Source organism: Hemicordylus capensis, chromosome 4 (assembly GCF_027244095.1).
Source record: "Hemicordylus capensis ecotype Gifberg chromosome 4, rHemCap1.1.pri, whole genome shotgun sequence".
NCBI classification, from domain to species: domain Eukaryota; kingdom Metazoa; phylum Chordata; class Lepidosauria; order Squamata; family Cordylidae; genus Hemicordylus; species Hemicordylus capensis.
This window is the reverse complement of record NC_069660.1, coordinates 294,452,828-294,597,006: the sequence shown is the minus strand read 5'-3', so window position 1 is coordinate 294,597,006 and position 144,179 is coordinate 294,452,828. Positions and strand designations below refer to the sequence as shown.

The 144,179-nt window shown below is 44.3% G+C and overlaps 1 long non-coding RNA gene and 1 other non-coding gene across 2 annotated transcripts; one reads left to right on the top strand and one right to left on the bottom strand.

Annotated features, from left to right (window-relative positions):
* The first annotated feature begins 52,374 nt into the window (after positions 1–52,374).
* Positions 52,375–123,511, top strand: LOC128324852 (uncharacterized). The gene is made up of 2 exons (XR_008307134.1): positions 52,375–52,512; positions 123,078–123,511. It is a non-coding gene; the product is annotated as an uncharacterized LOC128324852 (long non-coding RNA).
* Positions 109,230–109,333, bottom strand: LOC128325534 (U6 spliceosomal RNA). The gene has a single exon (XR_008307515.1). It is a non-coding gene; the product is annotated as a U6 spliceosomal RNA (small nuclear RNA).
* Positions 123,512–144,179: the final 20,668 nt, after the last annotated feature.

Genomic DNA, 144,179 nt, shown 5'->3' with positions numbered 1-144,179 from the left:
TCACACTCTTTAATGAGATAGGTGCGTGGTTTATTTTTCAGGAAGATAAATAAGGCTTAATATTTCTGCATAATGCATTCTTCTGGGCCCACAGTTCTTTAGTTAAATGGAAAAGTTACAGAGAAAAATTATGGTGTTAAAAAAAAAATGGAAGGAGTCAAACACAATGTTCTTTGCTTTTCAATCTAAGTTGTAAATGATGCACCACTGCAAGAACATTTTCGCATATTTTACATGTAAAAGAATGGGTGCAATAGAATCTGACAGACTATCTAATGAGTCTGTAAAATCCAGTTCCTTTTTCAATGCTTGCAAAATGTATGCAAGGTTCACTGCGATCACAAGAATAAAACCAGAAGGGAGTATAGAGAGACCCATTCCAATCTCCTCCCCCAAATTCTGCATCATACCCCACTAATTTCTGTGCTTTGAATAAATTATATAAAAGTGCTCAATTTCTCTACAGATTATGAATGTACAGGTGGACCTCATTATCTGTGGATTCCACATCAGCGGATTTGCGTATCCGTGGTCGGGAAAAAGACACCAGACCTAGGCATACATGGGGAAAGGACAGGGGGACATGCTGACCTCATGTATCTGCAGGTCAGAAGTGGCTGAAAATGACCTCGGAGGTAATTTCTGCCCCCCTTTTTTCTAATGGAGCCACAAAAAGGCTCCTGTCTTTATTTATTTATTTATTTATTTTAAAAAGATAGGAAAAAGCCCCCACCGATTTGGGATGAAGTGTCCCAGCCCCCAACACTCTGCACTGCTGGCAGCTGCCAGCAAACAGGCAGATGGGCAATTCGCCCATCCAGGAAGCCAAGAGGGATCATCTGGGGAGAGATGAGTGCCAGCAGTGTTCCTCCCCCTCTCCCTCGAGCCCTTTCTCACTGATCATGAGGAAAGGGCTCTATGATGCTATGATTCCTTATCAATATGCAGAGATAAATACAAATGAGCTCCAGCTTCAGACAAGTTACCCTGGGAGAGTAAATTCAATGGAGTATTTGAGGGACTGTAGTTATTTATTGTATGACGCCATGTTATGTATCACAAATATATACAACTTGTAATCCATCAAATTAAGCACAGCCATAAATAGCAGCCCACTAAGAGTCTGAGGAATTTAGCCTTCCTGGGGACTGTTAGGCACCTGGCAGGATACAATAACATGGTGGGCTTCATTTGGTTTGGTAGGTTACAAGTTGTGCTGGTCTTATCTTTTGCATGTGTGTGCCATCTTTTTGCAGGGAGGGGAAGGAGTTCTTAGAGGTGCACATGGAGTTGTCTCATTTTATCCGAAGAACAAATCTATGAGCTGGCTTAGGTGGAGAGATATCATTTGCCCAGTGCTACTACATAGTGAGCTTCATAGTTAAGCAACGTTTTGAATGTTGTGTATTTGTAACCTTGGTCCTGTTGCTTTAGCCCTTTAGCTGGAGTGCCAGCTCCATTGGGACCTGCAGCTCTCATAAAGATTGATCAAAGAAGCTCCACTGGCCAACACTCCACCAGTAAGGTGATAGCAGAGAGGTGCAGCTATTGTTTTGCATTCATCATTGCTGTGGAGTAGGCTCCAAAATACTGCAGCCTCACCTATCTGATCAGATTAACCCAGAATCTTTAATTACATTCTTCCTGTGTTCTCGGCTGCTTCATCAAGAACTGCCCAGGCTCTAGTCCATAGGAATAGAAATGGCAGTCCTCCAAAACCCATCCACCTCCTCTGTTCACCCAAAATTCCCTGTGGCTCAGGGTGGATTTTTCAGCCCTTAATAGGCACTCAAGCATGCCAGGATACTTGGGCTAGTAACACTTTTTGTTGTATGCAGATGCAGGAGTCTCTTTGTACTTACACATTTTTGCCTGACTGTACATGCAATACATGCATTCATTTTTTAAAAAATCAATGCAGGGTCTGGACCCCATGGAAATGTAAAGAACCAATCAGATTGTGGGTACTGCTTCATGCAAACTGAACATAAGACTGAATAGCTGTACACACCTACCAATCAACAATCTTACGTATGCTGTCCTCAGAGTGTATGTGCAGTGAATGTAACATCTGAATAAGTCTAGTATAATAATGGCTTCTGTTGTTGTTGAAGAAATAACTGATTTTCCATGTGTTTCTCTGAAGGTCCATATAGAAATGTTGGACACCTAGCAATGAATATTGGCTATAGGCTGCAATCACACCAGATGTTGTAGCCAAGGTGTGCAGCATGTAAGAATTGTAAGGGAAGAATGGCAGTTCAGTCCCCAAATAGCAGAGCAAAACCAGTTTGGTGAGAAAGCAGCAGAGCAAGAGGTCTTGAGAAAGTTCTTTAAGACTTTATTTCTTTATTTAAAGAAAAGGTAACAAACAAATGTGAAAAAGCCTGCAGCTTAATTTCAGCTGTAGCTCATGGCTGAAGATAGAGATCAAAACAAACAGCCATCTCTGGAGAGACAAAATGGAGACTAATACTGGGAAAACAAAGAGGGGAGGAGTCCAGCACTTTTATCCATGACCTTAAAAAACCCCAGTGGTCACTCTGAGACATTTCAGCTGAGAGCTGATGCTGCTGCCAGGGTCTTAACTCCACAAAGCTGAACTCAACCCACCCATCATGTATTGTAGCCTTCCAGGTGCTTGACAACAACCCCATTATCTTTCCAGTCAAAGGCTCAACTGGGATGCTTATGAAGCCCCTGGTGGTCTTCCATCCATGGCTGGTATGGTGAATTCTGTTTATGAAGTCTCACGGAGGCTGTCATACATCATTGGTAAGATACAAGTTGTGGAGCCCCCTCTAGACACTACACCATGTTGACTCTGCATGCAGCTCTCCTATCTTTCATTTTACTGCTGGAAAATGAATAGCTCAATCATATATATATATATACACACACACATACACATACACATACACATACACATACACACTTCTCAAATCGGGAAAGCAAGGTGCGGGTGGCTAGCAAGCCATTGATTAATTTCTGTTATAAGAGAGTGTTGTATATTTCAAAGAAAATGTCTATTGTAAGAAAAGACAAGGTCTTTCATTCTGGAAAAAAATAAAGAGGTGTATCTGAAAACACAGATGTCACTGATATTAATCTTTTCATTAACTCACTTAGCATGAATTTATAATCTATCTGACATTTTAAGTAAGGCTTGCAGTGCTTCTGAAATAAATTTGTTCTCGTGGCAAAACTATTTACTCTTGTTATGTTCTAATGAATCATATTAGCTTGATCTGACTTGAGTTGGTAGTTAATTGAGATCAGGGATTCATCTCTGGTAATGGTTTTACAAATGAGCTCTGTGTATGCATTCAAGACTGATTCACAGCTCCTAGCAACATCAGGTCTTTGTTAATAGATCCTTGTCAACAGAAGTCACTAGAATACATCACTGGATAAGACCTTTTTTTTTAAAACCAAGGAACAACTTTTTGCCTGTGCTCATTAACGGGCTGCAATAAATTTCTGTCTTTTTGGATCTCCTGGTACACATGCTATATTCACTTTCGCTAACTTACTGCTTTATTCAGAGATAATGAATGGGGTGTTTTCATTTCTGTTTCTCCACGGTAGCATGTTTTGCCCACTGCTGTATGCCTAATTCAGAATGCATGAAGACTGACTGCTGATGTGAATGAATCAGGAATTCCAGCCAGCAGTATTTGGGGACAACAGGCACGGACATGGTTACCCACCGACAAACCATTTTGCATGTTTATCTAGTGGTCTCTGTCCATTCAGACTGCTCCCTGTGCCTCCTCATTTGAAAGGAGAGGTTTGGCATTTTGAAAACATGAATATTTAGAATAGATGGAGTGCTTCATGTTTCGCCTTTAATCTGTAGACTTCATGTGTGCAGCTATGCATTAGAAAAAAAGAGGCTTAAAAAAAAAAAAACAACCAAGGGGCTGTGTGCAAAGGGAATGACAATGATGCTTGTTGCCAGAGAAGGCAGGTTGACTCCTGCCTTCCCCACAGACCTCTGTGAGCGGTGGTGTGAGTTGTGAGTATAGCCTTATAGAGTACTTTGCCCTATCTATCTATCTATCTATCTATCTATCTATCTATCTATCTATCTATCTATCTAACAGCCCCTACAGATAGTGTCAGAGCTCAGTGGTAAAGAATCTGCTTTGCATTCAGAAAGTCCCAGGTTCAATCCCTGGCAGCATCTCCAAGTAGGGCTGGGAGAAATTACTACCTGTAATCTTGGAGAGCCATTGCCGGTCATTTTGGGCAAAACTGAGCTAGACAGGCCCATGGCTTGACTCAGTATAAGGCAGCTGCCTATGTCCTTGTGTTGGTTGACATCCAGGATGATCAACCACTTGTAATGTAGAAGACTTCAAACTAGAGCAGAACTAGCTAGTCCAGAGCTTCAGCTCAGTCACACTACTGAAATTATGCTTGCACTCGTGCAACAGTTACACAACTGTGTGAAGCTCTTCACACAATCAGTGTGAAGAGCCGTAAGGGGGTTTGCGGGGAGAGTGGGCTTAGCCCGCTCTCCCCGCAGATGATCAAATTGCAGCCCTGGGCAGCCGGATCAGCCGCCCACACAACTGCTAACTCTGTCACGGAGCCGGCAGGGGCTGCCTAGATCAGGGGCCATATGGTCCCCAGAAGTTCCAGGATGCCCTGCACGAGCACGCGGTGCATCCTAGAGAGTTCCCCGAGTTCAGGAGTTGTTTGCAGCCTCCCAGTCGGGGGTCTACTCATGTGCCACCATGCACCGCGGTGACACATGAGCAGAAAGATGAGGTTAAAGGAGTGCTCACTCCGTTAACCTCATCTAAGGGGAGGGGTACTTAGAGAGGTTTGCTGCCGGCAACCATATGGATCCCGTTGCAGCACACGTTCACCCAAAAGCGGGCTAGGCTCCCTTAGCCTCCTTTTGGGCAATGATGAGAATAGCCTCTGTGTTTTAATGGGGACATTTGCTTAAGAGTGCTATAGTGAAATAGCACAGTTCTGCAGATCATCTTTTTAGTGCAACCAAGGACACATCTTGTGCAAGAGCAAATTAGTTCATTCCACAAGTGGTCCGTTGCTCTAGATGTCAGCCAGTTTATCTAAAGAGCAGCTCTCTTTTGGCTTGCTTCCATTTATGTTTATTCTGAAAATGTTAACATGAAATACACCATGATTCTTCTGTTAGAAATCTAACATGCAAGACAAAATTCATCTCCCCAGAATGTGCTTTGCTCCTTCTGTGCCCCACCACTAGTTTGTCTGGTGCCTTCTTGCCACTATAAACTAAATATTCCCTAAGGCATCTGTGGATTCTGGTTTGAAATTCCCTTCCTCAGATCCTGGGGAGAACTACCAAATATTAGAATAGGAATTAGAAAACTAAATTTGTTGGGTCAGGTGAACCCTCATGTGACTAGTACAGGATACATGGCCTCACTCTAAATGGGCTTTGCTTCACTCAGAGATATAGCCAAATCTGATTGATTTTGTAGCATTGTGACATCATCACATTCACTATGTGATCCTTGATTGGTCAGAATTGCTCCTGTGGAAGAAAGGAATCATAGCCAGGAAAAAATTTCACAGTCACAGCAAATGGAAACGCAATGGTGCCAAACAACTTCAAAAAAGACCAAACATTTAAGGAGGGTTTTTCACTCTTCCAGGAAAATATTGAACAAGCATTCTTCATTGCCCCACTGAGCACCTACTACACTACTGAAATAGCGTGTAAGACAGAAATGCCTAAGGCAGGCATGACAAGTTTGGAAGTTATCTTCCAGTCTTTTATTATTATAAGATGATTCCTTGAATCATAACAGCTGAGCACCATTTGAGCATATAAAATTACAAATGCTATCATTGATCATTTCAAAATTATCCATATGCTATTTTTATCCAGCCACTTCTGGGGAAATGAATTTCAAAGTTCAATTACATTCTGTACAAACCTATCTGCCCTAGCTGTAGTCCACACACCACTGAATTGCTTCAATGGCTCTCTTGAAAAGACCTGAATGATGCTAAGGTTAGGCATGTTTGTTTACAGGGCATTGCAGTGTTGATCTCTTAGCTGTGGATGGTCTACAGAACAAAACCCAACCCACATTCAAAGACCTTTGAAATCAAAGCAGAAATTCCATTTGATTTCAATCACCCAGAATAAGGGATGTCTATAGAGTAATGAATGTGTGAGGATTTCAATGTCTTTTATTTCTTTTCAACAGAATTCTTTATTCCCTCCAAACAGACACTGGAGATATGGGGAATAAAAGGGCCATCCTCCTAGTTTCTCTTCTTTGAAGAATGTCATTCATAAGAACTTATGAAAAGGTTGCATTGAAATTGTTCATTATAGTTATGGGACTTTCAGGTCCTTCAGCCAGATCTGTCAGATTCATATCTAATGCCCCATCATTATTTATACATATTACTTTTAAATTGCTTATTAACCTCCAAAGAGCTCAGAGCAGTTTACAAGTGAGTCTCAGAGTGTTTCCAACCCTGGCCAAATCTACGGCGCTTCAACACAAGAACTATGCAGTTGCTATCAATCCATTTTCTGGATCATTAGTGAGAACATGAAGCTCTTGCTGCAGTCATAATAATTCCAAAGAACTGTATGTATTTTTACTATGTAGAGCATCACAATGTGGCACCATGGATAAATTATTGGAATTAGACATGGAAGCAATTGGTTCAGATCCCTGGATATGCAGTCCAGTTCTATGCATGATTACTCAGATGTAAATCCTGCTCTCTAGTAAAGTGTGCATAGGAAAAAGACACACCTCCCATGATTAGATGTGTATTTTCCCAGCTTGGATTCATTTTGGTGCCATGGAAAAGGAAGCAGCCTCACAAAGCTCCTGTAGTATTAGACCAGGGGTCCTCAACCTGTGATACTTATGGATGTTGCTGAACTACAACTCCCATCTAAGGGTGTGCAAACTGACTTGAATAGAGCCGGCCTCCAGTTCAAGCTGCCTTGGCTCAAACGCTCATGGTTGAGCCGGACTGACCCCAGGGGTGTCGCTATAATTGAGTGGGTGAGTTCAAAGAACCTGGAACCTCAAGCTCTTGAGGGCCCCCCAGATCCACCCATTCCTATCTTCTTCATTATATCCCTCACTCCAGGGGGTTGCCGGAGAGAGGGGTGAACACAGGCCCCCTCTCCCCTAGCAATGCCCCTGGCCCCATAAAAAAGTGAAGCTGTCCAAGCTCAAGTCAAGTGGGGCCCAGTCCAAAGAGCCAGCCCGCAAGCCAGCTTGAGGGGTTTGAGGTGTACACTCAATAAGATTTGTGGTGATGCAAATGGCAACAGAGCATGTGCAGAAGTCACTCTAATGCCCTCCACACATGCACAGAGGCCCGAACTGGGCCACAGCCTGCCTGGCCTGTCATTTGGGAGGCTGACGAGAAATTTGAGGAGCTCCCGCCTCTGCTGTCCCTGCCATGGCCACCCCCACCATCCCTGCCACCACTGCCACCTTATTTTTGAAGGTAAATACCACCTTTGCTCCTCCCATTGTATTTACTTTAGGGAATTCCCTTTACTTATAAAGGGGGAACATTGCCGGATTCCCCTTTACAAGTATATACCTCCAGCTGGCTCATGAACTGGCTCAGCCCAGCTCAATCCCCAGCTCATCAAGCCCAAGCCCAAGCCCAAGCCGCCAGGAGAGGCTTGAATCCGGTATGGATTCACGTCAATCTGGGAAAACTGGTTCTGTGCACATCCTACTCCCATCATCCCCAGCTTTAATTTATTGTGGCTGGAGATAATAGGAGTTATTTTTCAGCAACATCTGGAGTACCACAGGTTGGGAACTCCTATATTAGTTGTGATTTTTCATAGTGTTACAAATTTTTCAAAGCAATGGGTTGAAGACATAATTGACTTTAATGGTGGAAGCCTTGGCATGGACAAACGTAGGCCAAAAGTAATTTGAGAGAAAGAAATAAGCAAAATGATCTTGACTAAGTGATCAGATTGTTCATGTTTCTTAATCTAATCTACTATCTATCTATATAATTCTCTAAGGCATATCCGTGGCTAATCCCATGCGTGGCAACTCTCGTGAGAGTTCGTGAGCAGAAGCACCTGATTGGGCAGTAGAGATTCCATTTGCAGATAGGGAGGAGGAGTCTGTGATGGTCAAGGTCAGTTGGAATGCAACTGTTACTGGTCAGAAGATGTTCTTGACTGCAGAGGAGAGGAATCTATATATAGGATAGTGGGCAGGAGTCATCGAAGAGAGGGGTCGTGAAGGAAGAAAGAGAACTTCAGGAGAAGGAGGCTGCCATTGTGTGAATTAGATGAGGAAACAAGATGAACAAAATCTGTTAACTGAGGAAGGGGGCGAGAAAGAGAGGATGAGAGGGGGAGGGAGGGGGGAAGGAAGGAAGGAGGGAAGAAAAACAGAGAGGAAGAGCGAGTGGAGGAGAGAGAAAGAGAGAAAAAGAAGGTAAGTGAAGAGAGAGAAAAGGAATTGTGAGAGACAGGCCCGAATCTGTCAGAAGTCTGAGGGAACAAGCGGCCATGGTGGCAGCAGCAGCAAGGAAGGGCCCAGTCATGGCTACTGAGGCTATTGGCAGAGGCAGGCAGGCAGGCAAGGGATGGGCCTGGGCCTGTCAGTGGCCTGAGGGGAACAAGAGGCCATGGCGGTGGCAGCAGTGAAGAAGGCCCGGTTAACTGCTGCTGCTGCTCCTGTGGGGAGGAGCAGGAGTTTGGTTCAGGTAGGGAGGTCTCTGGGTATAGGGGGCTGCAGCTTGGCCAACAGGCAGCAACACTGCAGCTGCAACCAAGATGGGTGAGGGGCATGGAGGAGTGACCAATAAGGGTGAGCAGGATGGAAGCAACGGAATAAAGTAAGATAAGCCTGTAGTTACAGATATTTACTTACAGAATTGTCTTATGCTGAATGAGCTACATTGATCCATGCGGTCTAGTACTGTCTACTCTGATGAACAGCAGATCTCCTAGATTTGCAACATGATTATGTTTGGGCTGTATCTCTTGATCTAATCCAATCCAGAGGACAGAATCTCACCTAAAGCAAAATTTGCAAGGAATTATGGTGAATATTTATGGCAAAATTTGAAGTGAATTCTTCAGACAAAATATCTGGGAGTTTTTAAGGAAGCTAGGAATGCCAAGAGCCTTTGGAGTCAGGTGGTATATAAACTAACTAAATAATTTTAAATAAGACATTTCAGATTTTTTTTGCAGGCTTTTGAACATACCTATCTAGGAATCTAGGAATTGATTCTTGGACCCTAGATACGCAGAACATAATTTTACTCCTGACTTCTTCCCCTAAGGACAATAAAACTCTCAGGGATTGTTGAACAGCTTGGTTAACAGCAGGGAGAGTTGAACAGCTTGGTTCAACCATTTCTTCATGCTTGCAAAGGAAATTTGGTAAGGATTGCCCTTTACAAGCAAAGGGTGGAACACTATGGATATCAAAAGGGAGGGCGGGTGGGAGAGTGGTAGGTGCCACCCCATGGTGGTGGCACAGCTCTTCAGTAGCAGTGGCTCCCTTAGGACCTGCTGGCACTCCCCCCATCAGCACAGGCTGGTGGGGGGGGGGCTTATTTGGGCCTCTGCACAAGTGTGCTGGCCATTAGAGTGACCTCTGAACATGTGCACAGGCCTGTACCAGACCCCCACCAGCTTGCGCTGATGGGTGTGTGTGCCAGCAGGGCCTAGGGGTGCCACCACTGACCACCACCCAGGAGCTGGGCCACCGCTGTGGCACATAAGATGACCTTCCACCCACCCATCCTCCCTTTTCAAACCCATAGTGTTGCCCTCATTGCTTGTAAAGGGGAATGCTTACCAGATTCCCCTTTGCAAGCATGCAGAAGTGGGTTGAACTGGGCCGAACTGGTTCAACTCACGTCTAGTGCAAAAATCTAACTGCCAGCCAGTTCTAACAATTCTTCTCAGTTTGAACTCCCCGGAGCAGTTCTGTGCAGACCCCTATTCCCCGCTGCACTGCCGCAGTTAGGAAGTTCTGACAGGCTGCTCTCTTGCTGCACCAGTGCTTCCCTGTTGTGAATGCCAGCCTGTGGTTGCATTCACATGTAACATGAAATGGAATGCATCACAAGCACTCATCCAACTGTAGTTCAGCAGCCTCCAGTTTCAGGACTGGCTGCCCCCTCCCTCTTAATGGTCCACTGAAGCCATATCCCAGGTAGCTCTGTAGCGCTTGCATCACCAGACTGTGGGCAAGGCATCAGCACATCATTAGACTGGCAACCATTGGCCATGCTCTTAAAGGGGGCGTGTAAGCATGATCATGCCTTTTCAGAATGCTCCACCAACCCTTGTCAAGGAAAGGGCATTTAATTCCCTTTAAATGCCATGCCATGCCAGCCCTTCTTCTGACAGCGATTGCACGGCTGCCCTCCTAAGAGCCCTGAAACAAAAACTGTTTTGCACAAGGACAATTTTGGGGGAGGATGTCTTGGGGGGCACTATTTCCTTTTGTTCAGGAAAGAGAAGGGAACTTGATGGCTTCCTAGGAGGCAATATGTATATGAGGGAGGGGAAAGGATCCTGGGTTCTGGTCTGCTATGCCCAAGGAAGCTCTTGCAAGGGCTCACCCCAGCAAAGCAATCAATGTAGACCAAACCACACTCCTGCCCCCCTGGTGGCTTGTCGCTAGTGGACTACCACTCTCATGAGAGCGCCAGTCTACTAGGGAGGACCTTAGGCTCACATAGACCTTAGGTCTTCTGTCAGACTTCACACTCATGAGTTGAGCAAACCCAGCAAAGGGTCCCCTATTTGCATGTGTTACTGCTCTCTCTGGTTAATGATAGAACTTTTGCACAGCTATCCCTCCTCTCTAGGGAAGCCTTTCACACACCCAAAGGAAATTTTGATGCTCCATGTGTCAAGGCCTAGCCAGGTGAGCAGAGTATGGGTGTGCAAACAGGTTCAACAGCTTACCGAACCACCCCCTGTTCAGTCCGAAATCAGACCGAACCCCACTGGGGGTTCACGGTCTTTTTAAAAAAACTTTTAAAATCACTAACCCCCTCCAGGGGACTTCCTTTAGGTGGTGGGGGTGAGGTTCCCTCTCCCCCTGCCAGCCTCCTTGCCACCCTAACCAGCAGTTTGGCCAGCTCTTTGGCCTGTTCGGGCCTTCCCCTTCTGGTGTGGCAGCCATTTTGGAGGCCACCGCACCTGTGAATGGGGCTTTGAATGGCTTGGGATGACCCACCTAGAGGAAGTCCCCCAGAGGGGGTAAGTGATTATTTAAAAAAAAAAATGGGTGGGGTTCAAGGGGGTGCCGGACCAAACTGGCCCAGTCCAGTTCAGATCTGATTCAGACTCGAACCAAACTGGGCCAGCCGGTTCCATGCACATGCCTAGGGCAGATTGAGGAAACACCAGGTCAGCAATGGATCTTTACTCTCATTCAACATTCCCAAGTTTGGTCCAGTGTTGCACCATATGCAGATTGGGGAATCACAGGAGAAGAGAGCCCCAATATCCAGCTACACCAGGAGAGTAGGGTCACTGTTTGGGGCAAAAACACAGATGGACATGTTCAAATGGGCAGACATTTGACAGAGGCAGAGGAATGCTTTGGTAGCTTCTTCATGGCAGTTGCCAAGACAGGGAGAGCTGTTGGTGGGTTACCCATTGGCTTTCTTATACAGAGCAACCTGGCTGGGCAGTTTCTGCCATCCAGTCCCCATGGCCTGAAACTCTTGTGAGAGAGTGGTCCATGGAAGAAGGGGATTGTTATTGCACATTATTAGCAATTCTACCCAACACCCCTGTCCCCACAGATGGTTGTTCTCCTGAGTTGTGAGAGGGTGTCCCCATAACCTTACACTCTCATGGGTGAGCAGTTGACTCAAGATCAGCATCTGTCATCATATATGATGAATTGCCCCTTTCACTGGGATCATGCCCGCCATCCAATCCCCTCTCTCTCCTGACCACCAGCAGTGGGGAGCAAGGGACAGAGAGGGGAAAGGGAATGTCCCTGTGTGACTTTGCTGTTTGACAGACTGACAAGCTTGGGCTGGGATGTCACAACGTCCCTTTTGCAGGGCAACTGCTTTGTTGGATCAGAGATGGGGGGCAGGACGGGTGCTCAGAGAGGTGGCCAGTGAGAAGTGCTACAGGCACTGAGTGGTTGCGATCCCAAGCAGCTCTGCATTGTTTTCTCTATTATTGTGGCTCCAGAAAGTGAATAAAACTGTGGTTATGGTTCCATCCACATTCAGACAAAATGCTACCACTGCCAAACCTCAGCTTGGGGCAGCAAAACATAATACAAACTGAAGGTACAAATTGGTGGGGCAAACCGTAAGTTGCTTTTGCTGTGGAACCATAGTTGCATGCATTCAGATGTAATGGAGTTCCAACCACTGCCATGTTTAACTGCGGTTTCACGTTACATGCAAATGCGGCCTATATATCTTCAAAATTATATCTTCAAATGCACACTTGTCTCAAATATCTTATATATCTTCAAATGCACACTTGTTTCAAATTAAAGTGGCATGTCATGGCTAAATAAAGTATTTTAGTTATTATTTTCAGTACTCTACAATGACTTCCTTACAAATAAAAATTAAAGACCCCAAATTTGAGAATGATTTGTTGGTGTTGATTTACATCAGCTTTTTGATGCCCATCTACACCATTCACTAAGGCAACCCTATTGTCATAAAGCTTTCAGATGCCAACCATTTGACAGCAAAAAGTCACCATCAAATCGTTTTTATGTCAGAAAATAAAGCCTTTTACTACAAACTCTTAAGAAAAACTGGTAGTATACTCCCTCTGCCACTTATTTGTTACAAGAATTAGATTTGTTTCCCATTCTTCATCATGACACACCGAATAAGGCCTCCTGAAAATGAAAGTCTTTGCTCTTCTTGCTAAATAGCATCACATAACACTATGTTGTGTCACATCATCTTAAGCTGTGTCCCTTCATTTTCCAGCAGGACTCTGGAGGCTATTATTCTATAATGTACCTAGCCCACTAGCACTTTGCCATAAAAAACTAAAACCCACTTATGTTTGACTGGGGATCTATCATCATTTCAGTCTGTAAAGTACCTCATCAGAATTTACTGCAGGAGGTAAAAGCCAAAGTAAAGTTAAAACACCCCTGTTTGTGACTGCAAGTAACTTGATGTAATGCACAAAAGATATTTAAGGCCATTTTTGTCGTCATTATGACTATAAACCATTCTTCAAATGATTAAATCAGTCATTCACACTTATCTTTTCTTTTTTTATATACTGAAGTTTCAGCTTGATGCTGTTCAGAAAGCCTTGAGGTTTTTATCCGCTAGATCACCAGCTCAGGGTGCAGCATAGGTGCATTTAGCTTTAGATCACAAAGCTGAAATGGCAACCATGGTGAGGTGTGGCTTAGCAGAGGTTTTGGATGTTATAAATCAATACTGTGGATCAATTTTGATTCTTAAAGAACTGTTTTTGTAGTTAGTGAAAAGCCCACCAAATGGTAGGAAAGTATGTGGAAATATGACCGGATAAACTCTATCGGAATAGGTTGGTGGTACATAAAAACGTAAGAATAATCCAATTGGATCAGGTGAAACCGTAGCTAGTCTAATCTCTAGTTTTCCATACACTTTGTGTCCTTTCCTTGCAGGAAATTTGTTCCAGGCCTTGATCGTTTTTGTTGACCTTTTCTGCATCTTTTCCAGCTCTACAACATCCTTTTGAGATTATATTGTGATGGTGGTGAGGAAGCCCCATTTCCATTGCCAGCTGACATAAATAGAAGTGTATGTTGCACAAACCCTGAATTCATGTGCGGGAGTTGCACAGTCACCTGGCCATTATTTCCAATGGCCGTGTGATAGCGCCACTCCCTCACAAAATTTTGGCATTTGCACAAAATGTGCTGTAGTGCAACTTGCATTGGAAAGACACAGCAATGCCAATGATGCACAAAATTTCCATTGAATGCTGAGTGATGTGCGAGACATGTTGTGAGCTACCTATGGTTTTACTTGGTTACAATGAGTCCCATTTTTCCCCTTTTGCCCCACTGCTACAATGAATGGCTGTGTTCAGCATAACCCTGTTTTCAACATAACATGTGAATGAATGTACCCGTGTACAGATCTGTACCTGTGTATACTATATTTCATAAGAACATAAGAACAGCCCTGCTGGATCAGGCCCAGGGCCCATCTAATTCGGCATCCTGTTTCACATAGGTCATTGTTCATGTTGAACATAACATGTGAAAGGGCCTTTTGTTGATTAACAAAAGTAAATTAACCACCAGTAAATTGATTAAGTGATTAATCAATAACTGGTTGATTAACCAGTAAATTAATTCACAGATTGTTCCTAGTTTATCCCAGGGCCAAATAAGACTGTTTTCCTGAATATACTCCTGAGTTCTAATCTCACTGGCTGACACCAGGGCTGGCACACAAAGATGCACCAGGGCTGTGAGAGATCAGCCTGTAAGAACTTCCCAACTACTGCTGCCCCAGTGCAGCAGAGAAATGGCCATTTTTTATGTCCTCGCCTTCCCGCAGGAATCGGCTGCACAACCTGCAGGGACATATTTTTGTGTGGCTTCATGGGGAAGGCAAGAACGTTAAAAAAAATGTCACTTCCCTGCTGCACTGGTGCAGTTAGTTGGGAAGTTCTCTTAGGTTGCTCTCTTACTTCACCCTTGCTCTGTATGTCAGCCACTACCTTTTAAAATATCAATAGCCAGTTAATTATGTGCATGTAAGAAGTGGACACAGTCCTCAAGGCCATATTTCCGGGTGACATAGAGGCTTCCGGGGGAAGGGGAAGTTGTTGAAATTCCCAAACTCAAATACTAGCACTGCTGCAGCATTCGTCTGAAATTCTTCAGATGCACTGGTGCCACACAGGTGTTTTTCCTGTTGTATCAGTGCTTCATTAGGATGTCGGCTGCTGGGTTTTAGTTCAGCTCCTTCCTCCATGTATAGATTCCCTCTAGACAGGTATCCGTACAGAGCATAAGAAAGGTAGACAAATCTCTAGTTTAGCTAGTAAAACTGAAGTTGCTCCCTTTCCCCATCCAAATTCTCTCTCTGTCTCTCGCTCTCACTCTGCAGTGTTTTGTCCTTCAGCCAAGTCAGTCAACTATAAAGAAAGCCCGGAGTGTAAATGTGACAGTACCTTGATGTATACAAGAACAAATTGTATTTTACTGTTTTTTAGCTGTTAGAGGGGGAAAACAAAGGTCATCTCACACTACTTATACTCCATTAGCACTACCAATAGCAGTTCTCATTTATTACTTCTTGCACAGAAACATAACATGCTTGTAGAACTATGGAATTATTTGTTGAGTCTCAAACATGTCAAGCATCAGCAGCCGATTCTTTGAGAGTGTTACACAGGATGGATATATTTTCTGATCAGAATGTACCAAGACATCATTCTCATATATACAGTATATATATATATATATATATATATATATATATATATATATATATACACACACACACACACACATATGTACCAAGACATCATTCATATATATATATATATATATATATATATATATATATATATATATATATAAATTTCCAATATTGAAGATCACACGTTCATTATTTAACATACACAAATAATATAAAGTGTTTAATATGACAGTTATGATAATAGTTGGTCTTGTTCCTTAATATAATTTGAAGGAAATAGGTCATTCAGATTAATATTTAGAATTAACCAAGTAATCAGCATCGGTTAAAAGTGACCCAGTTGTGGAAGAATTCAGGTCATATATTCATTTTCAAAACTGGAGAAATTCCTTCAGAGCCTTACAGTCTTGGATTCACTGTAGGCCAGTTCAGATGAGCATGAGTAGAGGAACAGTTCAGATGGTTGTCCTGGCAGCAGGTCTGGAGGTTCTCCCATGACATCAGGGTGAGTGCACTGTTAGAGCGATGCTGTCCTGATCACATGAGGCAAGCATTAATCTAAATCAATTAAATCAATGTAGGAAAGAGTCTGGAATCATCAAGAGCTGGTGTCATGCAGGGCTGTCCTTAGGGCATGGCAAACAGGGTGACTGCTCCAGGCCCCATTCTCTTAACTCCCATTAGAAAAAACTGGAAGGGGGTCCTGCACTGGCTGACTTGCCCTGGGCCCCACACCCAACCAGGGCTCTCTATGGACAGCCCTGGTGCTTAAGAGATGGAGCTGAGAAGAAGTACTTCCTCAGTTCAAGTGCACCTCTGCCATGATCTCACCAGGTAGCCTTGGACAAACCACAACCTCTTTGCCTCAATAACCCCTCCTTTAGTGGCAATATGGTCATAATAATGCTTACTTGCCTTACAGGGTTGCTGTACAGATTACATCAAGATAATACATGTGAAGTGCTTGGCATGCTCAAGAAATCCTATGCAAAACCTAAATATGGTTAATCACAAGCAATGCAATCCAAATGCAGTGGTGGAGTGTATGTGTATGCTGGCTCCCACATGAGTTCTTCACACGAGCAGGGCTTCTGCAGGGACAACAGGCTTGTCCCTGCTGAGAAGCATGGAGCATGCCCTAGGCAGCCGGATTGGCTGCCCACACAATTACCAGCTCTGTCACGGAGCTGGTAGGGGCAGCGAACATAGGAACATAGGAAACTGCCATATACTGAGTCAGACCATTGGTCTATCTAGCTCAGTATTGTCTTCACAGACTGGCAGTGGCTTCTCCAAGGTTGCAGGCAGGAATCTCTCTCAGCCCAATCTTGGTAAAGCCAGGGAGGGAACTTGAAACCTTCTGCTCTTCCCAGAGCAGCTTCATCCCCTGAGAGGAATTTCTTGCAGTGCTCACACATCAAGTCTCCCATTCAGATGCAACCAGGGCAGACCCTGCTTAGCTATGGGGACAAGTCATGCTTGCTACCACAAGACCAGCTTTCCTCTCCATTGGTGGAGACCAGCTCTCCTCTCCATTGGATGGGGGGCCGCCTGGCCCCCAGAAGTCGCAGGATGCCCCATGCGGTGGGGGGACTCATGATGCCAGGAGGCTTGCTGCAGCTTCCTGGTTGGGGGGTCTACTCGCAAGTCACCGTGGTGTGGAGCCACACCATGGCATCTCATGATCTTAAAAACAGTTTCAGTGTTTTCTCTGCTAACTTCATTTTAGGGAAGGGCTACTTTGGTGGGCGAGCCGCCATTGAACCATCATGAGAATAGCCTCAATGTCACATCACTTTCCAGGGTCAAATCAGTCTCATCTAATTCATCATTTATTTTATATTCGAAAACATATCAGGCATCAGAATATTTAGGTGTATGACTTCTCCAAATCTGAAATCAGAATGTTGTCGTATAATGGATGCAGTCTGAATTAATGAGTTGTAGAAATCTTGTAAATCTGATTTGCAAGATGTGGTAGGAGTGTACCATTCATAATGGAAGATGTTTGCACTAAATATGGTTAACAAGTATTAGGATGAGTCTTTTGGGATAAATGGAAAGATATCTCCTCAAAATGTCTTGTTACAAAGCTGGCCCCCTCATTTTGGACCAATCAATCAGCGGAATATCACAAGCTTTGCATGCAGAAGGAACCAGGTTCACCCTTCAGAATCTCCAAATAGGGCTGGGAAAGACCTCTGAAATAGATGTTCAGATGCTGATGCTGTCAGAGTACAGAATACTGACCTAGGCACACTGATGGTCTGGCTTGGCATAAGGAAACTTCATGTGTTAACAATCACTGTTTGTTTTTTGTCATAGCTAGGAAAAAGAATGTGGAAATGGTCTTGCCTTCAATTTGAGACCCTTTGTTTCCTGTTTTGAATAGCTACTGTCTCATTGAATGCTTATTTTTTGTATTTTTAGGCAAACTAGCAAAAGATGTTAGCTTGCATGAATTATGGTCAGACACAATATGTGTCTGGGTTTCATTTTAGAGGTACTAACTTGGCTAAAAAATAAAAGTTCAGACAAAAAAGGACTAATTCATAAAAGGTAAAGCAAGCCAGAACACCATTGCAATTAATTCAAAGTCTTTGACACGTCAGCCATACCCAAATATGCGAAGAGGTGATCTGGGCAATACTCTTCATCAAAATAAGAAACATTTATTTCCTCCTCTTCCTCAGTCTGAAAACTGCTGCCCCTTATTTTATGTTTCAGTAGCACGAAAACTCCTAGAACATTGTTCTCTATTTCATCTAGGACATGGTGCTAGTTGGTATTACCTGGAGAGCCACATGCAATAATGTCACCTATGTTATCGCCACCTGTTTAGTAACCGAAGTTGCCAGTAAAAGTGCCAACTACTGAACCCAAAGGCAAGGGATCATTACTTTACTTTTTGTCCTCAAAAGTGATGATAATCTCAGGCACTGCTTTCTGTTCATAAGTGTACATGAATATTGGCAGGGACCTGAGATAGGGGCCGATATCTGGACTAACAAAACTTTTGTGCAGCGAGACTGCATAAGTGCAATAGGAAAAGGGCAATTTTCATCGATATTCCCATTCCTCTGAAATCAACGAGGACTCCTGAAAACATGTCCCTGAAGATTAGTTTGACTGCCAGGCTGTATACCCTGACCTGACTCCAGAAACATTTGCAGTCAACGTGGCAACCCTGGAGAGAGGTGGGAAGAGCTAACCTTATGGGCATCTTCAGAATTAACTTCATTGCAGAGAAAAGAAAAAAAACCCTTTACATTTGCACAAGCTGCAGTGGTGAGAACAAGCAATCAGCGCATTTAATGAACTTCATTTCAAATACAGCCTATTCCCTGAAAGTGACATCAAAAAAATCATGCTTACTTTTGACATATTGGGTAAAAAGAACAGACAACTGAATATATATACCCAACAGCCCCTCCTTGCCATCCCTTGACAAGCATATTCCTGCAATTCATCAGCATTTCTTTCTCATGAAGACATGTCATGGAAAACCGTGGAACAGGCAATAATGCTTTCGAATTCATCTCCAGAGGCTGCAAACCAATATATGCATGTAGTATCCTTGCCCTTTTAAAAGAAAAATAATAATTACTATGTTTTTGAGCAAAAGGCATATCAGACAAAAATGAAGAAAAATATGTTAGCCAGGGCACCTTCCACATTACACGCTGCAACAGTTTCACAACGTATCCCCTAAGTGTGCTTCCGTTCTGCCCACGATCTGACATCACTTGCAGCAAGGTTCTGTCCATTTTTCTGCTACCCTAATTTGGATTTTATTGCTGCACTGCAGCACTTCAATGTTGCATCTGCATTGCAGGAAAATAGCAGCATTTTTCCATTGTAGGAGGGTTGTAACAATGTTGCCCCAGTGTAAGTGGCATGGTGTGGCCAGTTCATGGCGGGGAGGGGGGATCTGTCCATATTGCCCCTTCCTGCTTCGATCTTATTTGTCTCTTTTTATTTTATCTCTCCCCCACCTTTCCCCGCCTTATTTTTACACTGTGAGAAGGGGGAGCAGCAGGCAGGTGGGTGGAGCCTTAAGAGCCAAGAAGCTCCGCCTGTTTTTGCTTTTCTCACCATATTTGGGGGGCAAAGCAAGGGGGACAGCTGCCTTGACACCCCCATCACAACCCTCTTTTTCAAAATCCACCCAATCTCCAACTCCCCTGATGTCTATCTAGGGCCCCTCTCCACCATTTTTGTTCTTGTTTTGCTGCAAGTAAATTCTTGCTTTAGATTGGTGCTTTCCCCACCATTGTTGTTGATGTTTGCTGGATTGCTTGCACAAGAGTGTAATGCTGCAAGTGAATTTTTGTTTTTGAACTGTGCTGTCCCTGATGGCTTTGCACAAGGGAGACGAGAATTTTTTTAAAGAAATACATCACATCACCCCCCCCACCCCCTCCATGACCAAAATGGGGCAGGAGGAGGGGGCAGATAACACATTTCAAGGATAATATGGACATTCTTCACATGGAAACTATGTTGCAGTAGACAGCAATATGAACAGCCACCAGTCTACCACAAAGCACTGAACAACCCTTTACTTGCAATTTGAAATCATTGCACCATTCCATTGTACCTTGCAATGCTTCTACTGGTGCAAAGCTCGTAATCTGGAAAACACCCACAAGATGTGGTGACAGCCAACAACCTGGATGGCTTTAAGAAGGGTTTGGATAACTTAATGGAGGAGAGGTCTATCAACGGCTACTAGTCGGAGGGCTGTGGGCCACCTCGAGCCTCAAAGACAGGATGTCTCTGAGTACCAGTTGCAGGGGAGTAACAGCAGGAGAGAGGGCATGCCCTCAAGTCCTGCCTGTGGCTTCTGGTGGGCCACTGTGCGAAACAGGATGCTGGACTAGGCCCAAGGCCCATGCCTTGGGCCTGATCCAGCAGGGCTGTTCTTATAGCAATAGCACTTACATTTATATACCGCTCTATAGCCGGAGCTCTCTAAGGGGTTTACAATGATTTAGCATATTGCCCCCAACATTCTGGGTACTCATTTTACCGACCTCAGAAGGATGGAAGGCTGAGTCAACCCTGAGCCCCTGGTCAGGATCAACACGTAGACACGTTGTAAACTTCCACAGTTTGGTTCATAATTTGTCTCAGCAAATTGGGCAAGTTACTCCAAAATGAGTAACTAGACTTAGAACAGGATGTTCTATGAATGTCAGTAAAGGTAATGTTGTGCTGTCGAGTGGGTGTCAACTCCTGGTGACCACAGAGCCATGTGGTTTTCTTCCATAGAATACAAGAGGGGTTTACCATTGCCCTCTCCCGTGCAGTGTGAGATGATGCCTTTCAGCATCTTCCTATATTGCTGCTGCCCAATATAGGTGTTTCCCATAGTCTGGGAAACATACCAGTGGTGGGGATTCGAACCAGCAACCCCTTGCTCCCTAGGCAAGTTACTTCCCCACTGTGCCATTAGGTGGCTTCTGAATGTCATTAGTCCTTGGAAAATAACATCCCCAGGGCCACCAGTGCTTTAGCAGCACTTCAGGCACTAGGGGGGCGGGCGTGTGGTGACAGGAGGAGAAAGGTTCCCCAGTCTCTTGATTAAATAAAATCTAGATAAAAACTCGGGCCATACTCTTTGAAGGCCTGTGTTTAAACCACTAGAGTTGATAATCTGAGCCTGAGAATTACAAATGTCAGCTGCCTCTTTACTCAGAAGTAAAGTGATAAGAGTATATAGGATTAAAATGATCATAAATTAATAACTCATAAAACTGTAACATGCACTCCCCTTTTCAAGCCGTGAAATGTTTCAGGGTGCAGCACTACTTTAATTCTGGCTTCCTTTGGAGGATAAATCACTGGTCTTTGTAATATTTGGTTGATTTACAAATATATAATATGAGCATTAGATAGAGTTGAAATAGTCTCTCCTACGCCAAGGAAGCCTCTTAGGAAAAGGAGCTTAGGATAAGGAGGTTGGTATAGGCTTGACATAATGCAGCCCAAAAAGGAAAGGAGAGAGGGCACTAGTGTAAAAACACAAAGAAAGGAAACCTCAAAGGTGTTGGAATGATATGGATAAGGCTCAACAGTATCTGAGTAGGCACTTTTTTCAGAAGCACTAGGAAGGTAAAAAAGGCTGCTTGCTTTGATAGGGTACCTGAAGAAAGGAGTCTACTTGAATTGCATTGGATCTCATCAACAGTTCAGCCAATGACCCTGCAGGTTTCTTGTGCTGGGTTTGATCTTGCAAACCTATACACTACTTTTACATCCTAAAATGCTATGGTGAGCTGTCAATCATGAGGGGAGATGATGGGGACCTTGGTCAGGAAAGGTAGCTGGTCTGTCCCCTACTGCACATGTGATTCATGTTTGTATTGCCAGATGGCAACGGATAAGATAAGAATCGATAATTGGCAAATCGATAATTGGCAAGTGATAAGATCAGAGCAGGGTAGGATTGCCAACTTGGGACTATAGAGGAAATGCAAATATTTTGGGGACCCAATCACCTTTTTTGTATTAGGAGGAATAGAGACTATTTTGGGGACCAAACACCTTTTTTTTTTCATGTGTTGTGTGCCACATTTTGGGGAGCAGCTGCAACATTTTGTTCACTCAGAACACTTTGCTCTCTTGAGCAGCTTCTCTTCTGCTGTCTCTTTCCCCTTCCTACTGACCATCCATCTAGTGAGGAAGTCAGAGGAGAGGTTCAGTTTCCGTGGCAAGTTGCAGAACCCCAGGAGCATGGGCAGGTGGGCCCGGGACGTGCAGCTTAGGGGTGTGCGAACCAGCTCGAGGAGCAGGGGGAGATGGCAGAGACTGTGTTTGCAGCCGCGGCAGCACCCCCAGAACTGGCAGTGAGTAGCAGTAGTTGTAGTAGAAATAATAATATTAATAATAATAATAATAATGATGATGATGATGACTCGATGTCTGGATAAAACAACCAGTCAATAACACCTGTCTGACTGTGTAAATAAATAACAATAATAATATTTTTACCTTAGAACCACCAAACTGACTCAAATTCAAGCCAAGCTGGGAGTCTGTTTGGGGGACACAAAACCAAACATGCCTGGTTTGGTTCAAGTCTGGTTGGGACTTCAACCCAACCGGGCAAACTGGTTTTGTGCAGACCCTTAGTGCAGCTTGCTTCCTGCATGTGGTGGTGATGGTTGTGGCAGTGAGAAGTTAGGTAACTTCAGTTAAAAGCAACCCCTGCTGATTGAATAAAAGGCACCTTTTAAAGTGGTGATTCTCTTCTATTTATCATGGGGAGAGCAACTGGCCCTATCTAACCCCAACACAGCATTCTTTCAATGGCTGATGCTGGTGTTGCCTTGTGTTTCTTTTTAGACTGTGAGCCTTTGAGGGGGGGGAGAGGGGACCGTCTTATTACTTATTTTTCTTTGAAAATTACTGTGAAGCCTTCTGTTGAAAAGCTGCCTATACATATTTGTAGTAACAGAGAAGAGCAAGTGAGTGGGAGACTGTGCACACACCACTGGGCCAGCAGGCAAAGAGGCTGGCTCAGTAGCTAGGTAGCTGCACTGCCAAGAGCCAAGAGGTGAAACTGCTGGCCTGCCTGGGGATAGGGATGTGTATGGAACCAGTTTGGAAGCCCTTTCTAAACTGGTTTAAAAGACTGGCGGTTCAACTGGTTCGAAGGTGGGGGAGGGTGCTCTTACCCCTCCCACCGCATTTCTCCTGCCGGCACTGCCTTCTGAAATGGTCCAGTGGGGTAGCAGTGTACCTCCTTGCCCCCCTGGTGCCTCCAGTCACTGGAAGTGTCCAGAATTTGCCGCTGTACGTGCACAGGGGAGGTGTGGTGGGAGGGGTAAGAGCACACTCCCCTGTCCTTAAAGAGATCCCCCTTCCACCTTCGAACTGGCAGGCCCCGGTTCCATGGACACCACTAGCTGGGGAGAGCAGGCTGGGTGACCTGTGGGGAGGAGAATAGAGGACTGTGTGTGTGGTAAACCTAACCAGGAGATGAATTTATGGTTCAGAAACAGGGACCTGGAGAACTCTGCCTCTAGACAGCAGACTGAGCAGCCCTACAGCTCACTCGGTCATCAGCTTCACAGTGGTGAGCTGTATTTATTCTCAAAGTATCCAATTTTAGTCAAAATATATAAGACTACTTATGCAATTTTAATGCAAAGTTGAGACTTTTTTGAGGCTTTATTTCGTTGAAAAGCATCTTCTATTTCCACTTTTTTGGTGATGGATCTTAACTTTTTTCACCATATGGTCCTGCCAAACATAGAGCAAAGCAAACACATAATTAAGCTATGGAACTCTCTGCTACAAGATGCTGTGACAGCCAACAGCCTGGTTGTCTTCAAGAGGGGTTTAGATAAATTCATGGAGGTCTATCAATGGCTACTAGACTGAGGTCTATAGACCACCTCCAGCCTTAGAGGCAAGATGCCTCTGAACATCAGTTTCAGGGGAGCAACAGAAAAAGAGATGGCATGCCCTCACCTATTGCCTGTGGGCTTCCCAGAGGCATTTGGACAACTAGATGGGCCTTGGGCCTGATCCAGCAGGGCTATTCTTATGTTCTTATGAAGGGCATAGGGAAAGGAAATTCTCAAGAAAAAGGACATCCACCTAGTAATCATTTTATATAACCCTTCATCTTCTCTGGAGTGGAACAATAATTTTTGAATTAAACCAGGATTTACACAATTGTGCATCAGCCACCTCCTAGGACTCATGCAGTTGCAGCGCAAGGGCTGAATGGCTTATCTCCTTGGAGATTTCCTGACTTCCCTGAGGGACTCCTCCTCCTTCCATTATCCACTTGCTCTAAGGCTCTAGAAACATTTAACCTCAATCCACCTCGGTGCAGTACATTTCCTCTCATTCTAGTGTCTGTGGCAAGGGAAACAAAACAACAGCTTTTCTCCATCTTCTTTCTGACAGCTTGTTAAATATTTGAATACTCTTATCATGTTCCCCTTAATATTCTGCTATCTGCACTAAAGATACTTATCCCTTGTACATGACTTCATTTACTTTGTCACCAGACCCTAGCCCAAGAAGACACAGACACCAATATTTTGGGTATAAACGGGCCACAACTTTATTATCCAATTAATTTATTGACTTGAGCAGCAGACAATAGGAGGGTAAAACTCCACCCCCCACGACAGTGCGGGCCTGTCAAGGCAGGGTTCAGACTCCCCAGTCCTAGCCCTTGCCCTAAATGGGCGACATACCCTGACTCCGGAAAGAAGCAGGTGGGAAAACCCACTTCTGTCCTTTCATTGCCAACCCAAAGGGGTCTGGGCATTTCCAGGGCTTCACACCTCCTGGACCGCCGAGCCCTAGGATCTACGAAGTCCTGGATTGGCTCCATGGCCAATCGTCCTCCCTGGGCCACACAAACCACAAGGGAGCGACTGACCACTGAAACTACTTAACTGCCCAAGGGTGCTCATCGATGTTAAATCCCTTTAGCTAACCCCTAGCCCGCACTGTCCCTGCCACCCAGGGAGGTTAGCCTAGCTTAACCTCCCAGCCCCAAGACTCCCCAGCACCAAGACAAGCCCCCTTGTTTTCGTGCTGGGAGGGAGGAGAGCTGGTCTTGTGGTAGCAAGCATGACTTGTCCTCATAGCTAAGCAGGGTCTGTCCTGGTTGCATATGAATGGGAGACGATGTGTGAGCACTGCAAGATATTCCCCTCAGGGGATGAAGCCGCTCTGGGAAGAGCAGAAACTTTCAAGTTCCCTCCCTGGCTTCTCCAAGATAGGGCTGAGAGAGATACCTGCCTGTACCCTTGGAAAAGCCGCTGCCAGTCTGTGAAGACAATACTGAGCTAGATAGACTAATGGTCTGACTCAGTATATGGCAGTTTCCTATGTTCCAATGTTCCCTCCTCAAGTTGACCAAATACATATCACATCCCTCAACTGACAAATGTACCCCATCAGGCTGGAATAAAAGTGGCTGAGAGTGGACCAAACCCGGTTGTGAAACCTCCCAATAGCAGCCGAGGCTTTACACAGTGCCCACTCAACACCCCTCAAACTGCAGGTCCCATGCCAAATGCGGCGCTGCAACCACTCCACCCAAACTAATCTGACCCCGGGTAGCCAATCCTTCACCACCGGGAAATCAGAGGAGGCTTGTCAAATGATGGAGAGCCCGGTCTGCTGACTCAAGTCGTTTCCCCCAAAATGGAACACCAGAACCTCTGGAAGGGGCCTCCTAGCTAAATAATCCCCCAACACTGACAATAACTGTGACCAAAGCATCCCCCGCACCCCCAACCAGTAGATGCGGGCGCGTTGACCAAGACCCAGCTGGGTCCCCATCTGGGAGGTGCTGGCCCTCTTGAAGGCCCAGAAAACCAGCGAGTGGCCACAGATGAGGACTCGAACAGGAGCCTCTGCCCAACCAGCACCTGCCAAAGAAAGACAGAGTTGAAAATGCCAGTTGTTGCTGGCCCAAGTGCTGCAGCATACTGCGTAACCAACATGGGTGGGAAACGCAAACCTAGTGCACATAGTGCAGGAACACCTTGGACCACCCCCGGCTGATCCGCTGAACGTCAGCATCAGGCAAACCCAGCCATCTGGTTGTCGTAGCAGCCCCAATGTGAATGGAGTGCAAGCTGAATTCATGTACGGGCTCACCTAAGGAGGAGAGCACCTTCTTTAACACAGCCCACAATTGATACTGTGTCAGTGTTCCGCCATCCTCATGATGAAAGAGGCATCCCTCTGAATTAGGCCACAATACCAAATAGAGCCGAAGCGCATCAACAGGGCAAGCCCCAAGATCTGCGGCCTCTGCAGGCTGCACAACCTGCCCCCTGGACCTTTGGTCCGTCTTAGAGGACTGCAGCAGCAATTGGGCTTCCCTCACCCACTAGCTGCACATCCCTAATTTGGAGACAACGCTCCCTAGGTGCCCTCCCCATGCGGGGCAGCACTTCGCTCAGTCGAAAAGCACCGAAAAAGGAAACTAACGTAACTGCCTGAAACAAGACAACCTCCCAATTGAAACTACAAACCATTCTAAATCTACCCACTAACCTGGTTACCAACCCAAAAGTAAGAGGCCGTCTATGATCCAGACACCTAGGGAGCCCATGGGCCCATCCCTCCAGCAGAGGATGAACACGGCAATCACCTGTGTTGCCTGTGCCGCGAATGATAGTGTGGAGTCGGAGAGTGGACACATAACCTGCTAATGTGGAAACAGCCCTACTCCCCGCGTGAAGATGGACTAAAAACTGCATAACATGGGCTGTTGGTATGGGCCACTCATCGGGCAAATCCAGGCAGCGCCTAAAAACAGAAAATGCTACTACCTTTGCAGAATAGTTAACCGTGGTACTGGGTGCTAATGAGGCCTCAATGGCTCACCCGGCTTCTACTTGCCAAGCCACCACAGGGCTTCCGGCATGGGCTCCGGCTCCAACAATGCCTCCGGCGCCAGCTACATGAACCTTTCCACCTGGAAACGAGACAGGGTGTCGGCGATATGATTCTGAAGCCCCAGGACATGCCGAGCCACTAAATGGAGGCACCGTAGCACAAAAACCCATGGTGCATGCAGATCAAGAGGTCTGGGCATTGACAACGTGCATGACCGCTTGATTGTCGCACCAAAAATGCACGGTGGAATTGGCCAGCTCTGTAGCCTACAGGTGCACCACCACAACAATAGGAAAAAATTCCAAAAAGGTTAAGTCTCGAGTCACACCCCTATCTATCCAGTCCTGAGGCCAATGCACTGCACACCATCTGCTCCTGAAATAGACTCCAAAACCCACACCCCCTGCAGCATCCGAATGTAATTGGAGGTCAGCTTCCAAGAGCTGCTCAGTCCTCCAAAAGGATACCCTGTTAAAGTTCCTCAAAAACTTCTCCCACACCGCCAGATCCTCCCGAATGCCCGAAGTAATACGCACCGTGTGGTGGTGGGAGCGAAGTCCCACCATCAGGTCACACGGGCGCCTCAAAAAGGCACGGCCGGGTGCCACCACCCTGCAGACAAAATTAAGATGTCCCACCACCACCTGCAGCTCCCTAAGCGTGGCCTTCGGCGCCCACCCCATGGCCCCAATCAAGTCTAACAAAACCATTAGCTTATCCCGAGGCAAATGGGAGCAGCAGGCCATGGTGTCCAGCTTGATCCCCAAAAAAGTCAGGCGGGTAGCGGGGCCCTCGGTATTGTCCCCGGCCAAAGGGACACCTAACTCCTGGGTTAACTGGGTAAAGCAGCTCAACAATCGATGGCAATCAGAGGTCCCAGCCCGGCCTATACAAAGAAAGTCATTCAAGAAATGCACCATGGATTGGATGCCCACCCACCGCCTCAGGGCCCATTCCAGATAAGTACTAAAGGCTTCAAAAGCCGTCCAGGACACTGAACAACCCAATGGGAGGGTCCAATCAAAATAAAACTTACCCTCAAAGGAAAAACCTAAGAGATCAAAATCCGCTGGGTGTACCGGCAGAAGACAAAATGCCGATTCAATGTCACATTTCACCAACAAGGCACCAGCGCCACAATAGTGCACAACCCCTACCACCTCATCAAAAGAGGTATAGTGCACCAAGCACAAAACTTCAGGTATGCTATCATTAACTGAAGCCCCCTAGGATAAGAGAGTTGGTGAATGAGGCGATACCCGGGGCCTTCTTAGGGACCACTCCTAACGGGGAAACCCTCAAATTTGGGAATGGGGGCCGATCAAATGGTCCCAAAACTCTCCCAGCTGCAACCTCCTTGTCTATCTTACGCTCCACCACCCGTTCCATACCAACCACAGACCGTAAGTTCGGGGCCATGAAGGCCACTCACTTAGACTCTGATGGTGTCTAAAACCCTCAACAAAACTAAGTGGTGTCTAAAACCCTCAACAAAACTCTTACCAAGAAAGACCACAGCCCCTCTGTCCGGATAATCCTGCAACCATGACACTTATACTGGCAGCTTAACTGGGCTGGGACCCTTTTCCCGCAGGTGGAGGGGGGGTTCCTTTCTTTCCACCCCCTTGTCGATTGCCTGGGCCAGCACCCTACCCTCTTGCACACGGACAGGTGGAGCAGGGGTGTCTCGCCCCAAACAACCCACATGCGTGTCAAAACCTACACGGGTTCCTGGAGCACCTGTCCCCATTATTAAATTCTCAGCAGAGCAGGTGGGGTTGAACCCACTTCTGGCCACTGCCAGCCTGTGCGGATGAACTGGAAGGCCTAGATAAGAGGTGCCTGCTATCGGACTGCTCTCCCTCCACATTCCGAGAAGGGGACAATGTCAGGAGCCAAGACTCCTGAAGAGGGAGGTCCCAAGGGAGCGCTGGGTCCAAGGCTGCACGCATACGAAAATTTTCATCATAGCACAGCCAGGCGGAGCCAGCAAAATCTGAGACAGCTCTATGATTTATTTATTTATTTATTTGATTTATATTCCACCCTTCCAAAATAGCTCAGGGCGGTTTACAATTAAAACAAACCACTAAAACAATAAGGAGCTAAAACAAATTAAAAACAATATAAAAATAATTAACAATTTAAAAACATTTTAAAGCAACAATTAAACATTTATTTATTTATTTATTTGACTTATATACTGCCCTTCCAAAATGGAAGGGCGGTATATGATGTCAAGATACTTCACTAAGGCCAATCCCCTGGCAGGTTGGGCCCGCAAGATAACCCCCATGTAAATGGTATACCCCGACAGCCAATTATTCCATGTCCTTTCGACCGGTTTCCGTTTAGTGACTGCATGATCTTTGCAGGACTCCCCCTCCTTATGCCTGACCTCCTGTTCATGAAATAAGAGACTAAACATATAAATGTACTCCCCTTTTAAGATCTTTTCTCTGGTGGCAGACAACAGATGGTCGCCCAAGGGGAGCCCAACAGCCCCATAGGGGGAATGCTGTGGGGCGGAATCACCCCGATTGGGTAGAAACCCACACCTGTAGAAGAACCCGCCAGGTTAGCCTGACCAGAGACCACCCGCCCCAGCCTGCCCCACAGCCCCTGAGTGCCAACCAAGGACCTAATGGGCCTAGGAAAGGGGCACTGGGCCATGTCTGTGTGGGTGATGTCCAAAATGGACTAGCACCCCAGCCCCCAAAAGAAGGTATCGGCCAGGGATACGCAGGCCATGGGCTGGTACCTTCTGGAGACAACGGTGTGGTGTGATCACCTGATACCATCGGCGAAGCTCCACTCCCTCCGCTGTGATCCGCTCCGTCAGGTACGCTGAGAACGGGAACTGCAGGCACAACCGGTGCCAATGGCCCACCAGGTTCCAGGCGCTGAAAATCATCACTGCCAGCGGGGACTGCAGGCGTTGGTGCCTCTTCCAACAAAGCTAAATTATCAGATAGGGATCTTAATAACTGAGCTTTTGCTGCACCCCTAGTGTGTTTCCCCAGTCGCGCAGGGACCCCAGATGGGCCAGCACCCTTATCAGAAGGAACCTTCCTTGCTCGTTCCAGCGCTTCCATACGCTGAATGAGACCCCTAATTTGAGTCATATCTAAATCCTCCTCATCTGAAGAAGAAGGTTGGGGAGCAGGCCGGCGTGGGGTGGGTGGGTGGGTGGGGAGAATGGGTTGCCCACCCTTTTTCCCTTTTGCATTCTTAGGAGGCATGAGGAAAAATGTAAAAACACAGGTAAGGAAGAGAGGGGGGCAACACCCAAGCCCCCAAAACACACCGGTAGAAATGTAGGCTAATCCCAGGTGGAGTCAGGGGCTCCAAGCCCCAGCAAACCCAGGCCTAAAGGCCCACAATCACTTGCCCCAGAACCCGCTAACCCTGCTCCTCTAGCCACACCACCCCCAGACTGGATGAAAAAGCCCTTTCCCCCAGGCCCTTCCAGAGCAGCCCACAGCAGGGAAAAAGCCTCCAAACCCACGGCGGGCCATGCTCAGGGCCCCACCGAGATCCTCCTCCTCCTTCCAGTATGCTGCCCCAAGCCATGGCTGAAACTGCCACCCAAAACGCCGCTGGGCTGCCCTGGAGCTCGCTGCTGGGCCGGAGCCCAAACCCTGAAGGGGTAATGCCGCCATCGATGCCTTCATGCCGAGAATGCCGCCCACGGCCCGAAGGTCGCAACCCCCCAAGCCAAAATGGAGCCCCATTGGCGAGCTCCGTTCACAGCAAAAACACACCACTGACTGAATGCTCGGGCAAGGAGCAGCAGTAGCTGCAGTCCTATCCCTGCCCACTAGAGGCCCTGACCAATCAGGTGCCTCTTGGGCTCATGCCTAGGAGGGGCTGGGACAAACTCCCCTCCCCACAGCATGAGGCCTCAGGAGGGGCATTTGTATATCATGCTTAGAGTTAAGCACAAATCCAGGTAATTGGGGTGCCCAGACAGCCCCCATGGTGAGGCCCCCCCTGCAGTGAGCCCCCCCAAAACCTGCTTTTGGGGGGCCTCCTGCAGCCACCCCATGCCTGCCCTGCCATGCTTAACCTCTGTCCCCTCCCCCATAATTTAAGCTGCCATGTGCGTGGCCAAGGGGTTTTTTGGGGGGGATGAGCTGAGCAGGCCTCACTTCCCCCCCTGCAGCAATGGCAGACAGAGCGACTGCTGGGCCTGTCCATTCGGCCCAGTGGCTCTTGATAACTGCAAGGTGCTCCAGTGCACCTGTGAGGTTGAAATAGATCATCACAAGCCCATGATGTCACGGGCTTGTGGCGATCTATTTCCACTGAACAGGCACGCTGGTGTGGCTTGCAATGATCAAGAGCCGCTGGGCTGAATGGACAGGCCCGGTGGTCGCTCCATCTGCCATTGCTGCAGGGAGGGAAGTGAAGCCTGCTTGGCTCACTCCCAGCCACTGCCCCTCAGAGGAAGGGGTAAAAATGGAGGGAGGGATAAGTGCACCTCCCCTCCCCTTAAAGTCAGACCTGTCCCCCGGCTTTGAACTTCCTCTGCCCGGTTCCATGCACATCCCGAGTTTGTTGAGACAAGTCACAGTGCGTTGCCCCCTCTTCCAACGAGCCTGGTGCTGAGGCAAGACTAACACTGCCCATCTTTCCTCCCTGACACCAGTGCTGGCAGCAGCCGCAGCACTTCATCTTGAACTAGTGCTGGAAGTGCTAGTGCTGGAAGTAAGAGATGGAGCCAGGGAAGGCCTGGCCTTGCAGGGTTTTTAAACTGTTGTAAATGGTTTTAATGTTGTCACCTGGTTATAAACTGTTGTTATTGTTTTGATTGTTATTGTTCTATGGGGTTTTATAATCTCTGTTTTTAACGGTTTATTGATTACTAGTGTTTTGAAGCCCGTTATAATAACGGGCGCTAGCCTTTTCCTCTCCCCTTTACTGTTTTTTTTTTTTAAAGGCTGCCTCCACTGCTGCCTCCGAAGTCCCACCCTCCCTCCCTCCCAACTTCCGAAACCACCTTACCCTGTCCCGTGACAGTTGAGCAAAGAAAGTCCTAAATTGAGGAGGGAGAGAGGAGCTCGCAAGCAGTGCTCCTCCCTCTGCAAAGGCTCTGCCCGAACTGGCGCTTGGGACTGAAAGAAATGGTAAACCACTCAGAGACTTGTTTATGGGGCAGTAAAGAAATGTGCCAAATTATAATATAATATAATATAATATAATATAATATAATATAATATAATATAATATAATATAATATAATATAGCAAGCACTGATGTGACAGATTCACATACAGAGTAGCATGCCCCCTGTAGAAGGGTTCAGTGCATGCGCTGGTGTCGTTCATCTCCAATTCACATCCTCACATCTAGTAAATTTGCAAAGCCCCCGTGGCTTCTAAGAATTGCTTGTTGCTGCAGCAATTGCACAGTTCTTAGGAGCCATGGAGGCTCTGTGAGTTCGCTAGATGGAAGGATGTGATTTGGGGATGAACAGAGTCAGCGTGTGCACCCAGCCCTTCCATGGGCAGCATGCTATGGTAGTTACCATAAATAAATGTGTGGCCCTTTTTAAAAAAAGTATTCATTCATTCATTCATTCATTCATTCATTCATTCATTCATTCATTATTTTAAACAAATAATTATTTAAAATATTTCTATACCACCCAAAACTTGTGTCTCTGGGAGGCTTCTACTCAAGTTATGTGTCTGAGTGTTATTGCCTTGTGCCTTCTTTGGCGTGGGAACAAATCAGCAAGGGATATTTTTGGCAGCAGAGTGATAAACAGCATAACCTGCTAATGTCTAATATCAAGCTGTTGCTGAAGGCCTATCTATAACAGTACAGTTTGCAATCATAATCATTCTTAAACCATGGTATCTCAAAATCAGCACCACTCTCCTGCCAGTACAGAAAACAGTGGTACTATTTCATCCCATATTTTGGGCTGAAATAGAGAAAAACAAAGTTTATGAGAAAAAGTATTATAGCTTCTAATTTTGCCAGCTAGAGGAAAAAAGGTAAACATGAATCTCATATTCTCACATCAAGACAGGCAGCAAACCAAGAACTCTTGTCCACATCTCATTTTTTCTTTGAGAAGTCTTTTTCCCCTGATTTTTTTTTGGGGGGGGGGCATATGGTATGCCAGAATAACATATGAATCTGTCTCATGCTTTTTATCTATAGCAGAAATGCTGTTGCGAAAATATACTTAAAAGTATACTTGCATTTTACCACACTTTGGAAAGAAGCATATTTTGTAAAGAATAGTGTAGAGTGGCAAAAGTAATGCTTCTTTTAACTTCAAGAGTTAACTTCAAGAGTTAACTAACTTTTAACTTCAACCCCTGCTAACTTCATAAAGAGGCACCTTTTAACGTGGTGATTCTCTTTATTTAGCAGGAGGAGAGTAACTGGGCCCTACCCACCCCCAGCACAGTACCTCCAGTGACTGTAACCGGTGTCTATCTTATGTTTCTTTTTAGATTGTGAGCCCTTTGGGAACAGGGATCCATCTTATTAATTAATTTATTATTTCTCTGTGTAAACCGCCCTGAGCCATTTTTGGAAGGGTGGTATAGAAATCAAATTAAAAATAATAATGAGAAGAAGAAGAAGAAGAAGAAGAAGAAGAAGAAGAAGAAGAAGAAGAAGAAGAAGAAGAGGAGGAGGAGGAGGAGGAGGAGGAGGAGGAGGAGGAGTTCTTCCTGTCCTCAATCTTCTGTTCACGGTGAACTTTTTCAAAAATACAGTCAATGATAGTGGGAAATGAGCCCTTCTCCAAGCTAACAACTAAAGGCCCAGTTAGCAAACTGATTTTATGAGAGGGCTCATTCTTTCAAAAAAGGACGTAGGCACAACCCTTCCATGAGGTGTGGTGAGGTGGTCACCACAGGCAGCAGATTACTGAGATGCAAGCAAGGCATCAAGATGCCCTTCTGCCCCTGCTTTAAAAAAGGGAAAGAGGGGAAGAAGGAGCATTCTGGCACCCTGCCTCAGGTACACAGAGATCTTGAGTTGCCACTGAGGCCAGGCCACCCATTAAGCCCAAAGTGTACAGCTAAAAACTCACCATCGTAGAGCCCAGGTTAGCGGAGCGCTGGCTACGCTAACCCAGGTTTAGGGGAGGGTTACTTTAGTGGGTTAACCGCTTGGAGGCCACCGGGCTCGCCTGCAAGCCTGGTGGTTCTCATAGTCAGGTGAAATCTGTTAGCTGTTACTGTATGCAAAACCTCCCCTCAAGTTGGAAACTTGGGAATGGGGTTTGTACTTGTTTATCCCTACATTATAGCAAGCAACTCACTCTGAAGAGATGTTTCATTGAATGGAAAGCTTTTGGTATTGGGAACAAGAATCCCAAAGTAAAGTTGATGGGTCTTCCCATCATTGCAATCTACCAGTCCCTTTTCCTTCTTACACACACACACACACACACACACACACCCCAAAATAAATAACATAAAGAATCTGTCAGGTTGATTAATGTTCCCCAAAACTGCATCTGACTGCAAGAATCTTTCCCCTGCCCTGTGTCTTCAACTGTGACAATAAGATGAAGAGTGAGGAAAGGAAGCAGGAGAAAAACACACAGATGGGGAAAGAGAGCCTAAATCATTTGGTTTTAGGAGCACTGAAAACATAATTCAGCTCTTCGCCATATGTTTAATGTCACAGGACACACTGCAGTTGTAAGGAAAGATTGTTGACTGCAGGCTTAGCATTTGTGCATGTGTGTGTGCAGGCGTATCAATTCTTCCTGTGGAAACTGAAGAGATGTTGCTTGGTATTTAGAGATCCACTGCTTCTTAATATGGACATTTGACAGACATTGTTACATCTTTCCTTCATGATTTGTCTAATCTTTTTTAAGCCATCTAAGGTAGAAGTCATCGCCACTTCCTGTGGTAGTGATTTCTTTATATTATGTATTGCATGACGTAGTATTTCCTTTTGTGTTTCCTGAGCCTGTTGACAGGCCCCTAAGAGGTTCCGAGAGACTTCGGTCACTTCCAGTTTTGGAGGCCCCTAGAAAACACAGACATGGATGCTGTACCAGAGGGACAAGATCCCCAAATTTCAAATGTGTGTCCTCATGAAACTCACTGTACAAGATTGTCCTCACACATTTTCACTATGCATCTGAGCCTATAAGCTACAAAAGCATATGATTAGAGTTACCAGTATTTGTTAATATTTGTGAACAGTATTAATTCTTTAATATGAAAAAAAATCTACACCAGTTAACAAAGAAGTATGTCTTTTACCAAAGCACATCTCTTGTTTGCTTAAATTTGCAGCTCTAAGCTGAGAGTGTGTGTCATATTTTGGTCTGATTGGGATGCATATAAAACCAAGTTGCAAAACTTTTCAAATGCCAACAAGTTATTGTCTAAATTTGAGGCCCCCTTTGAGCCTGAGGCCCAAGCCAAATGGACTCTCCCCCTACCCCCAATTGGCCATGCCTATTGCCAATCAAATTCATTGGGAGACCCTGTGAAGAGAGGGAATAAAAAAATCCACTCTCACTACATCATTTATAATTTCAGATTTGTTATATCCACCTGAATCAAAACTCCTGCTTCTGCACAGAATTTCAGCCTCCTTGATGATTTTAGTTGTCCCTTCCTATACCTTTTCCAGCTCTAGAATTTCACTTTTGAGATGGGATGAGCAGAACTGTTCACAGTATTCCAAATACACCTTGAAGGGTTTAGACTGAGGTAGCCGAAAGCCATGACTGTTCACAAAAATTTAAAGGTTAAAACTGGGATAAAATGGGTGGAGATTGTTCTAAACTAGAAAAGTATTATTTTAAAAGGAAGCATTTGGTAAGATAGGTTTTGTATTTCTCATGGTTTATATCTGTAAGCATATAACACAGACAGGTATGGACAGACAGATAGTGAAGAAGGCTTGAAGAACAAGAAAAACAGGCAAACTATACTCCATTTTGGAAGGAATAAATCTTAAAGTAAGAGTTGAAACTGATAGACAATGTGAACATATTGGTCTTTAAAAAGGGTTGTGTTTTGTTTTTGTTTTGTTTTTTTAATTATGTCTACCTAGGTCTGAGTGCATTGTATAAAATCAGTGCATCATATTGGCCACATTTGCATGTAACGTGGAACCACGGGTCCAATGGGCCCATGGTTCCACCCATCCCTTCTGTCTGAATTTTGGATGTAATAGACAGCACTAGCTCTGCAGTCAGGAAGACTGCAGAAAGGAGGAGGAACTCACTCTGTGGGCTTCATTCTAGCATGAAGCCTGCACAGCCAATAATGGTCAGAGAGAGGAAGGAGCTTCCTCTCAAAACTCTGGTTAAATAGAACACAGTCCATGTTTCTGAATTCAGACTCAATGAGTCTGTTTAACCTTGGGTTGTCTGACTTGGTATATGGCAGCTTCAGGCATTGTCTGCTGTAGTGTCTGGGCTCTGAAACTCCTTACCTCAATAGACCCTGATACACACACTTTAATTAATTTTTGACTACTGATAAAAACAATGGCTGACACCCAAACACTGTAGGCACACAATAGTAAAGGGGCTTCCTTCTGCAGCCCTCTGTTCCTTCTGAAAATATGTCCCCAAGGGCTGCTGGTCCCTCTAGGGCATATTTTCAGGTGGCACAGTCCCTCCTGCTCAAATTCTATACCCTGGTCTACACCAGGGTAGGAGGAAAAAAGAGCCCTCCTGCCATGCGTTTTTGGTCATGTGGAACCACTCACCTCTTCTACACAGCTACACAATGGACATAGCAGCCATTGCAGCAACAGAGAGCTGTGGCTACAGGGAAGTGCCACTCTGCAAAGCACATGCTATGATCCAGTTTCTGCAATCTCTTCAGCAGGGCTGAGTTTGCCTCCTGCTTCTCAGTGGCCAGTCAGAGAGCACCTGTAATGTAATAAGGCCTGCCAGTCTAATGGAAGTGCAAAGCATGCTGGGAAGGCTCTCTCTGCTCTTGGGGGACTTTCTGTTGTTCTAGGTCCCTCTTTTAGCAAAGGAGTCCTCAGCTGCTTTACTTGTGTGTGTGCTGGGCTTGGCAACCCAAACGGAGGTTCTGCTCATCTGTGGCTATTTGAGTCTTCACATGACCCTTATATGGTCATGTTAAAGGGCTCAGTGCCTATATTCTGAACGGTCTTTCCCCTGAATACAGTGGCCAACATGCACAAGGTAATGCTGGCATTTCCCATTCACCAGGGCTACTGTGCAAGTAGATGGCAGTCCCGATGGTGTTGGACAAGAGTGCAGTTTCACAGCTACATAAAACAGTATGCAGACCCTTGCAGAATGCTACTTAATCGGAAACAATTGAAGTAGCATTGTGCAAGTGCTCAGGCACTGTTTTAAGTAGTTGCACAATTGTGTTCTTATGGATCAATGCCAGGTTCCCTTCCACATCAGGTCAGAAACTCAGAGGGGGAATGTTCAGAGATGAATCGTTGACTGTAAGGGATTCAAAGCCACTTTTTGTTTAATGTGGGACAAACCTCTCTCTGCATATAAGATTGCTGAGGGGTAAAGTGGCATAACCCTCCTTAGAAAGGGCTGAGCATTCCTAGGCCTCCAGACGCATGTGACAAAGGCAGACCCAAAATGTAGAGTAGCACAATTCACCAACAAGGGTTTATTATTCGATTAAAAGAAAAACAAGAGTATGCAATAAGAGCAATTGTCTCTTCATAAAGCAGATTGTAAGAGAGAGAGTTTTCATTAACCAGGCAATTCAATTCAAGCAATACAATAAAGGAAGATAACTTCCCTCATATATCGAAATTGAACTTGTCCCTATCTTATTACTCACAGGCAAGGATCTTCCTGCTGTCTCCAGCCTCCTAGGCTGTGGACTCCCATTTCCCCAGCAGCTTCTCAACCAGCAGCTTCCTCAAGGAAATCTTGGGACAGAACAAAGCTTTGTCTTCTTCTGCTGGTGGTTGTGAATGTCTTTCCCTCCCAGTCCTTGGTCCCTCTGTTTAGATTTCCTGGACGCACCCTCGCAGCAGTTGCTCTAAGTGAGGCCTAGTTCTCCCTCAAATCCTTCCCATCACCACACACACACACACACACACACACACACACACACACACTCCCACTCCCACTCCCACTCTTGACTCTAGCAGAATACGAACAGCAGAAGCACCTTAGAAGCACTTTCACCTTGTTGAAGCCTCCTGCTCTGAATGCTGATTGCCACCATCATGGCTCCGCTTCCTCTTAAGCTGCCTGTTTTCCATTCTTGCGGCTCCTGTCACGTCTGCGTATTCAAACTGGGCACTGAAGTGGAAATGGAGAGAGCAGGACACATCTGGTTAATAAGAAACCCATTGAAGTCGCAGACCTTATCAGCCCTCGAGTCAAGAAAGAAGTAGTGCAATCCTAGTTTGCAGAATAACACGTCCACAAGAGAGTCTAATTTTGGAATCTGACCGAATCTGACCTGACTTTAAATAACCCATGGGTTACGGCTCACAAAATTAATAGTAAATTCCAGTACGACATCAGGGTTGAGATTGTTAAGCACCCCAAAGCCAGGCTGTTCGGCAGGAAAATGCTGACCACAATATTAACAGGATGAACTAACACTGTTGATGGACACGCCTGGATGAATTCCTCCTTCCGTGAAATGACTTGTAAACTAAGCTTCCTTTGTAACTGTACCTTTCACAGTTTTTTTAAAAATACAACTGTCAAGGCACAAAAAACAATGTTGAACATTTTAAGCGAATCCCTGTGAAAGGAATGATATAACTGCGAAAACAGCAGGCAAGCCAATCTATACTGAGCAGTGGCAAAATGCTAGTGAAGTAGGCGAGGCTTCATATGTTAACATTTCCCCCAGTTATGAAACTGGGAGTATTCCTGTCTTCTCAAAATGGCTGCTGAAAGCAGTGATTTTCTTTGCTTATCACAAGTTTTGCCAGCTGGCTTGCTCCTTGCCTCTTCTGTGGGATGGGACGTCCACTCAGCCGTGCTCCCGGGCATTATGTCCCTCCAAATCAGGAGGACTGATGCCAGCTGGTCATAGTACAGCATGGTCCTTGGTTCCACTCCTGGCATTTTGTTGGGGTGGTCATCTCCTTGAATTTCTTATTCAGAAATTGCAGTCTTTCCTTGCACTGTGCCCCAGTGCATTGGAAGTCCCTCTGTGCCATCTGTCTAGAGATCCAATTGGTCGCATTCCTCAACTACTGCTGCAGTTCACTGAACATGGTCAGAGGCCCAGAGGTCCACGAACATGCCTGTCTTCCCCTCAACCCAAACCTTTACACATACATTCCTGCTTCCATCTCCAGTCTGGCTGCTTTCCATAGCGGTGCCAGTGTGAATCATGAATGGTGAAGCCATTGTTGAATGTTGAGACTTCATGACTGGTGGTGATTTTCCAAGTAAACAATTAGAGGATCAGGGCATGGGGTGTTACCCTGCTATCCTCACATGAGGGGAAAGAAGGAGGCATGTATGCAGGCAACTACAGTTTCGCTGCAAAATAGGCCCACGATTTCCCTCCAGGGACAGATATTTGTACCTTCGGTCTGTAGTGAGGTATGCTGCCAAGAGCTCCATTTCCATGGTGCCAGAGTTACATCTGAACACTGGCACCATGGTTTGGTTGCTTTGCAACCAGAGTTGAGGAAGGAAATCCCCCCCCCCCTCACTCTGGCTGCTATTGGCTACCAGGGCTGTCCTTCAATAAAGAAGGATGTCCAGGCAGCCAATTCCTTCTCTTTTCTGCAGTCAGTGAGGCTGCAGAGAGGGAGCTCTCCTGAACATCTGAATTCAGATGGGAGAATTGGGTGGGGGAAGGAACCATGTGGGTCCATGACCCACAGTTCCGCATCATGTCTGAAGATGGCCAAAGTCGCCATTGGTGAAACCACGGCTTCATTGGTGATGAAACCATGGCTTCATGCATTCAGACAATCACAAACTCCAACCTCTGGCACGTTTACCTCTGGTTTGGCATTATGTCCAAATGGGACCTTATTCTCTTCCCTCTCTTAAGAGTTAAAGAGAGGGAGGAAGTTATGGCTTCCAAATAAACAAGGCATTCTAACTGAAATTACTAATTGGACAACTTCACACTTATCCTGTCTGAGATGTATGTATTTAATGGATACATATTTGTTTTTTATTTTTTAATAAAATTATTGCCTTCTTACTGAGATTATTGCCTTCTTTTTATGGGCAAACTAACAGGCACAGCTTGGAATCCAGGCCAGTCCAAAATAGGCAAATAGTTTCACAGTAGTCAAGTAACTGCTGTGTGCACAGGATTGCAGCCCAAGGACATATCCCAGAAATGTTTACATTGTGAGAAAGGAAGAAATACGGTTCCTGCCCTCTCCCCCTCAGTAGTATGTATGTGCTCATTTGTGAGAAGAAAAGAAACTAGTGGTCTGTATGTGGCCAAATCCATTGTTGCATTATCAAGGGGTGTGAAACTTGTGTGTATGCAGGTGCTACCTGTAAATATGTGCTCAAGACTCTAACCTCCTTCCCACTTAATTCGATCTTCTTAGCCCTGCATGGGATGAGGAGGAGAGGACTGCTGAAAGGAGGAGGAGAAATGGAGGCAATTCTGATAGAAAAAGGGATGGAGCTACCGAGGGGAAGAAGATATGGGTGTGCACTAATGGTTTGTGCTGAACTGGTTCACCTCAAACCGGGGCCGGTTCATCTGTTCAATTGCAGACCAAAACAGGGGCGGTTCAGTCCATGATTGGACTGAACCAGGCATGCTTCAGGTGAACCAGTTTGGCAAGATAAGGCGGCCAGGTAGGTGAGGTGAGTGAGTAAATAAACTTCTTACCTGGCTGGCACAGCTGCTGGCATTGCCGCTCACCCTCCTGGCAGCCCCAAGCAGTGCCCTTCCCCCGCCTTTACTGAGCTGCTGGTAAAGGAGGGGGGAATATGCTGCTTCGAGCAGTGGTGAGTGGCAGATCCAGCAGCTGCACTGGCCAGGTAATCAGCTCACTTACTTAATTGCTCATCACCCCCACCTGGATTCCCTTTGACGATTATATCCCCTGAACTGGTTTGGCCCAGTTAGATGGTCGAATGGGACTGGAACTGGTTCAGGAAGACACAGAACCGGATGGGGCTGGGTCAGTTCGAATCTGGTTCAGAGTCTAGCTGAACCAGCCAAACCGGTTCCCTGCATACCCCTAGAAGAAGAGGCAAGCGGACTTTAGAGGGCGGGGGCATTGCTACATTCCACACTGACACTCACAATTAGCCAGTCTAAGGGCAGGATTCCTTTACTCACAGTCAACCAAGAGGCATTTAGCACTAAATTAGCACTAAAGAGCCAGCTGCCAAGTGCTGGTTTGATTTTGACAGAGACAAGTAAAGAACTTTATAGACTGAAGAAAACTGTGGGCTGGTGATTACCCTTCTACTTCTTTTTAAATTACAGATGGACTTGCCTACTATTAGCCCCACCCTCCCTCTGCCACTGGATGGGAGATAAGTGATATGGTCCTTTTAGTTGAACTTACTTAAGGACAGCCCTGCTAAATCAGGCCCAAGACCAGTGATGTGCATGAAGTTGATTTTGAGTTTGTTTTGAGCTCGAAACAAAATGCAGACAGTCAAAATATTTCATCAAAACAACGGTCAAACCTGTTGTTTCTATGAAACAAACTTGAAATGTTTTGAGTGTTTTGGCCATAGGGAACAATGAAGAAACACAAAACAGCCCATTGTTCCCCATGGGTAGCTCCTAGGGACACTAAAATGGGTTAGGTGATAGGCATGATGGGTACTACCTACCACTCAACCCAGAAAAGAAATGGACAAGCAAGCAATTTTAAACTAATTATTAACTCCCCCCCCCCCAAAAAAAACCACTCCTATGGAAACCTAAAATTTGTTAAAAATCACCTGCTTGCCCTTTTTTTTTTTTTTTTTTTGGTAGGTAGCACCTGTCATGCCCATCATGGCTGTACCAAGAAGATGCATCATGGCTGTACCAAGAAGAGCTGGTCATGTGGTAGCTTGTCCCCTAAGCTAAGCAGGGTCCACCCTGGTTGCATATGAAAGGGATACCAGAAGTGTGAGCACTGCAAGATATTCCCCTTAGGGGATGGAGCCACTCTGGGAAGATCATCTATGTTCCAAGTTCCTTCCCTGGAATCTCCAAAGCAGGGCTTCCTGCCTGCAACCTTGGAGAACCTGCTGCCAGTCTGTGTAGAGAATACTGAGCTAGATGGACCTATGGTCTGAGTACATGGCAGCTTCCTATGTTCCTATGTTCCCAATGTCCTAGTGGCCTCACATTTCCTGATACTTCGAGGAAGAGCTTGAAGAACGATATCACTAAGCATGAGTTTATGGAAATGAAAATAACAATGGTGATGTATGCAGTCAAGATGGGACCAGCACTGCCTGATAAAATGCCCCTCTTGTTTTTCAATAAAGTTATTCAGTTTTCTAAATGCATCAGGTAGTGGTATCAAGCGAGGTGAAATGCATTGATTGGAACCTAATGCTTCTTCTGAGTTTAATGAATCTCTATTTTAAGCGGGGGGGGGGACGATTTCTTTTGGTATTGGGGGGATATTCTTTTTGCATCTATACTTCTCTGTCCTCAGTAGATGCATGCTGTTAAGCTTAAGAGAGAGCACTATTATTCCAGGTTCCAGAAAAAGGAAACCACCAAGGATCAGAATTTGTGGTATCTGGGTGGCAATCATGGGCATAGTGTCCATTGAACAAGGGGGGGGCACATGTCCCCAGACCTGGAGGGTTGGGGGCCCCACAGGGCCCCACAGGGCTTGGGGTGCACCATGACACTGATACCCTTTCCATGCCAGGTGCTGGTGCCCTGCAGCTGGGGTGTGTGCCACGTTGCACCCTCACAATTGGAAAAAGTGTGCAGGGGCTTCCTTTTTCATCCCCCCCCCATGCTTCCTTCTCCCAGCAGAATGCCCCTTGACACTGCTCTGCCCCTGGCCACCATGCAGGACCCGCTGGAGGAGAGGCTGCTGGGCCCCAACCCACCGCTGCCCCTGGTTGAGGAGGACAGTGACCCCTGGTGGCCCTGTGCCCAGCCCAACTCCATGCAGTCGAGCCAGCACTGCTGCTGGCCACATTGGCAGCCACCCTCCCACACCAAAAGGCTCATCAAATGATGAGTTCAAGAAATGGGGAGGGGAAGGCTTGGTGGGGTTAGGTTGCCCCACTCCCTTGCATCTGACATCAGGCACAGGGGGCATGGCTTGGGGCTAAGGGGAGCACATACTTTTTTATGCATGAAGGTGGCCCTTTGGAGGCCCACAGTCCCCCAGCCCCCTGGAACCTCGCTACACCCTGGTGGCAATGGCTAAGACTGATGGAGGTATATGAATCACCTTTCATGTGTTCTGCAACTTTCCATAATTCTGCCGCTTCTGTTCTTGTGATAGTTGCATGTTTTGTAAGGTGTTGGGGTGACAGCAAGGAAGGAGGGGATAGAGAGAAGCTTGGGGAGAAAAGCTGGTCTTGCAGTAGCAAGCTTGAATTGTCCCCTTTGCTAAGCAGAGTCTCCCATGGCTTACATTTGGATGGGTGACTATTTGTGAGCACTGTCTGCTGTAAGATATTCCTCTTAGGGGTTGGGGCTATAGCTCAGTGGAAGAGCATCCGCTTGCATGCACAAGGTCCAACGTTCACTTCCTGGCATCTCCAAGTATGGCATGGGAAACCGCTGCCATTCAGTGTAAACAATACTGAGCAAGATGAATCAATAGTCTGACTTGGTATAAGGCAGCTTCCTATATTTCCTGTGTTTAAGCTTGCCTGCTTCTAAGTTGTTCTCTCTCTTTCGGCTGCCCCAACTACGCTGTAGCAAAGCTACAAACATTCTCAGAGGCACTCTTACCCCTGGATGTTTCTGCTAATGCATATGTGCATAAATATACCTGGTTTTATATCCTTGTATGCTCAGTTGCTGTTTGTGCCCTCAAGAGCCCATGTGTTAAAAATACTGTGTGTGTCATGGTGTGGGTGTGTAGGGGGGGTGATGCTTAATTTGCAGTGGGTGGGGGGGACATAGGAACATAGGAAGCTGCCATATACTGAGTCAGACCATTGATTTATCTAGCTCAGTATTGTCTACACAGACTGGGAGTAGCTTCTCCAAGGTTGGAGGCACAAATCACTCTCAGCCCTACCTTGGAGCCTAAAGGGCTCCAAAGGCCCTTAGGTCCAGGCTCCAAAATTACCTAGGTGCACCTCTGAACATTCTAAGCAACACAAAGGATGGTGTTCATCCATGCCGTAGGCACTATGCATTGGAATAACCCAGGGATCTATACACTGGGATGTTTTCCTCACTCTCCGTGTCTTTTGTTGATTGAACAAGAGCAGCCTGTTAGGGAACAACACAATTGGAGATACTTCCTTTAAAGGTAGAGAAAGGGAGCTGGCAGCATTAAAGAGAAACTTGCACTGACTCACTGGCTCACTTTTATGCACTCACTGAATAACTCTGGCAAAATCACTACCTTTCAGGCTCATTTCCCATCTGGAAAAGATGTATTATTTCCAGGATACACTGCAGGCTGTTATAGGGCTGAATGATAACATCAGCAATCCCTTTGCATACCTCCTTCGATATAAATAATTGCAATGGTACCATAAAAATAATCTTCATAAGAATGATTAAGGATGATTCCTCTCTTGGAAGCTTACTCATGAAAATGACACAGTTGTAAAATACAGTGGGCCAGTTTGGATCACATATCTGAGGTGGTTCTGCCTACATGGGATTAGGGACATGCATGAGCATGTCCTGCTTCCCCTCCTGGAATGCCACTGCCCTTCTTCAAGCCACCTAGGGGCTGGTTTGCCTGCACCATCCCTTTACATGTGGTCAAAAAGAATGAACCATCTGCCATGGGGTTATGAAAAAGGGAATGGAGCACTAGGAAGGGACAATGAGATATGCTTGGGCACAGCCCAAATCACATGTGGGTGGGATCATCTCAGACACATAATCTGTACCAGTACAGTATTATTTTGCAGCAAATTATCTTTCCAACCTCATTATCTTGAAATACCAAAGGGCATTTACAGTGGCATATTTTAATATTTTACCCTTGGCTTTGCTCTTGAGGGCTGGTATTGGAACATCCCACTTCCTAAACACACAACATATTTCCACATTCACATGTATAAGATCTTGGGTCAAATAAAATATTTATTGTTACGGTCAAAGACCAGCTTCATGTAGTAAATACAATAACACCAGCAATAGATTGGGTCAATAATACTATTATTTTAAATGTGTGTTTCACTGAAGGTGTCCGAGAGCGACATCACCATCTGATTCAGACATTAAGATCAATGTGCTGCCTGTCCTTGACTTCCTTTACCTATTAAGAGCTCTTCTTAATTTTCTGAAAGGCATGTTCTTTCCCCATGCTACTTATTAGGGATGATGTGAACACATATTTTTCACACCATCACAGATTTTTAATCTAAACATTAAGTCCCTTCTCTTTGCCAATAATCAATGACCGCTACCAAGTAGCTTTTAGCCATGAGAGTTAAACAGAACATCTATATTTAGCAGCAGCTTGCCAGTTTTTAATACAAATATGTTGTACGTCAGCTCAGATGCTACTGTGACAGAAGTAATTATTTTGTGGCATAATGATTATACACTTCCTGTATCAAATGGGAGAAGGTTGGACTAGATGATCTAGAAAGCACCTTCCAAAATCATCATCATCATATAATGATTTCAGAATGCTGGTTTGGCTTCGATGCTCCCTTGCTGTTCACATCTCTTAATACTTGTTTTTTAAATTACTGTTTAATTCCAAGGGCAGACTCCTGCCTCTCCAAAAACAAGACATTCTCACCAGAATCCATAGATTGTGTTCACAGGGATTAACTATGCATATTAATCCTGTTTGACTTCTAGACAAATCCCATAGCAGGTCATGAGGATCATCTATGGAACCATATCTGAGACAATTAACAGATTATGAAACATGATACGGTTTTAGGATAACATGCAGCATACAAATAAAAACTTCAAGTTCATTTGTTCAAGAACGAGAGAAAAAAAAGATTTCTGGCATTATTTCCTGGGGAAAAATATACCAATGACAGCCAGATTTCATTAATCTGTATTATTTGAATTTCAAAGGGAGTGAGGATTAAAAATAAATTGGACTGAACTAACATAGCACTTTAAATTCAAATACCACGCGTTCACCCTGGGGGCCTGGTGATCTACCTAATGCTTAATTACATTAGATATGAAACTGACAGAGGCTTCCAAGGTGATAAAGACCATCCATTATGATTTATATTATTTATGCTGCAGTAGCATGTACAGTTCCCAATTTTAGATCAAGCCCCCGGTGTGCTAAGCAATCTATAAATGACTACAGAAGTGGATTTTAAACTTTCTATTCTATTATACCTCATGAGCAAACTTCTCAGAAACTTTAGCCCTGTTCAGACATTATGTTTGATGTATGCATAGATGTCTGCACACACATACATGAATGTGTGAATGACTGTACATAAGCTCATTTGTGGAGGGGGGACCAGAGATGTGCTGTTTGAGAAAAAAATTCTGAAATTTCTCCTGGGAAGGAACCTTAGACATTCCTCTGATTTTCAGTTTCTCCTTGAAAGAAACCCTGACATTCATTTTCAGCTTGTACTTGGGAGAAATTTAGGTTCCAACTTTAGCAAAAACAACAACAATCCAGGAGTATTTTAAATAAATTCTCACTCCGAAAAGGTATGCCCAATTCAAATTTTGTTTTGCTTGTGAAGTGAGCTGTTTCACTACCATGTTATTGTGCTGTAATCACACACACACACACACAATACCACCTGATATGTGTATCTCTAGGTGCTGTACACAATTTAGAACACAACAAAGTAAAAAATAAATAAAACAATGTCACAGGATAAAAAAGTTAAAACAATTTCATGTGATGAAAATAATTAAACTGTTTACAATTCATTTCAGTTAAAAGCCTGAGAAAAACAGATGTCTTCCAGTTTTCATTCATCGCTCCTTCTCTCCAAACCTGTGCAGCTCTCAAAGATTTATATTTTTGAGAGTCACGGTTGGCTTCAGAGGGAAGGGGAGATCAACAAAAATCGCCTCTCCTGAGTAGCACATACAGCATCATTGTTCCAGCACTTCATTTGTCTGGATGTTGGTTATTTCACTTACAATTTACGGAATATGCACAAAAATCCATTCCGAATTCAGAACTCCTGCCAGATTTCAAATGGTGAAGAATCCAAAGGATATTGGAATAGCAGAACAATAACTAAAGATATCTATTCATTATTTTTTCTCCTTTTGGTTTAGGCTTAATATTCAATTATCCAGAGAAAAAGTAAATATAAGTGTTAGGGGTCAGTGAAAGACTGAGATAATGCTCAGTGATACAGCATCTACCTTGCTTGCAGAAGGTCCCAGGTTCAGTCCCTGGCAGCATCTCCAGGTAGGGCTGGGAAAGATTCCTGCCTGAGTGCTGCTGCCAGTCAGTGAGCATGGACAAGATAGAATTAAGATGGACCAATCGTCTAACTTGGTATACGGTAATCTTATATTTATATTATATTTCTATAAAACTAGTATTGGCACAGACATTTTTAAAAATTCAAAGCAAATGTCATGGACCCTCCCAAGGCAAAACATTTCCAATGTTTTGGGAATAGTCCTAGCCCCAAGTCCTGACTCCCCAGGCCTGCACAACAGGCCAGGAGAGGCTTAATGGAGTAGAGAAAAAGTGCTAGACTGGGCCAGAGGACTGCTCCTTTAAAAATCTCTCTGCTCTCCAGGCAAAGAAGTGGAGCCTGGAAGAAGTAGCCTTAGCCTGAAAGTGTTTAAAGATTCCACCTCACCTCTGGCCCTTCTGAGAACAGGTTGATCATTGGGAGCTGTCCAAGGTGCTAAAACTTTCCTAGCCAGCTCCTGATTGCAAGACAGGACATAAGCCAGTTTCTATGAAATAAGTGAAATTTCTCAGGGGATTTCTGTACATCCCTAAAACAAACATATTTTCAGCTCTATGCAATAAGAGCAACTAGAAAAATATATGTAGAGGACAAAGTGGTGGTGACAGAACAAGAGCACACAATAAACAAACAGGTTTGGAAACAATTAATGACATCATACCAGCAATCAACATGAGATTCCAAACATGTCTAGCATACTCCAAACTAGACGATCTTAACAATAGGCCAGCCATTTCCTGTAAGTGTGATGAATACCAATTTCATATGAACATTCTCATTGATTAATGATCTTGGCAGGTAAGGTGTCCTCTCTCTGTAGGCTTCCCAAAGGCCTCATACAACACTGTTGTAGAGGCTTCAAACACTGTTTGTGAAATTCTGTTCCATGTGAAACCTCATATTTCATAGAGACGAAAGTTTGGGCGGTATATAAATTTGATAAATAAATAAATACATAAATAAATTAATTAAATATTTGTGTCTGCTGAATAATCCCACTGTATTTTATGATATCCCATTAGTCCATTCTTTTCCCGACTTCAGAAATATGGGATTCAATGCAATATTCACTCTTTTATGTGCCATATGTCATGAGATGCCAAATTTAGAAAAATGCACTCTATAGTCCTTTGGAACTCCAATGTTTTGTGGAGGATGTGGCTTTTGGGAAACCTACTCAAAGAGGGCTTCTGACCTGCCTAAGGTAATCCATCAATGATAATTTTCATATGAAGAATTTTCAGATGAAGTCACTGTGTTTTTATTTGGCTGTCCAGTTATTGACATCATTAGCTTTAAAGTTCAATAGATATTGGCTATGCCATATGAAAAGGTTTCACAATTAGATATGTCATGTGAAACTTCTTGGGGGGGAAATATGTTTAAATAACTACTTCTTTGGAGATTAAAAATAACCAGGGATTTTTAGCAGAAAATCAGAGGAAAACTTGTGAAATTTTGATGGAATGGAAACAGAGATCATTCCATCCCTCGTAGAAGCTCTGGTGTACATGGGTGAAAGCATTTTCAATTTAATTAAATACTAAAAGGCCAAATTACCTAACACCAGTCTATGTTCTATTATCACAAAGAAAACAATGCCTGAAATGACGTTACACACATACAAATAAATATTTGTTCGTTTATTTATTTAACATAATTCTATACTGTCCAAAACTCACATCTCTGGGTGGTTTCCAACAAGCCAAAGTTAAACCATTAATTAAAATAAATGACAACAGAAACCTTAAAAAAGTAGTTAAAACAAAATAGATGATGTAATGAAAGTTAAAGCATTACAAAGTTAAAGCATTACATTTTAAAATTTAAATTTTAAAACAAGATTTTAAAATGATGTGAAAACTGTCACTGATATGTCACGGGTAGCATATGTCACGGTGAGCAGGAACACAGAATTCCGTTTTACCGATATGTCATAGGCCCTCTGTCTTAGCAGGGGGAAGATTTCAGGTTTGCAAAATCCACTTTCTGGGGCCCTTCTCACAATCAGTGAGAAGAGCTCCGGGGCAGTCTGTGGGGAGAGCAGGTTACACAGACAATTGTGCTTGCTTCTCTGGATGGACAGATAGCCTGCCCAGAAGACCAGTGGCTGCTCCCTGCACCTCCAAGGGTCGGGGTGCAAGGAAGCATTGCTGTGCATCGCCATGCCCCCCCTCCCCGAGCTCCAATAATGCACCGTGCAAGGGCTCAGGGCATTATTGCCCCCGCCCGCTGAGTGTGCCAGCTGTGGTGCAAGCACAAGAAGAAAAATGAGGTTAAGGGAGCGCTCATTCCCTTAACCTCATTTAGCAAGGAGGCTTCTTAGGCGGATTTGCCACCATGTAGTCGCCGGGATCGGGCCTGATCCCGGTGGTTCACATGCACCTGGAAAACCGGGCTGGGCTCCCTTAGCCCAGTTTTGCATGCGTGTGTGAATAGCCTCTCTTTGTTCTAGCTGTCGAGGTCCAGCAACCTAAGCTGGGTGCAAAATAGTGGCTTTGGGGCAGATGTAAAGGTAACAAGTAAAGTGTGTCATTGAGTTGGTGTCAACTCCTGGCAACCACAGAGCTCTGTGGTTGTCTTGGGTAGAAAGAGGGTGCTTCTTGGCATGTTTCAGCCCAGCAGTTTCTTTTCAGTACCAGAACTGAGTTCACAGTTCTTCAACACAAGAATCCACTCCATTTTTTTTTTAAAAAAACCCTCAAACTTCTGTTATTTCAGTTGCCTAATTTGGAGCTGGATGGAAGCGAAAAGCATTTTTGATGCCTTGATGTATTTTTGGTGTTAACAATTGGGAGTCAGAAACTCTTGCCAATCTGCTGCAGTCACCCAGGGTCTGCCAGTGGATCACTGTCTGCTTTCTACTCTCACTGGTCCACATATTATGTAGCACCCTACAGGTGTTTCATGCTGCCTGGATGCTACTGGATGTTCTAAAGTAAATGTTTGAGCAGTTGCACAAGAGCACCCTTGCATAAGCACACAAGAGTGCAGAAGTGCACAACAGCACTGCTGAGAACAGTGCGCTAGGAATATGCAGCAACATCCACAGTGTGCAAAATGCTCAGAGAACCCTGCACACTATGTGGGTCTATACAGTTTACAATAGCATAGTAATAGTATAGTATAGTATAGTATAGTATAGTATAGTATAGCTGGGAAATATTCTCCCTAATTTAATATTTGACTTGCTTTTTAAAAACACATATACACGGTCAATTAATATAAATATTATTAATATTAACTAGGATTAGTTCAGCACAAAAATACCTACAGTTTTATATCTTACTTATGAATGATTTACTAAACTGTTTTCCCCCACTGAATTCTGCTAGCCCCAGTTCTTCATAAGAAAAAAAAAGAAAAGAAAAATTCACTCATTACCCAAGTATGATAGCCTTTGCAAACCTCTGTAGCATTAGAATTGCTAAATAAATCATATGTATATGTTGCTTCACTGGTTTTTGGGGGTTTTTTTTTTAGCAAGCTACCATTTTTCACTCTTAGTGTGAATGCACCAGGGAGCAGGGCTGCAGATATGTTGGTCCACTTTCAGGTTGTTCCTCATCTGAGACAGCAAAGTCATTGAAAAGAAAAATACTGGACTAGATTAGCGATGAGGGAGACATATAAATAAACCCTTTAATGACAGGCCATGGCACACTTGTTCTCCTCTCAATCACTGTAAAATGCTGCCACCTACTGGACACATAATCAAATCTGCTATCAAGGGCTACCCTAATGGAAAATCAATTACTGTTGTGAGTTTTTTGTTTGTTTTTTTAAATGATAGAGTGAGGTAACCTTGCTATGATTTGATAGCAACTTAACAAACCGTTCTTATGTTCAGCCAATCTGCAGTCAAATCGTACAGGTCCGTGATCAGGAGAAATGGTTTTTTGATTTCAGGAAGGAAAGGAAGAAAGGAGATGGAGAGGAGACACAAAGGTGCATTGAGCCACCACCACCCTCAAAAAAAATTCCACCCACCTTTAATTCTTTTCACCAGAGATCATACATTTAAATGAAACTTCTGACATCTTTATTAGGAGATTATTTCAGGCTGGTTAAAAAGTAATTTCTTTGAGACTGAAGGACATAGATCTGCATTTGATAGAAGTAATTGGACCTGAGGAATCACCCATGAAGTGTTTAAGTTTTAAAAACGTAGCCAGTCTCCAACAAAAATGATTTCAAATGGCACATTTTCCTCAACAAAATTAAAGAAAGGGTCCCCTGAGCACAGTGTCTATATGAATGTTATAGCCCTAAGAGTTTCTCACCAATGCTATCACATTTTAACCATAATCATTACATAAAAGGGTTCAGCTATTTCTTCGTACTCCTAGGTCAGACAGAAATGATTGCACGGGGACAGATCAAGTAGATTGTCCAATTCTATGAAAATGGTAGACTTGAAAGAATAAACACAAAAATGTTTCTCTCTTGAATTCTTATGGTGGGAATGACAGACAGGACCAATGTTCTAGATTCTTTTTGGTCCAAATTCCAGGTAGCAGCAAGTTTGCAATAAAAAGTGATAGCAACTCCTTTTTCTTCTTCTTTTTATTTTGCATAGGGTTATGCAAGTGGAGTGTGGTTTTATCAACGATGGTTTAGTGGTTTGGCTTTGTATATACTTCTGATCAAGTTTACAGACAGTGTGGTATAATGGTGAACAATATCCATCAAAGTCCTGTGTTCAACTTGACCTTGGGCTGAGTCCTTTCTCAGTCTCTACCGAGCTTACTGAGTCCCTACTCAGCTAGGAAATTGACTGGGTGGCCACAGGCTCATGGGCAGAACTACGATTGGGCAAGCGGAGACAGTTGTCTGGGGGTCCTACTGCCTGGAGGGACCTTCCAGAGACATGTCACATGACTCCCCATTGCCCTCCTGCCCAGCCCCAAGGCCCCCCAGCCACTTACCCTGTTCGCCCTCCTCTCTTCTATTTGCTCTCCTGGCCAGCAACCTAAGCAGCCTGCAAGCTGCTAGAGCAACTTCTCTCCCCGCCTCTCAGCTGATTGGTGGGTGGGCGGGGCTTCCAGAGAGGCCTCTGTGCAGGCCTTCCTGAAGCCTGAACTCAAGTGCTGGCAGGCCCCAAGGAAGGAAGGAAGGAGCAGGCAGAGTAGCCAGCGCTAACCCTAACCCTTACCCACCACAGTTCTCTTCGGACCCTCTGCCCAGCCCTGCCCAGCCCAGCCCAGCCTTTGCCAGGAATGGAGGTAGAGTGTGAATTCCTTTTTGTGGTTAACCCCCCTGCCCCATATATAGGGATCTGCTTGCTTGCTGTAGGGCTTTGATATGGGGAGAGAGACTGAGAAGTCTCTGAATATTTGATTTGAAACAGATTGGAAAATTTGCTGGCTTTTTAAAAAAACACAACTATCTAAAAGGTCCTATAAGTGTCTTGTTTCATGGCAGAAAATTACAAAAACTCCTGGAACAAACTATATTATATTATATTATATTATATTATATTATATTATATTATATTATATTAATTCATAGATGCACTTATGTTCAAGTTGTTTTGCAACGCAGAAGGTCTGGGTGAAAACTGTGAAGCATGTGTTGTGCTTTTATTTTATTTTATTTTTCTTTAGAAATGCCAAGCTGGTTGGACATGTCCGAAAACCTCATTCACACTATTTACACTGTATGTCATCAGTCAGTATGATTCTGTGATGATATGAAATGTTAAGGAGGCCCTGCACATGCTGATTTGCCCCCCAGCCCCGCACCCCACTAGGGATGACCCTGCTTCTGAGCACCTGCAGAGAGTGGTTTTTATCTCAGTACAGTGAGAGAACACAACCAGCCATACTTACACACTGGGGAGCAGGGAGAATGACCTTTAGGACAAAGGGTGTAACTTCAGCAGCTCTTTCAACCCTGGCATGTCTCATCTATCTTAAGATTTTACCAATAAGAGGCAGATTCTTCATCCACCACCCCCTTTTTCTCCTGAAGAATGGTGCTAATTCTTGGTCTTTTCTCTAATTCTCCCCACCTATCTTCCTTGCTTCAGTGGGACTTACTGGTCTCCTATAAGGAGCAAAATATGCTGGGAGCACAAATTAGTTTGGTTTGGTTTACATCTCTGAGCATGTTCAATCCTATATGCACTTACCAGGGAAGTATCTCAGACAGTTGAATGCAATGGAGTTTATTTTGAAGTATACATCCTTTCCTTGCTATTAAGTCCTTTAGGTTTCAATGAAATGTACTTCCAGCTAAATGTGGTTAGATTTGCTACCTGAGGCTACAATTCTCCACACACTTACCTGGAACTTTTACACACAGCAGTCTTTACTGCAAGTATACTGGGAGGCTTTACTGCAAAATTGAAGTTGTCCCAAAGAACCAACGCAAAATAGTGTTGTTGTTTTTTACTCTGGATATAAATCAGGCTACACTCTAACGAGCAGTGAAAAACCTGAATTGTGTGTGAACTGCTCCCCAATAACTCGCAGCGACTTCAAGTTAAATCTGGCCAACATGGATGTAGCACCTCCATTCCAGAGGAGATGTGTGTTAAAGGGCTTTAAAATCCCCATGTGAAAAACCTCCTGGAATCAAACTTTACTGAATTTGTTCATCATTCTGAGAAAATATACATAGGCTCACACTGCATGGTTGAAAGTCTCCTTTGCTAATCAGCAGCGAGGGGCCCACTTTAATAATTAGTGTTTCTAGTGTGTTCTAGGCATTAAAAGTAGCACAAATATATAGTATTCAATGTACAGTATGTATATCACTATATATTGTGAAGTGTGCATGTGTGTATTCAGTGAAATGTATTTCCAGGCAGCATACTTATTTTGAAATATCAGACTTAAATACTTGGGGGCCTGGGGTGTGCGGAGGCCCTGGACTTAGAGGAGGGGCCATTTTAAAATCTTGTCTCTGGGCCCAATCCAACCTTGCTATGCCCCTGCACAGGCTTAACCTGTTGTGAGGATAAAAAGGGACAACTGTTTGAGTTCCTTGGAGGAAATAGGCTGGCTGGTATTTTGAATCGATTTCCTTATAGTTGCAGCAGGGAATTGGAAGAAAAAGCAGGGATGCAAACCCTGCCCCCTAAGCATTCGAGGAGTTCCTCCTGTTTTGATGAACTAGATGGGATTTTCCTGGGTGGAATTCAACAACTTGAAGAGGAGATTCCTCAAGTACCAAACCTAGGAACTCATAAACCCTCAAGCTTTCTCGATGTCAGCACCCCAGATAAAAATCAGGCAAGGGCAGGTGAAATCTCTTTACATTCAGGAACACCAAACATTTCCCTCTCTGATCATGGAAGGTTAATTTCTATAATTAGCCTTCAAGAATGCAAAATGTGGACTTTTTGGGCACCAGGCAGTGGTGGTAACTGCAGAAGGAAGCTGGAAGGACTTTTCATCGAAGATGGAAAGTAGCATGTGCATTGAACACATTTTTACCTGGCATTAACCCCATAGATTCCAATAGGATGTACCAGTATGCATTGAATTACAGCCTCAGTCAAAACAATATGCATGACAATTGAATTCCTAATTCTTCCAATCCACTAGATGGTTTTTGCACTCTAAATTAGGCTCCCTTTGAAACAGTACTCTCTTTTCCCATGGGCAATGCTTCTGTGAATAGGGCAAGCTTTTTCCTTTTTCAATATGGCCTGTTGGAGAACAGGAATAGCTGGTTTCTTTTATCAAGCATAGTCCATTTTCAATCTGAATTATTTTATAGGAAAATCTAAACTAGAGATGAAACATGGTCCTGAAATGTAATGATTCTCTGTGTGTTTTCTGAGACTTCAAAATACCTCTCAGTTACATGTAAATTTGTGCATCTTTGTATTTAGTGTTTTATAATTCCTAGTAAAATGGGTAGGAAGATTAGGCTTCAGAAATGCATATTCATTTGAAGAGCACAAGAGTCCAAATCAGGCAGAAGAAGTATGTCTTTGCAAGGATCAGAATGCAGTGATCCAATAGGAGACAAATCTTTCCCCATGAGAGCATTTGAGTCTCTCAGGTCCAGGATCTCTCCAGCCTTAAGAAAACTCTCTTTTCTTCTCGCATGGGCTATGAGAGTTTATTGTCTAATTGTGAATATCCAAACCATCTTCAGTCAGAAACCAATCATGGATTGGAAGTAGTTAACCCAGAATTACAGAGCAGGCTATGCTATTTCTGGGATCAGGTGCCCCCTTGAACTGCTGCTAAGGATTATCTTGTTCCCAGAGTGCAATGGGGAGGCATGTGTGACTGAATCTGGAGTTTTGGGGCCAAGCTTGGCCAAGCTAGCATTGTTGCATGCATCTATAGCTTATTCTTTAATTCAACCCCAGAAAAATATCATCTATCATGGTAAGTTTCCACACCGTGTGTCCACACACAAACTGAAAGCTCCTTATAATGGTACTTTTTCCAACTACAGAATTTACAGTATTACAATATAGTAGATGGAAACAGCTTGCATTAAGTTTCATTAGCATGTATGGGAGTAAATATTTTAACCTAATGCACTGTCAATTAATTACCTATTAAGTGGCAATTTGTATCTTTGCAATTAAGAGACAAGAAATTTCATAATATGGCAGTACATTAAAAAGATCAGCCAAGCCTTCAAACAGTACTATTATTCATTCTTACAGACTTCGGAGAGTTAATGTTTTGATTTTTCCTGCTCTTAAATAGATTTGCATGCATTCTGGTGGAAATTCTGTACAAGACTAATAGACACGAATGAAGCTTATAGCAATAGCACTTACATTTATATACCGCTTTATAGCCGGAGCTCTCTAAGCAGTTTACAATTATTTTAGCATATTGCCCCCAACATTCTGGGTACTCATTTTACCGACCTCGGAAGGATGGAAGGCTGAGTCAACCTTGAGCCCCTGGTCAGGATCGAACTTGTAACCTTCTGGTTACAGGGCGGCAGTTTTACCACTGCGCCACCAGGGGCTTATGCACTTAGAGCAGTTCTTTCTATGGATAGATTAAACAATGGTCCAGCTCTTCACCTATCCCTTCTGATTCCTAGTTCCCCTTCTCCAGCTGTGCCCTACTCATCCAATTTCTATATTGCTATTTTGTACCATTCCTCAGCTTAGGATTTCTCAGTCTTTTACTAGGCATTCACAAATGCTTTAAGAGGAGAGACATCAGGGTCATGGAAGAACCTGAAAAGTCCCTGGAAGAACCTGAAAGGTCTCCTTGGAAGAATCTGAAAGGGGTTCTTAATCTGGAGGAGAGCTGGTCTTGTGGAAGCAAACATGAATTGTCCCCTTTGCGAAGCAGAGTCCACCCCAATTTGCATTTGAATGGGAGTCTACATGTGAACACTGTAAGATATACCCATTAAGGATGTGTTCATAGCTCAGTGGAAGAGCATTTGCATACTTGTATACAGTATGCAAGTTCCCAAGTATTTGCATGCAGTATTCCAAGTTCCCTCCCTGGCATCTCCTGATAGGGCTAAGAGAGACTCCTGCCTAGAACCTACAGTCTGTGTAGACAATACTGTGCTAGATGGACCAATGGTCTGACACAATGTAAGGCAGCTTCCTATGTAACTATTACCCAGGTTCATTCCAATTATTTATTTATTATTTATTTGATGTTTATACCTCCCTTCCAAAAATAGCTCAGGGCAGTTTACATTATTGTGTCCAATGCCAATTATGGTGGCCAATGCTTAATTTATTCTAGGAGTTGCCGAATTTTTGTTCTGTTTTTGTATAGGAGTATTAAATAGTACAGATCAAAGTATGCCTTTCTTTGGCCAGTGTCTTTCCATAGGGTCATTCGGAAACTACTCAGTATAACCCATTTCATGTTTACTTGGATGTAGGTCCCATTGAATTCAATTGGGCTTTCCCAGGTAAGTGCAGCTTAAATTGCACCAGTACAGTGTCATTTGAAAGTCTGTAAATTCATACCTTGCAGGTGATATTTATTAGGGATGTGCGAATCGATTCAGATACAAATCGATTTGTACCTGAATCTAGCTGATTCGGGTGATTCGGAGACAAAACGAATCACCCCTGTGGTCCATTGGCTAGATTCGGGTACAAATCAAATCGCGGCTGATACGATTCAAATTGATTCGGGTTTCGGATCTGTCCTATTAATTTCCCCAGATTCCCAGCTTTCATTTTTTTTAAAAAAGCTAAGCTCTAGCCCTTATAGAAGTGGAGTTATGGAGCAAAATGTGTGGTCACTATTTTTCAAGTGTTCGGATTCTTTGGTGTATAATAACTTTCACTCAATGAATCCTTATGAGGATTCATTACACACCTTCATTTCTTCTATTCATTTTGACTGTCTTTTAGACAGTGCCAATTGTCAACTGCCATGTGCCAACTACACCCCACTCCCACCTGCAAGGCAGTGAGGTACTACTCAGTTTAAGTTAAGTGCCTATAAGGGCTAGAGCTTAGCTTTTTTTAAAAATGAAAGCTGGGAATCTGGGGAAATTAATAGGAAAGATCCAATACCCGAATTGATTCGATTCGGATCAGCCGCGATTCGGATCTGAATCGAATTTGGGGTGATTCGGATGGGTCAGATTCGGATCCAAATCAAATCAGGGCTGTTTCGATTCAGTTACAAATCAAAACACAGAAAATCCGAATTGCACACCCCTAATATTTATGTGTCCAAATTTAATCCCAGTTTTACAATGCCCTTTGAATTCTAACATCTTTCTTAGTGCTTATCCCAGCTGCCTATCTCTGAGCGGGTCTTGCTATCTGAGACATCAGAGGAGATATATAATGTTAGCCAGAGGGACCATTGCACCTCAACTAGCCAAGTTCCACTTTAACATCAGAGCAGGTCAGCTAGTAGCAATGGGAAAGACAGACCAGACAGAAAATACAGAGATCGAGGGAACTGCAAAAATGAAAAGCCCAGAGGACAGAGAGGGGATGAAAGACCATTGAGAGAGAGACGACTACAAATAGTGATGCCAATGATATTCTCCTGAGTAAGGCTGAGAAACAAACTTCAGGGGCTTGTTAAAGCTGCCTCTAATGGGGGAGCAAGCTTTTATTATTCTCTCTCATCTTAAAATGTGAGTGGAGAAGAATAGATGCATCTTCCCTCCCCATTTAAAGAAATGGGGTATTGTGGTCCAATAATGTGGGAGGGTGTGAAGAGCAACCCCTCAGGGGAGACTCTTGGGTAAGAAGGTCCCTGTAAGGCAATTCTCTCCCTCCTTGTTTTCCAGGATGAATCCCTTAAAACGAGACTTGTAGGTAAGTAAAAGAGATGTTTTTCTCCCTTGCTTTGCTAGGAGCCCACTTTTTGAAATTCGGATTGTCTCAGGCGAGGAATTATGTTATTTCTAATTTGAGCAAACATAACTCAGTTCATTTCTGAGTCTATCCAAGGTGATCCTGAGGAAACTCTCTCATCTTTGGTTTCAAAGGTGCTCTAACATGTGCTTTTATTTATTCATTTTATCTATCTATCTATCTATCTATCTATCTATCTATCTATCTATCTATCTATCTATCTATCTATCTATCTATTTATTTTTCTTGTTTACACAGTCAGACAGGTGTTATTGACTGGTTTGTTTTATCCAGATACTTTTTATTATTATTTCTTGTTTACACAGTCAGACAGGTGTTATTGACTGGTTTGTTTTATCCAGCCTTGAGTCCTTCCCAAGGACCTGGGATTCCAGAATTTTATCATCAATACTGTTGGTTATTATAGATATCGTCGCAGAATATAGCCTGTTCCCAGTAAAGCTGCTTTTTGTAATTGGCTGATGGTGATTTCTGTGGCCCCTATGGTGTTGAGGTGCTCTTCAAGGTCTTTTGGAACTGCACCCAGGGTGCCAATTACCACTGGGATTATTTTGGTCTTTTTCTGCCACAGCCTTTCAATTTCAATTTGTAGATCTTTGTATTTGGTGGTTTTTTCTATTTCTTTTTCTTCTATTCTGCTATCCCCTGGTATTGCTATGTCGATTATTTTTGACTTGTTTTTCTTTCTTCTCGACTACAGTGATATCTGGTGTATTGTGTGGCAGATGTTTGTCTGTTTGTAGTCGGAAGTCCCATAATATTTTTACATATTCATTTTTGACCACTTTTTCAATTTTATGGTCCCACCAATTCTTGGCTACAGGTAGCTTGTATTTTTTGCAGATGTTCCAGTGTATCATCCCTGCTACCTTGTCATGCCTTTGTTTGTAGTCAGTCTGTGCGATCTTCTTACAACAGCTGATTAGGTGGTCCACTGTTTCATCTACTTCTTTACAAAGGCGGCACTAGCTGTTTGTTGTCGATTTTTCTACTTTTGCTCTTATTGCATTTGTTCTTAGTGCCTGTTCTTGTGCAGCCAGTATTAAACCCTCTGTTTCTTTCTTCAAGTTGCCACTCTTAAGCCATTGCCAGGTCTTGGTGATGTCTGATTTTCCACTTATATTGTGTAAATATTGACCATGCAGGGGCTTATTTCTCCATTTTTCTGCTCGGTTCTTGACTTGTTCTTTCTTGTAGGCCTACTTTCTTTCATTGGTGTTGAATAGTTTCACGTTATTGACCATTTGAAGTGCATCTTCTTTACTGCCCTTGATATATTCTGCAAGGCCTCTTTTCTCCTCCTCTACTGTTTGATGGACTTGCAGCATTCCTCTTCCACCTGAGCTGCGAGGGAGGTAGAGCCTATCGACATCACTGCGGGGGTGCAGAGCATGATTGATGGTCATTATTTTCCTGGTCTTACGATCTAGCGTCTCTAGCTCTGCCTGGGTCCAGTCTATTATTCCTGCAGTGTATCTGATAACAGGTATAGCCCAGGTGTTTATGGCTTGTATGGTGTTCCCGCCATTGAGTTTGGACTTTAGGGTTTTTCTAACTCTCCTGATGTATTCACTTCCTATTTTTCTTTTAACTTCAGTGTGTGCAATTTTATCAGCCTGGAGAATGCCCAAGTATTTGTAATGTTATTTCTCTTCCAGGTTCTTGATCTTGCTTCCATTGGGCAGTTCTATTCCTTCTGTTTTTTGCTATTTTCCCTCTGTTCATTATTAATGCATCACACTTGTCTAGTCCAAACTCCATTGCTATATCGCTACTGAATATACGGACGGTGTTTAGCAGTGATTCGATTTCTGACTGGGACTTTCCATACAACTTCAGATTGTCCATGTACAGCAGATGGTTGATTTTACTTGATGTTTTAGATGTTTGTGATCCGAGGCCTGTTTTGTTTAGTATTTGTGAAAGTGGGGTCATGGCGATTACAAACAATAGAGGAGATAGTCAGTCCCCTTGGAAAATGCCTCTTCTAATGCTAACCTGTCCAAGTGCCTCGCCATTTATTTATTCATTCATTTATTATTATTATTATTATTATTATTATTATTATTATTTAATTATATTTAATTATAATTATATAATTAATAATATTAATTAATTAATTATTATTATTAATTATCACCATTTATTACTACTACTACTACTACTACTACTACTACTACAACATTTTTAATATCCCACTCTTCCTCCAAAGAGCCCAGAGCAGCATACTACATATTTAAGTTTCTCCTCACAACAACCCTGTGAAGTAGGTTAGGCTGATAGAAAAGTGACTGGCCCAGAGTCACCCAGCAAGTATCATGGCTGAATGGGGATTTGAACTTGGGTCTCCCCAGTCCTGGTGTATTGTCCCCAGAAGATACCAAGTCAACTGTGGTCAACTGTGACTGGTTAGAGCAAATGGTTCTTGGGGACATCTTTTGAACTGTAAACATCCTGGAGATAGTTATTTTATTCAAATAATTACTGGCTAAGTAATGAAAAGCTCAAAGATGTAAGAGGACATTATTAAGTTCCACAGTTTCAGCTGAATTTTCTAAATACAGTGGTCCGTCTACTTACGAAATTAATCCGTTCCGAATGCACATTTGTAAGTCGAAAAGTTCGTAAGTCGAAAAGCGGTTTCCCATAGGAATGCATTGGGAACAGATTAATGCGTTCCGGAGCCTAGAAAAAAGACCCAGACCCCCAGTAAGGCTTGCAAACTGCACAGGAACATTTCTTTTCAAGAATAAACAGGCAGTAAACAGGCAGGCAAGTCAAGGAAACCGCATGTAAAATTTGTAAGTCGAGGAAACCCCATCTAAAAATTTGTAAGTCGAGGAAACCCCATCTAAAAATTTGTAAGTTGAAAAAACCGCATCTAAAACCGGATTTAAAACTGCCGTTTGTAACTCGAAAAATACTTATGTCGAGTAGTTTGTAAGTCGAGGGACCACTGTAGAAGGCTTTTTGACTACTAGTACTCTAGCATTTGGAAGAGAACCAAGATCCTTCCATACTTTTGATCATTACTAGCAAATTTAGCAGGGGTCAGTAATTACTTTTCATTTATCCCAACGGGCACTTCACAGTGTCGATTTCATTGCTCTCCTTAATAGAAACCATCATTGTCTGTTATTTAGTTATATTCATGGATTACTTTTCTTCCACAATGGGTCCCCAAAGCAGCATATAATTTTATAATTAAAACACGACAATGAAATCCATCAACCTTCTAAAAGAAATAAATGTAATAAATGTGTCAAAAGTGTAGAAAATCAGAGCAGCAAAAACAAAATCAGCAGCGCAACATAAATATCAAAACAGCATATGAGGAAGAGGAAAAAAGCTGGCTGATTTAAAAACAACAACAACAGTTTTAACTGTTTGCTGAAATACCCACAAATGAGAACAAAGCAGGCGGGATTGCACCCCCAGGCCCCAATAAAGACAAGACACGCATGGTTGGATGAACTAGGGCCACTTTATTAATTTAATTAATACAAATCTGGCAGCGAGCCATGGCAATTGAGAGTGCAGTTACCCCAACTAAGGGTCAGTCTCATAAGGAGGATCACCAAGCTTGGGTGAAAGACAGGGTGTTAGTTCCATCCGTGCTGGATCCAGACATCATAACAGCCACGGGGTGAAACCCTGTTGAGGGGAGGTCAGACAGCCCTACCCACCCAGGCCACAAAACTTTCAAACTGGAAGGGCTGTTCCTCAGCTTGCCTACTCGCCTTAAACGGTCCTCCAGTCAAACACCAATTAATACACTTAAACTAACCCACCTTCATCGGCAAAGTGACCAATCAAGCGGCAACAACCCTAAAAACAGTTTCAATGAGAAGTAGGTGAAAAAAGGTCACACCAAGGCCAATCAGGTGTGACTCAAAAAATTCCTACTTGGTTCCTAATGGCAAGTGGACTTCCCTCACTGAAATGGGTGGGAGGGAGGGATGCTCAGTCCAAGGAACTGAGCGAACGCCATGGAGATGGCTGTTTAAGATGCCACTCCTGAATTCCGATTGGCTAGTCCATGTCATAAGACCATAAGAACACAAGAACAACCCTGCTGGATCAGGCCCACAGCCCATCTAGTCCAGCATCCTGTTTCTCACAGTGGCCCACCAGATGCTGCTGGAAGCCACAGGCAGGAGTTGAGGGTGTGCCCTCACTCCTGCCATTACGCCCCTGAAACTGGTTCTCAGAGCCATCCTGCCTTTGAGACTGGAGGTGGCACACAGCCCTCCAGCTAGTAGCCATTGATAGACCTCTCCTCCATGAAGTTTTCCAAACCCCTCTTAAAGCCATTCAGGTTGTTGGCTGTCACTACGTCCTGTGGCAGAGAGTTCCACAAGGGGATCATGCGTTGTGTGAAAAAGTACTTCGGTTTCTCGGTCCTAGACCTCCTGGCAATCAATTTCATGGAGTGACCCCTGGTTCTAGTGTTGTGTGAGACGGAAAAGAATTCCTCTCTCTCCAAATTCTCCAAACCATGCATGATTTTATAGACCTCTATCAGGTTTCCCCGCAGTCATCTTTTTTCTAAGCTAAAAAGCCCCAGGTGTTGTAGTCTTGCCTCATAAGAAAGGTGCTCTAGACCCCTGATCATCTTGGTTGCCCTCTTCTGCACCTTTTCCAGTTCATCAATGTCCTTTTTAAGATGTGGTGACCAGAATTGTACACAGTACTCCAAGTGTGGTCACACCATAGTTTTGTATAAGGGCATTATAATATTAGCTGTTTTATTTTCAATCCCCTTTCTAATGATCCCTAGCATTGAATATGCCTTTTTCACAGCTGCTGCACATTGAGTTGACACTTTCAATGAGCTGTCCACCACGAACCCAAGATCCCTCTCCTGGTACGTCACCGACAGCTCGGATCCCATCTGCATATACTTGAAGTTGGGGGTTTTCGTCCCAATGTGCATCACTTTACACTTGCTGACACTGAACTGCATTTGCCATTTTGTCACCCACTCCTCCAGGTTGGAAAGATCCTTTTGGAGCTGCTCACAATCTGTTTTGGATTTCACTATCCGGAAGAGTTTGGTATCATCTGCGAATTTGGCCACCTCGCTACTTACCCCTGCTTCTAGATCATTTATGAATAAATTAAAAAGCACCGGTCCCAGTACAGATCCCTGGGGGACCCCACTTCTTACTTCCCTCCATTGTGAAAACTCTCCATTTATACCTACCCTCTGTTTCCTGTCTTTCAGCCAGTTAGCAATCCACACATGTACCTGTCCCCTTATCCCATGACTACAAAGTTTCCTCAGGAGTCTTTGATGAGGAACTTTGTCAAGAGCTTTTTGGAAGTCCAGGTATACTATGTCAACTGGATCACCTTGATCCACATACTCGTTGACACCCTCAAAGAAGTCCAAAAGGTTGGTGAGGCAAGATTTACCTTTGTGGAAGCCATGCTGCCTCACTCCCAGCTAGTGATGTGCACGGTCCGGAGAAGTCCGGACCGGCACCGAAGGGGGGCCTTGTTTCTAGGGCGGGGAGGGCTTGCTTAGCCCTCCCGCCTCCTTGCCCCCGCCAGTGCCCGTACTGAACAGTATAGGGGCGCTGGAAACCAGCCGCCCCCCCCGCCGCGGCGGCGGCGAAATAATCCCCAAGGTCAGCCAGCCCTCCCTCCCTCCCAGCTAGCTGCCCTCCCACCCACCCACCCACCCGCTCGCTCACCCGCTCGAACACTGTATAAAAAACGAGAGGAGCTCCGGCACAGAGCTCCTCTCGTTCGGAAGGCCTCCTGAAGAATGGCGGCTTGCGCGCGCATGCGCGCGCCGCAAAGCACGCTGTTCTCCGGAGGCCCGGTCTACCCGGCGGGAAAGGGCCGGGTAGACCGGGCCTCCGATCGCTGGGTAGACCGGGCCTCCGGCGATCGGAGGCCCGGTCTACTCAGCGATAGGAGGCCCGGTCTACCCGGCCCTTTCCCGCCGGGTAGACCGGGCCTCCGGAGAACGGCGTGCTTTGCGGCGCGCGCATGCGCGCGCAAGCCGCCATTCTTCAGGAGGCCTTCCGAACGAGAGGAGCTCTGTGCCGGAGCTCCTCTCGTTTTTTATACAGTGTTCGAGCGGGTGGGTGGGTGGGTGGGTGGGAGGGCAGCTAGCTGGGAGGGAGGGAGGGCTGGCTGACCTTGGGGATTATTTCGCCGCGGTGGCGGCGGAGGCGGGGGGGCGGCTGGTTTCCAGCGCCCCTATACTGTTCAATACGGGCGCTGGCGGGGGCAAGGAGGCGGGAGGGCTAAGCAAGCCCTCCCGCCCTTAAAGGCATACCCCCCACCCGGACCCGAACCAGGCAGGGCCGGACCAGTCCGGCAGTTCGGCCATTCTTTGGAAAGGCCGCCGGACCGGTTCGGGCACACTGCTACTCCCAGCAGGGCCTGTTCTTCTAGGTGCTTTACAATTTTACCCTTGAGGATGCTTTCCATCAATTTGCCTGGAATGGATATTAGGCTAACTGGCCTGTAATTTCCCGGATCGCCCCTGGGTCCCTTTTTGAAAATCGGTGTTACATTTGCTACTCTCCAGTCCTCTGGTACAGAGCCCGATTATAGGGATAAGTTAAATATTTTGGCAAGGAGGTCGGCATTTTCACATTTGAGTTCTTTGAGGACTCTTGGATAGATGCCATCCAGCCCTGGTGATTTGTTAGCTTTCAGTTTTTCCAGACAGTTTAGAACATCATCCCTTGTCACTTCTATTCGACTCAGCTCTCTAGCCTCCATCCCTAAAAAGCCTGGTTCAGGAGCAGGTATATGCTCAGTATCCTCTGCCATGAAGACAGATGCAAAGAACTCATTCAGCTTCTCTGCAACCTCCATATCCTCCTTAATAATCCCTTTCACTCCCTCATTGTCTAATGGTCCAACTGACTCCCTGGCAGGTTTCCTGCTTCTGATGTACTTAAAGAAGTTTTTGTTATTCCCCTTGATACTTTTGGCTAAATGTTCCTCAAACTCTCTTTTTGCCTCCCTTATTGTCACCTTGCATTTCTTTTGCCAGAGTTTGTGTTCCTTTCTGTTCTCTTCATTTGGACAGGCCTTCCAATTTTGGAAGGAAGTCTTCTTCCCTTTTATGGCTTCTTTGACGGTACCCGTGAGCCATGGACCCGTGAGTCATGTGACGGACTACAAAATGGTGGCCTCTGTGTCTGCTTCAGGGGCTGAGAGTACAACCCTGCCCCCCACAGATGCATGAAAGCAGTGGGGAGTGGCAATTCTAGAGTGTAGGTGCCACTATTAAAAGGCTTTATTCCTTGTCCCCACTAAATGAACTTACTTCTGATGCTGGTGGGACATGAGCCAGGGTCTCTGTGATGACCTCATGAGATGGGCAGGTTCACAAAGAAGAAGGTGGTTCTTTAAATGTTATATTAGATCAGGACTGCACAACTTGAGGCCTCCAGCTGGTTTTGGACTACAGCACCCATCATCCCATCCACATTGACCAATAATCAGGGATGATGGGGGAAGTTGCCCAACGAGTATAAGAAGATCAAAGATGTGCTGTATTAGAGGCATTTATGCATACACTTTACAAGTAGAGCTCATACAGTAGCTGTTGATGGAAGTCTATTACGGCTGGTGACCGAAGTCACATTTTTAAAAAAAATGAACATGAAAAATAGTTTAGCATTTGGTTTGCCATTTGCTTTAGGAAATCAGATAAATGTATTTTTTTTAAAGCTGGGTAATATAAAAGTCCTATTTGTCAGCACAACCCTTTGATTTCTTATCCCATATCTTCTAAATAAAGACATTTCAAAGACTCATGATAAGAGAATTGCCTTTGCTTTTCCATTTAGTAAATGGGAAACTGTGCTGCAGAGCAACAGTATTTGTTTCTTAAAACAAGAATGGATTTCACTATGGATGGGCAGAAAAATGCTGGGGTGGTCATAGAGGGAATTAGGGTAGGTAATTAGTTTGCTGGATATGAATCAATAGGCCCTTGCCCCAAGAAGCTTACCATCTAAATCTACAATTGTTGATAATAAGAAATATCCTTTCAACTCTGGATATCTGAGCACTGCGTTTTTCACCAGAATCAGAATAGTTTCATACATTTCCCTTGCTATGGAGTTGCTGCACAGCCCTCATGGAGTATTTCTGGCAGTGAACAGCACTCTTGTGGGGAGGGGAGAGAAGCAAAAATCGCTTACTGATCTCCTTCCCCATGCATTTCCCTACTCATCAAGCCTGCAGGACAACTACTCTGAAGGCAACCTGCCTTGAGGCAGCTCAGAGTGCATCAACAGATCACTGGCCATCATGTCCGCATGGCAGCTTCTCGAACCATTTCTTCCCACTGTAAGGTTGAGAAGCAATTCTCATTCTCTTCACCATTATCTCCAAAGTAGCTCTGATCCAGATTCCTGAGGCTTACTGGAAAGGGTAGGTCTATTTGCAACAAGGCTAGCTTGTAGCTAATCTATAAGGTAGCTGCTTCAAGACCAGGTTTCAGCAGATTCCAGGCTGTTAGTGAGATCAACTTGGTTGTTTACAAGAACTGCAAGTTTGACCTCCCGGAGTCAGAGAATGGCTCACCGGTGGGTGTACACTTAAAATAACTAGGCTTGTGCATTTCGATTCGGGTACAAAACGCTTTGTGCCAAAAAATGGCAATTTCGGAGGTTTTGTAACCAAAACAAAATCAGGAATTAAAAAACAGAGATTTTTGTTTCCAAATCGAAATGACTGTGTTTCGGACAGAATGCTTTGTTCTTCGGAAAAGCATTGCAATTCAAATTGACTTCTCTGACTCTCTCCACTCCAGCTGAGGCACTGAGTGATTAGCAGAAGATAAGATATGCAAAAACTGTTGAACATGAATAGGTTAGTTAAGTGTTGTATTCAGTGTGATTGAAATGCAAACTGACCTTGCAAAGGGATTTGGAAGACAGCATTTTGAGACAGAAATACCCAAATATCTTTGGGAGCTCAATGCAATTCCAAAGCTCTTGCTAAAAGCCATGGCATAAATTGTGTGGAGAAGCTTTTTGAGAAGCTGGTTAGGAAAGCCCAGAGTGAGTGCTGGCATAGTGCACATAGGGTGCCAACCAACCCCCTGGATTGCTAACCCATTGGGGTAGTGGGCTGTGTTGTTTCTGAGGTGTTGAGTTTAGATTCTCTGGTAGCAAATGAGATTTTTTAATGAAAAACCATGAATCCACTTTCATATGCTACCAGAGAATCTACTCTCAGAACACCTCTAGAACAACAAAACCCTGTACTTCATGGGTTGGTAACCCATGTGGGTGGTTGGCACCCTATGTGCACTATACTGCCACTTGCTCTGGGCCACCCCAGTGCCCCTCAAGTGGAGTTATGGGACTGCAGAAACCTCCATTATACCCTACAAGGAAAATCTGAAAGACACGTAACTTCATTAATTCTTTAAAAATCAGCCCTTTGCCAAATTCCTCTGAAAAATTGTGGTAGCTTCCTTGAACCAACTGGGCACTACCACCAACCACACTCCACTCTGGGCCACCCTTTCCCCCCACCCCGCGTGAAGCTATACTTTTCCTGAAACCAACATCATACCCTATGGGGAGAATCTGAAAGACGTACAAACTTCAAAAATTCACCAAAAATCAGCAGTTTCCCAATTCCTTTGACATTTTTGTGGTAGCTTCCACTCATTGGGCACTATAACCCCCACCCACTCTTTTGACCACATGACCCATTTTTTAATCTGAATTAATTCAGATTCAGATTCAGATTAATTCAGATACAAAACAAAACTGGGGTGATTCGGAAGGCTTAATTTCAGACAAAATACAAAATGGGGTTGATTCGGATTTGGTACAAATTGAAACAGAAAAAATACAAAATGCACAACCCTAAAAAGATCAGCTCAGGTGAAGGGCAGGCATATACAAGCATTGTATTGTTTTCATCCATAGATCTGAGCTCACAGTCCTTCCTTTCTCACACAGTGCATAATTAATCTACGGAATTCTCTGCCACAAGATGTGGTGATTGCTACCAGCTTGGATGGCTTTGAAAGAGGCTTAGCCACGGCACACTGGTCTATCAGTGGCTACTGGACTGATGGCTCTAGGCCTCCTCCAGCCTCAGAGATGACTCTGAATACCAGCTGCTGGAAAGCAACAGCGGGAGAGAGGATGCCCTCAGCTCTTGCCCATGGGCTTCTCAGAGATATTTGGTGGGCCACTGTGGGAAACAGGATGCTGGACTAGATAGGCCTTGAGCCTGATCCAGCAGGGCTGTTCTTGTGTTCTTTACATTCTTGATTTTCCTCCAAATTTTCTTCCCTTCAGCAGCCTAATTTAGGAAAAAATGTCTTTTTTGTCTTTAAACAATTTGGACTCAGAAACCTTTGCTGCTGCACTGCAGATCACACACATCTATCTATCTATCTATCTATCTATCTATCTATCTATCTATCTATCTATCTCTATATAATTTCCAACAAAAGTTCTCAAAGCGGTTTGCATAGAAAAGTTATCAATAAATTAGATGGCTCTCTCCCCGCAGAGGGATCACAATCTAAAAGGAAACATAAGGTAGGCACCAGCAACAGCCACTGGAGGGATGCTGAGCTGGGAATGGATAGGGACAGCAGTTCTCTTCCTGCTAAATATAAGAGAACCACCACTTTAAAAGGTGTCTCTTTGCTCAATTAGCAAGAGTAGATTTGAACCTATTTTCTGCCTTGTGTTGTTCTCAACTTTCTAATGGAAGTAACAGAGGTTAAAACCTACCCATGGACACCATCTTTCCCAGCAGCTTCTCTATGGAAAGGGAGAGAAAGCTGTACAGCAGAATATGTTCTGCTAGGAAATCTATATCATTTGAATCAGCATTGAAAACATCAAATTTAATTTCTTGCTCTAGTAGGAAAAATTGCAAATGGGCATTGGGAACATATGGACTGACTTTAGCTGTCATAACGGAAGTTAAAGTCCAATCATATTCCTGAGGAATGGAACACAGCTGCATGGTTCACCATGCAGCAAGACTTAAGGATCAAATCAGCTATTCAACTGCCACATTGTGTGATACACATGAATTGGCTCTGTACTAGAAAAATGTTTTGACTTAAGGTAGGGACAGATAGTACGTTAAGCCAGATATATTGGTAGATCTGTGGGTGGTATGGAGTAGATCTAAAGTGAGCTTTGATTACCTTTTTGTTGGAAGATGGAATAATAATACCAAAACTATTAATTGTTATTACTTAATAATAACAACAGGACTTCTGTGGTTCTAAATTATACTGCTGAAATAGAAAAAGGTTGAGAAAGATACAGGAGTTGTGCTACTGAAAATGAATACCTGGTTTAAATAGCAATAACAATAGCAATAGCACTTACATTTATATACCGCTCTATAGCCGAAGCTCTCTAAGCGGTTTACAATGATTTCACATATTGCCCCCCAACATTCTGGGTACTCATTTTACTGACCTCGGAAGGCTGGAAGGCTGAGTCAACCTTGAGCCCCTGGTCAGGATTGAACTTGTAACCTTCTGGTTACAGGGCGGCAGTTTTACCACTGCACCACCAGGGGCTTAAAGACATGCACAAAGGTGCCCTTGATCCTTAATTTTGAATGTATGTAGTCACTCTTTTGCACCTGGGTCCAGTTGGTGGAATCCACAGATCTAGATTCTGTGTGCCCGCACCTTAAAACATAGTGAGGCTATTCACATGAGCATGTGAAACCGGGCTAAGGGAGCTCAGCCCAGTTTTGCTCACTTGTGTGAACCACTGGAATCGCACCTGATCTCGGTGGCTACATGGCAGCAAACCCACCTGTGAAGCCTCCTGCTTAAATGAGGTTAAGGGGGCAAGTGCTCCCTTGACCTCATTTTTTGGATTGTGTGCTGTGGCAGGCACACTCAGGTTGGGGATCCTAGTAATGCACCATCCACTCACGTGGTGCTCGGGTGGGGGGTGCCACACGGCAGTGCTTCTCTGCACCCATCCCCCAGAGCAGCCAGCCACTGCTCATCTAGGAGGGTGCTCTGCACACCCAACAAAGAATAAGTGATCATCTGCAGGGAGGGTCAGGCAAACCCGCTCTCCCAGTGGCTAGGGATATGCAAATCAATTCAAATTCTAATCAATTCAACTCAAATCCTGCTTATTCTAGCAATTCAAATTCGAATTGAATAACCCCTTAAAAGGGCAATTTGATTCAGATTCAAATCAAATGTTTGAAATTTGATTCAAATTTGATTCAAGAGCCATCTGGCACCTTTTAAAAACCATCAATCAACCCCTGGTTATTGTTTTATTTTTTTAAAAGCAACCAAACAGGATTGAACTGATTGAAATTCAATATGAATTCAAATTGCATTTTCAAGCCAGATATGAATTTGATTCAAATTCAAAATGAATTTTCAGAATTTGATTCGCATTCAAAATAATCAAAAAATTATTGTGCACATCTCCAACAGTGGCCAACATCCTCACTACAAATACAGAGGCATTGTTGCAAAGTGCTTCTGCAGCCTTAACAATCTAGAATCTTGCTATGCACACAGTGAGTTTCACTGACTCAGTGAAACTCATGTGAAATCGAATGTGAAACTCAGTGAAATCTCTCAGTGAAACTCAGTGAAATCGAATTAATGAATGAATGATCCCTCCCTCGCACTGGAAGTGGTCTATGCAACCCCTGAGGGTTGCACAATTTTATACAATAGACCTAGGGATTATCAGTTATCCCAGTTCCTTTGCACTTATTGGCCAGAAAAACACTGGGAGATGGGAGCAACTTTTATCTTACAGTATTGAATAGGCTCCTGACTGTGCAGTTGTTCTTATATTTCCATGAATAAAAGGCTAGAAATTTATCGTTTCAAAAATGAAAGCTGTAAATTGAGGTAAGGACCTAGGAGATAGATAGATCTTTTTTTAAAGAATAGGCCCTCGAAGCTTGCCCTTCCTGGGACCATGGGCCTGACATTCATTCATTCATTCATTATTTTATTTATTAGATTTATAGACTGCCTAATAAAACCTCTCTAGCTAGTTTACATAAAATTCAAACATCTACAATCAACCAACAATTAAAAATTTAAAAACCATTTAAAACAGTTAAAACAATTAAAACAATATATAGGTGGAAAAAAATAACGATAAGCCTGAAGAAAGGTATGTCTTGAGAGCTTTCTTAAAGACCTTCAGAGATGGGGAATTCCTTATTCTGGCACGGAGCACATTCCAAAATTCCAGGGTGGCCATAGAGAAGGCCTGGTTCCAATTCACCACCATACGAGCCAGTGGCAACTGCAACGGAACCTCTCCTGATGATTTCAGTAGGTAGCAAGATTCATGAAGAAGGAGGCACATTATTAAATACCATGGGCCCAAGTTATTAAGAGCTTTATACTGTAGGTAATAACCAAAACTCTGTATTTCACTCAGAAACATATCAGTACCCAGTGAAGTTCTTTTAGAATAAGTGTAGCGTAGTCTCTTCAAGTTGCCCCGGAGACTAACCTGGCTGCTGTATACTGCTTCATTTCTGGACTACATACAAAGGCAGTCCAAAATAGAGCACATTGCGGTAGTCAAGTGTGGAGGTTACCAACGTATGCACCCCTTTTTAAAAGATTATTTATCTCAAGAAATTGACCTAGCTGGTAGATCAGCTGAAGCTGACAAAAAGCACACCTGGCCACTGCTTCAACCTGAGATACCAGGAAGAAGTTGGGATCCACGAGTACTTCCAAACTATGCACAGTACCTGTTCCTTTTGGAGGAGTATAAACCCATCCAGGTCAAGTAGATCTAAATCATCTTTGAGTCCCAACCCCACACAATAAGTCCCTTCATCTTACATGGATTCAGCTTCGGTTTGTTATCTCTTATCCAGCCCATTACCGCCTCCAGACAGGCATGTGCTTCAAATTTGCATGAATCAATTTGAATTCAAATCAAATTCAAATTCAAATTGATTTGATTTGATTTGATTTGGAACCACTGAACAGAGCAGAGATTTATTCAAATCAATTTGAATTTTATTAGAATTTAGGTGACTTGAATCAATTCAAATGAATCTCCACTCTGTTCAATGGTTCCAAATCGAATCGATTCATGCAAATTGTGTACATCCCTACCAGCCATTTCATATAGATGTTTAAATGCATTGGAGACAGTACAAAGCCCTGTGGGACTCCATACAAAAGTTCACACTTAGTATAACAATAGTCTTAGTATAATAATACTCTTAGTATAATAAGAGTAATAGTCTCCAAGCAAGCAACACTATCTGAAATCTGCCTGAGAGGTAAGGGCAGAACCTCTGTAAAATTGTGCCTCCCAGTCCCAACTCTCTCTATAGGAGATATATAGATATGATATATACAGTAAAGAAGCTAAATAATCCAGAGAGACAAACAGGATACTATGCACAGTAACACAGTAACAATAGAACTCCATAAAAATCACATTAAAAAAATTGAAATCATTTTTTAAACCCCACAAAAGAGCAAAAAGATGTAAGTTTTGGGTGGTATAAAAATACGCAAAATAAAATAAAATAAATAAAAAGCAACAACCATAAAGGGATAGACAGAATAGCAGGAGCACAATATTAATAGAATCATATAATATTAGTAAGATGCAAACCTAAGATCCTCAAACCACCATTTATATCTTCACTGGGTCCACCGGTGGGGGGACAGATTGTGAGGCATGTGATTTCAAAATATCCAAGCTAATAAATGAATGAAATATATGGGTGAATGGATTCCAGTAAAGCTCCCTCTGTCCTCACTAATCTCCTGTTTAAGATGCATATAAATTGGCTAAAGGGACATACCATTCTCCTAGTGATAAATGGGAATGTCTGTAGTGTGAGCAGTGTCCTTGGGGGTATATTAAGGACAGGTGTTAGTTTTAGTCGTATTTAATATCTTCATTAATGATCTAGAGGAAAGAAGTAAACAAAACATTAATTAATTTAATTAACAGATTATGCTAAATCAGAAGGTGCTGCAAATTCCAGAGGGGATGGAATGAGAGCCAAGAAATATCGCCAGGAATTATCTAATTGAGATATAATTCAGGCTGGGGAAAAGTTATTGAGATGCCAAAAATATAAGGGTGTAAATTGCAATATTTTATTTCCTGTTCCATTTGCAATGACCTCATTTCCCTCACTAAGACAATGTTATATTGTATTGGCAGAGGCCATGTTTTTAACCTACAACAGTGACTAGATCGTAGATGCAATAATGAAATGAAACTTTTAAGTAGTAGCACTTGCAATGACAAGAGCCTTCCGGCTAAGTTTTTCTGACATGCTATCAAGAAATAAACAAAATTGCCCCAATCTAGAGAAAACTAGTCAACATGGGTTTATATTCAACTGAAATAAATGGGACTTGTTAGACATAGCTAAGCTTAGGTTCCATTTATTTCAATGCGATTTAATTATGACTAACACTATTCAGTTTAACTTAAACAGGCAGGGAGGCACAGCAGGGGGCAAGGGGTAGAGAGCTGGTCTTGTGGTGAAGTAAAGTGTGCAGTGGAGTCGGTGTTGACTCCTAGCGACCACAGAGGCCGGTGGTTGTTTTGGTAGAGCACAGGAGGGGTTTGCCATTGCCATCTCCTGCGCAGTATGAGATGATGCCTTTCAGCATCTTTTCTATATCGCTGCTGCCTGATATAGGGGTTTCCCATAGTCTGGGAAACATACCAGCGGGGATTCGAACTGGCAACCTCTGGCTTGCTAATCAAGTCATTTCCTCGCTGCACCATTAGGTAGCATTGTGGTAGTGAGCATGAATTGTCCCTGTTGTTAAGTGGGGTTTGCCTTGGTGTGTATTTAGATGGGTGACTACATGTGAGCAGTGTCTGCTGTTAGAAATTCCCTTTAGGGGACAAGGCTGTAGTCCCAGGCATCTCCAAGTAGGTCTGGGAACCTGGGGGAGCCAATACTGGTCAGTGTGTATGAAAAGCTAGATGGACCAATGGCCTGACTTAGTATAAGTCAGCTCCCTTTGTTCCTATATTCCACATGGGAGCATGCTGGGAAGTCATGCCCCTAGCCCCTTTAGTCATGTTTCCCATTCCCAAGACCCACAAGACTCCAGGGCAGGATAGATGGATGCAACTCAGGAGCTTATTAGGGATCTGAGAGGCCATGAACAACAATGGCTTGCAAAGTACACTCACTTTGGTCCTTCCACCAGTCTCCTTATCCCCCCAGCTTCGTGCTTCTTGAGATTATGTGAGCAAATCCATTGTGCCCAAGTCATGCTCGGGCAAGTGATGGAAAACAAAAGAAATCGGAGCAGTTACAACATTTCCTTGTGTCCTTTGGCCTGTGAAGATCACTAATAAGAGCCCAATTCAGATAAGCCAAGAAGACAGCTGCTTTTGCCTCAAAAATGGAGAAATGCCAAATAATTACCACTTGCTACAGGGAATTTTGATTTATGGAGGCTAGATATTCTTGGTGCTTGTTTCACTTTTTTGAACTCTTCTTCCCTGCAAGGATGTCCCAGAGTCTCCAGCGTCAGATGCAATCTCCAATGCCATTTTCTGGCCCACTGCTGAGTACTCTAATCCTGAGTACCCTAACATAGGGATTTGTCTGGGTCTAGATTGTTGGCTATCTATCTATCTATCTATCTATCTATCTATCTATCTATCTATCTATCTATCTATCTGTCTGTCTATCTATCTATCTATCTATCTATCTATCTTTTTAAAAATATATATAATTATACCACCTGACTACAGAGAAGGCCTGTTCCCAAGTAATGGCAATTTACTGTTGAAAGAGCATCTATTATGCTTTGCTCTTCTCCTCCTGTTCTCTTGCTTGATTTTCACACTTCTATCCTTCCTGGTAGGAAAGGGGCAATGGAGTCCATATTTATAGGCAATGATGACTGGCTGACATGGGAATTCTTATTTTGAAAGGTCAAAAGTGCAATGACTTGCAAGAATTGCAAGGTTAAGCATAGGTTCCTACTTCCTGAGAACCAGTGATAATAACTTTTTCCTGTGTCCAGGGGTCAGGTAACATAGTTAGGTGTTAAGGGGTAGTCATTGCTAGGTGAGATTGTTCCAAAGTTGCCATTATGGTGAACTTTGAAGGCACCCTGTCCAAAAGGTCAAATACAAAACATATTGAGGTGTTGCACAAGGGGGAAGTCATTGCTAGGTGCCAAGAGGTAGAAATGCTGGACATTTTTGCAAATTTGCCATTATGGTGAACTTTGAATGGACCCTGACCCATATGTCAACCAAACAAAACTTGCAGAGGCAAACCAAGTCCAAATATTTCATTAAGATTGTGGGTGTTTTGCAAGTCAACTAACTCAGGGGTGCGGCTGTACTCCTAATGGGGCACAGTTGTACCCTAACAGTTTTTGACCCAGCCATGCAAATGGCCAGGGATGATGTGTGGTGGCCTCCAAAATGGCTGCTGCCACCAGGAAAAGGACTGGAATGGTCTGAAAATGGGCCAAAACAGCACTTGTAGGACCAGGGGGAGGCTGGCAGGGGGAAGAGGGAAACTAAGGAGACCCACACGCACACACACCCAAGGCCGCCGGACTCACGGTGAGTAAAAAAAATAGTTTTTTGTTTTGAACCCCTGCACTGGCTTGAATTCAAGCTGGGCCGGTGGGGGGCTCAGTGCCATGAAACTGAACATGCCCGGTTCGATTTGAGTCCAGTTCGAACTCAAACCAAACAGGGCAAACCAGTTTTGTGCACACCCCTATCACTAACCCACTTGAGATATTTTGGCCACATGTTTCTTCACATCCAGTCCAAATGATGATTGCCAAACCTGAGCAAGCTATAAATCCCTTGTGCAAATGCTCTTACAGATCCAAATTGTAGGGAGGCCTCATTTGTATCTTAGTCCATGCTAATTTACCTGACATGTTTTCTGCTCATCTATATTAATAAATTAATCCTGTCTCTCAGGTTTGTATCTTTACAATAACCCCAGCTGTACAGTGCAATTAAGAAGCCTGCCCAAGGAGGGAGTTGCAAACGGAGCCAAGAACAGAGTCCAAATCTACAAAGTATTCAGACTACAAACTATTCTTTCTGTCACAGTATTTGCACTGGTGTATCCATGCCTAGTACTGAAGAATTGGTCCTATCATGGAAAACATTGTCCCCAGACCCCGGCCCAAGAAGACACAGAGACGTTAAATGGATGAAACGGGCCACGTTTATTAATAAACAAATAGGCATAGGCGGACTGTAAACCAGGTGATTAATCACCAACATAGAACAGTGCGGGCCCCTAGGCGTGAGCTAGGATGCTACCATCCTATTCATCACCTGACATGGGCGACACACCCTGGCTCAGGAAACAAGCGGGTATACCCCACCTGTCTCCTTCAAAGCCAACCGCCCTCCAGAGAAGAGGGGATCTGGACAGCTCAAGGTCTTCACCCACCCCGGACCGCACAGCCCAAAGGTTGATGAAATCCTTAAGCAGGTTTCCTGGCAATCAATTTCTCCCCGTGCCACACAGGCTACAAAGGAGCGATTGACCATTCCACCTTACAATATCCAAGGGTGCTCACCATACTCTAACCAACCACTTACCCCTTAGCCCGCACTGTTACTGCCACCCAGGGAGGTCAGCCCTTGCTTGGCCTCCCTGCCCCATGCCATCCAACAGTGCAGCAAGCCCATTCCGAATATTGCGTAAATACAAATCGCACCCAGCCTCGGAAAGGTGAACACCATCCGGGAGATATAGCTCGTGGAAGCGAGCTGCTAAATCAGGTTGCCTAATGATGTCCCCCCCAGCCGCCAAAACTAACTTACCTATGGCGGCCGAAACCTTGCGCCGGGCCTTTTCTAACTTAAACCCGTTAAACGCAGCGCGCCAAACCCTGCGCTGAAGCCAATTGATCCAGAGGATACGAACCCCGGGCATCCACCTGCGCAGTACGATCAAATCGGAGGCGGCTTGCTGCACCATGGACAGGCCAGTCCGCCTGCCTGTCATTCTCACCCAAGTGAAGGACAAGAACGGTGGGCACAGGGAATCTAGCTAAGTGATCCTTAATGGCCGGGAGCAGCTGACTCCACAGCATGCCCCGCATGCCCAACCAATACACCAGGGCTCTTCGTCCAAACCCCAGCTGTGAACCCCAGTGGGAGGTGCTGGTACGCTTGAAGGCCCAAAAGACCAACGAATGGCCACAGATCAGGACCCGTACAGGAGCCACTGCCCCACCAGCACCTGCCAAAAAGAAAATTCGATCAATCCAGATAATATAGTCCGCTGTCAGTGCACATAACGCCTGACCGCCACGGACTTCCACCGGCCAATCCGCCGTACCACGGCCTCTTGTAGGCCCAACCGGGAAGCTGTAGTAGCCGCCCCAATCCTGAAGGAGTGTAATGTGAGCCCTTCAGGCGGCACCCCAGCTGCAACCAATGCCCTTCTTACCACTGCCAGGAACTGGTATTGGGTAAGAGGTGCCTGATCCGCGTGGACAAACAGGCACCCCGCTGAGGCAGGCCCGAGGGCCGCGTAGTGCTGCAAGGCGATCACCGGGCAAATGCCAGGGTCAGAGGCAGCTGCCAAGCGCACCAACTGCCCTTTACCATGTTGATCCGTCTTAGAACGGCGTAGAAAAAGCTGTGCCACCCCGTCACTGAGTGACAAATCAGAAAATTGCAAACAACGGTCCCTCGGGGAGCCCCTGTTCCATGGTAGCAACTCACCTGGACGAAAGGCGCCGAAAAAGGTGACTAAAACAGCCGCCCGAAAAAGAGTTACCTCCCACTGGTTAGCACAGCAGGCCTCAAGTTGCTGCAGCACTGCGGCAACCAAATCTATGGTGAAAGGACGTCTAGAGCCGAGGCTGCCCGGGTTCTCCCTGGACCAGCCCTCGAGCATGCGCCGTACCCGAGGATCCGCTGAAAAATCACTAACCCCTTTTACCTGTGCTGTAAAGGCCAGAGCAGCTAAGTAGCCGCCAAGCGTGGACACAGCCCGCCCCGCCCTACGTAACATAATGAGGAACTGTTGCAGCTGGCACACTGGAACAGGCCAAACCTCCTCCAAAGCTTCAGATCCTCAAAACAAGGAAAAGGCTTGAAGCTTAGCCGCATAACTGGCTCTGGTGCTGGGCGCCAGAGACGCCGCTATGGCCTGTTGTGCCTCCAACTGCCAAGCTGCCACAGAAAGGCGGGCATGAGATCCGGTTGCAGTGCCGCCTCGGGAGCTAACTGTCTGAACCTGTGCGACTGAAAACGAGACAGAGCATCAGCTATGTCGTTGCGCACGCCCGGAACATGCCGGGACCGGAACAAGATGTTAGCCCGGAGGCACTGCAACACCAGGGCCCCTACCAGCCCCATAACCCTCCGGGAGCGAGAGGTTTGTGAGTTAATGATCTGCACTACTGCCTGGTTGTCACACCAGAACCGGACCAACGAGTTAGAAGACTCGTCGGCCCAAATGTGCACTGCAACTATGATAGGAAAAAGCTCCAGAAACATAAGATCCCTACCTAACCCTTGTCTCACCCACTCGACGGGCCAGGGGGCCGCACACCAGCGACCCCTAAAATAGACCCCAAAACCCACTCCACCTGCTGCATTGGAATGGACTTGTAGGTCAGCCTCCACTAACAGTTCATTCCTCCAAAAGGCTACCCCATTGAAACCCAACAGAAAGGATTCCCAAAGGGAGAGGTCAGCTCTAGCGCCCTCAGTAATCCTGACCCCATGATGGGGGGCCCAAAGGCCAGCCATCATATCACACAGCCGCTGCAAAAATGCCCGACTTGGGGCCACCACCCTACATGCAAAATTAAGATGGCCCACTAACACTTGTAAATCCCTCAGGGTAATTTTTTGGGCTCAGCCAGCTGCCCTAACTATGTCCAGAAGGGCCAACAATTTTTCCTGGGGTAACCTTGAACAACCAGCAACTGAGTCAAGTTCAATCCGCAAAAAGGAGAGCCTCGTGATGGGGCCTTCCATTTTGTCCCTTGCCAAAGGGAACCCCAGCTCGTCCGCCAGCTCCATAAAGGAGCGAAGCAAATGCTGGCATTCCTCAGAATAGCCCCGCCCTACAAAAAGAAAATCAACCAGGTAATGCGAGGTGGATACAAGCCCCGCCCTCCACTGCACTGCCCATTCCAGAAATGTACTGAAAGCCTCAAAAGCTGCGCAAGAAATGGAGCAGCCCATGGGCAGGGCACGGTCAAAATAGAATCGCCCGGCAAAGGCGAAGCCCAGCAGCTCAAAATCACTGGGGTGAACGGGCAGCAAGCGGAAGGCGGACTTGATATCACACTTGGCCATAAGGGCCCCTGGTCCCAGGCCCCTAACCACCCAGACAGCATCATCAAAAGATGCGTATCATACTGAGCACAAACTATCCGGGATGCCATCATTCACTGATGACCCCCGAGGGTGAGATAGATGGTGAATTAACCCAAATTCGCCAGGTACCTTCTTAGGGACCACCCACAGGGGCGAGACCCTCAAACCCGGGAAGGGAGTGCTCTCGAACGGGCCCCAAACCCTACCAGCTGCCCCCTGCTTATTGATTTTCTTGAGAACCACCTGTTCCTTACCTATGACAGACCTCAAGTTATGAGAGCTACTAAGCCCACAACGGGCTGAAGACGGTATCCTAAAACCTTCCTGGAAACCCCGGTTCAAATAGGCAGCCACAACCCGATCCGGATAGTCCCGGAGCAAAAGCTCCAGTACATCAAGCTTGATGGGGCTGGGGCCCTTTCCCCGCAGGGGGTGGAGGAGGGACACCCTTCTTGTTCTTGCTGCCCGGCCGGAACTCGGACCCTGAGCTACTGAACTTGGCCCTAGGGCAGGCAGAGCTAGGATGCTTGGCCCCACACACGCCGCATGCACGTTTGAAGTGGCAGGGGGATCGGGTACACTTACCGTGGGTATTATACTCCCAGCAGACCAGGTGGGGTTGAACCCACTGCTGGCCAGCCCCGCCTGATGTCGATGGGACCGCTGCCCTAGATAACAGGTGGCCACTGTCTGACCGATCCCCTTCTACGGGGCGGGGCAGGGACATAATAACTAACCACAATTCCTGTAAAGGGGTGTCCCACAGTAGGGAAGGGTCCAAGGCAGCCCTCATGCGAAAACTCTCATCATACCGGATCCAAGAGGAGCCGGCAAAATCGGACACTGCCCTATGGATCATATCCATTTATTTTAAAAGCGCCGGGCCACAGGCAGGCTGCGCCTGAACTATGGTGCCCATATAAATGGTAAATCCTGACAACCAGTTATTCCACATCTTCTCAACTGGCTTACGCTTAGTGGCCTCGTGGTCCTTAAAGGATTCCCCTTCTTTATGTTTTACTCCTGGCTCGCGAAAAAGGAGACTAAAAATGTCAATATACTCTCCCTTCAAAATCTTTTCCTTGGTAGCAGGCAGTAAGTGGTCACCAAGCAGCAGCCCCATGCCACCGTATGGGGCATGATAACCGGCGGGGAGAATCCCCATGGGATAGTGACCGATGGTACCAGAAATCGCTGGAACCGGGCTAGGGATCACACCTGCAGGTGGGGCAACCGGAGTACCCGGGGGCACAGCGCCCATCCATACCCGCTCACCCGCCCCTTGCAGGCCAGCAGTAACCCCCGGTATACTAACAGGGGGACCTAAACCCCAAGGATGTGTATAAGGAGGCCAATATGAGTGTACTCCCCAACTCCCGCTCGCTGGCATCGGCCAGGGTACATAGGGCCACTGGCCGATGCCGCTGGGAGGTGTAGGTGCTGCTGGCTCACCCGGGGCCACCGGTACTCGAGGGTCCACAGGCGGAGGTTCAACCGGCGCAGCAGGCAGTGGAAGCGACGGAGCAGGCAGCACAGCAGCCGGGTCCTCAGGCGACGGCAATGGAGCCACGGGAGCAGGCCTTCCAGGAACCAGGTCATCAGGCATGGATGGATCTTGCGGACCTGAGGGAGGAGCCGGGCCGGCTGCCCCCCCCCTTTTCCAACGCCTCCAACCTACTAGAGAGTGATTTTAAAAGCTGATTCCAGGCAGCCCCCCTGGTCCTGCGAGGCACCTTGGGAGGAGGGACACCACCACCCCGCCAGAAGGACCAGCACCCTTATCAGAAGGAGCGCTGCGAGACTTCTCCAAGTCCTCCATCCTACCAATCAAGCCCCTAATAAGGGCCATTTCTTCATCATCCTCATCCGAGGAAGAAGGGGGGGGGGGGCCTTGGGCTGCCTAACAGGCTTCCCACCCTTTTTCTCCTTAGCTTTCCTGGGCATCGTGAAAACACCCACAAGCCCTCAACCAATATTAGAAGGAGAAGCCAACCCCCAATTCTTGCTCTACAGAGCAACCCTATGGATGTGGGAGAGGTTTGCACGAAGGGAAAAAACCTTAGCCACCCCCAGGGGATACCAAAGCTCAAGGAAAAAACCCCAGAAGCCAACTCGAAAGCCCAGCAACAACCCCTCACAACAAGGCCCCCAAAAGCAGCCAGAAACCCCTTCCAAAGATCAGGAGAGCCAAGAAAGCTGTAGACAAACTTGCAAAATGCCCCACCCCACGGCCCTCCCGGGCCTGCAACAAACCAAAGGGCCAAAGCCCTGCTGTGATGCAGATGCCGGAACAGGACACTGGAGAAGGCTGCGATCGGGCCCACAGGCCACAGAGCCCCGCTGGTATTCTGCAAAGCCTGGAGACTTGTCTACCTAATGCCCTGCACAGCGGGACCTGAAGGAACCCGCTGGAGAACTGCCACGCCCGCTTCTGGGCAAACCCTCCCCAGGCCTAAGTGGAAGGAGCCCAAGTAAAGAGCTCCTTCCTCATGCAGATCCTAAAAAGAACTGAAGAGTAGAGGCGTGGATCGACCGTGCTGCAGCCGAAACCACGCCCCTTTTTGCAAATTGGCCAATCAGGCCACTTCTAGGGCCTCATGTCCAGGGTGGCTGAGACAAACTCCCTCCCCCCCGCACAAGGCGAAGGGGAGGGGAAATCTACCAAAGAGTTCAAGTCTCAAGCAGTCCAACTTGACTAGATCCTCCTTGTATAGAATATGTATACTACTACCTGTTAATCCTATTGGAAAGATTTCCTTCTTTATAGGGGAGACAGAGGGAGAGGGAGGGAGAACATGAGTGATTATTAGCTGTTATTTAAAAAGCTGTGTTTCCTCCATGTGCCTGACTTCATAGAGACAAATGAGTCAGCAAAGGGATGGAAGGATTAATGATGCTGTTGACGATTATATGGTAATTTATGTCCCGTTGTGGCAGGCAGGCATCACCTTTCTACTGGTAAATGTACAAAAACAAATGATTATTTTGTCTTTGCACACAAAGGAAATCAATTGTTCTACATTAAAAGGGAGACAGTGCTGCAGAAGCAAAGAGGCACGGGGCTTGAATCACCCATAAATCTTGCACTAAAACAGCTGGGATAATGAAAGGGCCACTGCTCTTTTCCACCACCATTCTGCTTTGATTGCTCCTAGTTCCTCCAAGGCATGTTGAAGTCTCTCTCACCAGCTGAGCTGCCGGACTTCCCAAGCACTTCTCACTGTTCCATTCATTCCAGGGGAGAATAAATGAAAGAAAAGGAGCACAGCAGGATGGTGGAGAGAGGAGGGCCAACAGCAAAAAGGATTCAAATGTAAAAATTATATTCATCCAGCTCCCGTGGAAGGTTGAGGAATGTAAAAGTTCCAGAAGACTGACTAACCATGGCCAACTTATTTTCCATAAGTCAGCTAGGTATTTTGGTCAGATCATGATCCCAAAATATTGCAGAGCTTTGGCACTAGCACAAATTCATGTTCTCAATACTGCAGTATTGGAAAGGAGATTCAAGAACTTACCATATGCTGATCATCTTGTATATCAGGGGCCACAGAAACATCAGCCGATATATTAATTGACTGTCTTTTTTAAATCCACCAGGACTATATTTTACCTTTTTTTAAACAAACCTTCCAGGTCATTCATACTCTTCCTATTTAAGTTATTTACTGTGTGACAAGAATGAGAGGATTTCTTCCAGAATAGCAAAATTTTGCATTATTGCAAGTACGGTTCACCATGAGATGACTTCTACTCTTATGTGATGGTGGGTTTGAAGATAATATCAGTGGGGTAGCATTAGATATTAATGATGATTAATATCTCCAATCAGCCACTGCTTATATCAATCGGTTCGATTAGTGTGTTCAGTGTATTCAGACAGATGTGCAGTTAGATTATTATTTCTTGTTTACACAGTCAGACAGGTATAATTGACTGGTTTGTTTTATCCAGACATCGAGTCCTTTCCAAGGACCTGGGATGGCTGAATTTTATTATCAATGTTGTTGCTGTTGTTATAGATATCGTCGCAGAATATAGGCTGTTCCCAGTAAAGTTGCTTTTTGTAACTGGCTGATGGTGATTTCTGTGGCCCCTATGGTATTGAGGTGCTCTTCAAGTTGTTTTGGAATTGCACCCAGGGCGCCAATTACCACTGGGATTATTTTGGTCTTTTTCTGCCACAGCCTTTCAATTTCAATTTGTAGATCTTTGTATTTGGTGATTTTTTCTATTTCTTTTTCTTCTATTCTGCTATCCCCTGGTATTGCTATGTCAATTATTTTAACTTGTTTTTCTTTCTTCTCGACTACAGTTATATCTGTAGACTTTTGCTCTTATTGCATTTGTTCTTAGTGCCTGTTCTTGTGCAGCCAATATTAAACCCTCTGTTTCTTTCTTCAAGTTGCCATTCTTAAGCCATTGCCAGGTCTTGGTGAAGTCTGATTTTCCACTTATATTGTGCAAATATTGACCATGCAGGGGCTTATTTCTCCATTTTTCTGCTCGGTTCTTGACTTGTTCTTTCTTGTAGGCCTGCTTTCTTCCATTGGTGTTGAATAGTTTCTCATTATTGACCATTTGGAGTGCATCTTCTTCACTTTCCTTGATATATTCTTCAAGGCCTCTTTTCTCCTCCTCTACTGTTTGATGGACTTGCAGCATTCCTCTTCCACCTGTGCTGCGTGGGAGGTATAGCCTATCTACGTCACTGCGGCGGTGCAGAGCATGATTGATGGTCATTATTTTTCTGGTTTACAATCTAGCGTCTCTAGCTCTGCCTGGGTCCAGTCTATTATTCCTGCAGTGTATCTGATAACAGGTATAGCCCAGGTGTTTATGGCTTGTATGGTGTTCCTGCCATTGAGTTTGGACTTGAGGATTTTTCTAACTCTCCTGATGTATTCACTTCCCATTTTTCTTTTAACTTCAGTGTGTGCGATGTTATCAGCCTGGAGAATGCCCCAGTATTTGTAACGATCTTTCTCTTCCAGGTTCTTGATCTTGCTTCCATTGGGCAGTTCTATTCCTTCTGTTTTTCTTATTTTTCCTCTTTTCATTATTAATGCAGCACACTAGTCTAGTCCAAACTCCATTGCTATATCGCTACTGAATATACGGACAGTGTTTAGCAGTGATTCGGTTTCTGACTGGTTTATTTTATATGTTTTAGAAGTTTGGTATTATTATTATTATTATTATTATTATTATTATTATTATTATTATTAATTCAATTTCTATACCGCCCTTCCAAAAATGGCACAGGGCAGTTTACACAGAGAAATAACAAACAAATAAATAAGATGGAACCCTGTCCCCTAAGGGCTCACAATCTAAAAAGAAACATAAGAAACATAAACATAAGCAACAGAAAGAAACATAAGCAACATAAGCAAAAAGAAACATAAGCAAAAAGAAACATAAGCAACAGTCACTGGAGGTACTGTGCTGGGGGTGGATAAGGCCAGTTACTCTCCCCCTCCTAAATAAAGAGAATCACCACAATAAAAGGTGCCTCTTTGCCAAGTTAGCAGATTAGTGTGATTGAATGGACATGGGTAATTCATAAACTGTTACTTCTCTTCAAACTGTAATATTATATGTAGCACTATTTTCCTGGCTAAATTTCCAATTATGTTTTAACTATGTTAGCATATTATTTGATATGCATTGAATTGGTTATTAATTTGTTTGTTATATTTTCTCTGGTCAATGACCGTAATAAATGATGATGATGATGATGATGATGATGATGATGATGATGATGATGATGACCAACCTGTCAGAAATAATAAACTGCCCACAAAAGTGTCTGCTGCACAGTCCCCTCGCCTTCTCCTGTAACTTACAAAAGAAGAACCAACCACATATTGGGTAAAGAAGCAGACCGCCTCCCACAAGCCAGTCCATTGTATGACCATATACTGGATGTTTTCTTATTGGTGGAATATGTGCGGAATCGATTTTTAAACTCAGTAATTGATTTTGTGTTATAATTTCAGCAGTGGAGAATAATGATTTGGATCCCAAGAACTGTGAAAGGAAGGGGAAATATATTAGCACTGTTCCATGAACTCTTGCACACTGTCCTAGAAGCCTTCCTGCAGAGCAACATCCCAGGCTTTTAGAGGTTGCGTTACAGTACAATAAATATGCTGAATAAGAAAGCTAGAGGATGCAGCAAGTAAATGCTAGGGAGATTAACAGATCTTGTTCAATGTCTTGTGCAAGAGCGTGCACAAACCGAAGCACCTCTCTCGATACAAACCTCTCTCACACTTTTCTTATGAAGTCCCTTCCTCATAGTGCAGAAACTAAATATTCACGGATCCCAGTGAATCAACCTAGAGCAGGGCTTCTCAATGTGTGGGTCTCCAGATGTTATTGGACTTCAGCTCCCATAATCCCCAGCCCCAGTGGCCTTTGGTTGGGAATTATGGGAGTTGAAGTCTAATTACATCTGGGGACCCACAGGCTGAGAAGCCCTGACCTAGAGAGAACGGGCAATACACCTTGGCTCCGGCCAGCATCAACCCTGTGCTTAATGCTGCCATCTTAGCCAACCTATGTCAAAGCCCTCTGCCTCAAGATCACCCCCCTCAAGCCATGGGGTCCTTTAAAGAGTGTGATCTCTTGGCAGGGAGGAGTGAATCCAGGGCCAGGGCTCCTTGAGCCGTGAAGCCTCGAAGGACATTCCAAGGACTCCTTCTGATGGTAATATGCCTTCCTTTAAGGTGCTTACCATAACTACACTGCCCATTTCTTACTGCACTGTGCCTGCCATTGTGACAATAAGAAACTATCTAACTAAGGGTAGCAGTGAGAAGTAGGCAAAAAGAACCCCCAAGCCAGAGCCAATCAGCAGGGGGGGGCAAAAATTTCCTAACTGGCCCCCAATAAGGGTGACCTGTCAGAGCCACATTGCACCTAGGGATGGGAGCGGGGAGATTGCTGTTCTGAAACAGACTGGAAGGGAACACTGGCGTGCAAGTCCCCTCCCCCACCCCTATGTGGTCAGGAACAAGTTAGCCTCATCACCTGCCAATTTTGGAGCCTGGACCTAAAGGCCTTTGGAGGCCCCCCCCACACACACACCGCACTCAGCTGCAAGCTAAGCATCATTTTTAAACACGTAGGTTCTTAGGGCACACACCACCCAGGACAAACTAAAGGGAATTTGAGGGGCCCCCGGGGTTGTGAAGGCCTTGGACTTTGGCCCTGAAGTCCAGGGGTGAGAGCGCATCTGGGATAAAGGTAGAAAGATCTGAGAGGATTATTTCAAAGCAATGTGTGGTATTCAAAGCAGTACTGAACAATTTCTGAGAAGTTTTATTTTTAAGGCTTGTGACTACATGGGAAAACTTGCTGTTTTCCTGTAATGGGAGCACTCACTGTGGCACTACACATGACTGCTGTAAAGTGCCTCAATGAGGCCCACAGACCTCAATGAGGCGCTTCACAGCAATCATGTGCAGCGCCTCAGTGAGTGCTCTCACTACAGGAAAACAAGAAGTTTAGAGCCCAACCAGATTTAGAGCCCTACCAGCAAGTTTAGAACCCCACCAGAGTGGCTTAGCCCATTCTCCCCACAGATGATTGGGGGCGGAACCCTGGGCAGCCGGATCGGCCCCCCTCGCAACTGCTGGCTCCATCATGGAGCTGGCAGGGGTTGTGAGGATTGGGGGCCGCGCAGCCCCTGGAAGTCCCAGGATGCCCTGCACAAGCATGGGGGGCAGCATCCTGGCCGGGGATCTACTCATGTGTTGCTGTGTGCCATGGCAACACATGAGCAATGAAATGAGGTTAACGGAGGTTAACGGAGCCCACTTTCCAGTGCTCATGGGAATAGCCTCATTGGCTTGCTTCTATTGTCTGTAACCTTGACTAGAGAAAACAGGCTTCACCGAAGTGTAGGCAATGGGTTTCTTAAACAGGGTTATTTACAACATACCATGCTGGTGGGGCTCTAAATATAGGCCTGTCGCAGTTGCTGCTGCATTCTGAGGCATTTGCTTTCAGACAAACCACTTCCATCACACCAAAAAAACCACACATCTGCTTTCATCCTACTACTCAGAAAGTGATCAGGCTATATTTTGCTAAATGTTCTAATTTATATGGATGCTTCATTCACAAAAGTCTGGTTACTTAAAAGGAAAAGCAGATGCTAGTTGTTCCCTACAGTATTAAACATGTGTAGAAAATAATGTGGAATGAAAAGGAAAAGACATATGATATGATAACAAGCATCTAGAAGAGAAGCAGTGTGTGGAGATAATGAGTAATCCAGTGGTCTAATATTCTGGAAATTTAACAAAGGCTTAACTGAAAGCTAAGACCTATCAGAAGACTGGCATCATTCTGATTGGTCTTATTAGACCTAGACCTTAGACATTAATCATAGACCTTAGTATTAGAGGTCTAATACTTAGTATTAATCATGTTTTGAATGGACTTTACTGGGATGAAGACTGAAGTCCACTGAAGTTGCTCCTCTACAGTGTTTCTTGGGATTATTCTCTGTGTGTTCATGTAAGATACATTGGAATATATTATTGAGCATTTGGGTATATTTTCATCTCCAGGGTTTTAAAATTTAGAGTTTATGTATCTGGAAAAGAGGATTGTGGTTTATATCATATGAACAGTTGTAAATGGTTTTAAATGGCTCATTTCAGTGCAAATGCACGTTGGCCACACATTATGGATTGGTTCAGATGTCATGTGGAACTTGACAAGCCGGGCTCCACACAATATCTCTGAGTCTCAGAAATATGTCTCATCCTCCCATCCCCATATGGGTGCCTATTTCCTATCTAGGTTAAAATAATCCAAGATTGACTGTGTTGTCTGAACCTACCATTCTTGGTTTATTCTAACCTACTTGCTTTACCAAACTTAAGATCTGCAACTCCCTTCAAACTTTGGATAGAGATCTTGGGTTACTTAAAGTTAGTAGGTTAGAATATACTGGGATTGGTGGGTTCAGAGCATGTGCTCATGAAACTCAGGGACATCATGACCGGCTCTAACTGGGGTCCTGCAGACATCTGGACCAGCCTTAGGTTGTACATGTGAATGTTTCTGTACACATAAACAAATGGTTTTTTGTGAATGACTGAATATGAGTTCACATCAAAAATGTACCCGGGGCCCCCTCAAAGCATTGTACAGATCATGCACACTGTTGAGTGTGCATTGAGCATAATGTGTGAACAACTGTACCCCAAAACAGATAAATGGTCTGCGTACATTGTAAACAGATTGTACATGCGTATAGTTTAATGCATGACATAAGTAAAAGTAAAGTTGTGCCATCAAGTCGGTGTCAACTCCTGGCAACCAACATACTATGTGGTTGTCTTTGGTAGAATACTGGAGGGGTTTACCATTGCCATCTGCCGTGCAGTATGAGATGATGCCTTTCAGCATCTCCCTATATCGCTGCTGCCTAATATAAGTGTTTCCCATAGTCTGGGAAACATACCAGTGGTGGGGATTCGAACCAGCATCCTCTTGCTCCCTAGGCAAGTTAACTACCCTCTGCGCTATTAGGTGGCTGAGTTAAAAGCTCAGATATGCAAACAGTTGCCTAGGTTGCCTAAGCTCCAAGACAGTTGATAGTGGCTGCCAGAATTTGACGTATATGTTCACCATATGATAGCCTTTTCATTTCCTATTGTGCCTCCTGGTGATAGAAGGATGATCTGTAACAGCTTATCTTCTACAGTAGTTTCACAAATTCAAGTTACCAAATAATACCTGCAATTATCCCAAGGAAAGCATGAACTCATTCTCCACATTGAAGCACCGGCAGTATGAGATAGCTGGCTTTCCAGCTACATGTGACAATAGGAGAGTGTAGCCTGTGATAATAATGTGTTCTTCAGATGACAATGGAATCTTAGATAAACAGGCTCACCATACAGGATTTCAGAAGTAATCTCAGATATTAAAATTTCTTGACAGCTACTATGTCTGCTACGGAATGGAGAGAGATAAAAGGGAAAAGAAAGACCTGAATTCAAATTCCATCTCATCCATGAAACTCAATGAGTAGCTGTAGGCAAAGTTACTGACCACTTGCAGCACAAGGCCCCACAGGCAGCTTCCACACTGCTCACACTGCTGTGTGCATTTAAAGAAAATCGACATCGTTGTGCAAACACAATTGTGCAGCACGATGGCAATTGGAAATGATGAGTGTCCTGCAGAACTGTGTTTGTTCAATTTTAGACATTTGTACAATTGTGCTGTATATGGGTCAGTGTTTCCCCAGCCTCAGAAGGGTGTTTTATCGATAAAACAGTATATTTAGCAATGGCACCAGAATGTGTATTTCCTGGCTGTGAAACAGGAATCTCACAGGCTCACAGTGTTTATCTCAAAAACAAGGCAAGTATTATAGCCTTCTCATTCTTAACCAGCTTGGACTTTAATCTGAGAAGAATCTGGATCTTTCTTCCCTCTAATCCACTCAGGCCCAAAATCTTTTCCTTTCCACCCACACATATTCCTGCAAGCCCTTTCCCACCCACCTGCCTCACTGTCAGTTCCAGCATCTCCCCCCTCCAGCAGTATGGCATACTGTTATATCGCTCACCAAGCAAATGTAATCAGGAAAATGTAATTTCCCCAAAGACTACTGACATTGCAAAATACATATTTCCAAGCTGAATTGGTACCTGGTGGTGTTGCATAAGAGCTTGCCAGCTGCTGGAGTGGCTGGAATGGAGGAGAAGTCTTCCCACTACTGCTACCACTCCTGGGTGCAGCAGCCAGAAAGAGGTTTGTAAGGGGATTGGGTGGAGGGGAAGAAGATTGGAGATTCACTGGAGAGGTTGAGTAGGGATTAGATCCTGACCTGATTCTATTATTCTAAGTTACATCATCAGGAGCACCTTGAGATTTGATCTATTTTTTATTATTTTATTATTATTGTGCTATTTACACACAGTCTACCAGATGTTATTGACTGGATTTGGTAATTTAGTTATCAGGCCATTTCCAAGGGTCTAGGATAACTAAAGAAAAATCACAGATAGCGTCGTAGTATTCGTGCTGTCCCAAGTAGTGTGGCCTTCTGTAGCTGATGTGTTGTAATTTTATTGATGCCCAAAGTGTCAAGATGCTGTTCGAGTTCTTTTGGTAGTGCAGCAAGGGTACGCACAACTACTGGCAAGTATTGCAACAAGGGCACCAACAACTATTGGCTTCTTTTTCCAGAGCGCCTGAATTTCAGTCTGACGGTCCTTGTATTTAGTTGTTTTCTCCAATTGTTTTTCATTGACTCATCAATACCCTGGGATTGCAATACTAATTTTCAGAACCCAATTCTTCTTGATGACTGCCAGATCAGGCATATTGTGCACTAAATGCCGATCAGTTTGTTGTTTTGTTTTGTTTTGTTTACACAATCAGACAGGTGTTATTGACTGGTTTGTTTTATCCAGATGTTCCAGTGTATCATTCCTGCTACCTTGTCATGCCTTTGTTTGGAGTCAGTCTGTGCGATCTTTCTACAACAGCTGAGTGGGTGGTCCACTGTTTCATCTGCTTCTTTACAAAGGCAGCACTTGCTGTTTGTTGTTGATTTTTCAACTTTTGCTCTTATTGCATTTGTTCTTAGTGCCTGTTCTTGTGCAGCCAGTATTAAACCCTCTGTTTCTTTCTTCAAGTTGCCATTCTTAAGCCATTGCCAGGTCTTGCTGATGTCTGATTTTCCACTTATATTGTGCAAATATTGACCATGCTGTGGCTTATTTTTCCATTTTTTCTGCTCGGTTCCTGACTTGTTCTTTCTTGTAGGCCTGCTTTGTTTCATTGGTGTTGAATAGTTTCTCATTATTGACCATTATAAGTGCATCTTCTTCACTTTCCTTGATATATTCTGCAAGGCCTCTTTTCTCCTCCTCTACTGTTTGATGGACTTGCAGCATTCGCAGCATTCCTCTTCCACCTGAGCTGCGAGGGAGGTATAGCCTCTCTACATCACTGTGGGGGTGCAGAGCATGATTGATGGTCATGATTTTCCTGGTCTTACAATCTAGTGTCTCTAGCTATGCCTGGGTCCAGTCTATTATTCCTGCAGTGTATCTGATAACAGGTATAGCCCAGGTGTTTACGGCTTGTATGGTGTTCCCACCATTGAATTTGGACTTGAGGATTTTTCTAACTCTCCTGATATATTCCAATTTTTCTTTTAACTTCAGTGTGTGCAATGTTATCAGCCTGGAGAATGCCCAAGTATTTGTAATGTTCTTTCTCTTCCAGGTTCTTGATGTTGCTTCCATTGGGCAGTTCTATTCCTTCTGTTTTTGTTATTTTCCCTCTGTTCATTATTAATGCAGTACACTTGTCTAGTCCAAACTCCATTGCTATTTCGCTACTGAATATACAGACAGTGTTTAGCAGTGATTCAATTTCTGACTGGGAGTTTCCATACAACTTCAGATTGTCCATGTAGAGCAGATGGTTGATTTTACTTGATGTTTTAGATGTTTGGTATCCGAGGCCTGTATTGTTTAGTATTTGTAAAAGTGGGGTCATGGGGATTACAAACAACAGATTACAAACAACTAACAATATTATTATTATTATTTAGAATGGCTTACATGCCCTGTAGCATACCATGGGTGATGACAGACTCATCTGCACCACTGTGGGACTCTAAAACATGCAGCCATGCTGTTTTGTAGGTGGGCAGTACTAGGACTGCTGCCAGTTGTGTGATCGCACATTGTGATAGAATGCCTTTAGTCCCAGTGAAAGTCCCATGTGACATGCAACCACACATGAGTAAGCAGTCGCTATACTGCCTTCTTGCACAACAGTGTGGCTGCCCCACAGTGGTACAGATGGGTCTGGCACCACCCATGTTACACTGCAGGGCATGGAAGCCGCTATTTATATTTTTTTATATCAACACAAAAAGTTCTCAATGGGTTTTACATCACAAAAGGAATGAGAAAGGTTTAGCTGCTCCAAAGGGGCTGGTAATCTAAAAAGATACACAAAGAAGGCACCAGGAATAGCCACTGCTGGATTAACACCATGCTGAGTTAAATAGGTACAGTTCAGTGTTCCCTGTAAGAGGGAATCCCAGATGTTGTTGACTACAACTCCCGGAATTCCTAGCTGCAGGGGGCTTTGGCTGAGGATGTTGGGAGTTGTAGTAAAGAACATCTGGGATTTGCTGTTAGAGGGAACACTGGTTCACTTGCAGGCCTGTAGGGAGGCCAGCGGTGGCCCCTGTTCCACCTGCCACCGCTGGCCCCCCAGCCATGCCTCCATGCTTTAAAAGCCAGGGAGATGTGTTCCCGGCCAGGCTGGGAAGCCGGCGCTGTGCTAAGGTTCTCAAAACGGAGCAGTGCAGCTCCCTGCCTTCTTAATCAGGGAGAGCCACTCCCGGCCACACTCCGAACATGGCACTGGCCGGGAATTTGCTCAGAAACGGGGGGCGTGGCTCCGTTTGTGAGCAAAACTTTGCCCCCCTGCCTCAGACGTGTGACTCAGGGGCCATGGCTGGGGCATGAGGCATGGCCCCTGAGGGGTGCAAACCAGGTTCTTTGAACCCATTTGTGGAATGGCGGCCCCATCCCTGTTCAGTTGCCCCTCTGTTACAAAATAATAATAATAATTATTATTATTATTATTATTATTTTATATTTTATATTCTGCTCTTCCTCCAAGGAGCCCAGGGCGGTGTACTACATACTTAAGTTTCTCCTCACAACAACCCTGTGAAGTAGGTTAGGCTGAGAGAGAAGTGACTGGCCCAGAGTCACCCAGCTAGTTTCATGGCTGAATGGGGATTTGAACTCAGGTCTCCCTGGTCCTAGTCCAGCTCTTTAGCCACTAAGCCACGAGAAACACCACTTTAAAAAGAGCCTTTTTGTCCAGTATTTGATTTTGGGATGTGGAGAAACTCTCAGAAAATTCTCCAAAAATTTTCCCCAGGAGGAAACCTGAATTTTTTTACTTTTTTGGATACATTTCTCCACAAATCAGATTTCAAATAAACAGTTATTTTCTTAATCTGAATGAAAAAAAGTTCAGTTTTCTGTGCCCCTTTATGCACCTGACTGGAAAGCAGGTTGAGTTGTAGCTCCATCTAATTCAGCTTGAGCTCCCTGAGGAAAGTATCCAAAAACCAAGGCATTTATTTGTTCACTTACAAAGTGCTAGTATTTTGGCTCATAGGACTATTACAGGGATTCTTTCTTGGTTAATTGTTCAACATTTCAATGGTTCAATGAGTATATGAACCATAGCAACTTTACAAATGGCAATTAAACGGGGTTGAAAGAAAATGTTTAGGAACCTTGACTCTTTCCCTGACATTATTCTTTTATATAATACTGAGGTGAGCGGATTTATTTTAAGTCTAACCATTTTTTAAGGCTTAACAAGATCTTACTAATAGCCCTTTCATGTGAAAATTAGTTCACTCAGCACATAACCTTTGATTGTAGATGTAAAACAATTTATTCCCAGGTATTGTATTTAATGCTGAAAGAGGAAACGGCTTTCATCAGTCAAAATGTCCCCTACTATAGTGTACTAATAATTGTGATTGTATTTTATGTTTTCATGCTTGGTTTATTTTATTCCTGCATCCTTCAAAGTTGAAGCCAGTTCCTTATTTGTGGGGCGTCTCTTTTTATCAATGCAAGAAAGGCTTTTGGTGCACTGATTAACTCTATGCCAAATTCTGATGGAGTATATGATCCTTGTAGTAAGGGAACATATCTTGATTTTGAAAGGATCCATTTGACTGCTAAATTAATCCATCTTTTTAATATGACAAAGGTCATTTCTTTTTACATAAATCACTTCGAAAGCACAAGATCAGATGTGTGGCAGTTGGTAACAATTTATCGTGCCTCTTCATGCCTTTAATGAGTGAATTAACTCATTTCTTTTCTTTTTTCGGCAAAGGCCCATACTAGAAAGAGAATGAGTTCCAGGGGATCTTTTTTCTAAATGTCAAACTAATTGGCCTCCCTTTGCTGCTTCAGAAAACTTAAAACGAGTCATAAAGGGACAGAGGGAAAACTCAAGACAGAATCAGAGCCTGGAACACATTTCAGTTTACAATTTAAACATATTTTAAAGAGGCAAACTCTTGGGTTGGCATCAAAATGTCAAAAAAAAGAAGAAGTGAAATTTCAAGTGACTTTTAGAGTTAGGAGAAACTCTTAGGAGAAACAACTGAGATTTTATAAAGGGAGCAAAATGAGTTCTGATAAGATCTGAAATCTCTCAGGATTTCTCCCCCACATTCCTGAAAAGATCTTATGCCTGGGCCAGGAGCAGAGCTATAACTGTGAGGATCTGTTCAAAGAACACAAGCTGCCCCATCCTCAGGGGCCACCTGCTGGACTGCCTCTTCCGTGCTCCCGGCCCTCCAGACCTTCCCCACCCACTCACCAATTCCCAAGCAGCCCCTAAAGTTCCAGGAGGCCATGGTGCCTCTAAAACAGGCCTGCTCACTTAGGCCTGCCAGCTGTTTTTGAACTACAACTCCCATAATCCCCAGCCATAGTTTGGCCAATAGCCAGGGATTATGGGAATTGTAGGCCAACATTGGCATTAGGGCCGAAGTTGGGCAGCCCTGCTCTAAAGCTTTCCCCTGCTACTGGCACTTTAAAAATATCGTGGTCAGCTCCTGTTGCCTGGATATTTTTAAAGTGCCAGTGGCAGGGGAAAGCTTAGGAGCTGCTCCTGTGGCTCCTGGAGCTTTAGGGGCCACTGATGCAATTGTGATGGCTCCTAAAGCTGCAGTTGTCACAAAGGCAGCTTCTAAGCTTTCCCTTGCCACCAGAGAGGTCCTGCTATGTTCCTCTGGGGAGATAAGAATAGAAAGGGGCTTCTCTGCTTCCCAGAGGTCTCTGAGATAGATGGGAGTATGGCCTCTCCATTCCCATCTGGCTCAGGGGTGCAGGGAAGCCAAGAGGGAAATGTAGTGGGTAATTTAAATCCACCCCCACACACCCACCCCTATTCACACATTATGTTCAGAACTTGTACTATGTACACAGGTAAAGATCTACTTACCGGAACAGTTATTCAGGCATTATGTTGAATACAGGCAGAAAGGTACATGTGTACTCTACATTGAAAGGGCTTGTACCCAGATTCATTTTTTAAATGCAAGCAGATACAGTCATTCACACAGAAATGTGCACAAGTGTATAGACGGTTGTTGTTGTTGTTGTAATTAATTCGATTTCTATACCGCCCTTCCAAAAATGCCTCAGGGCGGTTTACACAGAGAAATAACAAATCAATAGGATGGATCCCTATCCCCAAAGGGCTCACAATCTAAAAAGAAACACAAGATAGACACCAGCAACAGTCACTGGAGGTACTGTGCTGGGGCTGGATAGGGCCAGTTACTCTCCCCCTGCTAAATGAAGAGAATCACCATGTTAAAAGGTGCCTCTTTGCCAAGTTAGCAGGGAATGAATGCAGGTAGAGCATAATGTTTGAATAGGGCTACAGACAAGCACATGCACAGACACACACAGACCTGTGCACACATCCACAACTGCTTCCAAAGGAACAGTGGGTTCTATTGAGACGGAAGGCACACTGAGGTCATGCACATGACCTCTTACCTGGGCGGTGGGGAGGTCAGGTGGGGAGCACTGTTCCCTCTAAGGCTGACATGTGCATGTGCTCACACATTTTCTGATATCTGCTTAGTTAATTTTAGCTCTCACTCAGGTTGAATCAGGAAGGCCCCACTCTGAATGCATGTGCACACACACTGGCTTGATACTACTGACCAGAACAAAACTCATTCTGCACACAGATGAAAAAAATTGGAGAGAACACTGGTGGGGAGGCAGGCTCCTACCCTGCCTCCCCACAGATGGTCAACTCGAAAACAAAGCTTTGCCATTCATTCGCCCACATGCACACTGAGGCAGCGATTGGCAAAGTCCTGGCTGGAGAGGGAAAACATGCTCTGGTCTTCCATGGATTTAGAATGCATAGTATAGCAGCTGCTCCACTCTGTGTGGCTGCTCTTTCCCCCTGGCTCCCTGCTGAAAGTGGTGGTGGGCAGGTAGGAAGCAGGGAGCCCAGAAATCTGGGGGTGATCATCCACATGATCGCCTACTAAGGTAAAACAAACCATAGTTTTGTTTTACCTCAGTAAAATCCTGGGTAGAACAACTGGTCTATCAGAATCAGAGGGCTACTGGCACTCCAGACAACACATGTTACCTGGGGTAACCCAGCCAACTTATGTTGTGAGAATAGGCTTGCTGATTTGAAAGTGGCTCTTTGGAAGCTTGGAAAAGTAGCATGACCCTCAGACTGTTCTTATTAGCTGACCCATACAGAGTCAAGGTGTAAGCAAGAAGCATCATCCACCTCAAGCCACACAGCCTTTAAGGTAGACAATGCCCCAATGCCAAGAGAAGCCCAAGGCCCCATGACCCAGAGCCATGAAACCTCTAGGGAATGGCTGAAAGGCACACAACCTTGTTCCTTAGGGTGTTCACCATTACGCTGTGCTTAAACACCCACCAAGCTGCTCTGTACCTGCCTTTATGACCATGGAGCCTAGCTAACTATGGAGAACAGTTTGAAGTAAACAAAAACACCCACTCCTCCCACCCATTACTGGCCAATTTGATGAGGATCCAAAATTCCTACCTAGCCCCCAAAAGGATGACTGGCCAGGACCCTTTCCTCCAGCAAAGGAGCAAAGGTTGTCTCTCAAACACTAACAGCTGGTTTGGGTGGGAGAGAGCTCCGTCAGCTCACTGGCTCCGCCCGTGCAAACCCCCCAACAATTAAACAACCCCACCAGCCTCATGCTTCATCAAAGTCTGGGTGGTGCAAAATCACTACACCCATCATGCACTGGGTGGGCAGCATCATTTTCTTTCTTCTTCAGCAGTACCCAAGTCAGTGGAGATATTTCTAAATAAATGGGACTACATATGTTTGGGTAGGACCATTACTTTAGACACACAGCGATGGCAGTTCCATGTCTCTCTCTCAATCTCATCAATTGCTTTTGTGCTTTACAGAATATATCTCTCCTTCTGCACCTCTGGAACAAAACAAGCAATAGTAAACTAACCCAATTTTAGATTAAAGCAAGGTGGGTTTTTTGCAAGAGAACTTTATCATAGAAATTTACTGCAAGTTAGTTTTGCATCTAACTACCAAGCTCATTATAATCAAGTAAATTGGGATTTTTTTTCAGGTGATGAGTGAGGTGAGGTGAGTACAGTACAGAAAAATAGCGCTCAGTTAAGGCCAAGCAAATGTAGGAAAGTAAGAGGTGAGATAGAATATTTCAGTTACAAATAGCTCACCCTTTCTATTATTCAGAAAAATAACTGGTCATTAAGGGATTTAAATTCATAGTATTCTTTCTCCCTAAAGAAACTGCAGAAGTGTGTTAGACACAAAATGTCAAGACTTCATCTAAATCAGTCTTAAAAGGACAGCTCATTTCTGTCTTTTTCCCCTCTCCAATAAAAAAGAGCTGTGTCAAGACCTTGCATGAAAGAATTTGATGAGTCATCAAAAGATGACATGAACTGCTCAAAATGCAGAGTTCGACCTACTGGAATTACAGTTTCTCAGATGCTGAAAAGACTGTGGTGCAATTAGACAGTATCACAGGCTCTTCCCCAAAACAAAAAGCTGATCACAGAGGTAATTCTGAGAAGTGCTTAAGAGATGTAGATCTTTCCACTGAATAACAAGTATAAAACTGGGTCTAGAGCCTAAATCTTTCTTACTAAATTATACTGACAATTAGCAAGAAAATCTGCATGCAATTCTTTCATATAGGATAACAGCTGCAAGGATTTGTTATGCTGGAGTTTTGAGGCAGAGAACCATTCCTGCTTGGAAAGAGTGGGAGAAAAAAGTCTGCTAATGTGCAATAATGGTTAAATTAAATAATTACGCATGAGTTTAAGGAAGGGAAACAGCAAGTTAACACTAAACCAAAAACCCTGAGCTCTGTCAGAATAAAGGGCATAGTTCAGCTAATGTATGCAATATACATAAGTGATATATCTTTATCATAATTGAAGTTTTGTACCAAATACTGGGCTGGATTTCAAGTTATAGGAACATAGGAAGCTGCCATATACTGAGTCAAACCATTGGTCTATCTAGCTCAGTATTGCCTTCACAGACTGGCAGCGGCTTCTCCAAAGTTGCAGGCAGGAATCTCTCTCTGCCCTATCTTGGATAAGCCAGAGCGGGAAATCGAAACCTTCTGTTCTTCCCAGAGTGGCTCCATTCCCTGAGGGGAAGATCTTACAGTGCTCACACTTCTAGTCTCCCATTCATATGCAACCATGGTGGGCCCTGCTTAGCTAAGGGGACAAGTCATGCTTGCTGCCATAAGACCAGCTCCCTATTGTTTTAAGCTTGTTACTTTAAAAAAAGAAAAAGGTCAAATTCTTCTCTACATTTCTTGGAGCCAGAATAATTTTTGAACAGCAAAATCCAAGCTACAGATAAGGTTAAGTGTGTGGGGGTGGGGGGGAGAGAATGATTAGCAGGCAAGTTTCAAAACTGTATTTCAGTTGTAACTTTAAGAATGAGCAGTAGGGGTGTGCAATTCGGGTTTTTGGTGATTCAGTTCAGGACCCGAACCGAATCACCCCTGTTCTGTTCTGTGCCCGAATCTGGGCTACCCGAATCTCCCCTGATTCGGTTTGGATTCGGATTAAATCTGACTCTGAATTGATTCGGGTATGAAAAATGGGTCTCAGGGCAAAATAGTGGGGTGGGGTGGTATTTCCTAATGGTTGGAGGCTACCACCCAAATTTCAGGGGGATTGGGCAAAGGGCTGATTTTTGGGGAATTTTTGAAGTTTTAGTGTCTTTGGGGCAGTTCGGGGGCATAGCGTGGGATCTGGGCAAAAAGAGTGGGGTTGGGTGGTTGTGCCTAATGGGTGGAGGCTACCACCCCAATTTCAGAGTGATTGGGCAGAAGGCTGATTTCTGGGGAATTGTTGAAATTTACGCGTCTTTAAGATTTTTCCCCATAGAGAAGCATTGAGGTGTCAGCAAATGTATAGCTTCACGCGGGGGGCAAAGGGGTGGCCTAGAGCAGGGTGGGGTTGGTGGTAGTTCCAGGTAGGGTCAAGGAAGCTACCTGAATTTTTTCAAAGGATTTGGGCAGAGGGCTGATTTTTGGGGAATTGTTAAAGTTTACGCGTCTTTAAGGTTTTTCCCCATAGAGAAGCATTGAGGTGTCAGCAAATGTATAGCTTCACGTGGGGGGCAAAGGGGTGGCCTAGAGCAGGGTGGGGTTGGTGGTAGTTCCAGGTAGGGTCAAGGAAGCTACCTGAATTTTTTCAAAGGATTTGGGCAGAGGGCTGATTTTTGGGGAATTGTTAAAGTTTACGCGTCTTTAAGGTTTTTCCCCATAGAGAAGCATTGAGGTGTCAGCAAATGTATAGCTTCACGTGGGGGGCAAAGGGGTGGCCTAGAGCAGGGTGGGGTTGGTGGTAGTTCCAGGTAGGGTCAAGGAAGCTACCTGAATTTTTTCAAAGGATTTGGGCAGAGGGCTGATTTTTGGGGAATTGTTAAAATTTACACGTCTTTAAGGTTTTCGCTCATAGGGTATGCATGGAGCTTTCAGCAGCCCCATTAGTGCACTTGGGGGGTGCTGGGGTGGCCCAGAGCGAGTGGTAGTGTAGTGCACATAGGGTGCCAACCACCCCCATGGCTTTCTAACCCATGGGGTACAGGGTTCTGTTGTTTCAGAGGTATTCTGAGTGTGGATTCTATGATAGCAAATGAGATTTTCAATGAGACACCATGAATCCACTCTAATTTGCTATCATAGAATCATCCCTCTGCCCAATCACTCTGAAATTGGGGTGGTAGCCTCCACCCATTACAAACTACCACCCCACCCCACTCTTTTTGCCCAGATCCCACACTATGCCCCTGAACTGCCCCAAATACACTAAAACTTCAAAAATTCCCCAAAAATCAGCCCTTTGCCCAATTCCCCTGAAATTTGGGTGGTAGCCTCCATCAATTAGGCACTACCACCCCACCCCACTATTTTGCCCCTGGGACCCAAAATTCGAGCTGATGTCACATCAGACCTTTTTGCATTCAAATCAATGGAGGCAAAAAGGCGGGAAATTCAAAGAGACATCAGCCCGAATCACCCGAATTTTTCCGGCCCGAATCAGGGGTGATTCGGCTCGGGCCCAAAAAATATTGGGGGACAACGGGGTGATTTGGTTCGGACCCAAATCACCCGAAATTGCTCGTTTCAGGCACAGATCGATCTGTGCCCGAAATTTTTTGCACATCCCTAATGGGCAGTCCACAAGCAGTCCTCTGTTGTTGCTGATAAGTAGCTCTGTTGTGCCCTCTGCTGGCACACGCTGGTTTTAGAATGCACTATGGAAGGGATACCTTTACCTGAGAGAACCTCTCCAGTTCCTTTCCCTTCAGGTGCTCTCAGTGAAAGCTGAAGGACTGTGTCTAACTATCAGCTTCCGTTCAATTTCCCTAGTTCTCTGAACTACATCCATTGTTCAGTGACCTTCAAATAGCCTCTGTTTTGTTGAATGTTAAAGAGAGAGACATGTTAATGAATGCTCTGGGTGTTTGTAATGTTATTAAACCCATGTGTGATGAGTGCTCATTGTTATTTTTCATGCCCTCTAAATGCAAAAACTACTGTTGCTTAGCTTGTGTTGCTGCAGGAAAATGAACCAGGATGCCTCTTTGTTCTGTTTTTAACATAAAAATATGAAGAAGAATCTTGTCCTATCTTTGAGAAGCTAGGGAGGGAACTTGAAACCTTCTGCTCTTCCCAGAGCAGCTCCATCCCCTGAGGGGAATATCTTACAGTGCTCACACTTCTAGTCTCCCATTCATAGGCAACTAGGGTGGACCCTGCTTACCTAAAGGGGACAAGTCATGCTTGCTACCACAAGATCAGTTCTTCTCTTGGATCCTCCTTCCAGATCCTTCAGCTGATTCCTGTGAGGTTGAGAAAAACAGGTATAACTAGTAAGTATAAACAAGTGTTGGAGTAATTCCGACATTTAACTTTCTACTTTCTCCTTGTTTTTCTCTTGCGGTAATCCCGTTTGGCAGCTATCAGGGACCTGGGAAGTGATGCTGATTACATTCAGGGAATTGGGGTTTATTTGTCTTACCTATGTAAATTTTCATTTCAAATTCTAAGTAGAATGTTTAATTCTCTGGTATATTTTTCTTTAAAATGTTGAAATAAAGACAATTGGTTTGTTGCAAACTCAAGTGATATAAACATTCTATCTTAACACAATCCCTTTATGAAGAATGTTGTTCTTAGGAACTTAGGAAGCTGCCTTCTACTGAGTCAGACCATTGGCCCATCTAGTTCAGTCTTGTCTACACGACTGACAGTGGCTAGAGATGTGCACAAAATGAATTTTTTTATTCATTTTGAATTTGAATTGAATTCCAAAAAATCATTTTGAATTTGAATAAAATTAGAAACTCATTTGAAAATTCTGTTCAAACTGTTTTGGCGTCTTTCTAAACCAGTCAGGGGACCTGAATGGTTTTTTTTTAAGTACCAAAAGGCTCTTGAATCAAATTCAAATCAAATTTTGAAAAATTGATTCAAATTTGAATCAAATTGCCCTTTTAAGGAGTGAGTCAATTCAATTCAAATCACTTGAATCACCCAGATTCAAGTCAAATTGATTCAAATTCAAATTGATTTGCAGATCCCTAGCAGTGGCTTCTCCGAGGTTATAGGCAGGAGTCTCTCTCAGCCCTATCTTGGAGTTGCCAGAGAGGGAACTTGGAACTTCTACATAAAAGCATGCAGGTGCTCTTCCCAGAGCGGCCCCATCCCCTAAGAAGAATACCTTACAGTGCTCAAACATGTAGTCTCCCATTCAAATGCAAACCAGGGCAGACCCTGCATAGCAAATGGGACAATTCATGCTTGCTACCAAAAGACCAGTTCTCCTCCCTGATGAATGATGGAAGACATTTGTCTCAAAATGGTCCCCAGCTGAACCCAGCCCTTGTGTCTTTCTTTAAGCATCTGCTAGGAGAAGGCTTAGAGATCATGTATCTGCTTCTTCTTTTTTTTTAAGCTAGTATTTGTGCTCAAACAGCTGTAGCTCCATAATAGTTTCAATTTGGCAAAGCAGGGAATACTAAATAGGTGCTGTATGCCTAATCAGGTGGAAAAAAGCTTAATAGAAGAGAACAGTAAGCACCTAAAGACACCTTAGAAACAGCATTTAAACTACTGTGTGATAAAATTCACACCTCAGTATTAGAATAAAAGAGCCACTTGTGAAAGAGTTACCACACATATTGTTTCAGATATCACGAATTAGTTTAGGATGAAATGCTCTGACCAGCAGAAGTCTGCATTAGATGATTTGTGTGCCCTTTTTTCCTCCCACAATTTCTCTATTAATGTTTCATGGCAGAAGTGCAGCTAATATTCCAAATGTCAAGCTATTTCTGTGCTGTGTACACAAATTATCACTATCTAAAAATGTTAATAATTCAACCCTAATGCAAAAGATAGTTTGGAATTGAAACTTTAGAAACTAAGCCTGAGTATGCATGCCTAAAATGCATAACATATTCTTCATCTTTCTGCCCTATCTCCCTCTCCCTTCTCTGTTTTCTCCCATCTTGATTTTTAAATTACAAGATTGGGACTTGTCTCAGTGATGGCACTCACAAATAATCCAAAAGAAATCAATGTGTTTACAACACTAAACTTTTTTTTCCCCAGTGATAACTTGTAGGGAATCAACTCTATTGATAAATTAGTACAGTTCCAGTCAAAGGATCTACTTCAATATTTTTGCTACTTCTAGAATTATTCTCAATAAGTTCCCTTTGTCTAATCCGCTTAGTAAGTAACAGTACCATTCACATGCTGGTTGCTCATGAATAGTTAAGTATGGATAACTAATACAGTATAACAAAAAGGGATGTTTCACCTCCCCCCACCCCACCAAAAGTGACATTCTATGAGAACTTGGATAATCTTGCTCACATAAAACAGCTGTAAGAATTTTGAATGTATCCACTGACAAAGTGAGAATTGCTCTTTGGTAGCCTATTATGTGAAAGCATACAATGGTATCATGATCAAAATGTACAATGTATGACCTTCTGTGATTCTTTGCTGAGTAGTGATGAATTTGAAAATGAGGAAACGAATGCCCCAGTGTGGAATTTCATGCCACATTCTGATTCGAATCAGGGGTGGGGCCTATCATGAAATGAAATATCCTATGATAGTAGCATATTTGGGGGGGCACCAACAGGGGCCAAAGTGAGTCAAGGTCATTTTTTCCAGCAATGCACCAAGGAAAGAACACACCACCATAACATTGCTTAAAAAGTTGCATAGGAAGATCCTGGTATCAAGTCAGACAAATGGTTTATCTAGCTCAGTATTTTCTACTCTGGCAGTTACTCTCCAGGGTTTCAGATGGGTATTTCCCAGCCCTACCTGGAGATGCCAGGGTTTGAACCTGGATCCTTCTGCATGCAAAGTAAAGCTCTTGGCGACCACAGAGCCCTGTGGTTGTTTTTGGTAGAATACAGGAGGGGTTTACCATTGCCTCCTCCTGCGCAGTATGAGATGATGCCTTTCAGCATCTTCCTGTATTTCTGCGATGATGCCTTTCAGCATCTTCCTGTATCTCTGCTGCCTGATATAGGTGTCTCCCATAGTCTGGGAAACATAGCGGGGATTCAAACCAGCAACCTCTTGCTCCCTAGGCAAGTTACCTCCCCCACTGGCAGTTGCATTTCCACTGAGCTGCAGTCCTTCTTCCCCCTATGGTACTATGGACTGACCAAGGAGGAAAGCAGAATTTTTAATCTCTATTTCATCTGCCATTCAAGACAGAAATTTTTAAAGTTCAAAGAGAGAAGCCCACCATGCTGCCACCATATAAGCTCCTCTTCCCTTCCTTATCCATCAGAAACCACTTGCACCAGACACATTGCATCAGATTCAATTCAATTGGACCTTATTGGGCAGTTTCTTCTTTAGATCCAATCCAATGAAAAATGGTCTGATATGGTACTCATGAATCGGGTCCAGTTAGGGACCCAATTCAAAGTTCCAGTTATTGGTCCCATTCCATGGACACCTGCAATAACTAACTGTTTGCTCCCATACACATTTAAATGAATTTCTGTACAGGGCAAACTTGGCCATGGAAATTTGACATTTTTGCAGCTAATTATCAAGTGGTCTTCTAAAGTTGCACGGGTGTGCTGTAGCTTTATATTTTCCTCCCTATTCACCTTGTGTATTTTAGCAAATAGTAAAAGCTACACTCTTGAATATTCATTCCACACAGACTAACTTAATGTCTAACAGCTGTCCCTGGAACCTCTATTTTGGGGAGGAGAGAGAATAATATCTCTGGATAGTGGAATAAGTCAGATAAAATAGAAGTAAACAATTCCAACCTTGCTGTGCTTTTCAGAAACACATCTGAATTCATCATTAAATAGAAATCTATTTCTGATATTTCCTTATGAGGAAAGCACTGAGGCACTCTAATATTGTAAATTGCTGGCAGGAGGAATCTTTTATTTTATATCAGAAAGCATGAATGTTTTGCACTGATTAATTTCATTAGCATGCATTGCTTAGTGCCTGAGAATTATCATTATCCTCATGAATGCTGAAATCACACCATTGCACCCACACTAATAAGAACACAAGGCGTGTTTTGGGTATAGAGGGCCACAACTTTATTATTATTTATGACAGTAATTAAGTAAAGGGGATTGGCTCTCCGCCCACCTATAGTGTGGTCCCTACAGATTCACAACCCATAGTGTGAGCCTGGCCTTTAATTCAAGGGGTGAAAACACCTTGGCTCCGAACAACATCCAGCCTAGAGCTGATGCTGCCCATCTTAGTCGACTTACAATCAGGTATCTGCCTTCACATCGGTAGCCCCAAGCCACCAAGTGTTTTGGACTGCAGATTAGAAGAGCCCCCTGATCAGCACCCACTGAGCCATAAAGTGTCTAGAGACTGATGGGGACTCTTCCTTATGTCAGACACGTACCTTAAGATGCTCACCAATCTAAATTTGGTTCCCCAATTCTGTACTGTACCTGCCCACTGCAAAGGGCTAGCCTAGTGTGGCCCTTGGCCCAAGCACCAACCATGGAAAATGAGCCAATCCCCTACACAAATCACCCAGGCGCTCCCTCATAAGCAAATTGGGAAAACTTGGTGGAAAAGAGACATCCCTATTCTAATGCCCCCTTCATTCAATTTCCAAGTGTAAAAGTAAATTATCCAAGGGTGGGCTGGTGCCTGAGAACTCCAACAGGCTTATCTGGAACAGAGCAAGACACTACACACATACTGATCCAAGGGATATCTGCCAAGTGGCCTTGTTCTCACACGTATGAGTCCATACAATAGATGATCCACCATAGTACCTGGCCTGATGCATGGGCAGAATGAGGCCTGCCAAAAGAATAACATGCATTAGAGCCATGGTGCCATTATCACACGTATGCTTACAGGTGGAGGACCGCCAGCGCCCATTGAGAACCTTGGTACCTGATAGGCCAAGACTTATTGGTTGCTGGAACCTTGATGTGAAAGATGTAAAAGCAAATCAAGGTCAACCTTGCTTGGCAAAGAGGACAATCCATGCTTGCCACCCCAAGACCGACTTAATCCAGACACAAAAATTACCGGATAAATTCCCCACTCTTCAAGTCCCTTTTGGACCAGACCAAAGTAATACAAAGTAAGCAGCGGTGGGGACCCAACTAAGAGTGTGAAAAGGAAACTTTCTATGGACTTCCTAAACAAACACAACTGTAACTATCTGAGAAGACTGGAGGGGTGAGCTTTGACTTTTGCCATCAAGCCTGCTCTGCTGGATGGCTGGGAGATTTACAGCAGCCTCCCTCCCCCTTGCTTCTTTTAGTGGCCAGGACAACTTAGACAAGCACAGCTCTGCTGCCTTGATTGGGAGCCTTCCCTTCCCAAGTGCCTGACTCTTAACATCTGCAGGCACTGAGTACACCAGCCCTGCCCACAGTCCTTCATGGGGGGAGGGGCTCTGAGGGCTTTTAAAGAAGGGGGCTACAGTCGGCGGCACAGCTGGTGGCACAGCTGGCACAGCTGGCCTACAGGCAGCCCCCAAAGCCAGCTGCCAAAGAGGCCTGGCCTTTGGTGCTGGCTTTGAGTGTGGGACTGAGGGCTGGGGTATATTATATTCCTGTTGGCTATTTTAAGAGCTGCAACAGCTGATTTGCCAACTTTGTTATTGAGACTTGGTTGAAGTCAGTTTGTAATGTGTTTGGGTTTGTGTAGAGATGAGAAGACAAGGGGCAGCTATTCTGGTGGTGGAGAATAGAAGAAGTAATGTTGGCAGGTCAGCAGGCCGATCCAGGGGAAGGGAAGTCAGAAATTTAATAGCTGTCTTTCCCTCCGGTTGTCCTGCCAGCTCTTTGACCTCAGGGAGCACTGCCAACAACTCACATAGCCTCACCTTGCTCCTTTGTAATGCCAGGTTGGTACAGAATAAACCCGAACTCATCCATGATTTGATTGTGGATGAAGGGGCTGACCTAGTGTGCATCACAGAGACTTGGTTGGGAGAGGCTAGTGGCCCAGTCTGGTCTCAGCTTCTTCCTCCAGGGTATTCTGTAGAGGAGCATGTGAGGGGACGTGGGTGGGGATGTGGAGTAGCTGTGGTCTTAGGTTTGAGGACCAGGGGTAGATTAAGATTTCTGTTGGTGTACTGATTGCCCTGCTGCCCAACAGAATCCCTTACTGAGCTCATGGACTTGGTCGCAGAAATTGTGTTGGAGTCTCCCAGACTTTTGGTGCTGAGGGACTTCAATGTTCATTTCAGGACCAACTTGTCCAGGGCAGCTCAGGAGTTCATAGCAGCCATGACAACTATGGGCCTATCCCAAACTGTCTCTGGACTGACACATGTTGCAGGTCACACGCTTGATTTGCCTGTGGACTTCCTAGAGGCATCTGGTGGGCCACTGCATGAAACAGTATGCTTTACCAGATGGGTCTGGATCCTGATCCAGCAGGGCTGTTCCCATAAACTTATGCTGCTAGCCAATCCTGGCTAAGAATACCCCATTCTTGCCAAACCTGACAGCATGCTCCCCAAAAGGCAACAACTTTCCGGGCAGCCCAGAGGGCCAGCCCTGCATTCATGTGAAAAATTCCCGGTTGCCGCAAGAAATACTTGGAAAACTGGTAAAAGCCATATGGGTTGGCCATGGCCAACATCCAAAGGGCATCTCGCCTGTTCCAGAATCCCTGAGGTTCATCCCTGTGGAACTGGGGCTGGTAGTACTGGCATAGAATGGTGTTGTCAAGTGCAATCAACTTGCAAGGAGTAGGAGCTACAACCTCAGTCTCCAATCTCCTAGCATGGCACCAGTTGTCCCATCAGTCTCTTCCCAGGAGTTGGATGCAGGATATCCCATCCTTGATTAATTCACTCCTGGAGCCACCTGGATATGCTTTCTGCCTCAAACTGAGCTTTCCAAAAGAGACTGCATTAATTTATACTTTACAGTTGACCTAATGAATTCTACAAATTCAACTAGGTGCTCTAGCACAACCACCTGTATGCTGGGCCTGGTGGAGGGCAGGGATGTGCACGGAACCGTGGCGGGGTGGTTCGAAGACAATGGGGGTCTCCCTTTAAGAGCGGGGGGAGGATGCACTTACCCCTCCTGCCGCTTTCCCCCCGCCGGCATCAGTTTTTTTAACAGCCCATCGGGGGCAGCAGCATACCTCCCTGCCTCCTTGTTGCCCTTGTCTTCCGGATATGACCGGAAGTTGCTGATGCACCTGCACGCACCAGCACAGGGGCACACATGTCACACACCTGGTCATATCAGGAAGACGAGGGGAACGGGGCAGCAGGGAGGTACACTTCTGCCCCAATAGGCTGTTAAAAACCCGATGCTGGCGGGGGTTAAGTGCATCCTCCCCCACTCTTAAAGGGAGACCCCTGCCACCTTCAAACCAGAGGGTGAACTGGTCTGATGTGCATGCCCCTCCATTCCTTCCTTCAGCCTTACTCAGAGGCATGTTGGAGCTGCAGCCCGTGAAGAGGACAGGAAAGCAGGCAAATCAGAGCCTGATTGGCAGTGGCACTACATATCCAGGGAGGAGCTGCCCCCCACCCCAACCTCTTGCAGAGTCACCATGGAAGGAACCCAGGACCTGCTGCTTGCAAGCAGATGTACTCCATAAGGGAACTTTTTACCAGTGAAAATTAAGGAACGCTTAAGTAACTTGTGTGTCCTCCTTGCACAGGGGCCTTGCTTATCTTCTGTGAATCATTCAAACTTTGTATGTTTGCTGCTGAAGAAACACAGCTATGGCACCATGCACTAATAGGGATATCTTACAGCAGAGAATAGCCCCATACAGGCATCATGCTGCACTTGTGTGCATATGTCTGAACTCCTGCACCTGTTTTAGGTGAATGAGTGCACCTGCATTCATGTTAAAGTGAACCTGGGTAAGGCATGGTGCTAATAGGAAATCTGCTTTTCTACCTGCACTCCCCGCAACATGTGAATAACAAGCTGTGTACAGATCTCGATCTAGCCCCCATACAGACACCATGCTGCACCAGTGTAAGTTTTGTGTGTGAATGATTGTATCCGCACTCATGTTAAAAGTGAACCTGGGTAAAGGTAAAGTGTGCAGTCAAGGCGATTTTGACTCCTGGCACCCACACAGCCCTGTGGTTTTCTTTGGTAGGATACAGGAGGGGTTTACCATTGCCTCCTCCTGTGCAGTATGAGATGATGGCCTTTCAGCATCTTCCTATATTGCTGCTGCCCGGTATAGTACCAGTGTGGATTCGAACCTGCAAACTTCTGCTTGTTAGTCAAGCATTTCCTCGCTGTGCCACTTAAGGTAAAGACTATTTATACTGCATGGCATAAATTAGAAGTGCACTGCTGCGCCTGCATTCAACATAATGTGCCTGTGTACAGTTGTACCTGTGTGCACTGTACACCTGAGTGTTCAACATAGTGTGTGAAAGGGGGTCCAAAGCAACTGCACACTCATTGTAAAAGTGTTGAATATAATGTGCAAAAGGGGCCCCTGTGTACTCCGCACACTCAACAAGTGGTGAACATAACATGTGAATGGGGCTGATGTTCACTGGGAATCTCTCACTCAACCAGAACAAACTCCACTAAGCAAAGGTTACATTCCAAACCCATCACCACCACCTGTTCTCCCCGCAAAAGAAGGAGTGGGTGGGTACAACCACTCAGCCTAACAGATCCTACACATAAAAACCCTGGGCTAGTATTTTGCCTAGACACTCTATAAAGCGGTGCCCTTTGAGCTACCCATTATAGTAAAACCAAAGCTCTGACTATGTGGCAGAATAACCTGCATGCTCATATATGTAGTCTCCCAGCCAACTGCAATCCAAGGAAGACCTTGCTTAACAAAGGAGACCATTCATGCTTGCTACCACAAGACCAGATCTCCTCCTCTAAGTAGCCCCACACACTACTAGTGTGACACTAGACCAACTTAAAGCCCCAAAGGGCCTTTAATACTGCTGGAGGCTAAGCCTCCAGAAAAATGCTGCCGCCATCACGCTACTCATGCTGGCTGGAATGCTGCTAAAAACTGAGTCACCTCTGGTGCTGGTCGTGGTCCTGGTCCATGTGCTTCAGCTGCTAGCCTGAGCAAACAGCCAGACAAAGGCCTTAAGGAGAGGAATGTCCTCCCAGTCACTTCTCCAAACTCAGACTGCCAGGCTCTGGAGTCATGGGGCTCGATGCGAAGCCTGCCCTGCCCCCCCAACACCTGGCAGCCAAACAACACAGCCCCATCACTTTGTGCCTCATTGAAGGAGGATGGGGCAAGAGGAAACATGACAAGCAAGGACTGGCGGCTAGATTGCTATAAAATATAAAATATTGCTTACCCTGTAACACCTAATAAAAATAATCTTTCAGAATTCTTTCTGGAGCGTACTCTCAAAAAGAATGTTTTTAAATCATAATAGACGGTTTCAACAAATGAATATTGTTAGCAGTACACTTGGCGTCATGCTTTTCTTCTACAATAAATATGTGTCTAACTTAGTTTCCTTTTCATTTGAATGGCTTGACTTGCATTTTTCATGTATGCACTGAAAGACTGAAAGCTCCTCACACACAAGCCCTGAATAACACTATTTGAAAAACACGAGATAGTATTACCACTCTGACACTAATGGACTGCCGTTGTTTACTCCTCAGATCAACCTGTTGAAGAATCAAATCATACAAGTCACTCTGAAATGAATGCACAATGCCCAGAAGCAGAATTTGGCTGATCGCTCTTTCAGTTAGTGAACAACCATTTATTGACACAAAGAATTTATTTACTGGAAACCTAAGTCAGCACATCATTGGCATGGGTGTTTTCAAAATGTATCCAGATGTTGCCTGGCAACCCTTCACAACCCTATTCAGACAGATACTGAGGTGCTTCTCGTGACACGAGCTCCCTGGATTGGGGAGAGTTAATCCAGGCAGCTCATGTCATCTGCACCACCAGGAGGCCTCCCAACCCACCTGCTCCAGTGTTGGGTAGCCCTGATCTGCTACCCAGCTACAAAGTAATGTAGGAGGACAAGTGCACACCTCCTATGCTCATCTCCTACCTCACTATGTGATTGTGTGCAGCTCTGTGCTGCTGGCAGCCATCTTAACTATAGAACCAGGAGGGAGGAGCAACCAGGCAGTGCATATTTTCCCAATGCACCATGTTGCTCATGTGGTGCATTGTGAGCAGTGGTGCACCTAGGTAATTTTGGCACCTGGACCGCACCCACCGCGAGGCTCACCCTGCTGCCACACAGCTCCCCCCACTACGGTAAGGCCCCCTGCCGCTGCGAGCCCCACCCCTTGGCCACAAGCTTTCCCTTGCCACCATGAGGCCAAACTGCCAATTTTTCCAACAATTTTAGCCTCCCCAGCCCCCCCCCCCCCATGATGGTGGCAGTGGTAGCAGGTGGAGTGGTCGTGGCCACTGGGCCTGACCATCTGGCTTAGTGGCCCCTGAGAACAGCAAAGCGCTTCAGCGTGCCTGCGCAGTTGGAATAGAGTGTTGCGATGCTCCATTATAACTGTGCAGGGGCACTGGAACGCCTCTCAGTTCTCAGGGGCTGCTGGGCTGGATGGTCAGGCCAAGCTGACACTCCTGCTCCACCCGCTATCACTGTCACCATCGGGGGAGGCCGGGGAGGCCTGCTTGGCTCATCCCCCCCAACCCCTGGCGGGTAGAATTATTGAAAAATCAGTGGTTTGGCCTTGTGGTAGGGCAACGGCAGCGGAGTGGTGGTAGGAGACGTTCTGGACCTTTGAAGGCCCTCCTGGACGTTGGAGGACACAGGCTGGGGCCCCAAGGTCTGGGGGTAAGAGCACCTCTGATTGTGAGAGACCTCGATTGGCACTTGGCTCACCATGTGCCACTTGTGTGGGCACACAGGCAGTGGAGCCCTGATTGTGCTCTGGTCATCAGGGAGAAGGCAGGTAGACTCCTGCCTTCCCCGCAGCCCACCCCCTTGTTGTTGTGTGAACAACCTTGTTATGTTAAATGCACATACAGTCTATGTACAGTGTATGCATGTGCAATTTTTAATGTGAATGCCTGTACATGCATTCATTTAAAAAGTGAAACTGGGTACAGTTTCCCTCAAATACAGGGAAAAGGCAGGAATTATAGGACTGTATGTGACTTGAACATAATGTGTGTATAACCATAGGTGCTTCAGATCTTTACTCAAGAACTCAGGCAACCAAGCAAGTTTTTGTCCACCAGTTCTGGGCCTCAGACAACCACTCCTTGGGTACCTGGGAGCAATGAAGGCAGGTCTAGATTGAGGCCAAGGGTCCAGATGGGAAGTGTGCAGAAACCGAGATATCTGAATCCTCTAGAGTAACATCCACAGGAGGACTCATGGTTCCACTCCACACGCACTCACACCCTGCTCTCCTGTCCACATTCGGATGAAATGGACAGAAGCCTCTCTGTAAACAGGGAGACTGCAGGGAGGAGGGGGAACTGACTGTGCAGGCTTCCTTCTTGCATGAAGAACAGCCCGCACAACCAACCACAACTGGAGAGAGGGAGGAGCTTCCTTCCTCGACTCTGGATGCAGCCAGCCCAGCCTGCAGTTCCACATTTGTATGTACTGCAGGTGGCTGGAAACCTCAGGTATGAACGGTGGTCATGCAGATGGTCATTTTGTTGGCCTCCAAATGGCCGCCACCAAAGCAAAGAGGCCCAGAATGTCCTGAAAATGGACTGAAATTTCCAAACCAGGCCAATTGGAGTCTGGGGCGGTGGCGGGGAAAGGGGGAACTGCCAGAGACTCCTCTGTGGCCATGGCAGTGCCCTCCAGAGACAGTGAGTTTCTTTTCTTTTTTTTAAGTTTTGTTATAACCCCTGGACCAGATGGGGTACAGAGGGTTTCACCTTGAGTTTAAGCCAAACTGGGTCTGGTTTGGCTCAAGGGTAGCCGGAGGCTCGCCCTTGAGCCAGCAAAGTTTGATGGTGAACTGGCTCAAGCTCGTGCCAGTTCACATACCCCTATTGCATAGGGCTTCTCGGTTTAGTGAAATGAAGCTTTCCGTGCCTGATTGATTACTATGAGTTTCTTTGGGAATTGTTTCTAAACTCATAAGACTACTGTGGGGGTTCCTGATGCTGGTTGCCCTCTCCTGTGCTGCGCCTCAGTCTTCTGACTGTCTGCCAAGATTTCCTTGAAATGGTATCCTTCTCTGGCCAGACCCCTCTCTAGGAGTCTCTGATGTCACCTGAGGAGCCTCCTCTTCCTCCTTGGCTGGACCATGAGCATCACTAGTGCCTGTTCACATAGTTTCTGTTCACGGAACCCATTGCTTCAGCCAATGGATTTTATCTCAGTCTATCACTGCTGCAATTCCAAAGGCTTATTGTCATTTCCCCTTCCTCTTCATCGATGATTTACATATGAGATGGTGCTAATTCATTGTTTCCATTGTCAAATGTAAATAGCAAGAAGCCTGTCTTAACATCACCTGATGATGACCCCAAGGAACGCTCAGGTGAAGCTGCAGCCTAGGTTTACATACATGTCAGAGATGGCATGATATTTACTTCACCAGATGAACTAATGTAATGTGTGACAACAGGCTGTTAGCTCTCTCCTGTCCCATGGGGTGAGGGCAGCTTGGGATACAGCCACAGCCACAGTCTCAGAGAGGACCACACGCATAGCCAAGCAGCAGAAATGGTAACTAAATGAGCATTTTTACTGTGCTTTCCCCTCATTATTTCACCATTTGAATATGCTCTACTCCCCGCACCACACCACATAGCCAGCATAGCGTAGTGGTTAGAGTGTTGGACTAGGACCGGGAAGACCTGGGTTCGAATCCCCATTCAACCATGAGACTCACTGGGTGACTCTGGGTCAGTCTCAGCCTAACCTACCTATCTCTCAGCCTAACCTACCTCATAGAGTTGTTGTGAGGATAAAAATAAGCATGTACACCGCTCTGAGCTCCTTGGGCAGAAAGTGGGATATAAATGTAAAAATAAATAAATAAATAAAATCTTCCTCTTTTATGAGAATTTCTAGAGCATTGGGCTGAGTTCCAGTTCTCATTCAACCATGAAACCTCCTGGGTGTCTCTAGGTCAGCCACTTCTCTCTCAGCCTAACCTAAAGGGTTGTTGTGAGGAGAACATAACAATTGTTTTATAACTGCTTCCTTCACAAACACAAAGTAATCTTATATAGATTTAACTAAGGGTTTATTCAGAAACAGCTCAATTTTCTGCTTCTCCTTTCCCTCCCTTTCCTGTTCTGACTCCAACCCCACACACGCTCTCTACAGGATCCCCACTGGGACAAACATCTAAACACCAAAACATAAAATATCTCTTTTATGTACACTGTACAACCACACACACTGCTTTGGGCTCCTTGAAGGAAGATTGGAATATAAGTATAAAAAGAAATAAAACAGAAGTCACTTCAGCATTATAGGTCCATTGGCCTTCAGGCTTCAGCTGCATTGCATTCATGGGACTGTGTGTGTCTCATTGCTGCATCCAACAGATTTTTTGTTTAGACATCTCATACCTAGGCTGTGAATCTTGAGAGATTTTGATACAATTAAAGGGTTGTTATATCTATATTTATATCCCCTGCCAAGTGAACAAAAGAGGTATCTTTTTAAAGTGATGTTTCTCTTTATTGAGCAGGGGGAGAGCAACTGGCCCTATCCATCCCCAGCACAGCATCCCTCCAGTGGACAGGGAGCATTTATTTATTTATTTATTTATTAGTAAGTAAGTAAGTAAGTAAGTAAGTAAGTAAGTAAGTAAGTAATAGATAGTGCCAAGGGAGGGGAGTGAAAATGGGGGAGAACTAGAGGCAGATGCCCTGTGCCCAGCCTAGAATATTTTGCTAGGCATAATTTGAGATCTAAGATCAGGAAGTAAGGTTCTCATCTATGTAGCTTGCTTGAGATATATGACATGATATTTTCTATAAGTTTTCTAGTGGTGGTAAGTGGTTTTGGGTGCCCTTTAAGCAGGGTTCTTTCATTGAACAATGATGTGTTTTGTTGACGTGAATTTGGCATTTCTGTTTACTCCAGTGAGTCCAGTTAAAAGAATCTCAGGGAGCAAAAGTGAAAAAGGCTCTCAGGGCCTGAGAGTTACGGCCAGCCTGAGTCCTGTGCTTGATGGACTGATGGTCAGACTCCATATAAGGAAGCTGCAGATGTTCATAGCTCCAACACGAATAACGAGTAATTTCACCTGTGGGAATTGGGGGGTTAGGTTCCTGTAGGTGGGGGGGGGATCCAAAAAACAGTATGGAATGGTGAAATTAATTGGAATAAAGTGCTGTGCACCACCCTCTGCAGGTCTCCATCTGTCCAGCGCTGCTCGCCCCCCAAATTGTCAATTTGGCCATTTTCCAGCAAAAATCATGGGAATTTGCCCCCCCACACACAGACACACTTGTAAAGGGCCACAAAATGGCTCCTTTACACAAAATGGCATCTGGAAATTACCTCGAGGTCATTTTTGGCCATCTAGCAACCATGGATATGCTGGTATTAACCATGTATGCCAAGGTCAGGTGGCTATTTGTGGGCCATGGATACGCAAAACTGCAAATAACATAACCGCGTATAGCAAGGTCCACCTGTACAGCCAGGAAAATACTCACTTTTTGCAATGAGCTGGAGCTGCTAAAAGAGTGTATAAAATAATTTGACTTAGTAATAGTAGTTACAATGAAGTTGTAATAGTTACACTGGAGCTTTCTGTAGAATTACTTATTTTTATTATTTCCCCTGTGCAATTCAATTTGATTTGCGCAGGGAAAATCTTAAAAATAAATATTTCTACAGAAAGTGCCATTGTAACTTTACTACTAAGTCAGTTTTCTAATACACCCTTTTAGCCTCTCCAATTTACTGCAAAGAAGTTAGTATTTTGCCTTCCTGGCTGTGTACTTTAAATGGCCTTTTTTTTGCCCAGAAAATTGCCCATAATGTATAATAATATAATGATTATTGTATCCTTGTTGGAGGAATGGGTATAAACATAAATAAAAATACAATAAAATTGTTACATATTTTATTGATTGATTGATTTGATTTGATTTGATTTGATTTGATTTGATTTGATTTATATACCGCCCTTCCAAAAATGGCTCAGGGCGGTTTACAATTAAAACAAACTTGTAAAACAATGAAAAGCTAAAACAAATTAAAAGCAATAACACAACAATTAACAATTTAAAAACATTTTAAAACAAGAATTAAACATTGTCCCGAGACCCCAGCTCAAGAAGACACGTAGAGTTAATATGGATTAAAAGGGCCAAAACTTTATTAACTATTACACAGGCATGGCAGACTGGAACACCAGGTGATTAATCATCCTTAGAGAACAGTGCGGGCCAATAGAAGCAGTTCAGAACTCTGAAGTCCTAGCCATCACCCTACTGGGCGACACACCCTGGCTTGGGAATGGGCAGGTACGCCCCACTCAATTCCTTCAAAGCCAACCCCCCCTTCTGTAAGAGAGGATCTGGATACTTCTAGGCATTCGTCCACCCCGGACCGCGCAGCCCAAAGGTTGGAGAAGTCCTGAAGCAGGTTTCATGGCAATCATTTTCCCCGTGCTGCACAGGCCACAAAGGAGCGATTAACCAATCACCCTTTTTCATATCCAAGGGTGCTCACCGATATTCTAACCCTCAAATTACCACCCCGCCCGCACTGTTCCTGCCATTGTGGCCAACCTAACTCTAACTACGCATCCAGAACACAGAACGGAGTAGGCGAAAAAAACCCCAACAGTGGCCAATGCGTTGGGAGCAAAAAATTCCTACTCGGCCCCTTCAGGCAACCAGTCGCTAGATCCGCTCTGTACCGGGGAGGGAGGGAGGGAGGGAGGGAGGGAGGAAAGAGCTCCTATTCCTGTGACTGCCTGGGCTTTATTATTGCTTATTATTATTACTTGATCATTTCAAATACACAGTAAACATTTATTGTTTTTGCATATAATCATAAAATTTGGCAGTCATGTATATAATACATTATTCTGTATTATTATATGCACAATTGCATTAATTGTAAAAATGGAAGGGGGCTGTAGATAGACTAGGGACTGGGAGCCCAGGCCACCAATCTTTTAAGTACCTAGAAACTCCTCTGGTCTGGACTGCCCTAAGTAGTACAGCACAGGCATGGCAGTCACGCCAGAGGATGTTGCCTCCCACAATGGGAGGATGCCAGTCTCTCAGAGGAATGGGTCACCTGTCATGCTCTCTTGGCCCTCATTTCCTGCAGCCTCTACATTCACCAGCTTGGGCGGCTGAACGTCCCTGGCTGAATCCCAGCCCATTCCCCGCTCTAGCCTCTTAGGCCACTTGGTCTAACTTCTCCAATATTACTCCTGTGCAATGCTCCCTGTAACAGGGAGATGTTGTTGACTACAACTCCCATCATCCCCTGCTGCAATGGCCTTTGGCTGGAGATTATGGGAGTTGTAGTCAATGACATCTGCAAAGCCCTGCTACAGAGAACACTGCTTCTGTGTGTCCCCTGGCTAGGGGCAGCCCTAACTCCCAGCTACATATGGTTATATTTATGATGCAGGTTTCCCGACATCTGCTTGAGCTTGCTACAAGTAAAATATCTTTGGCTGCAGACATTAGGATTCATTGGATCAGGGACAGGCAGGCCTCACATTGTGCCAGATACTGTCTAATTTGAACCTCCCATTTGAACTCTATCAAAGATAACTTCATTTCGAATGGTAGTTTTAGCCCTAATGTCAGCCAAAAGTAAAAAAAAGGCAGGAGAAATCTGTCAGTTTAGATAAATAAATAAATAGTAACAACCCACTGTGTGGCTGCTAATATAGGCAACTCTGTGAAATAAAGAAGTTAGTTTCTAGCAAATCAATAAAGTTCACTGATCTTCAATGAGGGCTCCTCCCATGCCAATTCACCTGTCAGCAACTAGCAATTTTAGGTGCACATTTTATTGTTTCTATGTAACTTGCAAAGCTTTAATAATAAGTAAAGTAAATTTTCTCTGTTGCTTAGTGCTCAAGAACCCCTGGTTTTGCCTCCTCCCCCCTCTCTCTTTCTTTACTCCAACTTTTTTCCAAAAGTATTGTCAAGTAGAAAGGGCATGGGCAGTCGACCAACTTTTTATACTGTGGGTGAAATATTATTTGTAATGGATCCCTAATTGTCCATACAGTCAATAAGCTACATGGGCATGCTTCTCAGCACTGGATGCATTGGCAGGAAAGGGGAGTTCTCAAACCAAATGAGTTCTAGTCAGGGGCGTATCTAGGGTGAGGCAGGCAGGGCACATGCCCTGGGCGCCACTTGAAGGAGGGCATCTCAGAGGCCATTTGAGCATGAGTGGTGGCCATTTTGTTTCCAGCAGTCAGTTTTTTTTAAAAAAATTTAAAAATGGCCACCACACATGCTCAAATGGTCCCTGCGAGGCCCTAGAGGCCAGCGGGGGGAGGAGGAACCTTTGCAGACCCCCCTGGCCTTTAGGAAGCCCCCCGAAGGGGCTACAGGTATAAAAAATTAAATTTAATATCATATGTCACTGTACACATATTCAGTTTGGCACTATGTACAGAGAATCAGGGCTTGTGAATTGTGAGCTGAAGCTTGAGCTAGGATTGTATTCATTTGCTCTTACTTTTGCTTCTTATGATGAGTAAGTTAAACGTGATGTCTTAATAATATGGCTATTAATGGTGAGTTTGTAGTATTAAGGACCACTGGGAGTTTCCTGCTCTCTTTCTCTCATTTTAACTGTCTTTCTGAAATACTAGAATATATTCCAAGCAGTGACACAGTTTACTCTGCATATCCTTTAATTATTTTCAGAGTATCTGGGAAAAGTCAAATTCTCAATTTATTTTTACAACTAATGTAATAGTGATACTACAATGCATAGTAGAGAATTAGACAGGCACTTCTGTTTAGTTTTCCAAGTACACCTCCACATAGTATTTGGGTATTTCATGAGCCCCAGCATACTGAAATTTGCAGTTTCCCAGCATTTATTTGTCTCGCTACATCCACTGCTAAATAGTTTTTGAAATATTAAAAGATTAAGGAGCTTGACTTGTATTTTTCAAGTGATATTATGGTAAAGATATCTGAAACATGGGTGTCAGATGCTTGGAAAGGGGGCACAATTTCAGTGCTTGCTCTAGGTGCTATTTTCCCTAGATATAGCAATAGCAATAGCAATAGCACTTACATTTATATACCGCTCTATAGCCGGAGCTCTCTAAGCGGTTTACAATGATTTAGCATATTGCCCCAAACATTCTGGGTACTCATTTTACCGACCTTGGAAGGATGGAAGGCTGAGTCAACCTTGAGCCCCTGGTCAGGATCGAACTTGCAACCTTCTGGTTACAGGGCGGCAGTTTTACCACTGCACCACCAGGGGCTCTGGTTCTAGTGTTCTGAAACCAAAAGAGATCCAGTGTGGGGAGTGTTTGGGAAAGGAGTTATCACCCCTGTAACAGCTACAGATTTCAATTTATTTTACAGATTGTCACTGTCGTTCATAGGTTGGAAGTGGAAAACAAGCAAACTGGAGAAACAAGACTGGTTTAAAACAGTTGCATATGTCAACACATATATCCACACATAACACATATATCCACACTATATCCACACATAATGAGGAACTGCGGGTCCAATGGACCCGCAGTTCCACTCCTCACCCACCTTGCTCTCCTGTCAGAATTCAGACGTATTCAAAATTCAGAATTCAGTTAGAAAGACTGCATGAAGGACAGCCTATCACAGCCAGAGAGAGGGAGGTGCTTCCTCCTCAACTCCGATTTCAGGGAATGCAGCCTGCAGTTCTATAACACAGGCTGTGTTCAACCTTGGATTGGGGTGGCAAAACACAGTACAATCTAAGGATTCAAAATGGAGTTGGGCGAGCAGAACCTCAGGTCCTTCTCTGTGTTAAACTGGAGTTTGGGAGGGGTTTCCTGAATTCAGATGTGCAGGTTTGTCAACCTCTGGCCCCTTCAACTCTGGTTTTCTGTTACGTGTGAATGCGGCCTAAATGTTAGGAACAGTTGACCAGCACTTATATCCATCTGTGAAGAGAAGAGCCAGGGTTCAACCCCAAATCCTATACTTGTCCTTTATAAGAAATACTAAAGAATAGTGCTTTAATGCATGTACAGAGTGCATTCTCTCAGTTCTGCGGAACTGCAACTATATTCTAGAGATATAGGATTAAGGATAACCCCATAAGAGAGATAAATAGGATTAAGGATAACCCCATAATTAATTTATGGGTAAAACTGGTTTTGCATGAATGGAAATGCAAGAGGATGGCAATTTCCAATGATCCTCCTGACGTTGGCAGCATCCATGCCACATCCCATCTTGCCCCAGGGAGTTGCCATCCTCAGGAATGGAACCTTTGTAATTGCATGGGGAGAAGAGGGCATGGAAGTTCCTTTATAATAATTTCCTTCAATCCATGCTGCTTAGGATACATCCTAGGTTCTTCATGATTGTGGCACCCTTGTCATGGAATGTCCTTCCAGTCTCATTACTGCATTTTTTTTCTGAATAAAAACCCTACATATTGCATACAGTAAAAACTTTGGTTAATTTTTTTAAAGCAAGTTTTTGTATTGAGCTTTTATTAGGGATGTGCATAAACTGAGGTTCATGCACTGGTTCAGCCCCATGGCGAGGAGAGTGGGGAGCAGGATCTTTTTTAAAGGAGAGCAGGCCCTTACCTGCTCTCTGTGCCACATGAGCGCAGAGCACATGAGCACAGCTTCCTGCTGTGGTGGCGCTTGTCCCAGAACCCATGCATGGCGCCAGGAGGCACATGACATTTGTGTGGTCAGCAACACCATGTCAATGCAAATGGCACCCATGCATGCACAGACTCCATATGTGTCCCGGTGCCATGAGTTGGGGATGTGCATGACTCGAAATTCTCAATTCAATTCAAGTTTGAATCAAAACATGTTTCAATTGGAACACAAATCAAATCAGCCCTAAAAAGGCTGATTCAATCTGGACAATTAAATTTGAATAGAATCCAAATTGATTTGACCTGTAATGGGGGGCGGAGAGGAGAGCCTTCTCTCAGCCTTTTTTTTTTTAAGGAAGAGTTGCCAGGACATTACCTTTGTTGTTCAGAGTCCAAAGTGGGGTAGGGGGAGGTGACCCACCATCCCCCTGTGGCCCACTGGCCACTGCTTTTAAAAACAAGAGGCATGGAGGCACCTTTGAACCACTGATGGGAGGAGTAACTGCAGAGCACAAAGTGGTGGGGAGGTAGCCATCTTACCTACCATCCCTCCCTGCAGCCTACTGGCTGCTCACACTAGGCTATCCCTTTAAATGGGCCCTGTGCCCACACGGGGAGGCAATTTAAAGCAACAGCCCGGTGTTCTTTTCACTAGAATTGCACAAGTTCCAGTCTCTGTTGATCTCTGCCAGAGGGAGCAGCATGTATAGTGATCTGCACTGCTCCTGGCAGCATGTATAGTGTGGTTGCACATATTGTGTGCTGAAGACATTCAGAGCAATTATCTGGGAGAAGGTAGGTTGTACCCTGCATCTCTGCTCCCCGCCTTCCCTCCCTGCCCTGGTGTTGGTCATGAGAATCTCAGTTATTTGTATGGGGCATGCTTCTCTATTAAAATGATCCATGTACTGGCTTGGGGATGGAGTCACAGTGCTTCTCTGCTCTTCACTTGCTGTCTTAAATTCGAACTGAAAGGTTCTCCCTCTCTCTACATAAGAGCTTGTTAGCCTGTTTATTGTTTCCTTAGCTTATGTTGAGTAAGTAATAAATATTAAACTCTTATTTCTCAGTGTTGCTGCCTGTTCAATTACTAATAGAGGATACGTAATTTCTATGCAACATGTAGCATTGTATCATCTACTCTAACTGTGTTGTGTACACCACACTGACTCTCGAGTTCCAGATGGGACCTTTCCTAGCCTTGCTTGGAGATATCGGGGACTGAGCCAGAGATCTTCTGCATACAATACAAAGCCTGTTCTCTGTCACTAAGTTCCATCCCCTAATTATCACAGACCCAAACACTACACTTCTGGAGGCAGGCTGATATGCAGGGTCAGAGTTTTCTTCCCCTTAAAAGTCTCTAAAATCAAATTGAATGTGACTCCTGAGAAATTCATGCAGATTAGCACATAAAGTTGTAAGAGGCGTTAATTGATACATAAAGTTGTGAGATATGAATTTGCACTGGGTGAGTTCACAGCTCTACATACTTTACAATAACAGGCTTTTACAATGACAGGTCTGAACCCTCTTATTTAAACTTCAGCCTTAGGCAGCATTTGACCGTTCAGCTACCTTTTAAAACCAGATATAAAAGCTTAATAACACACCATAGAACTTTTCAAAATGCACAAAGAGATAGTATTACCTGTATATGTACCAGCTTAGCTCTTTTTTTTTTTTTTAGCGGTTGCCTTGATGTTAAATATGACAATTTGTCTTCTTTCCCTTTAAAGCTCATTTGTCTGACTGTCCCCAAGGAAAGGAAAATAGGAGGCCATGAGTTGGAGCATTCTCCCATGTGAGGCTACCTGGTTGTGACAGTACATATCCTTATGAAGAGGTCCACCTGTGGTCGCCACCAGCTTGGAATGGAGACTCAGAGTTGGGCCTTTCCCATAGCCACCTCGAGACTCTGGAATGAACCCTGTTGTAAGAGCTCCATCATCTCTAGCAGCTTTTAAAAGAGCTTTCAAGATGCACTTATTTAACCAAGCCTTGACCAGCTGTAAGGTGGTTTTTACTGTTGTTGTTTTTAAATTGCCTTTTTCACTGATTTGTTTGGTTTTAACTGTGGATTTTTTGTTTTTGTTTTTCTGTAAACTACCAAGAGACACTTGTTTTGGATGGTATAAAACTGTAATAAATAAATAAAATTAGCTGGGCCGGGCGCAGAGCATCTGTGCCTCTAGCCACCTGCCCGCCCCCGCCCCCACCCACCACCACCATTTGGCTGCCTGCCCTGTTTTTTCACCCGCCCGCCAGCTTCTTCCTCCCCATGCTTCTTCCACCACCACCCCCGCTTCTTCCTTTCCCCGCCCACCTGCCGGCTTTTTCCTCTCTGCCCGCTTCTTCCTTTTCCCGCCCACCGGCTTCTTCTCCCCCACTTCTTCCTTTCCCTGTGAGCCCACCAGCTTCTTCCTCCCTGCCCACTTCTTCCTTTCCCCACCTGTCCGCTGGCTTCTTCCTTTCCCCACTTCTTCCTTTCCCCACCCTCCAGCCGGTTTCTTCCTCCCCACCCGCTTCTTCTTTTCCCTGCCTGCCCGCTGACTTCTTCTTCCCACACTACTTTCCCCTTTCCCCTCCCACCCACCAGCCTGCCCGTTGTCTTCTCCACTCCTGTGCATCATTTCCTTCCTCTGTTTCCTTCCTCTGTTTCCTTCCTCCCCGGCCATTGCCCACCCATGATCACCATGCTGCACTGTTAACTGCCACTGCCTTTTTTCTCCCCGCCCATCCCGTGGCTATCTGGCAGCTCTCCAAACTTTCACAAGAGCTGCCCTGCATGGGATTAGCCATGGGTGTGTCTTAGATAATTAAATATATAGAAAATAGAATTTACCCTCCATTTGAGCTTTTTGGTGGGCATCCTATGCTCTTTGTAACATACAGTTCCACCTTCTGAACCTTCTGAGTCTTAATGATGGTGGGCCCAGTACCAGACTGAAGGTGGAGACTGTGGATATAGTTTACTCCTGCTCCCTTGTATTTTACAACACTGTCCATCTTCCCCTCATCCAATGTACATGGCCCTCTCCTATTTCACTTTTGTCTCCCTTTCTCCAAGAACCATACTTCCCTTTCCCAGCATCCTTTACTTACTTACTTATTTACTTACTTATTTGAATATTTCTATACCTCCCAAAACTTGCATTTTACAATTAAAATCATTAAAAACCTTGAATCAATTAACAATTAAAATCATTGAAAACATTGAAAACATTTAAAACCCATATTAAAAATATTAAAACTATAAATCTAATTAAAAGCCTGGGTGACTAAATGTCTTCAGTGCCTTTTTTAAAGTTGCCAGAGAAGGGGAGGCTCATATTTCAATAGGGATCACATTCCAAAGTCCAGGGGAAGCAATGGAGAAGGCCCGTTCCCAAGTAGCCACCAAACAAGTTGGCGTCATCCGCAGACGAACCTCTCCAGATGATCTTAACAGGCCGTGGGGCTCATGACGAAGAAGACATTCTCTTAAATACCCAGGGCCTAAGCTGTTTAGGGCTTTATAGGTTTGTCCTTTGTTTCTTCAGCTTCTGGATTGATGGCCAGTCAAGACAAGGCTTGAGGACAAATATTTAATCTGGCCCAAACTGAATAGACATTTCAGGCCGTTAAATTCTCTACCTGCATATGATGCAAGATTCTGCTCCGTCTCTTAATCTGCTGCAACAGAAATTTAACAGAAACAAGAAAAACTACAGAGAAATATGCATGTTTTAGAAAACAGTGTAATATTCTGTAACAGGATGTGATATTAGATGCCACCCACCTGTATATGATAAAAAAAAAATAAACCTTATTTAAATGCACCCCTTTGCCAGTAAGTACTCAGGGTGCTTAAAAATATAATAACCAAACATGCCTACATGATGTGATACCATGTATCACAATCATACTACAAATATTAAAACAATTTAAATAAGTGAAATTAGATTATGAGGAGACAATCATTTGGGAAGCTGCCAACAGTGGCTCTCTGTGAAAAATCCATTTATGGGTATTGTTCATAGGTGGAAAGGGAAAATCAGGATTAACTATTGGGAGAAATGAAGTTCCACAAGCTGGTTCCTGCCAGTGCAAAAGACCAACTTCCTCTTGAACTAAAGTGCAGGCAGATTCTACAAAATACTACTATGACTATTATGAATCGTAGCTTGAATCTCAATACAAAGGGATTCCAGGTCTCAAACACTACTACTGCTACTATTATGAAACCAAATATTTAACATAAATGCATGTTACAGAAGCCCTCTTATTTTGTACCAAAATGTGTATTCAGTATCCAGGTAGAGAAGGAACAGGAGTGTGTTGGCTGGTCCACCACATGGCCATGCCCCCAGTGATCTCTACATTCAGTGCTTTTCTGCCAAGGCAAATGTTGAGCATAGGGAGAAATCTTTTTCATAATTAAGAACTCTGGGTGTGGCCATGGACATGTCAGTGCCAGAAGGCATGGCATCCTGGTTTACTCTTTCATGCTCTCACTGTCCATGGCTAGGGCGGCTATATGCATATGACTGAACCACAATATGCACTGTATCGCAAAAAGGATATTCTAGAACAGGAAAAGGTGAAGAAGAGGGCAACAAAAATAATCAAGTTTCTAAAGCATCCTCCTTACAAGGTAACTCTAAAACATATGGGACTTTTTAGTTTAGTAAAAATGCTACAAAGGGGAGATATGATGAGAGGACAGCTGGTCTTATGGTAGCAAGCATGACTTGTTTCCTTAGCTAAGCAGGGTCTGCCCTGGTTGCATATGAATGGGAGACTTGATGTGTGAGCATGGTAAGATATTCCCCTTAGGGGATGGAGCCACTCTGGGAAGAGCAGAAGGTTCCAAGTTCCCTCCCTGGCCTCTGCAAGATAGGGCTGAGAGAGATTCCTGCCTGCAACCTTGGAGAAGCCACTGCCAATCTGTGTAGACAATACTGAGCTAGATGGACCTATATGGCAGCTTCCTGTGTTCCTATGATAGAGGTTTATAAAATTATGCATGGTGAGGAGAATGGAATAGGGTTTTCCCCCTCCCTTTCTCACAATACTAGAACCAGGGGTCATCCCATGGAAATGGCAGGAAATTTAGGACAAATCCAAGGAAGTACTTTTTCACACAGTGTAGAGCTAATTTGTGGAATTCTCTGCCACAGGATGAGGTGCTGGCCACCAGCTTGGATGACTTTAAAAGACTTCATGCAGGAAAAGGCTATAAAAGGCTATCAAAGGTTACTAGTCTTGATGGCTCGAATCTACCTCCAGCCAATATCAATTACCAGGGAGCAAAAGCAGGGCAGGGGGAAGGCATGCCTTAATCTCCTGCTTGTGGGCTTTCCAGAGACAACTGGTAGGTCACTGTGGGAAACAGGATCTTGGACTAGATGAATCTTAGATTCAGAAAAGCTCTTCATATGTTCTTATGCACTCTGTGAGGGAATTGCATCTTTTGAAGAAAGTTAGGGCTGTTTGTTAAGGGAGGTATATGCCTCTTCTTGACCATTCCCAGGTTTGTACCTTTGTGTGTGTTTACTGGACCATTGTCCAATAAACACAGGAAGCAGCAATAAGTTTGTCGATTGCTATTAGCCATGATTGCTCAACAGAAATTCTGGATTTAGGTGAAGTATATCCTGATGCTGCTGGAGACAAACAGGAAGGGCTTTTTGTCCTCAGGCCCTACTTATGAGCTCTCTAGAGGCATATGGATAACTTAAAGCTGGATTAAATAAATTTTTGCTTTGATCTAGCAAGGCATTTCTTACGTTCTTTGAAAAGTCACGTATAAATATGCAATTTAAAATATACATCCACTCACAAAGCAGATTCATGCCAAGAAAAATCATCCAATAAAGAAATGATAAACAACCATACATGGAAAGCATACTGAACATTACATTAATCAATTACATTTCCAATATTCTCACTGATAGAAGATAAAGGGGCGATTCTCAAGACCAACAAAAGTCGGGCTAGGAGAGCCTAGCCCTATTTTTGTTGGTCGTAAGAACCACTGGGCTCGCAGCCAGGCCCGGTGGTTCTAGAGCGGGTAACCCGCTCGAGAATCCCTGCTAAAATGCAGGTTTGCGGAGCGAGTGCTTCTTATGTACATTGTCCCATATGATCCTTGATCATTATCACCTCCTTTAATCTAATGACCTTAGAGCTGAAACAAGAGTGGGCATTATCAGCTATGAATAGGACTTTATTTTGCTTGGAAGAACCAATCTTTTTTCAAAACATATTGCATCAAAGCATTAGAATAATCTGATTTACAATATGAATATATTTGTTCAGACATCAGTAATATAGGCTTCCTGGTATAAAGCCGATCACCATAGCCAAAGTGTATATTCATCCTTCCAAATTTTCAGGGGTAAATGGGAGTAAATCCAGTGGAAACAGATGAGTTACTCATTCTAATTTCCGAAAGCTCTGTTCTCTAGTAATTAGCTGCCCAAACCACAGTTGCTATTATAGCCAAATATTTGTGACTGAAAAATACCACAGGAAACACTGTTTCAAAGAAGTGCACATTTTTAGGCCCATTCACATGATACATTCAACACTTGTACAATGACTATACAGTACACGGGCTCAGTTACACACTTTATGCTGAATATAGTATAGCAGTAGGCTTCCGATCTATACCATTCATTTGAGGGACCAAATCCAGGTCCACTTTTTAAATGAATTCACATACAATCATCCACACAAAAACATGTCCAAGTGTATAGACATCTATACACTAGCATAATATAACCTCTGAAAAGGGTTTTCCTCTTCCCTCACAAGAATGGGATTGCAAACCTTTTAAGTGTCCTGTCAAGAACAAGCAGGAGGTAAATATATTTATTGTTGTAACCACTGGTCATAACTTAACATAAAACATAACATAACATTAAAACAGAAGGAAAAACCCATGAATTGTAACAGAACAGGAAAAGAAATCTTAATAAAATACAATTAAAAATAATGGCCTAAGAACCTATCTGAAGTTACATCAATAAATAAAGCATATAGAATAAGACTAGACCTCTACAATTTAGAGAAAGGCTTAGCAGTTATAAACCTCTTTCTAAGTTTAAAAGACAATAAAGCAAAGGTAGCAACTAAAGCAAAGCAAAGGCAATAAAGCAATGGTAGGATTTCAGCAAACTTATATCTTCACATGGCGGGCACCAGGGTGGCCCAGAGCAGATTGTGGTGGGTGGCAGTGCTCAATGGTGTAAGGAAGCTATCACCCAGATTTCAAAGAAATTGGGCGAAGGGATGATTTTTAAATGATTTTTACGCGTCTTTACGCTTTTTCCCAAAGGGAATAATGGGGATTTCAGCAGCCTTAGTTATAACTCCAAGGTGGCCCAGAGCAGGTTGTGGTCAGTGGTAGTGCCCAATGGGTGCAAGGAAGCTACTACGCAGATTTCAAAGGAATTGGGCAAAGGAATGATTTTTAAAGAATTTTTGAAGTTGGCATATCTTTGGGGCAGATTCAGGGCAGAAAAGGGGTTTTGGGGGCAGAAGAGTGGGTCAGGTGGTAGTGCCCCAATGGGTGCCTGCTGTCATCCAGATTTCAAATAAATTGGTGAAAAGGGTGATTTCTAAAGAATTTATGAATTTTGTGTGTTTTGGAGCTTTTTTCCATAGGGAATAATGGGGATTTCAGGAGTCCTGTAACTCCACTTAGGGGGCACCAGAGTGGTCCAGAGTGAGTGGTGGTGTAGTACATATAGGGTGCCAAATACAAGGTGCTGATTATTACCTATAAGCCCTAAACAGCTTAGGCCTTGGGTATTTAAGAGAACATCTGCCCACCGCCTGTTAAGATCATCTGGAGAGGTGATTCATCTGCGAATGCCGCCTACTTGTTTGGTGGCTACTCAGGAATGGGCCTTCTTCATTGCTGCCCCTGGACTTCAGAATGTGCTCCCTGTTTCCAGAGCCTCCCCATCTCTGGAAACTTTTAAAAAGGCACTGAAGACACATTTATTCACCCAGGTTTTAAATTAGATTTATAGTTTTAATATTTTTAATATTGGGTTTTAAATGTTCTCAGTGTTTTAAATGATTTTAATTGTTAATTGATTTGAGATTTTAAATGATTTTAATTGTAAACTGACCAGAGATGTAAGTTTGGGGCAGTATAGAAATATTTTAAATAAAATAAGTAAGTAAGTAACTGAACAGTCCAAACTATCACACCAGCTCAGGTATTCGATACTGAAGGCTTCACGTGCTTGCGTGTCCCCTGTTATGTTTCTAGAGAATCCATTCCTTGATCCAGGCCAGGTTCTAGATTAGTTACCGCTTTGGTTTAGTCGTAGACTGGAGCAGGGGCTGAAAAACAACAAGCAGCAGGAGAACAGAAAGCAGTCTGCACTTGGCTTTCTGTAACCAATACTTCTTTCATTAAATTATAAATATTTTTCATTATACTCCACTGACTGTTCCGTGTAGGTGTGTGCACAATACTGGAAAACCCAGATCGGCTTAAATTGAACTGGGCTCGAGTCAAACGGGGTCTGGTCTAGTTTTGTGCACACTCCAACTGGGCCCAGTTTGGTTCAGCTCAAAGCAACAACAGAAAAGGGGAATCCAGCAAGGATTCCCCTTTACCAATAAAGGGGAAGGGGACACCAGGGGACTTTGCTAAAGAGAGTTGGAGCAGGAGGGGAGTTACATTTCACCTTAAAGTTGCTACCGCCAGTGGCAGTGGCTGTACCAACCACAGGGGTGGGTGAGGGTGAGGGACCCCCCCCCCATGGAGCAGGCAGGGCTGGTTTGGGCCTAGTTCGGGCCTCTGCATGTGTGTGGAGGTCAATAAAATGGGCAGAGGCCTTGCACAGAGGCCATTTTCGTGACCACAAATGCATTTCCAGAATGATGGTGCTAAAACACTGCTGACAAAAATGTCAGTCTAGCTAATGTCTAGGTAGCCTCTGCAAGATAATCAACTCTGGGAGCTGCAGAAACTGTTGAGGCAGATTAAAGACATCTGCCTGAGCAATTCCATGTGAGTGTAATTCCACGAGAGAACCTGAACACAGAATCCATGATGAAGAGAACCAACATTAGCCCTTAGAAGTGTTAAAATATAGATAGGTAGTGCTGTTAGGATTCTTTGCTCTGCTCAACTATTCCTTATTAGTGATCATTCATACTGCATATATGAGATTTCAAAGTTATATTGCATGCTTTTTAAAATTTCTTCCACAACTGTGAAAGTGAAGTAGGCCATTTGCATTTCCATTTTAGTAAGCCAGTGTGGTATAGTGAATATTGATTTGGACTTGAAGTTCAGATTCCTGCTCTGCTATGAAACTCATTGGGAAAGGAATGCTCTCTCAGCTGAATTCACATCACAAACTATATGTACTATGTTCCTTAAGTTGTATGGTAGAATGGTGGGATAGAAATCAATTTTACAGATGCTGAACTGAAGAATTATGATATATCCAGGGCTACCTAGGGAGCCTCCATTCTTGGGTTCTAGGAGAATAGGAAGCTGCCTTATTCTGAGTCATACCATTGGCCAATCTAGCCCAGAGCTACTCAAATTCAGACCTCCTACAGAAGTTGGCCTGCAACTCCCATCATCCCTGACTATTGGCTATTGTGACTGAAGATGCTGGGAGCTGTAGTCCAAAAACAGCTGGAGGGCCAAATTTGAGCAGCCCTGCCCCTGATCTAGCTCAATATGGTCTACACTAACTGGCAGTGGCTCTCCAAGGTTTCAGGCAGGAGTCTCTCACAGCCCTACCTGGAGATACTCCGGAATGAACCTGGGACCTTCTGCATGCATGCAGATGCTCTATCACTGAGCTTTGGTCTAATTCCCTAATGGGAATATCTTACAGCAGAGAGCACTCACATGCAGTCACCCATCCAAATGCAAACCATTTGGACCATGCTTAAAAGGGTGCAAGCCATATGTGGAGCTCTTCCATAAGAGTCCTTTTTTCTCTCTATCACAAAGTCCCTTTAAAACTGACAGTCAAATGAAATGGATTTTTTAATCCTGTTTTCCATAGACTACTATGTACTGATTCCCCTGGAGCCATTTTTAAGCTAATCAATAATTAGCTTAAATAATTAACCAAACACCTGTATCTGTCTCTTCTGAGAAAAAAGGGGAATGCATCCCTCAACTGTCAAACAGAACAACATACAGGTGAAACTCGGAAAATTAGAATATCGTGCAAAAGTCCATTAATTTCAGTAATGCAAATTAAAAGGTGAAACTGATATATGAGACAGACGCATTACATGCAAAGCGAGATAAGTCAAGCCTTAATTTGTTATAATTGTGATGATCATGGCATACAGCTCATGAAAACCCCAAATCCACAATCCCAGAAAATTAGAATATTACATGGAACCAAGAAGACAAGGATTGTAGAATAGAACAATATCGGACCTCTGAAAAGTATACAGTGTACTGTGCTTGACTGGCCAGCAAATTCGCCTGACCTGACCCCATAAAGAATCTATGGGGCATTGCCGAGAGAAGGATGAGAGACATGAGACCAAACAATGCAGAATTGCTGAAGGCTGCTAATGAAGCATCCTGGTCTTCCATAATACTTCATCAGTGGCACAGGCTGATAGCATCCATGCCATGCCGCATTGAGGCAGTAATTGCTGCAAAAGGGGCCCAAACCAAGTACTGAATACATATGCATGCTTAAACTTTTCAGAGGTCCGATATTGTTCTGTTCTTCAATCCTTGTCTTCTTGGTTCCATGTAATATTCTAATTTTCTGGGATTGTGGATTTGGGGTTTTCATGAGCTGTACGCCATGATCATCACAATTATAACAAATTAAGGTTTGACTTAACTCGCTTTGCATGTAATGCGTCTGTCTCATATATCAGTTTCACCTTTTAATTTGCATTACTGAAATTAATGGACTTTTGCATGATATTCTAATTTTCCGAGTTTCACCTGTATATACAGATTATTTATTAATTTATTAAGAGATATATTACATCCCCTGGACATGTTATCTGGACATGTTATCTGGCTTAATCTTTATCTTGGTTAGTGGACATGTTATCTGGCTTAATAGATGGTACTGTCAATCTGCATGTTGCTCATTTATGTTTATTTCCAAAATACTTGTCAAACAGTGCTTTTTTGAAGTCTTTGTGTATGAAAGATTTCTCAAGGTTCTTAGTTTTTTTCCCCCCAACCCTGATTTTATTGTTGGAAAAATAAGTCAAATTGGGGAAGGTAACTTATTGAAATATTTGCACAATGTATACTCAGCAGCTGAATAAACTTTGTGCAGTTAACTGAATGGTAGGATATTTTACACAGCAAGGTCCCACAGTCCAACGTGGACCCGATGAAGGTGTTCGGTATGAGATACAAGTTTTCAAACAGCTGTTGGACAAATCAAATTTTGCATGTTGAGCAATTCACTTTAAAAATCCTAATGCACACTACTAAAATGTAAAGTGTGAAGGAGGTCTTCTGACAAGTCACAAAAGTTATATGCAGGGGTTATTGGAGCAGATTGGTTGTTGCATGATGTAGATAGAACATAGGTGCCACAACCTGTGACAATTTGAGCTACAAAGGGGACAGAGTTCCTAACAGCTTAAAGCAGGGGATAGCCTTTGGCACTCCTTTGACACTCCAACTATTGTTGACCTACAACTCCCAACAAACCCAGCAACAATAAAATGTGGCTGAGGATGATGGGAATTACATAGGAAGCTGCCTTATACTAAGTCAGACCATTGGTCCTCTCGATCAGTATTGTCTACACTGACTGGCAGTGGTTCTTCAAGGTTTGAGGCAAGAGTATCTCCCAGCTCTACCTGGAGATACCACAGAATGAACCTGGGACCTCCTGCATGCAAGTAGATGTTCTACCACTGAGTATGGCCCCATCTCCTAATGGGAATATCTTACAGCAGATAATGCTCACATGCAGTCACCTATCCAAATGAAAACCAGGGCAGACCCTGATTAGCAATGGGGACAATTCATGCTTGCTTCATGCTACCCTGCCTTAAAGGCTCCAGGATGGGAGGGATCGGGGCTGGAGATGTGCACCATTAGGCCCCAATTTGTCCTATACCCTCATATAGCACAGCATTATAGAACTAGAAGGGATTTTCCCCATTATATATATATTTCCCCATAAATCCTTGCCAAAATATTTGCTCCTTAATCTTATTAATTTTATATTTTTATGTTGTTTTCTCCTATTTATTAATTCTGTGAGCCGCCCTGAGCAGTAGTGCATTGGAGGGGCAGGGTATATATATTCCAAATAAATACAAAATAAAACAAATGTTTATTTTAACATGAGTTTATTTAACAGTTTTAGGTACACAATTAGAAAATCTTAATGGTTTTTTAAGTGTGCATCGTGTCGTCTGAATTCTGCTGCTGCTGCTGTAACCCGGGTTTCGTGCGGTGGCTGTTGCCAAAACTATGGAGAGGGTGGCCCAGACCATTCCAGAAATGCACCAGCTCTATGCCTGCCGTGCTTCTCGCTGGCCGCCTCTGCGAGCACTTGCCCTGAAAATGCCCCCTTGAAGATCACAGAGAATGCCTGCCACCCTGTGTTGACAATAAACACAAATATAAACAATGAATATAAATATGCCTTGCCCATGAGCGAAATGGAGCTTGCTGAGATGTGGCCTCTGTGGACCAGGAAGAGGGAGGGACTCCTCTGCTCTGAAACTGACCCGGGTTGGAAGTTCATCTGAAAGACGATTCCTGAGTTTAAGAATAAGCCTCAGGTTCGTCAACCCGCGGTTTCATACTATATCCCAAATGGCCCATAGAGTGCATTGTGTGTTTAGGGGCAATGTGTATTTGAACCCTATTTCAAGAAACATATGGAGATCAGGGGAGGGGTTAGCGGGCATGCAGTTTGACATTCCCATGGAATAGGACTTGAACCATACAGGCAGGTTTATTTTTTCCACAGTTAGTGATGCTGATGGCATTATGCTAGTCACATTGGTTTCATCTGAGCTGTCATTACATAAGGCCAAAGCACTATGCGTCCTGCTTAGGAAACAGGTGAACCTTCTTCCACGAGAATGAAGAGAGTATGATGAGAAGGAAATCGAAGTTGTTTCCCATACTTTTAGAGATCATTTTAGGGTCACCTCTCAGCCTGGGGTTTTATCTCCTAATCAAGCACCTGTTTCATATTTTAATTAACATATTCCTGAAGCTCTCTCACGCTTTTTTGTGCGGTATCTTTGAACTACTTTGTAAATTCATAAAGACACCAACTTTTCCATTCATCTAGTCTATTTGGAAGAAGTCAATTTTAATTTGCAGAGAACAGATCTCTGATAATGAGATTCTCCTCTACATGTCTTTTGCTTTCCCTATAGTCCTGTAGAGCCTGACAAGGATATTTTTTGTAATTATGATTTAATTAAGTATTCCCAGAAGAATGGCTGTATATAGAACTGCCATTGTAGCAACTGTCATCCATTTAAAAACCTTCACTTTTAGGATGACATTATGTTGACCTGTTCTCTCAAAAGCCCACCAAAAAGACTTTTGTGGACCAAAAACTGCAACCCAAGTATTCTGCTAAGTAAAAAGAAAGTGCAAAACTAATCTTCAAAGAGTTGTCACTGAAAGGGAGATTTTATAATGTTCATCTTTTAAGAGTTGTATGAGCTTTTACCCATGTAATGCAGCCTTAATAACATGTTCACATATGTCAACAGCTTACATACACACCATCACACTGAAGGTGCTTAGGGCTATTGGTTGGCTCAGAAAAGCAGATCTGAGAAATTAAGATCCTAAATGAGATCAGGGTAATTTCAAAGGCCTCATCTCTCCCAAGCCATTCAGCTTCTGAGGATGGTGATTCTTCTAGGAACATACAGTACATAGGAAACGGCCTTCTACTGAGTCAGACCATCAGTCCATCTAATTCAGTATTATCTACACAGACTGAAAGCAGATTCTCCAAGGCTGCAGGCAGGAGACTCTCCCAGTCCTATCTGGACATGCCAGGGAGGGAACCTGGAACCTTCTGCATGCAAGTATGCAGATGCTCTTCCCAGAGCAGCCCCATACCCTAAGGGGGATATCTTACAGTGTTCACACATGTAGTCTCAAATGCAAACCAGGGTGGACCTGCTTAGCAAAGTAGACAATTAATTCTTGCTACCACAAGACCAGCTCTCCTGAAGCAAGGAGAACTCCCAGTCATAACCCTCACTCCATGAAGCCTCAAAAGCCCATTCGACCACTCCCTTCCTTCCTAAAACATGTCTAAAGGTGCTCACCAGTCACTCACCCTACTCTTACCCCCTTCCCAAACTGAACCTGCCAGCTGGGGCTTAAAGAAACCTAAGGTAGATGGAATAGGAACATAGGAAGCTGCCATATACTGAGTCAGACCACTGGTCAATCTAGCTCAGCATTGTCTTCACAGACTAGCAGTGGCTTCTCCAAAGTTGCAGGCAGGAATCTTTCTCAGCCCTATCTCAGAGAAGACATGGAGGGAACTTGAAACCTTCTGCTCTTACAAGAGTGGCCCCATTCCCGGAAGGGAATATCTTCCAGTGCTCACACTTCTAGTCTCTCATTCATATGCAACCAGGGCAGACCCTGCTTAGCTAAGGGGAGAAGTTATGCTTGCTACCACAAGACCAGCTTGGGGTAGGTGGAGGTGGGGGATGTGATTATGGCTATTCAGAAGCCAAAAAATCCTACTCAGTCCCTGACAGGACAACCAGCATAGCCCATTCTGTGCCACAGACAGAAGGAGGGAGGGAAGCCACTAAATACCGAATGACAGATAGTAGGAAGACGCACGTGTGGAAATGTTGTTGTCATATGTCCAGCCAGTAAGTGGCACTAGCACTTGCTAGTGGCGATCTTAATTGGCGGCAGAGTCCCTTCCTTCTTCCTGCCTGTACCTTTGTTGAACCTGGCTCTTCTTGTTACACAATAAAGCATCTTAACCTATAATGGCTGCCTTCCTCTGAGCTCTTAGACAACACACATAAGAGCTTGCTAAGTCCTGCCTCCATCAAGCTTCTCCACCATCTCCACCAGGACATTGTTCCCTTCCAGAAGTTTGGGTGGGGCAATTCCATCCCCTCAGCATGTGGCTGGATGTGGGGCAATAGTGTGGCCACAAGAGAGGTCATGGAAGGAAGCAGTTCTAGAGTGCACCCAGTAAGAAACAGAAACCTAAAGCAGTAGCTATTTTGAGAGAAAATTGTCAAAGCTGCAGTTCAACTAGCACTTCTTTGCTGCACACAGCAGATTCTCCTTGCATCGTGTATAAAATCTGCAGCAGCAGCTACTACCTTTCCTTTCCTTTCAAAATACACTCAGATTGTCAGATGTGGGGACAGAATCTGAAGAGGTCTGCAACATACAATATATAAAAGATAGAATGTCATGACACTAGTGGTGTTAGTGATGTCAAATAATGGACATGAGAACCAAGCCTTGGCTAGCTCCGCTGTGTGTGATAAATGTGCTTCATACTTTGAGTCAGTCTTCATCACACCTCAATTAGTTGTCGGTCCAGTGACAAACAGAATTGCCAGGGTATTTGGCAATTGATGAAGACGTGCAGTAGCTTGTTTGAGTCAGTGCTAACCCTCTGTGAAGCTTATTATTCTATTTTTATAGATTTAAGGTCAGAACTGATGTTGCACCACAAGTCATACTCCACACATAAAAGAGGAATCCAGCAGAGAGAAGTGTTGTTATGCAGTGTGAGTTGTTCATGCAAAGATCTGGCAGGTGCCTTGTATCTGTCATTTGGTATTGCCTTGTATCTGTCATAATAACGGCATTCCTTCCATTGAGTTAAAGACCACTTAAAGATAAAGCTTCCACCATCTGAGACATAGAGAAGCTCTTCTCACGATCGGCTACAAGCAGCCTCCTGGGCTCGGGGGTCCCCCCAGAATGCCCCAAATGCCCCATGCACTTGGTTGTCAAATACCTGGCATATCATAATATTGGCTGGTGGTTTGCATTCAGTTTGGTGGTGTATGAATTGTGCAGATCTGATCTGTTGGACTAAGGGGCCATTTCACATGGATCTTCCAAAAGCATGCAATAATCTTTGCATAAATGAGGTTTTGATCAGCACTTCTTAACTGAGCAAGAGCAACAGCTCATACAAGAGATTTCGGCATCACTAATGTGCCTCAAACATGCATGGAGATGAGACTACAGTACTCTTGATAACATGCTACGTTAATGCTGATCAAAGCACGGCATTTAGCTCGCTTGGAAGTTGTGTACATACATAGCCTAAATCAGATGCAAATACAAAAACAGAACAAGAAAAATTGACAAAACTGTAAAATCAGCTGCTGCATCTCATACCTTCTCCATGATAATCTCTTTTCAGAAACAATATTACTTTTATGCATGATACAGGAATTTAATAGGGGCAGACCAGAAATGTGTGGCCTGAAGCATCTAATTTGTAGGAATGTTTAGGTGCAGCCGTATGGAACTCTGTGCCAGATCCTTCCCAGCTGGTGGAAATAATACAAATTTGCAATCCCTTAAATGGAACAATGATTTAATCCAGTTAGATGCAGCTCTCTTGTTTTACTTTGCTTCTGAATCAGTGGGCATGGCTATCGTGTATGTTGTTATCTGAGGTAATGAGTTGTTACCAAATAGCTGTATGGAGCTGCAAATGCCAAATTTGTAAAAAGGGCACTTTTTCCTGGCTGGCGGCAAAGAAGCAAAAATGCTCAGATCAGCCTTTTCAAAGGGCCAGAGTAGCATTCATCAACAAGAAAAAAGAATCTCTCTCACACACTCAGACAGGGATTGAAGAAGCAATTATGCGCTTAAAATAAATGCAACACAGGTAAGGAAAAAAGGGTCTGGGTGACTCAGCTGCTTTGGAACGATATTTTGGGCCATTACAGTGGTCCGAAACATAGGTTAGGAATGTGTGACCTGGATTGATTCGAACTGTGGTTTGGGCATGGTTTGGGCAGTCCAAGTATGAATCGGAATGGCCCTGGTTCTAAAAACCGGTCCAAACCAGTTTGAGGATATACTTGAAAAGGGGAATCCTGCAAGGATTCCTGTTTACAAGCAAAGAGAGGCATTCCCTATAGTAAGATTGGGGGTGGGGAGAGAAAGGGTACTTCATACCTTAACTGCAGTGGTAGAGGAGCCAGAGACATTGAAGAAGGTGGATGGTGGTGGCAGGGGGGTCCTCCAACCCCCCCCACACACACCTTCACGCATATGCGGGGACCTGAACTAGGATGCAGTCATCCCAGGCTGTCCTTCAGAACGCCAGCAGGAGGATTGGAGGAGCCCCCACTGCCACTCCCCACTGCCTCCGATGTGTCCGCTGCCTCCACCACCACAGATAAGGTATGAAGTACCCTTCCTCTTGCCCCCAATCTTACTATAGGGAATGCCCCTCTTTGCTTGTAAACAAGTGTATCCCTGAACTGCCCCACAAATCAGTTCGACCAGACCTGGAACTGGACTGTGCCAGGTCAGTTTGAATTTAGTACAAATTTGAACCAAACCAGCCAAACTGTTTCCATGCACATGCCTAACATAGGTCTTGTAATTCAGGGTTTCCCCAGCTGAGGTCCCCAGATGTTGTTGAACCACACCTCCCATATCCCCAGTCACCATGGCCAAACAACGATGGGCGTTGTAGTCCAACAACATCAGGAGTCCCAAAATTGAGAACTGTTGCTGTAGGTGGCTAGGCTGTCCGGAATGATATATGTGCTGAAAGGGGCTATAGGTTATTCTTGAACTGCAGAAACCTCCATATCCCTTATAGGAAGTGGCTTGATACTAAATCAGACCATTGGTCCATTTAGGCATTATCTGCTCTGATTCGAGGCTACTCTCCAGGTTCTCCAACTGAGACTGAGATCTGACATCTCATTATTTTATGTGGGGATTGAACATGGGACTTTTGACTTCCACTGAGCTATGGCCCTTCTACAAGTAGAACCAAGGACTCAGATATCCAAACCAAAGGGCTTTATTGTACTCATGGTTGTGATGGCTTGTCAAAAGAGGGAGCCACGGCTATGATGGCAGCACAGTGGCACAGGTGCCTACATCCCTCTTCCTATCTCTACCTCCAATTCCCATTCACTCGGTTCTCTGCTTTTTCTCTACACTAGGGATTCCCAACCATGGGTCCTCAGATGCTGTTAGATTACTACTCCCATCATCTCTACAGGCACAATTGAAGTTCAGCAGTTTCTAGGGACACAAGATTAGGATCCCCTGTGCTGCACTATGTTGTAACTCCCCAATATGGACGCCAGTTACATTATCACTGTAATGGCTTAGTCACAAAATAAACCAAACCCTGCATTGAACCACCAGTGGGTAACTAATAACTGTCTTCATCAACCTTTTTAATGAGTTACTAATAATTGCTTTCATTTAAATTTAATCATTAATTTTAATATAATCATTAAAGTGCTGAACATTTGCCTCAGCTCCCACACACCAAGTCATGGTTGATTCTGGCACACTGGGGAATTTGAGTTGTGCACCCCTGCACTAAAGTGTATGTATTACCACTTGGTGACAAAGAATCCTAACATGGTTAACTGTTCAAATTTAAAACTAGTTTTCAAAAGAGTAATTCCTCTGATACCAAATAGAGCTATATTTGATTTCCACTGTTGCAAGAGGAGAAAGTGATTTCCTCTGTGTCTGCTTGGAGATTATTTTGTAACATACAAAGACTTACTCTGCATGCTGCATTATACCTTAGCTTGCATCCTATCTCGTTATTTTTCAGTTGTTTTATGCATGACCTGTTTCCATTTCATTGCCAGTTGTATTTTCACTGATGCCTCCAGTTCATATTTTTTACTATTGTTATGGCATGGAATATACTGCTAATAAATTTATTGTCTCATATTACTCTCAACATCACTTTTGATGCAAGGTCCTGGGATCTTAGCGCACTGTCCCTCAAAGCCAATAAAGAGGGACTTGGAGCTTTGGTTTGCTGTTCTACTGTGGGTGTTTTTTCACTGCAAATGTGAGCACATTGTGGAAGAAATGTATGTAAAAGTATCCTTATGAATTTGATCACCTAGTTTAACTGCTATGCTACCATCATAGGAACACAGGAAGCTGCTGTATACTAAATCAAACTCTTGGTCCATCTAGCTCACTATTGTCTACTCCAGGGCTGAGGAACATTGGCCAAGGTTCCCCACCCCGGTCTACACCGACTGCCTGCTGCTCTCCAAGGTTTTGGGCAGGAGTCTCTCCTAGCCCTACCCGTAATTAGGAACATAGGAAGCTGTTTTATACCAAGTCAGATCATTGCTCCATCTAGTTCAATATTGTCTACACCAGGGCTACTCAACTTCAGCCTTATTATTATTATTATTATTATTATTATTATTATTATTATTTACATTTATATCCCGCTCTTCCTCCAAGGAGCCCAAAGCGGTGCACTACATACTTGAGTTTCTCTTTCACAACAACCCTGTGAAGTAGGTTAGGCTGAGAGAGAAGTGACTGGCCCAGAGTCACCCAGCTAGTTTTATGGCTGAATGGGGATTTGAACTCGGGTCTCCCCGGTCCTAGTCCAGCATTCTAACCACTAGACCATGCTGGCTCTTGCAGATGTTGGCCTACAACTCCCATAATACCTGGCTATTTGCCACTAAGGCTGTGGATTATGGGAGATGTAGTCCAAAAAGAGCTGAAGGTGAGCAGCCCTGGTCTACACTGACTGGTGATGACTCTCCAAGGTTTCAGGCAGGACTCACTCCCAGCCCTACTTGGAAGTTCTAGCAGTTGAAACTGCTACTTTCTGCATTTATTTATTTATTTATTTATTTATTCGATTTTTATACCGCCCTTCCAAAAAGCGCAGTTTACAGTTAAAAACAGAAACCATTACAACCAATAACAATTAAAACAGATATAAATATTAACACCAATTAAAAACATCTTTAAAAAACCAATTAAAAACCTGCAAAGCAGATGCCCTACAAGTGACATAGGCAGATTACGGGAGAGGCAGATTACGGGAGAGGATATTTGCCTATGGCGGCAAATATCCCCCCAGTGATATTTTTTAAAATAAATAAATATATTTACATTTGTGGGGTTTTTTGTTTTTGACTCTCACTTATTATGGCGGCAGGTCGGGTGCATGCGGGATGCAAACGGGCCGGGCAATGGAGACACAGGCAGTCAGCGATAGCATAGTTCCCAACCCAAGCCCACCTACCTCCCAAATGTCAGCAATCACCCTATTTGGGGCCTTTCTGCAGATGTGCGTGCATGTGCAGAAAAGCCCCAAATAGGGCAATTGCTGTCATTTGGGAGGTAGGAGTGCTTGGGATAGGAGCTATCACTGCCAGCCTGCTCTTTCTGCAGCCCATTGCCGCCTATGGGCAGCAAAGAGCTCAATCCACCCCTGACCAGTGAGTTACAGCCCCATCCCCTAAGGGGAACATCATACAGCAGATAGTGCTCACATGTAGCTGCATTTCAATTATTTAAGGACTCTTGGGTAGATACCATCTGGTGCTGGAGAATTGGTAATTTTTAATTTTTTCCAGACAGTTTAGAACATCACTTCATCACCTCTATCTGATTTATTTAGCCTCTGTCCCCGAGAAGCTTGGTTCTGGCTCACTATCCTCTGCCAAGAAGATAGATGCAAAGAACTCATTTAGTTTCTCAGTAATCTCCATAGCCTCTTTAATAACCTCTTTCACTCCCTCTTCATCTAATGGACCAACTGCCTCCCTGGCCGTTTTCATGCTTCTGATGTATTTAAAGAAGTTTTTGTTATGCCCCTTGATGCTTTTAGCTAAATGTTCCTCATACTCTCTCTTCACCTCCCTTATTGTCACCTTGCATTTCTCTTGCCAGAGTTTGTGTTCTGGAAGGAAGTCTTTTGCCTCGTTATAGCTTCCTTGACTTTACTAGTTAGCCCCGGTGGCATCCTCCTAGACCTGGTACTTCTCCTCCTTTTTGGTATACATTTTAACTGGGCTTCTATTATTGTGGTTTTAAATAAACTCCATGCATTCTGGAGCAAAATGACCCTCTTGATTTTCCCTTTCAGTTTTCTTTTAACCAAACCCCTCATTTTAGAGAAGTTTCCTCCTCTGAAGTTCCAAGTGTCTGTGTTAGACTTCCTTGGCAATTCTTTCCTCACATATATGCTGAATTTGATCACACTTTGGTCACTGTTCCCTAAAGGTTCCACGGCACTGACATCTCCCACCAGGGCCAGGGCACCATTCAGGATTAAGTCCAAGTTTGCCTTCTCTCTGGTTGGTTCCATGACCAACTATTCTAGGGCAGAGATTCTTAATGTTGGGTCCCTAGATGTTATTGGACTTCAATTCCCATAATCCCCAGCCCCAGTGGCCTTTGGTTGGGGTTTATGGGAGTCCAAGAACATCTGGAGGCCCAATGTTGAGAATCCCTGTTCTAGGGCACAGTTATTCAAAATATCTAGAAATTTGGCCTCTTTGTTGTTACCTGTGAATTTACCCAGTCTACCTGTGAGTAATTAAAGTCACCCATTATTACAGCTCTGTCTCTCTTTGATGTCTGCCATTTTTCCTAAATAGAGTAGAATCCTTAAGCACCACCAAAAAAGTAAGACTTATTGTGATCCAACTCCACATCTCTCTTTTCCATCAGATGCCATGGAAGCTGAGTCATTCTGGATAAGTGCCTGCAGTCACTAATGGACTGAGTGAAATCCATTTAGCTCAGTATTATCTATACTGACTGGTAGCAGTTCTCTAGAGTTTCAGACAGGGTTTTTCCCATCCAGCCCTACCTGAATATACCAGGGACTTTCTGCATGCAAAGCACGTGCTTTTCCACTGAGCTACAGCTTCATCAAGTAGCAACTTGATGTGATCATAAGTAGAATCCTGTCAAGGCGGTTGTGCACACTGCCAATGTGCAAATCACATTGGCAGTGTATATTGCAGGGGTGGGGGATAAGATGTGACTAAACTAAAGAAGCTGTGGAATACTGTGCAGGGTCCAATTCCAGAATTAATTTTAAACATTCTTCAAGTTAATTTGGAATGCAGAAGGAGTAGAGCAAGCAAAAGGAACAATCAAGGTACAGAACAAGGGTAAAATCTGCCTATATGTAAGTAAATATCGAGTGCGTAAGTTGAAATATTGAGTAAAATCAGAAACACAGAAATTGTCATAGTACAGTATGTGGCCCCACTCTCACTTCTCTGCCTTTCCCCCAGAGAGCAGGCAATATGGGCAGCAAGTGAACTGATTACGCTGAAAGAACTATTTTCTCTTTCTTCTCCTGCAAATGTTCTTGGCTTGGGAAAACTCCTGCATTAAGTACTATGACAGCGAGTGCTTTTGTCTGTGCAGTCATTTTTGGAAGGCCTGATCTCAGTGTGAACCAGTGCATCAGAACCTGGGGACAATGAGAAGTTCCATTTGAGTAACAATCCACATTTCCATTTCTATAGCTGTGTGGCGCATTAGTGTATATTTGAAAGACCTTCTGCAGTCTGCATTCCCCCCACCCAACAAAACTTGTCATAATTTGATAGATTGCAACAAAAATAAAACTGTGGTTTGCTATAGGGGCTCACTGTTTGGGGACTTATTGCCAGGTAAGTATTATTTATTTATTTGTTTGTTTGATTTATATACCGCCCTTCCAAAATGGCTCAGAGTGGTTCACAGCATGATAAAAACAATTAAAACAAATTAACTATTAAAATCAAACTATTAAAACACAATAAAACCAATAAAACAGCTAAAACCCCTGATAGCACAGGATAGCAGTAAGGTTTACTTTCCCCACCTC